Raw genomic sequence first — 144,179 nt, 5'->3', positions numbered from 1 at the left:
GTGTCAACGACCTTTAAATACACAAATAGTGTCGATCATGAATAAGTAACTAGTCCTAGAGTAGTGTAATGCGTACGTCAGATTATCATAAGTTAACTGAATTTACCAGTCTAATAAATTGTATTACATTTGGTTACCTAATCACTAATCAGCATCCCCTTGTAATAATTAATTTACCCAAGATTCCAGTAGATGTATATGATAATATATGTACTATTGCGTAGTTTCATTACAGTTAAGTCTATCTAACATCAAGTTGAATTCGCCGTATAAACCAATAGTCGATGAAAAAAAGATTGTTAGAAACTAACAATACTGAAATGTGTCTACCCTTAAACGTGCGAGAGGCGTAAATTAAGTTTCAAAGCTTATAACTATAATAATACACATATTATAAAAACGAAAAAACCTGACCTTGCCGCCCCCAAAACTGTGCCGCCCGGAGCGCACGGCAACCCACGACGCCTTATATTTTTTATTTATCCCCTGCATGAGGGCCATGGGGGCAATAGCCCCTGCAACCATGTGCACTACATATCGTTTGCTACTCCTGTATTTCAACAAATACTGTATATATAAAATAGTGTATGAATCCAGTGTATTCAATGTATAGGTAATATTTATATTCTGGACATTGCTACAAATCCCGGCAATAATCTCACACGGAATAACAAGCCGATGTCAATGGCGTCATCTGTAGTTCCAACGTAGCACTAATAAAAATGAGCTTCCCAATTCCTTTTCGATTTATATTCCGCGCGTGCTCCTGAAATCTTATTTAATGTGACAATAGATCATCTGACAATATTATGAAAATCAATATTTTGATCTTCGAAATATCTGTGTCGATTCTTCTTCTTGTACTCGATCTGTATTTTTAAGGTTCGAACTCTTCGGTTGCAGCATAATCCCATATGTTGCAACCAAAATTGTTAGTACAAACGAGCCTAGAGTTCAGATGGTGAACGGCCACTGCCGCCGATGTATAGCTGTATTTTTTATAATACAGTAGTAGCAGACGAGCATGCAGTCCACCTGATGGTAAGTGATGCCGCCCATGGACATCTGTAATCAACCCCTGATAGGATTAGATATTCCTACCTAAGGTCGGCCACAGATGCGCCGCCACCTCTGAGGACTAAGTTGGAACGCCTTGGAAAAGTCTGTCTCCCACACTGTCTGTTACCACACTCTTCAAACCGGAACACAGCAGCGCCTAACACTGCTGTTATTAGGTAGAAATAGGTGTGGTGGTGGTTCCGCCGGAGTCGAACCACAAAGGGTTCTACCACCTTTAAAACTATACTAACTCCATATATAAAACAATAGGTCCTAGTAGAAGCCGATCAATGTATCTGATGATGCAACTCCTCCAGAGTAAAGTGATTGTCTCATATGTACGTCAACCGGAACTATACCTTTTATTCCTTCGTCGTTAAAATAGTAAAGCCATGAACATTGAACATGATAATAAATATAAAAAACAGTACCTATGTCTAAAGTCAAAGTCTAAACCACAAACAAGACTTTTTAGTTAAGTAATATAAAAAAAGCCTAAACCAAACTAGCGCTTCGCTCATTTTTCATCATAGGTAAGTCAGCAGTCAGCTCCCTAATCAGCCTTAGATACAAATTTATACCTACAAACTGTCACTCCTTTCATATCATGCATCATCATCAACCCGTTACCGCCCCACACATAGGTACCGCTGTAATTCGCACATAGTACTATCCAATTTCGATACTAGGTTCACACGAACGATCCTATTATTCCTGTACAAGCTAGTTCCCCGTACTGAAAATACGTCGGAGTGTTCAAAGTTTTACGACGTGTAACACTATCCACGGCATTAAATACTGGATGAATTGAACTGAACTTCGGATATTGTGATACTGGTGTACCGTGTATTGTTCGATAATAGCTTGTGCATCCTCACACATGAAGACTGAAATGAAGACTTTATTCAAATTGTACGAATTATCGTGTTTCTGTTGCAAATATTGGCTTGTGAAGATGTAAAGTTTATTAAAATCCTTACTAATATTATAAATCCGAAAGTAACTCTGTCTGTCTGTCTATCTATCTGATTGTCTCTTCTTCACGCCCAAACCACTGAACCGATATTAATGAAATTTTGTACAAAGATAGTCTGAGACCCGAGAAAGGACATAGGATAGTTTTTATCCCGGAAATCCCACGGGCACTAGTGATGGCGATCTAAGATCGATTAATCGGAAAATCGATCTTTTGGACCCAAAACATCGATTATTTTAATCGATATTAGTAAGTATTGAATCGTAAACTATGCATTTGATCAAGTGATGATCTTTAGCAAAGTTGAAGGTACGAATTTTCAGTTTTATGTATGTTAGTATGTTATATTATTTTCTTTTAAACGCGGGCAAAATCTAGTATTTTTTATAATACACTATTTATTGTTACTAATTACTACTAGTTTCTACTAATATTTGTTATTTCTTTAAATGTTTGCCATATTTTAGTTAATATGTATTACATTAAAAACTGTAAGTTTTATTTCAAATTCAAATAAAAATCGTGTCAGTCAATTGAGACGAATTAAACAAAACAAAATAGGTTATTAAAAACCGAATATGTTATTTGAACAACAACTGTTTTATCAGCGGAATCACGTTTCTAAATTTAACGAGTATTCAAAAAAGGAACCATTATTTTTGTTCACAAGTGTAAATAATATGCCCTCCACAAGTTCATAATGACAGTGATAAAACGAACCGAAATGAAATCTGCTTTATACATCGTTTTTATACTCACAATTTTTTACGAGCTTTTATCATGTGAATATCGTACAAATACTTTAGGCTCTAATCTCTGTAAGCTCTAATTGATGTAGTATTTTGGACTGGCTGAAATACTAAAATGAAATTGAAAAAATAAATTCAAATTTTATATATTGACGTTTCTATTTCTATCATTACACATACTCGTAAGCATACGATCGCTAAAATAAAGTTGTATGTTGTAAATATGTCGTTAAATAATAGCTTTATGGACACTTATTTTCTCATGTCACTTGGTCTTCATCTTAGATTAACACTTATCCCACCGAAGATAGGTAATCGTACTTATTTCTCTAAAATGTATTTTCCATTCGAGAAGTTTTCATCTCAACGTAAATTTACTGGTACTGAATACCATTGGCTTTGTAGCTTGTCTATAAACAATTTGTTGCGACTAATATAAGCGAGGTTTTTTTTTACATTGGTAAAAAAACCTCGCTTGAGCATTGGCTCAATATCGATGAAACTCAATTCTATATAGGCTTTTATTTAATAAGTTACAGAATAAAATTCATAGACGTAATATAACTTTACCAACAGATGCAACTGGTGAGATGCAATTTTAACTGCTACATATCGTAATTTTGCAATTTCAGCTGATCTTTGGTAGGCAAAACTTAAGATTGGTTGATTATTATTAATGCGCGTTTGCCTATGGTCTAAGATACGATACAGTACCCATCCGTGTAATGGATGAAAAGTATTTTATCAAATTAAGTATAGTAAAAAATTAGAGATGCGCCGAATAGTGGTTTCACCGAATAACCGAATACCGAATAATATTCGGTTTAATCTTTACCGAATATTCGGCGCATCTCTATAAAAAATGTATATCAGGTGGATTTGCTAAAAAGTCCTGGCCAGACTATGAATGAATAAAAAAATACAATTGCTTTTTTATATTGTGAATACAATATAATAGTGTTAAATCTGATAAGGCCGTAAGTGCCGATGCCACACCAAACTACAGAAAATTGTACAACTTCAATCCCAACAATTATCGAATAGAGCAAAACATCGCTTAATATCTGATATTGTTTACGCATTAGACTTTAAACATATCCGTTTAAACATTGAACTATAACACTTGCTCGCTTGAACTTATTGAGCCGAAACACCCGCCCGTTAACATCGCATAACGGTGCGATGTAGTGCTTTCATTACGATGAAACTTTCCAATATTTATGTTCATTCCATCCGCTTCCGAGTGGCTCTCTTCCCTCGTTTAATATCGTAGTTATCGTACGAGCTTGATAGTAATACATATGTTAGGTTACTTTTAATGAAGCAAGAAGAATATATGTCTTATTATATTTAAGTAATAAGTAAATTTAAAACAGCGAAGATCAATAGGTTTTATATATTATAGGAGAAGCAGACGAGCATGCAGTCCACCTGTACCCTTACCAGGAGTTTTTACATTTCGACAAATATGACTGTTTTGGTACTTGTTTACGTATTTGCCCATACAAATTCCAATCAGCGTCCCTAGCGGATTGTGTCAGAACTAGGACATCGTATGGGCCAATACGTAAACATATATACCAAAACAGTCATATTTGTCGAAACGTTAAAACTCCTGGTAAGGGTACTGATGTTAAATGGCTACTACCGGCCATGGACATCTGTAATTAACCCCAAAAAGGATTAGATACCAGAGGTCGGCCACAAATGCGCCGCTACCCCTGAGGACTAAGCTGGAGCGCCTTGAAAAGTATGTCTCCCTTACCACACCCTTCAAGCCAGAACACAGGCACGTCCGGAGTCAAAGCAAAAAGAGTTCTACCACCTTCAAAAATATTTTACTTTATAATGATATACTTAAACTAACTTGCTACCAAACCTGTCTACTCCTAATCCCTTTTTCAGTCTTAAATTTCCTTCAAAACTAAACGTCCAAGTTTAAATATATTCTAACATAATTAACATATTTAATCACATGTCAATATATTCACTCGTTAGGTTACCTATATTGTCCTCCCATTTCTATAAAAATAACGATACCGTAAACACATGTTATTTCAGTTCACTAAAATAAAACCATTATGTTTAAAACGTTAACGTATTAACAAACTACAAAACTAAGAAGCTGCAAAACTGAATCAAAGCGAAGTGAAAACTAGAATCTACACCATTTAACATCAATACTTGTTGAAGTTAAACATGTTGAACTTAACTTAAACATATCGAACTGTAACTCCCTCGTTAACATCGTATAACGGTACGATGTAGTGCTTTCATTACGATGAAAGTTTCCGATATTTATGCGACTTCTTGAGAGCTTTAAGTAGCTCTTTTCCGTCGTTTCATTTCATAATACGCCATGTGCGCTGATATTCATATCTGAACAGCCTTTTAATGAAATTAAACTGTAAATGAGTGTAATTAAACGGTCTGGTGGAGGATTTCTAGAGCTGTTCCGTTAAGTAGTTTGGAGTGGAAAGAATCGAAAAGATTACTATATAATACTTTTATCTACTTTTTACAGGATTTCCACGTCTGGAAGACAAATGTGCTGACAAATCAGAAGGAAGCTGGTATAGAGAACAGGACGATGAATAGTTCTTAGGCCTAGATAATGAATTAAATACCAGTTTTTCTCCAGGGTAAGGTTTAATTAGTTTCGTTAAATCAAAATAAAATAAATTGAGAAATTCAGGGCGGACCTATTAAAATGCACCAATACATGTAAGGCGCTCTAGCGGAGCTCTGTAGGAACATAATTAAGGCTTGTTAGGCTCATTCGCCTACTAAACGAAGCTTGAACCAAGCGCGAACCCGTATTAGAAAGCCCGCAACGAACTAATTCATTAATTAACTTTTTATTACTTTTTCTCTACTCATATTGCGTACAATATTATAGTAGGCATGTTCTTAGATTATTTAAATTTTAAAATTGTTAAAGATACATACATAAATATTCTTATTCGTGTCTCTTTTTTATATAATATAGGAGTAGCAGGCGAGCATCCAGTCCACCTGATGGTAAGTGGCTACTGCCGCCCATGGACATCTGTAATCAACCCCAGATGGGATTAGATATTCCTACCTGAGGTCCGCCACAGATGCGCCGCTACCCCTGAGGACTAAGCTGAAACTCCTCGGAAAAGTATGTCTCCCTTACCACACCCTTCAAAACGGAACACAGCAGCACTTAAGACTACTGTTATTAGGCAGAAATAGGTGTGGCGGTGGTGCCGTCGGAGTCGAAGGGTTCTACCACCTTCATAATTTGATTTTAGTATACCAACATTATTTAAGTTAAAATATATTCAAACATGTTTATTAGTTCTGCTCTAATATCGTGATTCGCATAACAGTTTCAGTATTATTTTCAATGTGCTTCTATTTCATATTTCAAAGTTTAAAACATAAAATTTATTTTGTAAACCGAACTTTCAAGTGTTGTATTCAAGCTGATTCGATGCTGATACTCCATGCGATAACCAACGTTTTATCCACGCCATTTACCCTTTTTTACTGTCAAACTAAATCACGCAAAAGCAGGTAATGTTCAATAATTCAAAGAATCCAATTCCATATAATCTTTAATTTATTCATCTATTCAATTATGAACCCCTATAAACTCTGAATGTTTTATGATAAAAAACCATGGACACCTATAGTGGACGGGAGGCCTACGATGAGGTTGTTAGTGCACCACATTAGAAACTGTGTTAGTAGACCTCATACTACTAAAATAATACCGCTATTGCAAGTCAGGATTAGAAAATGGCAAGCTTATGCTGCTTATAGGTATATAGAAAACATAAAAAAATATCATTTAAAAATATATTTTATTTAAAAGATCGAAATATTTGTTGCATATTTTTTACGAATTCATGACATTTTTTGGTTGTTCTATTTTTGTGAATAAATATATTTTAATATCGAATACGAACTTTTTGACAAACATATTTCATTTTTTTTTAAATTCAATATTGAAACATAATATCTTCCTTAAAATAATATGACTTTCACGGCTCGAAAACAATATTAGATTATAAAATTATAAAAAACATAACTTAGCAAACAATAACAATTAACAAGGATTGCATCTCTCAATATTTCTCCGTGAAAATTTCGCCATTTTTTCCATGACACGGTCCTTGACACGGAAATCTCGGAGTATAAAGCGAAAACTCATCCTGTTAGAAAAGGATATTAGGTATTACAAGAACATTTCTATTGGTTATGTCCATATAAATATTTAAAGCAAAAAGTACCTACTGGTAGGTATAAGCATGTGTTAGAGTGGGAGCTCTAGCCGTCCAGTAAGCGATCCCGGGAAGGACGGCGGTATGTGTGGTCGCATAGCGTCGTGTACACCAAATGGTGCGGGAGGAGCGAAAACTGCTCCCCCAGGGCAGAGCCCGATCGGGGCATCGCGCTTGGAGGACTCCGGTTGCGTTCCGTCGGAGATCCCGGAGTTCTCCAACAAGCGTTGAGGACGGCCACCGGGGGGGTTTTCGTGCGGTAAGAATCCCACATAACCCGGCGTCGCTCCCACGTCGTCGGGTACCGGGGGACGGGTTTGAAGGTTTCCCCCTTGTTAAGAAAAAAAAAGAAAAAAAAAACGTACAAGAATGTGTTGTTAAATATAAATGTAGACTTTAAGTGTAGGTTACATATATTTTATCCTCATTAAGTATTACATTAATATTGTAAAATGTTTAATAGTCAAATATTCTACGCCTCTGTAAAGTATTATGTTTAAATTTCAATGTTTAATTTGTGTGTAAAATAATCACAATTTACTTATGTCAGTAGGTACTTACCATTTTGGTATATATTTATCTACGATACGGCCCTCCGGGTATAAAAGTTTCAAGTCTGCCCTCCATTCTGTTGGGATTTGTTCTGAAACAATATTTACGTTTTTATATTAAGGTTCCATACATTTTTAACTTAAGCTAATTTTGTCGTTATTGATTATTTCCCACTAGACCGAATAAAAGGTCATGTCATGAAAAAGTTACAAAGTTAAAATGTTATAAGGTTTAAATGAAACAACGAGCGAGATATTATTATATCAACACAATAATTGAAAATACTGAGATTTTAGATTATTTATTTCACATAAAAATATAATTTTAATTACCTGAATATTATTACGTAACTGAGTACACTGTGGGCAGAACCAATCACCATCTGGGGGCGAATCTACACCTACGCACTTGAAGTGATACCATTGATAAGTACACTGGGGTGAATCACAACCAATCATTTGGGTATCAGCAATATCTTCGCCACAGAAACAATACCCCGTATTCGGAATCTCGTCTACGGCAAATTCGATATACATGTCATCATCAATCGGCAAAATATTGCAAACATGTGCAGCATACCGCCACTTCTTCAAGTCACAGAGCTTACACCGAAGACTTTCAGTGCCGTGACGCCAATACAAATGTTCAACCAAATGTTTGTAGTTATAGTAACACATAGTGCATCGACCGCAAGTATAGACAGTGGTCGCGGTGTTTACTGGACTGTTTCCAGCATTCATGTTCCCCCTGAATTGAGTTCGTTGCATAACAAAAATATAGGCGAGATTTGTGCGCAGAAATAAAAATGCAACGTCAATATATCGGTGATACTCCGAACTGAGTAATATACAGCGGTTTATTGTCCGAACAGAATACCGCAGAAAACCTTTGCTGTTGTGTTGATATGAATACGTATGACAATTGTGGATACAAAAGCTATTTATAAATAGCTTACCTATCAGCGCGGAGGGGATGATTCTATTTTCCAATAAGAGCTAATTAGTATGCTAATTACGAAATTAGGAGCTTACGAATACACCATTTCCATACATTAATTAACTTAACAAACGACTCTTGCCGGATAATATAAATCTACAATAGGTTAATATTGGTTATTATGTAATTAATTAATGTTTATTACTGATTATCGATAAACATATTGAATACAATAAAACTACCTATTAATTTTACATTGTCAAGTAATTACTTAATCTGATTAATTAATACTGATAAATCAATTTAAAATGTTTTTAACATTATTATATTTTCGGCTTTAAATTTCTTCCCGTTGGACTGGTAATCGGATTAGTTCATACATGTACTGTTAAAAATAAATTTGTCCACATGTTTGGTAGCAATGATTAATTAATTAATCATTAACTAAGTTATTGGCTGGCTATTATTGAAATGATTGAGTAAAGTTCACCACTAGTTCAGATAATGAACTACAAAAATCAAGGCTCATATTCGATGAAAGAAATAAATTATATAATAACAGATATCATATGTGTATTGTGTAGGAGGTAAGAGCTGCTACTCTTTTTATGATAAACTGCTAATCATGGCTTCCACATGGTCTCCTCACTACTGGAGGTCTGGAACTACTCTACTGTACTGCTGCTCTCCAATACGCATGGTCGAAGGTGCGGATTAGTTATCAAGCCGTGTCAGTTGTTTATAAATAAACTTTGACAATGACCACAACCTGAAGAAATAGCTTCTTCAGGTTGTGGTCATTGTCAAAACCAAAAACAGCTGTAGTAAGAAGAAGGTACTGCACAAGCACCCCTGGTGGAATAAATGTACATAATATCTATAGATATACAGTCTTGTAGTTTTCGTTTTTTATTAATTGCAATTAAAGGACACTGAATTAATTAATCATTCGCATTCAGTGACCTACAATCGTCGATTAAAATTAAAAAAAAAAAAAATAACTCAAATGATGGATTTTTTCACAAGTTACAGTGTTTTCAGGTTTCACACATGACGGACAGGAAAATTTTTTGACCTATTTTGGTGTTTTTTTCCAATTCTATTGCAGTAAATCAGTTTTTAAAAAGTATGGAATTAATCTCCATTAAATTATCTCGACAATAGTATGCAAAATATCTTGATTCCGTGAACTATCAAGGCTATAATAATAAAAATAGCCGCCAAAATGAAGCGAAAAAAATTTTTCGATCGTAAAGCACTCTCTGATGCTTCGCATCATGAGTCGTGCAATATTAAATGACAGACAATGTGTCAGCCATTTAATGGCTGTCATGGTGTAATTTACGCGGAACAATGCCGACATGTGCAGTTAAGTGGTGCAAAAACACGAAATCGAAGAAAAAGTGTGGAGAAATGTCGTTTCATTCGTAAATGCTCTATAAACTACTTTTTTTTCAAACACGATAATAGATGACAGTGACAATTTCAATTGTCAAAACTAGTTACATTTTCTTGTTAGGAGTGAGTAATCTTTACTAATCTATGCCTATGATAATAATTATTGTCGTAGCCTATGAGTATTAGTGATGAATAAATATCCTTGATAACGATCTTTAGAAAGAAAACGAGTATGTCGGCGATATCCCACTACCGCACTTTATTAATAAACTGAACGAAACTACTTTAATATGAATCACTTTTATTCACTTTTATTTACAATTCGGGCAGAGTAATGGCTTACACGACTGACTAAATGCGAATGAATCACGCTCTACCAGCGCGTGGACTTAAATACTACTCGAGTGACGAACAGCGTAAGAACTACCCTCTCACATCACTTGTTTTGTTATAACAAGTGACGTTATTCACAATAAATTTAACTATTAATAAAATAACATTATATTTAAAATATTGTTTTAAAAATACGAGAATAAATATTTTAATATTATTATAATTCATATAATTTATTTGGTATGACTAACAAAGTGTTTTGAAGTACTACCGGAAGTTGTCCATATTTTATTCTAAATATTAATTCCACATTGACAATCAAAATTAACATGATAATAATTAATATTATATATTATAAAAGGTCTCGCCGCCCATACGGCCATACTGACTCAGCGCGCTCTCTGCGCAATTCTGGTGTTACAAAAATAAACCCACAATAAATATAACATAGTTATCAAATGCCTCGCCGCCCATACGGTCATACTGATTCAAGCGCGCTCTCGGCGCTTATTACAAATGAAATAAAAATAATAAATTTCTTTTGTGGACTTAAAAAAAGAGAATCAATAACAATAAAACATTTTACATGTAAAACAAAAATATAACATTTCCTTGAACATAAAAAAATAAAAAAACATTTTAAACTAAAAACAAAAATAAAACATTTCTTTGAATATATAGAGAGAAAACAAAATAATAAAAACATTTTAAACTAAAAATAACAATAAAACATTTGTTTGCACATAAATATTTGTAAACTTAAATTAGAGATAAGATAAACAGTATTGCAATATGGTACCAGTAAGCCCCAGGATCCAAATCAAACCAACCATAACAACCATCACCCATATTGGGATCAAGCTGACAATAACCGGCATCACCCATCCCGGGATCTAGCCCCCAAGACCGGGAAAAGGAAACGCATGGTGGCCAGCCAGCGTCAGGGAAAGGAAATGCGGACAAGGCAACAACAACACAACACAACACAATAACACACATCGGGCATCACCCATCCTGGGATCTAGCCAACACACAAATCAGGCATCACCCATCCTGGGATCTAGCCTCCAAGACCGGGAAAAGGAAACGCATGGTGATCAGCCAGCGTTATGGGAAAGGAAATGTGGAAACATAGGCATCACCCAACCTGGGATCTAGCCCCCAAGACCGGGAAAAGGAAACGCATGGTGATCGGCCAGCGTTATGGGAAAGGAAATGCGGAAAGGAAATAAATAAAGCGTAGTTACAAATTGTTTCAAAGTTCTCATTTACCCAGTGCCCATACGGCTCCACGTGTGCAAATTTCCATCTTTTTCTTTATTTTTTTTTTTTTAAAGATAATAATTTGTTACAAAAATTGAAATGAAGGTTCAGCGGTCCAAATTGTGGCGTTGTGGCACCCAAGGACCACGCGCACCCCGACCACTCACTTGTAGCAGGTATCGACAAATCGCCCCTATGTCTCTCCAGCTAGTGCCATCTCATACTTAGCGCACTCAAACAAACCCTTCACTGGCCATCCGCGGCATGGCCATCGTGATAAGTCAAACGTCCTCGTGTGCTGTTCCTGTAAGACAGAAAAACAAACGGCGAATATTAGAATTTCCGCTCGGCCAATCCTGACTAACTCGTGTTAAGGTTATTCGCCACGCTAAAACTAAAAGACTAATGATGAATAGTTTATTTCAAATCACATGAATCTCTCAACGCACAATACAACCGTACTCAATTTCGACCTCTTTTACATTACTATCACTTTTCTAATTAAACAAAATTTTACACAAAATCGATCGGTCGCATTGTCTGTATAAGATTCCACATTTTCTACAACACCATTTAAACAAAAGAATTAGTCCCTTAACATTAAACTCAAACGCGTAAAATAAATTCCAACGAACTATTATTAATATAATATTTTTTTTTTTGTTTTTTTTTTTATAAACTAAGAGCTTAGCTGACCAATTCCTTCTAATTACTAAAATTACTTAGACCAAATACATCAAATAATTAGAGACATTTAACCACTACATGTGATTGATGGATAACCCAGTAACCTCTTGTTACTTTTTATTAACGCAAATCCACTTACATGAATACACATAGTTTCTACTGAAACTAGACCTCCGCCATAGCTGCCTGCCCACCGCATAATACGGCTACACGACAACCTCTGGTACAGTCCGATCAAAGTGCTTACTCAAGTTCTCAAGTCATTATTGTAACTACTTTAAATAAATTTAGTCAGCTTAGCACCAATTACCCCGTAATATACCCCATTTGTATATAGAAAAACAAAATGACAGAAGTCTGGAAGTTCATCAATGACATTAAAACCCAAATTTTAAATGTTCTAACCTAAATCACCTTCACCTTGCTCAATACAACACACCGTTAAATTCAAACACGAGCGCCACTGAACGCTACGGTATCATATCTTCGCTGAACCCATATCACAAACACATCTATTGAGCCTTTACCGAAGACAACTCTATTCGCTTCATCAGAAAAAGAAATGAGAGACCTTATGAATCGGCTTGAGAGTACAAGCTTGAACTTTGGCCTTTTGATAAACAGGAGCAAAACTAAAATTATGATGATCTGAAAGTAGTAGACAGACAAAGAGTGGACGCATTTGAGATGTGGTGCTGGCGGCGAATGCTAAGAATCCCGTGGACAGCCTTCCGGACCCACGCATCCATCTTAAAAGAATTACACCTAGAGCATTCCCAACGTCTCTCCAGCATTTGCCTGCACCGCATACTTAAATACTTCGGTCATATAGCCCGAAGAAATAATGACAACCTAGAAAAGCTACTGGTGACAGGCAAGGTGGAGGGCAAAAGACCCAGAGGACGCAGCCCAAAACGATGTTCAGACCAGGCATCGGACCATCTACCGGTCAGCGAGGCGATACACCAGGCCACTAATCGGAATCTCTGGAAAGACGCTATAAAGCAAAGAAGTCACGATCCTCAGCATTGAGGGACCGACTATAGAGAGAGAGAGAGAGAAGAGAGTCTCCATTGAGCAACGTGTAGACTATTAAAATAGCATTAATACGACAAACTTCAGAAAATTTTCACAAGAAATAATGAGTGTACCCGCAAAAATCTTAAAAATTCGTAATTCGTAAGTAAATTCTTTCCCAACAGTGGTCATATTCTTGTAGCCAAATTCTTAACAAACCGTCAAGTATCTCAATTTTTAAAGCATAAAGTCACTTACCGAAAAGGCTCTTACTAACTCACCGCCTTGGTTTTACCAAAGTCAAAAGTATCCTGCCTTATAGCGACCCGTAATATTGACCACCTTCCGGTACGTTTGCGGTCAACACAAGTCCAGTATCGTTGCAATACCACCAATAAGCAGCTATAGTAGATTCTTATCCTGTGAACACTCAAATATTAGGTGAACATTATAAAATTACAAGATAGAAATAAATTGAAACAATAGACCACCCAAGTGATTATAAGTATCAAAATGGCAACGTGTCGCCCGTATGAAATAAACGGTCATACTAGACCAGGGTCCACTCCAAAATTGCACTGCTCCATACGCTCAGTCCCGCCATAATCAAAGCATCCAACGGCTGTCAAACGCTTTACCAACGGCGTGGCTTCCTAAGGCTTCGTTCAAAGCAATCCCAGGAAAATCACCAAACACGCGCGCCAAATGTGCGCGCGCCATTGCCCCGAACCAATAAACATCACCATTAATCTCCATCATGACCATGTGGACACGTAGGTCCATCCCACCGCTGCTGTCGGCGATATCCCACTACCGCACTTTATTAATAAACTGAACGAAACTACTTTAATATGAATCACTTTTATTCACTTTTATTTACAATTCGGGCAGAGTAATGGCTTACACGACTGACTAAATGCGAATGAATCACGCTCTACCAGCGCGTGGACTTAAATACTACTCGAGTGACGAACAGCGTAAGAACTACCCTCTCACATCACTTGTTTTGTTATAACAAGTGACGTTATTCACAATAAATTTAACTATTAATAAAATAACATTATATTTAAAATATTGTTTTAAAAATACGAGAATAAATATTTTAATATTATTATAATTCATATAATTTATTTGGTATGACTAACAAAGTGTTTTGAAGTACTACCGGAAGTTGTCCATATTTTATTCTAAATATTAATTCCACATTGACAATCAAAATTAACATGATAATAATTAATATTATATATTATAAAAGGTCTCGCCGCCCATAAGTACCTATATTTATTTCTCTGCCATCATCTTTTTCATAAGGAATCACAGTTGAAATTATTTCCTGTCTCGAGCAATAGTTCTCTAGTTACCGTTAAGCAGATGTAATACAAAGAATCAAGCACAAAGGCAACAGAGTCAACGATATCTATACCTAGTACATGATTCCGTACTTTAGATAACCATTATTCTTCCTTTAGTCACCCTGTCTATTAAATCATGATAGATACTAAACTACACATAAAATTGTTATAAGAAAAGTAAAGTTGCACCCTTCTTCGAAATAATTAACCCAAAAAAAATATCTGTATACAATTTTCAATTTGATGATATGTTATGCTACATTCATAATGTGTTTTTATAGATATGTAAACATGACAATATGAAGATATCCAGAATAGTCTCTTCTTAGAATATTTCTTCATTTTTTAAATGATTAGATTCACATGGAGCTCTACTTAGTAATTTGGCTCTATGCCAAATTATTCATCAACCAATGTCATTTATGTAAATGCAATACATTAAATAAGGCGTTTTCACTTATGATAATCCATAAAATGAAACAAACATTAAATAAATTCAACACAGCGTCACTGATAGGAGCTAACGCGTTTGCTCCGGACGTTAAAAGAGCAGTAAAAACGGCGGGGCATGTCAGATCTTGGAGCAATATCGGCTCAGTAGCTGTAACGACACATTGTCGTGTAAAAACAGTGCGCAAACGGCTGTCCCCAACGCCTCGACATTTGCCTTCAATACGAATATATCTGCGTCTGACCTCATTCAATATCCTTTTTCCAAACGAACAGTTTTATCGTCTTTGTTATTTCCACCCAATGAACGCTCACCCCTTGAGGGAAATGATTGTGACGTGAACGCAAAAACTTTCGCCTTAAGCTAAATCACAGCGTATTTTCTTTAATATTACTGAGTGATTGAATAATTATTCTAAAAAAACAAAGACGTTTGTTCCGAGAATAAACTGACTAAACCAATCAAACTGGTATCTTTTTAAGAACTTGGTGTTGTCCTCGATTTTTCTTGTCGCATGAAATATATTCAACCTCATCATAAAAAAATATTTTCCGAGATAATTTGTGTTGCAAATGTTGGCTTATCTTTCCGTGAATAATAGTAAGTATTTATTTATTCATGTAAAGATAAAAACGTATTTTTAGAGAAATTTTCAACACGTATTGTTTAGAGAACACACACTGCGAAATACGGAAAATTATTTGTTAGATATGTATGTATTACACTAACAAGTTAATAGAAATATACTAATTTTATTCTGTTATTGATTAAGCATAAAATCCTTAGGAATTTTGGCCTTTCCAACGCATTTCTATTCCGAGAAAATCTATTTTTATTAAAACTAATTGTTTTCCGAGAAACACTAAGCACAAACTAAATACATTGTCGCATTAGTGTTAATTATCATTGATTCCAGACTTTCTTTATTTTACAAAAGAGATTCAAGAGGAAAAGAAAATATTATTGTATTTTACAACACAAACTATTGAGTTCGCTTGTTTATTTTATCGTAGGATTCTTGCTTTCTTATATATTTCTTATATATATACAGGGTGAATTATTCAAATAGGCCTTCAGGGCCAAATCTGAAACTATAAGGATTAGTGAAAAATGCTATGAAGGAGTTACGAGGCCGATTTTGATAAAAACGAAAACTGCATTATTAGTTTTTTAAAATACCTTTTTCCCTAGTCGGGAATCGAACGAGTTAATTTTGATAAAAAAGATACACCGGAGTTCGATGGGACATCTTGAATTGAAAATTATAAAATCCATGTTTTATTGGTTTCGTATTCATATAATTAACACGGTTCTGTTAACTTTCAATCCATCTGAAGTGATAAATATAATAAGTATTAAAATAATATTTTTTGGACTGATAAATACTATAAAGCCTTCTGCGTCTATATTACCTTCCATGACATAATTTTATGTGATTGGTAAAATAAAAAGAACTTTAAATCTACAAATTTCACAAATTTTAAAATAGAAATTTTCAATTTTTCATGCAAGGGGAACATTGTTTTAAAATATTTCATAGAGCTAATCCGTCATAGTAACAGTTTTAAGCTGAAACGTTTACTATAATCCAAAAAAGGTTCAATCTAACTCATCGCAGACATTATATAATCGACTTTTTATTTAAAAATAACAATGTTATAGTCATGTTGTTCATTTTCACTATACCTACTTTTTATAACTTTTGTAAGGTGATAGAACCCTTTGTGGTTCGACTCCAACGGTACCACCGCCACACCTATTTCTGCCAAATAACAGCAGTGTTAGGCGCGTCTGTGTTCCGTTCTGAAGGGTGTGGTAAAGGAGACATACTTTTCCGAGACGTTCCAGCTTAGTCCTCAGGGGTAGCGGCGCATCTGTGGCCGACCTCAGGTAGGAATATCTAATCCTATCTGGAGTTGATTACAGATGTCCATGGGCGGCAGTAGCCACTTACCATCAGGTGGACTGCGTGGCCGTCTGCTACTCCTATATTATAAAAAAAGTCTACAATGTAAAAACAAATTCCATTTTCGAAGTTCACATTATTATTATTTAATTCAAATTAAACCCGTTGTTAATTTGACTAGAGAAATTAAAGTAAAAATGAAAAACATAATATCATGTCTTTGTGTAAAAATTTAAGAAGCACAAGGGCTCGAGGCAAGTGTCACATTTAGATCTGCTGGGACTTTCCAATATCATGTGCGAGATATATCTAATATTTTATGGGAAGTCCCTAAAGTGTTTGTTTCATAAATGTATCGGAGAGAATTCTAAAGGAAACCAAGAAAGGACGTATTTAAAAACGTACAAAAGGGCGTCATTTATTAGATGCTATTTATACATTTAATATTTACTGTAAGTCATGATGGTAGGTACATTTATTAATACTCGATTGTAAGTTCCATTAGGCAGTGATAGCCTAGTGGTTAAGAAACTCGGCCTCTCGATCGAGGGGTCCGAGGTTCAAATCCCAGGCACGAACGTCTGATTTTTCAAAATTTAGTGCGTATTAGAAATTAATTATCACTTGCTTAAACGGTGAAGGAAAACATCGTGAGGAACCCTGCTCACCTGAGAGATTTATAAAAAAAATCTCAAAGGTATTCACCACACACATCATCAGTTCACCAATACGCACTTTGCCAGCGCGGTGGACTATGGCCTAATCCTTCTCATTCTGAGAGAAGACCCGTCCCCAGCAGTGGGACAGTAATGGGTTGATGATGAAGTTCCATATTTATTGTATGATTAAAAACGGTTTAATTTTTTCCTTCTTATCAAAAAATCTAATAAAATGAAAGCTCGTCATTTTTGGAGCTACAGCTCAAGTCTTCTTTTCCAATTTCCTGCGACCTGAAATTTCGACGATTTCAGTATGATAATATAAAATTTATTGTAATGCTACGTAAGTCATTATTGATAACAGATCCGTAGCGCGGACTCGCTGGGATGATACTAATAAATATGCTAATGTCGGCGTCCCTGAAGGATTTTCCCGAATTTTCATCTGGAATGATGTAAGCAAAAATAAAACTAAGTTATCGTTAAGTATTTTCAGGTGATGCTTTTCAAAAGCATTGTTATTATTGAAATTATGTTAAAAAAAATGTTAAATGACATGTAGACGTGTTTATAAAAGTACTTTTCTACTCATATATCTTTCTATTTGTGAATCATTTTTAAATCTCCTAAATATATTTTCTTTAAGCCACCACACACAGGCGATAGTGGTGGTACTTTGAGACTAATAATATGGGTGTAGATTGAGTGTAGCGGTAATACCGTTGCGGTGCGGTGTTATCCAATATAAATTTCTTTTCAATGTTTGAGTTATCCAAATGTTTAAACTAAATATTGTACGTGCTCTATATTCATTTATATTTTGAAATATTACGAAATCTTTTTAACCGACTTCAAAAAGCCGAATTGATAACCACCTCATCAATTCGGCCGGTATCTTTTTTTTTTTGTACTTGTACTATAAGTACCTATTAAGTAAAACTTTTGTACTTAAATAATTATAAAAAATAAGTTAATTTACTTATATGTCAAGATTACAAAAAAACTGTGATTAGTATACAAATTGTAGCATATATTACATAGAGATATTGTGAATAATTTTCTCATGTGAAAGCAGACCTACTCGTATGCATTATTCATTAATAGCGTCATGTAGCCGGCTGGACCATTGGCGGAAATGTGATTTTGTAGCTAGGCAATATTGGAGGACCGTAAGGCTGTGTCACTGATAATAGTGATAATACAATTAAACTGAGATCAGTACCCTTACTATGAGTTTTTACGTTTTGACAACGTGACTGTTTTTGTATTTGTTTACGTATTTGCCCATACATTTCTAATCAGCGCCCCTGGCGGACTGTTTTAAAACGGTTTGGAAATGTATGGGAAATACGTAACCAAATACAAAAACTGTAAATTTTTAAAAACGTAAAAACTCATACTAAGTGTATAGATTACAACGAACAATATTTGATTACATTGTATCTGTACTATTTTTTATGCCTAGTCATTGTCCGTAAAACTGCTAGTCCGCTCTGAATATAGAAATGAATCGCGTCACCATACCAAATTGTATGATTACATCTGCTCGCAACAACTTCAGAGCGGACTAGCAGTTTGGCGCGGACTATACCAAAGTTAAAGAAACAAACAAACCACCAGCCCAGCCCACCGCCCTAGTCTAGTTCGAATAATATTGTAAAAGGAAGACAATCACACGAGGTAGGACAACATAGCTCTAGAACGATAGCAATGCATCTATATAAGCACCTACTTATACGCAACTATATAAGTAGGCCTCAGATCTTTATCCCTGTAGTTCTGGGACCAGAATAGGGCTACGGTATTCTCTGCCTGTCGTAAGAAGCGACTAAAAGGGGCTTTCGGGGTTGCGGGCGGCAAGAGTGGGAGCTCAAAACGCCCGGCAGTGACCCCAGGAAGGACGGCGGTATGGTAACATACCGTCGTGTACAACAGACGTTGTGGCGAGCGGCATGCTCACCTGGGCGGAGTCCGACGGGGCAACGCGCTAAGAGGACTCCGGTTGCGTTCCTCTGGAGATCCCGGAGTCCTTTACGCAGCGCCAAGGACGGCCACCGGGGGGGGGTTTAGTGCGGTAAGAATCCCACATAACTCTGTGTCGCTCCCACGGCACCGGGTACCTTTCAAAGGTTTCCCCCTCGAAAACAAAAAAAAGGTCTCAAATATTATGTGGGGTTGATTATTTATTTATTATAGACATCCATCTCCGGCAATGGACACCTACCATCAGAGTGACCAGATAGACTCGATGCTCGAGTTCTACTTTTGTAATATAAATAATAACCACCATAATTGTATAACACACCTATATCACATATGATGAAAATTTGGAGTAAAGTGTAGATGACAATAAAAGTGCTGAATCATAAAATTCTTCCACCGGAACAACGTAAAGGGTTTGATCCCGGACTGAAATGTTACGTAAGTGGTTCCCCTGCAAATGTGGAGTTCCCTTTTACGACGTACGAAAAAAGGATTTCAGAATCTCTCTTGAGTAAAATGCGCATTATAATATAATATAACCGTGCATATGCTAGACATGTTTTACGGTAATGACGGCTTAATAACGTTTCTGCCGTGTCTTGATTCAATATGGCGATTTTCATGTTTGCCAAGTGCTCGCAGACGTCCATATTTTAACATAAGTGCAGTTTCATTAGATATCGAATCGTGATGTTAAAATACCTTAAAATTTTATTGTTGTTTAATTAAATTATTTGCATATATAATACAAGGTTTGTACATCTAAGGATAAATAAACAATATTTATTAATTTCAATACTTACAATTACATAATACCTCGGCCCAAATAACTTTGACTTGTTTTGTAAAAAATAATATGTTTCAATAATAACCTTAAACTTTTGTCAATTGTGATATATGCCAGGAGTATTCATGATACACGTCCACGGCTCTGGGCATCGTAACTTAACGCTATGTATGTGTGATGGAGGCGTACGATTCCGGGGGCGACACTCATTCGGGGGCGGCAAATCTTACAAAAAAATATTATTTTTTCGCATTATAATCTTAACTAATGCTATCATATCGTGATGACTTTTTTCCCAAACCTATTCGTATAGGTGGCGGCAAACTTAACGTCTGCCCTGGAGCGGTTTCAACCTGCGCTACGCTACCGCTGTGTAAATCATGTTCTTGGGCTCTGACATGATCCGATATAAAAAACGACTATCTACACATATACGACTGATAATATCTGCACAACGACCACACGTGCACACAGCTTAGGTAACCATTTGTCCTCTCATTCGATTTCAAGATACAAACGGCTTACCTTTGTCCGACGCGTACCGAGTGAGGTGGCCGTATGCAAATATAATTGCGGCGGTGCACCGGACGGGCTCGCATTAGTGCCGCTTTGTGCCGAATGACTCGCTCCATTTCACACTGCCCAGAGAATTAGCTCTCAAATCCGCAGCGGTCCGTGCAGATTTCGGTTTCGGGTGTTAGCTCTTAAAATACGTTAAACGTCACATTGCCCTCGCTGCACGTGATGTATGTTTTCCTTTTAATTGAATGTGAAATGGATTTTAATTTCATTTCGCTGCTAACGGAACTGGCTTCAGCTAATGTGGTTGCCCATTACCGTGCTCGTGTAGAGTCAGTAGAGGCTAACTATAGAATATTCTCTGTTTGACTTTGTTCCAATTTGGATTGGCTTAAAAATGTTTTGATAAATTAGTTTACCCATATAAGCCTTAGACCGACTTTACAAGGTGACAGAAATGCATATATCTCTGGAAGGATCAACACCACATTTGCTGATAGTTGTAATATTATTTGTCATTTACAACAAGCCTCTGTGCTGAATATAGTTAAGGCAAAGTTATAAAAATTGTCATTTATAAAAAAAAACTTCCATGGTGAACTACAACGAAATACAGAATAATAAAACTCTTTTACACAAATCATAAAAAAACAAGTTTCCCTTGAAGGCATTGTTTCAGTTATTGCAGTTATTTACAGTTGGTAGCAGACATTCTCAGCTTACTGTTCTCTTTGGTAGCTTTAACTGGGAACTTCAACTTGAGGAACTTATAGGACTTCTACACTATTTATCAGAATCGTCTTCTTACCAGGAGTTTTCACGTTTCGACAAAAATGACTGTTTCTGTACTCCAATCAGCTGTATTCCAATCAGCGCCCTTAGCGGATTGTGTCAGAACTAGGAAATTGTATGGGCCAATCCGTAAACAAATACCAAAACAGTCATATTTGTCGAAACGTAAAAACTCCTGGTAAGGGTACTGTACTTAATTAATTACTTTAAAAAAAGAAAAGGATAATTAAAAGTTGTGAATTGACTTGAAAAGTGACTTGTTATTGGGAGATGATATTATGAGTTTGAGACATAGAGTAAATGGAGGCACTATAATGTCATAATAGTGCCTCCATTTACTCTATCCTGCAATACCGTTGTTCCCCAGCGCCAGATTGAATTTCTATATATTTATTCACTTTGTCTTAAACTCTTTGGAGTAGAGATAACTACAATAGTTACCTTTACCTTAATAAAAAATAAAAATACCTATTTAACGCAAGATCAGAATTATCAGGGACACCATCAGCAATAATTTATAGGAAACCAACATCAAAGCATACATTTTAACAACAATAGTCCGTCCCACAACAGAAATACAAAAACAGCAGAACTATTAAAGGAAACGAGTTTAAATACACTTGTGACGTGTAAAAGTTATTTTTCAGTTGGCTGCCTCCTTCGCTGCAGGCAAACTGACTCCTGGAGTTAATAAAGTTTTTATTTCATCGGCATCGCTTCTTTTACCCACCTTGGATTAAGTTTGCAGCATTTTGTTTTCGCTTCGACGATTCGATATTTATTATCGGCTGCACTCGCAAGGTGCTAATATTTATCCGACCGTTGTGCTTTTGACGCGATTCCGAGTCTATCGAAGCGAATAACATTATTTTTCTCATGATGTCAGCGGATCGAGAAGGGTTGTTGAAGCGTGCATATATTATAGCAGCTAAAATACTTTTCTAGTGAGATACTCTTCAGAGAAAAAATGGTTTCTTTTACCAAACAACAATTATTTGTACGTTTACAAAAGATTAAATTCCATTTGCATCTGCGTCGAACAAGTGTACCTAGTACTTTTTATTTTATGAAATTACTAGGTTTACGTTTACAGACTTTCATAAGTAGAGATGTTGACATGATTTTTAATGAAAGTAGCAAACAAGCATGCTTTCCACGAGATGGTTAGTGGCCACCGCTAATCAATCCCAGATAAGATTAGAGTCCTAACTGAGTTCGGCTATAGATGCGTTGCTATTATATTAAGTATTAAATTGAAATGCTTCGGATAAGTAAGTTCTCTCGGAATATAGCAGTACTTAACACTGCCGTTATGACGCAGGTGGTGATGCCTTTGGAATTGAACCACAATGCGTTTTATCACCTTCAAAAATGTTTATCACCTTCAAAAGTGTGATAGATAGATCACTTGATAAGCATCGCTAAATATGGCCGACACTAGTGTACCTAATTAATCTAGAAGAGGACTAGGACACATCCACTCAAATTCTTGGTATTAAAACAGCTACAGCTACAGCAAATTAATTCAAGATATTTACAAAATCCGATACGACGGTGATCATATTATAAGGCGGAAAGGCAGCGAGGAATACTTGTACGTCACAACTATAAGGGAGCCGATGAAATCTCTGGGCTCCCGACGAGCGCAAATGGCGTATAAATAACATTTTATGACATATTAAATTCCGTTAAACGTTAAATATGCCACTTTCATGTTTCAAGTATTATACCCAACGGAAGAAATAATAATTCTACTGCATGTGGCGTGTGCATGCTGAAATGTCAACGGATATTATAGTTATTTTGCAACTAATTCCTATTTATGTGTACCTATAGATCTATACACCTATACTCATATATAGGTCTAGATATACACTATAGCTTTTCATATTTAATTGTTTTAATAATCTTAAGATCATATTTTAGTTTATTAATAATTTATTATCGTTAATTATGATTCTTTGAAAAACAAATTTGCCTTTATAGCCAAAAATAAACCATCTTAATACGTCCGTCCAAAATAACAAACTTGTAATTAGCAACAATAAAATCCGTTTGAAGTATATATAATACCACGCTTAAAATCATTGATCCTGGATAATTAAGACCAATTTATTTTTAACTGAATATCTATTTACATTATAAGTTACAATGTTTTGATTTCACCATAGGTTATGTAAGCTACGTCTAATCTCATTTACCTATATTATAAGAATATTTAAAGAACAATCGATCATGACTAAAATTAAGTAACGTTGTTTACTGTCTGGAATTGGATGGGTGGCCTATTAATCATTACATCAACATTATCGATCTACTTTTACCCATCGGGTGGAGGTCTCTTTCTTTTGCAAGACATTTTATATAGTCTCATTTGTTACTATTTGCAAATAGTAACAAAGACGCTCAGACCCAAATTTTAAGTTGAAACCGACAACCAGTTTTTTTATAGATGCGACGAGTAAACAATATTTTGTGTGTATTTGTCTATGTTTAATACTTTAAAAACATTTTATTGTACCATTGTATACATTGTACACATCATATTTATTATTTCATCACCATCATCACGCATACGGATCTACTCTGAAAGACTTCTAATCATTGATTAATATGGTATTAAAAGATTGATCTTGAGATCTTATTCGATCTTTAATCGATTAAGACTTTACAATCCCGTTGCTAAGAACGTTTTCCTTTCAAACTGTTAAGAATTTACACAGTGCATGAGTGCACACTGGCTATGTGCGGATTGATAGAGTTCACACGTCTTTGAAAATATTACAAAAAAATCAACTTTATAATAATGGGAATCGGAAAAATATTAACAAGAATATATTTCTCACGTGTCCGTATTTATTCTGAAATAATATTCGAACAGATGCCGTTAAAGTACGATATTCCGCGATGTAATATTCGACACCGTAATTTTTAAATTGATCAGCTAATAAATAAAATGTTCGAACGTGTAAATTATTTCCCTGGTTCGTAATTAAATTTATTATAATGTTCACAGCTGTGTAATAAATTCGAAGGAAATTATTTTGTTTTATACATGAGCGACGATTTTACTTGTTATATGTAAGTAATTGTAACTTTATGTCTCACCGTAAAAAGCATTAAGAAATTGTTAAACATAGGTATATATTACCTTTAAGTCTATACAATATTCTTATTACTACATATATCAAGAACGAACGACATATCGATTTATCTATTAATACTAGCTATATAATTACACATTCCGTAGGTGTAAAATAACATAAAAGACAAATTTACCCAAAATTCTAAGCACGTGTTTCCTTGTTACAGCTTTACATGAGCCGCGGCTTGCTTACGTTTAAATTATAATCTTCATCATATTCCTTAAGTCCTTGTATTCTTGTATAAGCAAGTTAATTCTAAATTTTAACTAAATAACAAAGTTAAGAACACAATAAGAAGAACAAGTTTCGCTTAATACAAATATTTAACCATTACGTATATTTTTACCCTATTGCAGCGGCAATGTTTATCGAGCATATTATTTAATTTGCATGTATGTATGTCTTATTCTTTGGAGGTGGTATTGGATTCGTCTAAATTAGAGTAGTGACATTAGCCTGTGTTTAGATTACTTCCCTTTTCATGTATTGCTTTAAACAGTCAAGTTTTTCGTTTTTTTAATATTTTTTTAGAATTAATAAAGATAACGTTTGAGTAGAAAATGCAAAGCCAAATAATAACAGTTATTTATTTAAAGCAGGTAACATGTGTTTCTATTACTTACAGGGCCCAATGCAGTAGGTGACAAACCAGAAATTGCCCAGAGCGGCAAAAATCAGGGGCAGCAAAATTGAGGGCAGTTGGACGAGATCAAAATTAACATACATGTCTATACTACCATCTTTTATACTTCACACAAGCCACAAGCCTGGTTTTATCTAGTTCTGGTATAATTAGTGTTGTGACCAAAAGGTGTCAGTATGCAAATGTAATTGCGTCGGTGCAACAGACGGACATTAGTGTTGACTTTAAGCCTGATTCGCTCTGTTTTACGCAAATCACCGAATAATGGTCCCACCATGTTTATTAACACGGAATTAGCTTGTGCAGGTAAGGAAAATAATTTCATAATGTGCTAAATAGGAATATCTTAAATTTCAGTTCTTTTCGATAAAAAATGTTTTTTTGGATTTAAACTATTTTTTAGCGTTCAATATCTGATAGATGTACTTTTAGCATTTTAATGAGTCGTCATCGCGATCAATACTGCCGTCTCTGCTGGGCATGGGCCTCCTCTTAGAGAATATAAACTACTATATATGCAATACTAATATAAATATTATTACTTGAACAGAAAAACAGTTTTTCGTATTTAAGTTATTTTTCGACCGACTGCTAACTTTGCAAGGTTCAACTCGCAGCATTCTTTGATGGAGTTCTCAGGAAGTTAAAAGAGTTCTTCACAATTCATCGCCGTCATATCGCCTTACTTTGGATTTACTTTACGAAATTTTGACGCTTCGTCGATTTGAGATTTATTATCGACTGCATTTTCAGTGCCTTTAGTTTTATTAGCTTACCTCTTTAGGTACTCCCATTTGAAAGCAATAATATGAATTGATAAAGAATTACTTTTAGACATAAGACTATTTAGCTATTTTTGTTATGGATAAGAACGTTAGGCTCCATAACATTTCCAAGAAATTACGTCCTTGATAATTTTTGGGTCAACTTTATCTTCCGTCTAAAGGCTGATTTTTTTAGAAAATAAAAACTAGACAAAAAGTATAATAAGCAATTAAGATTTTTTGTGCATTACGAGTATGTACGTTCCTCACACATCTTACTTCTTTTAATTAATCATGTAAAACATTTACGCCAACATAAAGCCGACAAAAGCTTATATGATTTTAATTTAGGTACAACTAATAAAACAAATAGTTTTACTCTCACTTTAATGAAAAATAGTTTCGAGGCTACCTTATTATTGTTCATAGTGATGTTCTGTTGAGACGATTGCGGGTTTATCAAAGCGCACATAATATTGGTTGGTCCCGAATATGTTTACTGCCTCCTCCTCGGGTCCACCGGTATAGTTTTTGAACCGAGTAAATATTCTCTTTACGAAAGGAAATTTGAAAGTAAAAGGTTTGTCAGTTATTTAACAGGCAAATGCCTCTCTTAGTCGTATTTTATTTTTTCAGCACGTAGTTACATAATGTTGTGTGTTATGGATATAAAACATTGCAGAGATGGTGTTCGAGGTTCGATCACCAAGAATGCAAGTCTACTTATACAACAAAAATACATACAAGTATACCCAAATATTTTTAAAAACTTCAACAGAAAAAAAAATATTACGAAAAACTCCAAGCCTGAGAATTCTACATGGCTGTCTCAAAGATGAATTTCTGAACGGAGATTCGATAAAATACTGTATAAAACGAATATAAAACAATATATGGCAATCATATTGTAAACTGCTTAAAACCAAAATATTTTATTCAACACAAATTCTTTTCAACATTTTTTGAACAAAAAAACGAAACTCTAAAAAAACGAAAATGTAAAAATAAATATTAACATTAACATTACTTACTTTATAAAAATTGCTTACACGTAAAATAGCGTTAAAATGTTAGATAGATAAAGAAAAATGTTATTTATTCTGCTTCTTCAAATTCTGAGCTTCGAAGAATACCCAATAAAACTTGGAAAGGAATATCCATTTTTCTTTCTTATATGTTTAATAATATTTAAGAATTATTTAAGCGTGTGAATACAATACGACATAATTTCGTAGTTCAATAAACCGAAAACCATATATTGTTCTTGAAATAAAGTAGAATAAATATCCTACAAATATAGTAGAGTTGAAATAACTTTGACGCAAAATAAACCTTGCTAGGTAAATATAACAGATTTTTTTTTGTGCAGCCAGCTCCAAAAGTAGATGGACATATTAAGGTTTCAAAAATACAGCCAAGCGTCCATACGAAGCTGAACACAACTAGCATTATAATTAGATGAATGCCGTAACGTTTCAAAAGTAGATGAACACTACAGTGTCAAAAGTAGCTGATCAATGACATATCATACTAGTGACGTTACTCCGAACAATACTAGTGACCTTAGCTATTTTGTACATACTTTCTCCAGGTACTTTTGACGCATTAGTGTTGCATTAGTGACGCATGTTTAGCTACTTATGAACGTTTGAGTGTATATCTGCTCATATACTAGTGAACTTGACTGTACATTTACGGCCATAGATTTACAGAATAAACGTTGGCAAAATATCAATTAAGCAATAAAACTCGGTCAAGAAGTACCAATCGGATCAGGTCAACAGTTAGAGAAATAGCTGTAAATTAAGGTTTAAAAAATTCCCCGAAAATCCGTTATGCAAGCGGTTCTATAGTTGTATTACAATTATTATGTTTTGAGGTTCTACAAGGTTTACTGAGATTCGCTATCATATAAGTTAGCTCAGAAGAATGTTTATATTTGTTAAGTATAAAAATAATATATATGAGCTATGCAAGAGTTATATTAATTGATATGGCTACTTGAAAGTTTATGCCTATGAAGGGAATATTGTCAGTTAAACCGAGTCAAAGTTTAAAAACGTCACAAGTGCATTTGTCACACTAAACTGTACCTTCCGCCGCCAAACCGCATTGAAACAGCTTGGTGGAGTATGCTACAGGCCTCCCTCTGACAAAGGCCCAATGTCCACCACAAAAAAGGTTGGAATCAAGCAAGGACACATAACATTGATAAACTCGAAAGTTTATTCTGTAGTCGAAGCACGTAACGCCTGGCAGCATCTGTATATTATATCGCCCGCGACTTGTTTACAGTATAGAATGTGATATGAACTCCTACCCTTGCTTCAAGTATAAGATACGCCGATACGCCCATAGCTCAGATTTTTTATGTATTAAACATAGAAAGCGAACTGTTAGTACCAGCCTGTTTAATGATACCTAAGTGATTAGTAATGACTTTACACCAGTTCGCCAGTAGATCGGTAGACCCAATTAGACCAATTATCTTGTAACAATAATCGAAATAAAGATGACCATAAACTTTATTTAGTATTATTTATCACCTAATCTGTATTATTTCACGACATTGCTAACAAGATTTATAAAAGTGTTATATTTATAAAGATATACTTACGAGCATAGATTAGTAAAGATTACTCACTCCTAACAAAAAAATGTACCCAGTTTTGAGGTTTGAAAGAGTTGCGTAAACACGTTTTGCCACGTCTCTGTGCTAAAATGTCCCTAAAATATTTGAAATAATTAATTATTTATTATGTAAATTACGCAGTATTAGTTATTTATTCGTAAATTTTCTCTGAAAATGTTTTTATTTCTCAAGAATTCAAAAATAGAACTTACTAAAATAAGCCGTTTGTGGCTTCATTCAATTTCAAGGCGGCGAAGTATCTTTACTAATCTATGCTTACGAGTATTATAATTACTTTCTATTTATGTACAAAAACGTAGTTACCTGTAGCCGTATTTAATACAATTGTCTTTTTTTACGGCAAGAAAGACTTATTTATTGTGAACAAAAACAAAGCGTAAGGAGCACAAACATCGCGAGAAGATTTATATTCTTCACGCTCCTAATTACGAAGGTGGGTTATTTTATGGGTCCACATTATAATAGGAGAGACTACACCCTAAACCACTTACTATTTTTTCATTAGACAAAGGATAATTTGCGTTTATTTTATTTATAAAAAAATTGATAGTTATTTATACCATTTGGGTAACCATTGATTTTTTAAATTGACACTAGCGTCGTTTATTCTATAGTCTATGGTTTTCAATGGATTTGATTTTGTAGTTTTTGATTAGATTATAAATGTCAACTTTGATATTTATAGAGATACTCGAAAACCATTGAAATTGTCTACAGTCAAATCAAATTTTTAAGTAATATTTTTAACTAATTATAAAAACTATTCCTTTAAAACAATTTTTGCGCATGAATTAACGTTGAAGAAGTGCGTTACCTAGTTTATTACAGAGGAAAAGTGAAACATATTTTAATGTTAAACGCATTCTAGTTACCGTAGTTATAAATTGCGAGTTCTCTTTGTGGTTCGCAAAGGCGGGTTTAAGCGACACGCTTGTGTACAACTGGGTTAAAGATTTATTCTCAAGGGATGCTTAGCTTGCCTTGAATAGAAATACGAAATACTTTTCCTAGAGTTTTATTCAACCTCTTTATGTATGTAGCGCAGTAACGTGACGTCGTGAAAACTTTTATGTGTGTTATTAATACTCGTATTTTAAAGATATTTTCTATACGTCTAATCCAATCTCTAAATTGATGATTGATTGACGAGAAAAGATGCGCCTTGCCTATTAAAAAATTGTTATGTAATAACTAAATAAACAAATTTGTTTTCGTAAACGTAAGTCATTATCAACATTAGAAACATTTTTACCTATATAATACACGATATAGATTTTTGTTTTTCTATGTTATTTTAAAGTGTCTTCATTTGATATTTCATTAATGATCCATAGTGACTGACTGACATAGTGATCTATCAACGCACAGCCCAAACCACTGGACGGATAGGGCTGAAATTTGGCATGCAGGTAGATGTTATGACGTAGTCATGCGCTAAAAAGGATTTTGATCAATTCTACCCCCAAGGGAATAAAATAGGGGATGAAAATATTACTTCGTAACGCGAGCGAAGCCGCGAGCAAAAGCTCGTGATCCATATGAACACAATAGAGTTATATATGAAGCGGAATGAAAATGATAGGCATATGTAGGTACTCGTACATATTTAACATCTTTGTTACACATGCACCCATATATTATTTGTCCAACAGCAAATCAAGCATTTTTTGTAACACGTTTCTATCTCCAAAGTATGTACTTACTAAAGTGGCACACACTTTGTAGATTACTGCAGTGATTGGCCCCGTGTCGTGATCCGATTACAGACCTACAACATCTAATTTGAAGCTACACCAATGCCCGGTGCTTAGATCATTTCGTGCCTTAATAAGAGACAGAGGTGGCCAACGTAAATATAATTGTGCCGTGAACCGGACGGCGTAAATTAAGGTAGCTTTGTGTCGTAATGACACGGTTCATTTCACACCGCTGCTGTGCAAATTAGTCGCTTTCGAGTGCACTAAGTACAATGCAGGGCCTCGATTAAATTACTTTTTTTATATAGATTATTGGATTAGCAGACGAGCATGCCGTCCACCTGATGGTAAGTGGCTACTGCCGCCCATGGACATCTGTAATCAACCCCAGATAGAAGATAGAAGATCTACCTGAGGTCGGCCACAGATGCGCCACTACCCCTGAGGACTAAGCTGGAACGCCTCGGGAAAGTGTGTCTCCCTTACCACACCCTTCAAAACGGAACACAGCAGCGCCTAACATTGCTGTTATTAGGCAGAAATAGGTGTGGCGGTGGTGCCGCCCTAGTCGAACCACAAAGGGTTCTACCACCTTCAAAGTATTCATGTTAGTGTACCTAAGATGACTTAGTTTTCGTAAATCACATGATGATTACCTATCAACTGGCCCGTTCCATGCATTAGGAATGCAAAAAGGCATACGCCTTTGAAAAATTGCCACCAAGACATGGCTGACTGACACGCAGATTGACTTTCATATTTTAATATACGGTTACCCCCAGTTTCATGTAATGGATTCGTACGACATTCATCGAAGCTGTATTAATTGCCATCACTTTTTGTACAGTGCTGCATCATTCAAGGGAGGAAGCAAGTGGCCGTACGCAAATACGTATAATGGCGGTGGTGCACTCGATGGTTGCACTTAGTGGCGCTTTGTGTGGAATAACTCGCTCCATTTCACACGGCCCTATGAATCAGCCACTCTCCAATCCGCAGCGAGTTAGACCTTAGCCAATACGGACTTAATTTTCTGTTTGACTTGTGTTTGCTCATAATGTAATATTATTCAGAAAAGCAAGCATTCGTCTTGTAATCCTTTTAAGCTAATTAAAATATATGTTCAATGTTTTCCGTCCAGGTATATTACTTTATTCAGCTTTATTAAACTTAGAGAATTTGAAAGGACTTTGATCTAAAAGCATCCCTTAACAGGTTACTTTATATCAGGCAGCAGAAAAACTAAAGCTTAATAAAAAGAATACAATGAGTACCTACCTATTGTTAATCAAATACTTAAAGGACAAAAAATGCATTGTACATCGTTTTAAATGAAAAATACATTTAAAAGTTACAATTAGGCAAACTTCTTTCGTTTGTAATTTTAGAATCGTGCAAATTTTGAAGCCCTCTCAACATTTAAAAAGTTTTCTTTGCAGCTTAAACGCTCTACATACGGTATTGTTAGACTTGCACACTCAAACGCGGATTTCCTGTGCTAATGCCGAGGATTGAGTTGCAAACAGAATTTTAGAGCACACATTTAATACGGAGGCATTAAGAGAAGCATATCTCCTAGTAGATAGATATACATGACCATGTAAACCACATTAGTACTATTGTATTAAATATTATATATTTTTATGTCAATTGCAACTCAGATGAATATTTTAAATCAATTTGACTAAATCAAACATGGTACAAAAATATTTTTGTATTGTTGTTCAATCTGTTTCAAATCTGTTACGATGAAGCTCTAGGATAGGCAGACAGAGCATTCATTTTTTCACTTCGATACTAATATACACTTCAGAGTGAGAACTCACGCGGCAGTTTTCTTCCGCATTTTCGCGCGGATGCGGAATAGTTATAGTCTGATTCATAATTAGGTGTCCAAAATGTAAACAAACAAATGTCAGTGTCAAAATTAACAAGAAACAAAAACTTTAACAAACTCAACAAAAAACGAAAACTTTACAATTATTCACAATTTAACAAACGCGCTATGAAAACGATAATACATTCGAGTTCGATTACAATCACGAAAATGAATAACATCAGCTACGAAACTTAAAAAATAAATATAGTTTAAAAAACTAAAAAACACGCTTTTATGATAAAATCAACTAAAAAGTAGAAAATAATTTTCAATCTAGGAATCAATTAAGGAACAGTAAATAGTATAATTGTAAAAAAAGCGTGGAGTGCTCCACTTATCAATTTTCGAAAAGCACCCCACACTTTTTCCACAATTATACAATTTACTGTTCGTTAATTGATTCCTAGATTGAAAATTATTTTCTACTTTTTAGTTGATTTTATCATAAAAGCGTGTTTTTTAGTTTTTTAAACTATATTTATTTTATTAATTTTTAGTATTTGTTGTTATAGCGACCATCATTATGCATCGTCTGTAAAATAATCAAGTGTCTATCTATTACGGTTTAAGAGATAAAGCCCTGTGACTCACGAACAGACAGCGGGGGTTTCGTTTTATCCTTTGAGTACGGAATCCTAAAAATCATTCTACAAGATGGCATTATAGATATGTTTCAGTACATTTGAGTTATAGGGAAATAACATTATTATTTTCAAAAGCTAAAAATCAATCTAGTAACTTTGCCTGAACACTCCATAAGGCGCTTTCTCTCGCCTCGAAAATTGTTAATCCTGAGGATATTAATAAGGACAATGGTACAAAATTATTAAAATCGTGTATTGTCATCGGTTCTTGATAATTCTTCAAAATTTTGAATTAAACTGAACGTTCAAAGTGGATAGAAATCGGGCTCAAAGATTCCGTTACTGTTACGTACATACATACATACAAACGTACAACCCAAGCTAATAAAAGCGTGTTAAATGACGGCACAAGAAATGTTTTGGGTTCCGATTGTGTTACCATTATCACATTTTAATTTTCTACCATGTACCTTGTTTTTATTATTATTACTGTATGGAACGAAATTTAGGTAATATAAATATTAGAAAATGTGAATTGATCTTATTTTTTTTAGATTATTACTTTATTATTGTTGTATTAATTTAATAATGTCAAATATAAGAAACTACCATTTGAAACGAATTTTCTTGATAGGTCAACACCTTTGTTTACATTTTGGACACCTAATTATGAATCAGACTGTAGTAGAATAGTTGTTTTGTATCAAAATTTACGAATCGCAGTTTTGTACGGTTACGTAGCTGCTGCGTTTACTGTTGCGCCCGCATACTCGCAGTAACAAGATCGCTAATCGGACGACATACGTTGCTCAACGTTGTAACGGAAAATGCCAACAATCGCGTACGCCGCGGAAATAAATAACGCCGTGAAAAAGGCATGTGTCGGTCACATACTATCTAGAGGCACGGCAGTGCCTCCGCCAAGTCGAGCAAAAAAGCGGCACGGCCGTACCATTCTTTTCTCGAAGCAATTCGCCCCATTTTTGACCCCCTGTAACTTCTTTGTCTCATATTTATATATACGTTGCGGTTCCGCGTCCGCGGCGATGGCGAAAGTAAACGCATCGTATGTGTGCAATGCGAATCTTACCGCCTTGGAACGCTGACATTTATACCATCGGACCTGTTACTAATGAGAACCTCAATTTTAAAACAGTAGCTTTGTTACTAATAAATGCTGAATTGCTTAACAATTACAAGAGTTATTGTGTCCGTAACAATTACTCAACGGCCACAATAAACGGAATTAAAATTCAAAACAATGCAAATTCGTAAAGTAGGTGATTAATGTCTTCACACTCACAAAGCATTTCTTTCCCGACCCCTGGCCGAGTCCTTATCTCCAGCGGAAACAGCGCTGGCAAGTGCAAGGTAAATATTTAGCGGAACACGTAATCCTGAGTGTTTTGCTCGCCGCCCTGACATCCCTTTGTTCCACTCTTAAGCGGAAACAATCCCCTTATCATCACTTTGTAATGATAAATTATAACAGAATGGACCCATTTTACGCCTTCCGTGCGGAACAAATTACATAGGCAAAATACACCGGCCCTCAAAACTAAGTAATACACTTTTAAATTTGTGTAATGCAATAAGGTATTTGTAAGATATTTCCAAATGACCACACTCAACCACTTAACCACTATGGAAGTACAAAAAGCCATGAACAAAACCTGTGCCCCCAAATGAAGTAAATAAATGAGTAGATAGGAGACAAAGTTACAAAAGGTTTCATATTCCTATTAATCAAACTTTATTATATTTATTTCACATCTATTTCTACCACATCTCTACCAACTTTCTTTATTTCAACTCAATCTGAAGCCTGAAGATGGCGGCTCATGTATCAACGGCGGCGGCGGCGCAGGTAGGTCTAAATTATGAGTAGAATACATAGTCATACCTATATCATAAAAAGACATATAGGTGACAATTTCTAAAGGAAAATAAAATATTCCGAACGCCTAAATAACGAGTGATATGAACTTATTGAATATACGTAAATAATATAATTCGCTGACGTGACGACTATCACTTAGGTACTCAACGGTTTTTATATTTGTCGTGGATATAGTTGTTTGATAAGATTGCTAATTTTATTATCTGTACCTCAGGTAGACGCCGTGACGTCACTTTTATTTAAAAAAGGTGCGCCATGCGGACAGAGTCGTATTCGAGAATGAGGGTAGTTTACCGTGAGACACGGACCCGGTCACATCTCCAATGCGAAACTGTCGGTTTACCTAATTAACGCTTACTTGACCGACTGACTATGATAACTTATTGTTACTGAATTACTGACTGACGTGTCCCTTTGATGTCCTAATCGTGTTTTCTCCGACATATTTATTTAAAATAATTGCATTTTCTATAATCGTTGACAGTGCAACATTATGTTTATTTAGTGCCGCATTGTAATTATGAAATTTGATATTATGGGAAATAATATTCCACTGTTCCTATTTTATGGCATAAAAAATATTATACCTGCCTCTACCTCGAGGTTTTTCTTTGTCGCTCCGTGGACTGGCATCCCTTTGTTCCTCTTTAACATGAAACCCTCTTATAATTACATCGTGTTATGATAAATTATTACAGAACAGGCCCTCTGGCTTGGTCTTCCTGCGATGTGGAAATTTCAATAACCAAACTAGTAAAAATTAAACTTAAAGGAAATCTTAAACCGCATAGATACTGTGAAGCCATTCTTGGCCAACGGCGTGGAGACAACCTAATCTTTTACACTTTGGGATTAAACCATTGTTCCTATGCAGGACTGTAATGAGTAGTGAATTACAGGATTTATACCTATAACTGCAATAAATACCTACAAGAAATTTATAAAAGTTACTTACCATATTATGACTTTGTTATAAAAATGCGCCATTTTACATGTACCTTTTCACCTGGCCCTCTCACACAAAATAAAACTCACTAAAACTTAGTTTGAAAAATAACAACAACTCGTTACAAACTATGTCGAATTCACAATACGACTAACGCTTAACATTTTTATGACATTTTTCATCTACCCTTCATAAACATAGTGACATTTCACAAAGACATAATAAGTCTTGCTAGTCTAAATGATAAATTATGAATAATAAAGGGTTTTATAAGTAAAGTTTAAAAAATATGTAACATGAATTATTTATATTAAATTACTATTAAAATATGATCAAAGAATTTTCAAGTCAGCTATGTTAGATTATTTACCTTCATTAAAATAAAGAGCTTTAAATACCTTTACAAGTTTAGACGCTGCAGAATTTCATTATGGAAATATTTAATTGTAGGTACAGTGTTCTAAGCCCGCGGAGTCACAACATTCCGGTCTGGTTAGCAAACTCAGTTGCGCGACTTTAGCACTCCAGGCGTAGTATATAATATTAAAAAAGTTGCTTAGGCAACATACTTTTCCTTAAGAAACATTACATTATAATAGCATCCAAGTTCCCACGCAGGAGGCTTAAACCACAAGCTATTTCTTTACTCTCCTGTACAAAGTGAATTAAATCTCGCACAAGAGTCAATCTTTAATAAAAATATTATGTCTTATCACATACTTGTTTGAAACACACATAATATATGTATAGGTAACTCTTGGAGAACCGAAGGTGGTTAGTACTTGGAAATGATCTAGTTTTTTTTACAGAAAAATGACTTCAGAACATTTTGATAGAAGTGTTTTCAAGAAACATCATAGGACCTTATTTTGATACTGCAGGAACAGGTTAAGTACAGGCACAGTATAAGGATCTATTATTAGGTAACAGGCACTTATAAGGACATATACACACATATAGACATATAGGCACATATACATATAGGCATAGGGACATATAGGCACAGTATAAAGATCTATTATTATTATATATAGATATTGTACCGTGGTACAGGTAAAGGTCTGTGTTATTTCACTCTTGTTTTTGCATATCACGAAAATGTAAATACTGATATTCCTGCTCCACTATGGAAATCCTATGTTGAACATACGCCTGTTTAAAATCGAACACGACGTGGTTTGTCTACGCCTTCATATACAGAAATAAAAATGCGTAAACTGCTCGGTTTAACCTTCGAAATCGGGTATCGCTATTCGAAAGTGAAAATTTATCCGGCTATATCAAAAGTGCTTTTATCTCGCAAGATGATGTAACGTTATCGCAATATCCGTGCGTCGCCGAATGTCCCGCGCCCTGAGAATATCAAGAAGATATATTTTCACGGAACAATGCCTCGCCGGTATCTCAATTTTCATTTCCCCTCGGTGGGACATCCGGTGTGATTTGTAGCACGAGATAATATACAAAACGGAGGCTTCGCGGGACTCCCCGCCACTGTGTCAGCGCAAAAGCTAGGCTCGCCGTCTTTATCTCTAATACTTTAGCCAGTACATTTTTCTTTATCGAATATCACGTTGATCCTTTCGGCTTCGGCAACACAAACAGATTCATCGAGATTCGCTTCAAAGAGATCCTTCCTAATAGGACTCACTTGCTTTCAATAGATAGGGATCAACACTATATTATTCTCTATAGCTAGAAAGGGTTGGCGTGGATCACTTTTTCAAACCTTCCATAATAGCATGGCTCAACAGCAGTAATGTCATACATATGTTGATTAAAACGATTATTTTAAAAGCAGATCTACTAAAGGAATACTAAATTCCGAGCTCGAAATCCTCGCGAATAAAACCAGGTAAAACCGGTAACATCCCTAGCCGGAAATGTACACATACAAAAATAGTTGAGGAGGGTCGTAAACAGAACAATAAAGTTTAGTAGCCACTTATGAGCGCGGTACCCACCTTCATAATATATTGTCGACTTCTCCCCCACAAAGGTCCTTTTTCATCCAATTTGTCTAATGTTTGCTACACAAATAACATTACTGGATTTTTGAACAAATAACGACTTAACTTGTTTATAAGTCTTGCCTCAATTACGTATTCGTAGCTTTGTTATGATTAATTAAGCCACATCGTTAATTAAAATGCACGCATATTGTCGCGAATTTTGTTCTAAATAATGGCAAAAGTACCAGTAAAACTTCCTTAAGATAGCTACTAATATTTAACTTAATTTAATACTTACTTAACTTCATTACATCAGTTTATATGTAGGTTACTTACCAACATTTATTTCTACCTAAAAATATTCTAAATACTGTAGGACTATATTATCGCCTTATATTATATATTATTTAAAAAGTGGTTAAATATGGCTTATACTTAGACAACTAGACATTTCAAATTTGTACTAGTTATACCGAATAAACACAATTTGGCATGACACTTAGAATTCATATTGATAATTACAAAGGTGACTATTTCAACTTCTAATGTATATAAATCACGTAATGATTGCAAATAAAATAATACAATAGTACGTTCGTTAGTCTGTTTATTTTCATAAAAATACGATTCTAAAAGCATTTAAAGAGCGACCAGAAACAAGTTGCCAAAAAATTACACGCCCATGCCAAAAATAGGAAGTATTCCCAAATTGCATACAACCATTGTGGCTTCCAACTGAACAGTTATTTATCGACTGCCTATAATTACAAAATAGTATGTCGCTGAAAATACAGAAATTAAAAATAAAATGTGTACTTCCACATTTTGACTATTTTGACTGTATGATATAATTATGTAAAGCTTCAAGTACCCACCTGTAATAATGTTGTGTATCATCATTGTTGCATATTATTACCCATGTCGGCGACTGACTAATGTTATTTAATTCAGATATGTAATTAAGCTTGTTTTTTATGTCTATCTGAATATGTTTATATAAGTTAAATGAGAGAAATACATTACGTAAGTTTTAAGTTTTAGGATAAGACACGGTAGATGGCGCTATCGGTCGCATTTGTAGTATTTTATTCGAGTTTTTAGGTATTTTTATGAAAATTGTATTATAGGTTAAGATTTTGAGAATTAGACATGTTTTATGCTTTTAAAGTTTATGTTATCTCCTAGAATATGTTTCTAGCTTCATATTGGTGTAAGTTTAGTAAGAATCAATTGTGATAATTTCGAGATAATTAGGAATATTGACATGTGAAATGACGTAACTTGTAAATCTTTGGCATATTTTCACGAATAACTTCTTACCTATTTAAGATATGAATATGTAACTTATGTAGCTAGATAGGGCTAATTATAAGGATTCCAACGATATATGATACATGTATGTAGATTTTGGGAAATTAATAAAGAATGAGTGAAAACTAGGTCAGCCAAAGTGAAAATGACACGAAAATGGGCCTAAAAAAGCGCGGCTCTCTTTACGGTATTGCTCTGGGGTAGCTCAGAAAACCAGTTTTCCGGCTTAAGCATGGTCTCAGCAGAGAAGAATACGAAGAAGACTCCTGAAGAAGAAGAAGACTCCCGAAGAAGAAGAAGACTCCTGAAGAAGAAGAAGACTCCTGGAGAAGAAGAAGACTCCTGGGGAAAAGAAGGAAGACGGAAGCGTTCCTGTTCAAGAAGAGGAAGTAGGGGTTAGGTCGGGATAGGGAAGAGGCTTTGGCTGGCCTACACTCTTGTTTCTATTGCACGTCAATTATTGTTTCTATTGCACGTCACCCCTTCCCCGCACCTACCCTCTCTACGGCACGGGACAGGCGCAACTCCCCGACGCGACGACTATCACCACGAGCGGGCTTCCGGCGCCGGACGGAAGAAGGCCGTCCGTACAACATCACGCCCGCACCCCTATACGGTCGCAGGTTAGGTGGCGGCGTGGCATACCACCACACCGCCGAACACACAGCGCCCCGCGACAACAGCTGGTCCTTCGAGCCGGATCATCGTGCTAGTCGTCACATCGTCGGGTTACTGACGCCGCCATGCCAATCACACGGAACCAGAGGGGAACCTCGCCGCCGAACCAGTCGACTGCGCCCCGCGCCACGGAAAGCGCGCAGGGGACAACTGACTCTTCGGGGACATCGGGCACCGTAACTGAGGGTACGCTTACAACATATGAGTCTAGAGTCACTTCAGGCACCTTGGCGACTGTTCCAGCTGCTCCAGGTGTTCCAGCTGCTCCAACTGCTGCAACAGCTGGAACCCGGAAAACGCGGTCGGTGAAGTCGACGAAACGTTGGGAGATGGAAGCCAAGCTGGAATTGGCGCGCCGACAGCTGGAAGAAGCAAAGGCAGCTGCAGAACTCGCCAAGGCGCAGTGGGAGCTGGTCCAGGTGGAGAATGAAGAGTCCGAGGTCGAAGATGAAGACTGGTCGCATAACGCGAACATCCACACATGGGTGCAGTCGACGGTGGAGAGGATGTCCGGGGAGGGGCATCATGGGGAGGTGTCCGGGGAGGGGCACCGACTGGGGGCGTCCGGGGAGGGGCGAGCCAGTCAACCCCCAGTCACTATCGTCAAGCCTGAAGACCAAGCGGAACCTTCAAGCAACGGGACCAAGGAATTGGCTGAGGCCATCATGAAGGCCATTAGTGTTGCGCCGAGGAATACATCGCAACCTAACTACGTACATGAATTACCCGACTTCGATGGAAGAAGCGACGAGTGGATCGCCTTCAGGACGGTATATGAGGACACCGCACCGCTATTTACGGATGCACAGAATATGGCGCGGCTGCGGCGGTCAATTAAGGGCACGGCAAGGGAGGCTATCAAGAGCCTATTATATTCAGAGTGCCCTCCTGAAGAAGTAATAGAAGCTCTTCGTCGAAGGTTTGGAAGACCAGAAGCCCTGATCCTGATGGAACTGGAAAAGGTAAAGAATCTTCCTAGGATCAACGAAAATGCGCGCGACATCTGCGTGTTCGCCAGTCGAGTGAACAACACCGTCGCGACAATACGGGGGCTAAGAAGACCGCAGTATCTACACTCACCGGAAATGGTAAGGATTATCGTGAGCAAGATGCCGGCGGTATTGCAGTATCGGTGGTACGACTTCGCCGCCGACGCAGAAGATCAAGATCCAGACCTGGTGCATTTAATGAAGTTCCTCAACAGGGAAGCGGACCGGTGTGGACCATACGCGACGCAGGAGACTACGCAGCAGCCGCGCCAGCCTCCCAGACGTCAATTCACGAACACCACGTCCGAACAAATAGAAGAAAAGAAGACCTGTCCACATTGCCAGTACGAGCATCACCTCTTCGAATGTCGCAAATTTCTACAGCTGCCAATGAAGGAACGGTGGGACGTCGCTACCAAGTCGAAGATGTGTTTCAAGTGTCTCCAAGGACGACATCGGAAGGAAACATGTCGGCGTCCACCGTGCAAGACATGTAAGCGGTGGCATCACTTCGTGCTTCATGAAGAACGTTGGGATCACCCGAAGCCCGAAGAGAAGAAAGAAATTGCGAACAACGTCATGCTCCCGGTGAACACTGCAAGGACAGCGAAGGCATATTTGAAGATGGTTCCTGTTGAGCTATATGGACCGAAGGGAGCTGCCCGGATCCTGGCGTTACTGGATGAGGGGTCAACTGTCACGCTTCTCGACTCTGCGGTTGCAAGACAAATCGGCCTCAAAGGACCCGTGGAAGCACTCACCTTGGAGACCGTAGGTGGGAAGATCATCTCCAAGCATGACTCAATGAAGGTCAACGTCAGATTGAAGGGAATGCACCAGACCAAGAAGAGAACCATCTCTGGGGCCCGTACGATAGATGACATCAACCTGACGCCTCAGAGATTGCAAATAAGAAAGATTGAAGAATGCGCTCATCTCAAGCCAATGTCGAAGCAATTATATTATGAAGAAGAGTCACCCAAGTTGTTAATCGGACAAGACAATTGGGAGCTCATCGTGTCCAGAGCCACACGCAAGGGGAAAAGAGGTCAACCCGTAGCATCATTGACCTACCTAGGATGGGTGCTACACGGGTCCGATGGAGCAGCATCAAGACCTGTGAACTTCGTAACCTGCGCGAACGTGTCTTCTATAGAAGAGGAATTGGAAAAGGTCATCAAGGAACATTTCGCCGTGGAATCGTTGGGGATCCAGCCACGTCGACCGACCACAGACATAGAAGAAAGGGCTCTGGCAATTTTGGAAGAAACGACAAAGAGATTGGACAATGGGCGCTTCGAGACCGGCTTGCTATGGAGAAACAAGGAAGGGAAAATACCGGACAATTACAAACAAGCGGAAAACCGGTTAAGAAATATCGAGAAGAAACTGGATGGGGATCCGGCACTGAAGCAGGAGTATGAGAGTCAAGTGAAGAATCTCCTTGATAGTGGGTACGCAGAAGAAGTTCAACATGAATCCACGTCCACGAAGAAATGGTACCTGCCTCATTTCGCCGTTACGCACCCCACCAAGAAGAAAATAAGGCTGGTTTTTGATGCTGCTGCCAAGTGTCAAGGGAAGAGTCTCAATGACGAGCTGCTGCCGGGACCAGATCTGTTGCAGTCATTATTTGGAGTTTTACTGCGGTTCCGTCAGAAGCCAATAGCGGTGGTAGCAGACATCAAGGAAATGTTTTTACAAGTAAAGATAAGAGAAGAGGATCGAGACAGTCTTCGGTTTTTGTGGAGGGGAAGTGAACGGAGCGGAACACCGAAGGAGTATAGGATGACTTCGGTCATCTTCGGCGCCGCCTGTTCTCCGAGTGCTGCTATCTTCGTCAAGAATAAGAACGCGACCGAGCACCAAGACAAGTATCCCGAGGCAGCAAGGGCGATTGAGCGTAATCATTATATGGACGATTACCTTCACAGCTTCGGGACACAAGAGGAAGCGGTCAAGATAGCCAGCCAAGTAGACCTCATCCACAAGAAGGCCGGGTTCCAGTTAAGGGGTTGGGCATCAAACAATGAAGAAGTATTGAAGAAGCTCACTCCGGAGGGAAACAGTAACGAAGTTGAATTGGGAACCAAAGAAGAAAAAACATTGGGTTTAAGGTGGTTCACCGGGGGCGATGAAATAGGGTTTAGGACATGTCTTCGCAACGTGCATGAAGAAGTGGTCAAACAAGGAAGAACTCCAACCAAGCGGGAGGTCACCAGTGCCGTGATGTCAACATTCGACCCATTGGGGCTAGCATCGCCGGTGCTCATCCAAGGGAAGAAGCTTATCCAGAGCATTTGGAGGAGCGGCGTCGGATGGGATGACCACATCACGGAAGAAGATAACAAGATCTGGACAGACTACTTGGACAGCCTGCAGCTGCTAAAGGATCTTCGGGTGCCAAGGTGCGTCGCGCAGTCCAACACCGAGGGGGAGCTTCACATATTCGTCGATGCAAGTGAAGAAGCTTACGCCTGCGCGATCTACCTAAGGCAACGCGACGAAGAGGGTGGTCACCGAGTGTCTTTGTTGGCGGGTAAGGCAAGAGTCACCCCATTGAAACCGGTGTCCATCCCTAGATTGGAGCTGCAAGCGGCGCTGCTGGGATCCCGGATGGCGCGATCGATTGAAGAGGAGCTGGACATCAAGATCGCAAAGAAGACGTATTGGAGCGACTCCAGCACCGTACTATCCTGGATCAAGTCTGACCCAAGGACCTTCAAGCCTTTTGTAGCACATCGGTTGGCAGAGATCGAAGACACAACAAGACCTCAGGAATGGCGCTGGGTTCCTACAGCTCAAAACCCAGCTGACGACGCAACGAGGGGCGTGCCCAAAGACTTCGGGAGCGGACACAGATGGTTCAACGGACCTTCATTCCTGGCACAAGAGGAGGAAGATTGGCCGAAACCACGTACTTTCAAGGCGGAGCCCACGGGAGAAGAGAAGGAGAGGTCAACTGTGGGGGTAACGAAGCCCGTTGATCGACATCCGACTCCGAACCCAGTCAAGTTCTCAAGTTGGACTCGACTAGTAAGAGCGACCGCGAGGGTATTACAGTTCGTCGACCTGTGCCGGAAGAAGAAACACGCAGTGAACGTGTCCCGCAAGTCTGAGCGTCAAGATCCTACCTGGAAAAGAAATAAGAAGAAAGCCAAGGTAGCAATGAAGCCCGTGAACAAGAACACCCAAGAAAGAAGATTCATTCCCCTCGAACCCGACCAAATAAAAGAAGCCGAAAAGATCCTATTACGAAGAAGCCAAGAAGAGAGCTTCCAAGATGAAGTACGCTGCGTCAAGAAGATGAAGCCATTCGAGAAGAATAGCAGGCTTAAGAAATTGGATGTCGTCATGGAAGATGGACTACTACGACTCCGAGGAAGAATCGACGCGGCAAGACACACTCGGCAAGATAAGAAACCTGTGGTGTTAGACAGCAAGCACCACATCACCAGACTGCTCATCGCGTACTACCATGAAGAATTTAACCATGGTAACCACGCGACGGTGATCAACGAGTTGAGGCAGCGCTATTGGATACTGGGACTACGGTCTGCGGTGAGAGCGACGGTTCATCGGTGTCAGTGGTGCAAGGTGTACCGCGGCACGCCACGACTCCAGCCGATGGGGAATCTCCCGCTGGAACGGTTACGACATGGGGAACCGCCGTTCACATGCACCGCCGTGGACTACTTCGGGCCCATGAGCATCACGGTGGGTCGGCGTCATGAGAAGAGGTGGGGCGCTCTATTTACGTGCCTCACAACCAGAGCCGTCCATGTGGAACTGGCAGCATCTCTGTCAACGGACTCCATGATCCTGGCGCTACGAAGAATGGCAGCAATAAGGGGGATGCCGAAGACGATCTTCAGCGACAACGGCACCAACTTCGTGGGGGCCAACAAGGAACTTCAAGAAGCCCTCGCCAGCCTCAACAAAGAAGACCTCATCACCACAGCCGAGCGGATGAGCATCAGGTGGAAATTCATACCACCTGGGGCTCCGAACATGGACGGGGCATGGGAGCGCCTGGTCCGTTCCATCAAAACGGCCTTGGCGGTCACCCTCAAGGAAAGGCATCCCAAGGAAGAAGTCCTGCACACTCTGCTATTGGAGGCGGAGCACCTGGTGAACTCCAGACCTCTTATCGAAGCCGACGAAGACAACGAAGAAGGTGCCCTCACTCCCAATCACTTCCTAATTGGGAGATCCTGCGGCACAAGAATGGGAATATTCACCGACGAAGATCTCACCGGCCGGCGCATATGGAGGACGGCGCAGCGACTAGCCGACCACTTCTGGAGCAGATGGGTGAAAGAGTATCTTCCAACTCTGATCCCGAGAAAGGGCGACGCGAGAGCTGCCCCAAGGGACTTGCAGTGTGGAGACACGGTCCTAATGGTGGACTCCACGCTGTCACGAGGAGCCTGGCCGAGGGGTGAGGTGGTCCGAACCTTCCCTGAGCCCGACGGTCGCACCAGGGTATTGGAGGTGCGCACTACGGGGGGCGTGTTGAAACGTCCCTGCTCCAAGTTGGTCCTGCTGGTACCAGCACGGCGTGATGAAGAGCAAGCGGTCGACGACACAGGCGGTGGAGCATCGACCAGCGAGCCAGACTGCGGGGAGGCGGTCGTCACGTCGAGCCACGAGCATGGAGTCGCCGGGCCAGGAGTTGGTGCTACGCACGAGGGGGAGGATGTCGGCGACTGACTAATGTTATTTAATTCAGATATGTAATTAAGCTTGTTTTTTATGTCTATCTGAATATGTTTATATAAGTTAAATGAGAGAAATACATTACGTAAGTTTTAAGTTTTAGGATAAGACACGGTAGATGGCGCTATCGGTCGCATTTGTAGTATTTTATTCGAGTTTTTAGGTATTTTTATGAAAATTGTATTATAGGTTAAGATTTTGAGAATTAGACATGTTTTATGCTTTTAAAGTTTATGTTATCTCCTAGAATATGTTTCTAGCTTCATATTGGTGTAAGTTTAGTAAGAATCAATTGTGATAATTTCGAGATAATTAGGAATATTGACATGTGAAATGACGTAACTTGTAAATCTTTGGCATATTTTCACGAATAACTTCTTACCTATTTAAGATATGAATATGTAACTTATGTAGCTAGATAGGGCTAATTATAAGGATTCCAACGATATATGATACATGTATGTAGATTTTGGGAAATTAATAAAGAATGAGTGAAAACTAGGTCAGCCAAAGTGAAAATGACACGAAAATGGGCCTAAAAAAGCGCGGCTCTCTTTACGGTATTGCTCTGGGGTAGCTCAGAAAACCAGTTTTCCGGCTTAAGCATGGTCTCAGCAGAGAAGAATACGAAGAAGACTCCTGAAGAAGAAGAAGACTCCCGAAGAAGAAGAAGACTCCTGAAGAAGAAGAAGACTCCTGGAGAAGAAGAAGACTCCTGGGGAAAAGAAGGAAGACGGAAGCGTTCCTGTTCAAGAAGAGGAAGTAGGGGTTAGGTCGGGATAGGGAAGAGGCTTTGGCTGGCCTACACTCTTGTTTCTATTGCACGTCAATTATTGTTTCTATTGCACGTCACCCCTTCCCCGCACCTACCCTCTCTACGGCACGGGACAGGCGCAACTCCCCGACGCGACGACTATCACCACGAGCGGGCTTCCGGCGCCGGACGGAAGAAGGCCGTCCGTACAACATCACGCCCGCACCCCTATACGGTCGCAGGTTAGGTGGCGGCGTGGCATACCACCACACCGCCGAACACACAGCGCCCCGCGACAACAACCCACTTCAGGCATATATTTAGGAAAACAAAAATCAATATATTTTTTTCTATCCTTTTTACACACAGCAAAATTTTCATATAGGTAATGTAACTATTAATGTTGAATAACTATAAGTAATTACCTATAACAAAAATATGAAACCATTTTATTAGAATACATTATTTAAGATTAAAATAAATTAATACAGGTGTTTAACAGTGATTTTTTACCCGTGCCAACCTATCTTTCCAGCGCAACTAGATTCAAATACATTTCTTTTGAGGTGTCACCCTTCCGGTACAGCGGACAAATATAAGAACGTGTCACGTATTTACAGCGAACGAAGCCAAGCATGTGCCATAGCCGTTGGGAATCGGTACATAGGTGCTTAATATTTCACATGCGAGTCGGGCCGGAACGCGATCGGAACAATTTGCCAATAATCCTATCCCGGGGCAATAACTGAGGTGGCGCCCAACAGAAATGGGTGTTATTACCCATGAATGATTTCTACTCCGCTCATAACTACTTGTATTTTCTTTATATTAATACGATACACGTAGGATGTTTTTCTCGCTTTTCCTGATGGTTTATTTGTAATGAAATACAAAGGTGTATATAATACGTTATTCAGTCTTAATACATTGGCAATAAAACTTAGTGTTGTCAGCACCTTAGTGTTGGTCGATACTTGACTCAGGTATAATGTAGGGCACAAGTTAATTACATACTTGACATCGTTCCATACCAAAAATTATAAAGTGTTAACACTCGCAAAGTAATTGTTAGTTTGAAGTTTAAAATCAAAGGAAAAACTAATTTTGTATTTTATTTAATTACTTTAATTTATTATTTTAAATTAATAAAATATAATAAGGCTGTATAAGGAATTAGACCATTGTTTAAAATTAACCCAAGACGTCGAAGAGTTCAAATTCCCGCTCCGAGAATGGGCGCGAAAAGCAATAAACTCGGAAACTCGGAGATGCAAAACGTAACAAGATTCAAGTTTGTATCAAGATATAACACTTCGTACACAATTTAACACTGCAGTAAATAAAATATCCTGTTTAGTGAATTTGTCTTCAGTTTATCTATATTTATTTATTTACTGAATAAAGTCTTACATTTTATTGTATTTCACTTTAATTTGTAGATTTTAATGCCATATACGTTTAGAGCCACAGAAAATAAATCAATGGCTACAGCTCCGATCGGAGCGCGACGAAAACCATTTAAAAAATACCTTATTATCCTCAATACTATGAACTAATCTAATCTATGACTATAAAAGAAATATTTGAATATCAAAGATGACTTTAAAAAATATCTATAGTATGAAGAGACTAATGACAACAAATCTACAGAACACCTCAATATATTTTTTATTATTAGGTATTTATTAACCGACTTCAAAAAAGGAGGAGGTTTCTCAATTCGACCGTATATATTTTTTTTTTTTTTTTTTTTTTTTTATGTTTGTTCGGCGATTTTTTCACGATGCCGCGACCGATCGACATGATTCATACACCATTGTATGCGGCTAGTTTCACAGGGGGTCCCATTTCGAGGAAAGTTGAAAATTTCTGCGAGTTTTCCCGGAAAATTGGAAAAACCCGATTTTCATATAAACTTGAATAAGTCGAGTATTTCTTAACCAATTTTAATTTTCTTTTTTTCATATGAAAGGGAGTTTTGTTGCGGTACTTTCCTACCTTAACATTAGTATGCTCTGATGATTAGAATTTAAGTTATGGGGTGGAACTCATCATCACTACCCCTGCTTTTTACATATTTTATGACAACTTACCTTCTGCCCACTCAATTCGCATGAAACTTAAAATGAACATTGAGTATCTAGGTTAACATGATATGATGGAAAATTTGACCTTCAACTCTTCAATCCTGGTTATGCAGAAGTGCCTCCTGCCTCAACCATACAAGTTAGGCATTTGGAACTTATGGATATTTAATAAAGTCGATAAGTTGAGATATATGATGGAAAATTTGACCTTCAACTCTTCAATCCTGGTTATGCAGAAGTGCCTCCTGCCTCAACCATACAAGTTAGGCATTTGGACCTTATGGATATTTAATAAAGTCGATAAGTTGAGATATATGATGGAAAATTTGACCTTCTACTCTTCAACTCTGATAATGCAGAAGTGCCTCCTGCCTCAACTATACAAGTTAGGCATTTGGAGCTTACGAATATATGATGAGGTCATGAGTAGAGACATATGATGGAAGATATGACCTTCAATTCTTCAATCCTGATGATGCAGATGTGCCTCCCATGTAAAGTATATAGAATATACATTTGTTGTAATGAAGTTGCTAGACAGAGACATATGATGAAAAATTTGACCTTCAACTCCTTAGATCTGATGATGCAGAGGTATCTCCAGCCTAAACCACATGAATAAGCCATTTAGTGCTTTCACACATATTTTACAGGTCCTAAGCAGGTGCATGTAATGAAAAAAATGACCTTCAACTCTTTCACTCTGATAATGCTGGTGTGCTTCCAATCTAAACCATAGGAGTTAGCATTTTTGTGCTTTCATATATGTATTAATGTCACTAAGCAAAAACACATAGGATGAAAATTTTGACCTTCAAGGTCTTAACCCTGATAACTTTGACCTTCAAGTCTTCAATTCTAGTGACTCAGGGACACTGTTGGCCTAAACCACAGTAACTTGACAATTACATCTTACAAATATAAAATATGATTAATGAATACGTTGTAATTTTTCTTAACTATTGAATTAAGGTAAATTGGACCAACTCACTCGCAGAGTTTTACCACCTAGTTAGACTTATTTACTTTTCTGTTCCTACCTAACCTAACCAATAATTTAATTCGTATTGAATTGGTTAGGTTAGGTTGGAACATATAAGACAATGTAAAACTAAGCGAGGAGGGCGCGGTAGAGCCCTGCGAGCGGGTGGGTCCAATCCGTATGAATTCAGACCTTACCTTTATTCATGATCACCTCTATACAATATTACATAATATTAATACAAACGTTAGCATATCATCCCTAAAAAGGGTGAAAAAAAAAATTTTAACAAAAAAATAAAACCGACTTCTATGTCACTACAAAGTAAAAAATAATTGAAATAAATGTTGGTTTAGTAAATATTTCTGAAGTCGGCGCTCATGTTGGACACGCTGTTTACGCTGTTATCAAACGAAATATATTGAGCGCCAACTTCAGAAATATTTACTAAACCAACATTTATTTCAATTATTTTTTACTTTGTAGTGACATAGAAGTCGGTTTTATTTTTTTGTTAAAATTTTTTTTGTGTCCATGATTTGTTAATCGTGAGTCGAGCTCGTAAAAAAATTAGGACACTAATTAATTACTTAATTAAATTAAATTATTTTGCAATATCTACAAACAAAAGCTACACTAAAAACCAAAACAATGAACTGGAGCGTGAAGGTTTTGCGGCTTGCATAGCTGTTTGCTCGCCTGCCTTTGTATTTTGAGCTTATTACAACCAATTGTTTACATTAGACTAAGCTTTGGTTATGAGCTATTTAATTATTATTCAAAATAACGCTCTCAAACATGTTATATAAGTAGTTACGTACTTATAATTAACTGCAGGTAGGTATCTAACTTTTAGGTAGGTATCTATTGTTTGTCTAGTAGGTATTCTTAAAAGTATTATTCCTCAAACAACTTTTTTTACCTATGGAATAGTAATCTTGTCTTGTACTTTGTTTAAATGAAAACGCTTGAACCCAAAAAATATATATAAAGAAAAATCATAAAAAATACATTCCGAGAGAAAGGAAATGAATCTCATAAGTTGTGGCACGCGACTGACCAGTTCGTTACACTTGCTTCCATCACGCCTCGGATTACGAGCTATCGAATTTGCGTGCAAATACATAAAATCGCCGGCCGCATTTACCCGGGGCTCTGGAGTCCCGAGAGGACGTAAACTGAGGAAGACATAAAATGAGAACTCGCCCAAGTCATCTCGAACGGAAATTTTGTGTGCCACCATTCACATTTCGAGAAGTCCGTGATGGGTTTGCTGATGCCGCCGACAGTCTGTTTACGCCCTTCAACCAATTTACATCGAAAAATTAAATAAACGTAGCGACTTGGCGAGGTTGTTGAGGATTGAGTTTATCGGCCTCATTAATAGCTTTACTTATTAATACAGCTACCTACAGCTGAAAGACGTAAAGTAGAACACGCTTTCCGTACGCCACAGAAATAGGTAAACAATAATTATCGCAAAATTAGAATGCTCGTCAAAGAATCTACCTAACAAAACATTTTTATATACGTAATTTGACACTAATTATTATAATGTCCACAACTTGTTATTTGGCATTGATCCTTCCGTTATGGGCACGTGTTAAGAAATGTAAAAACACTAATTTGCAAATATCACATGTTCGTTAAAGGTATGACCTAATCCATTGATGATTCTTGCTATAATGCCATTGAAATATTTACATGATGGTAATGTAAAACAATTCCAAATTTGACTCGGAATGCACCACCGCCACATACATATAGTTCACTCTTATAACAGCAGTGTTTACCACTGCTTTTCTGGTTTGAAGGAAGGCAAAAGAAATAGTGAGATACCAAATCGTCCTTTATAACATCATGGTGTGTTCTAGATTGATGGAAGGTAAGGAAGATAGTGAGATACATTTCCTCTACATTTCATTCTAACTTACCTATTCTTGTAAGATAGTTGGTCTTAACGCATTTTTCGCCGGCCTCGAAACACAGATCACAATCCTATTTTAAATCGATTGTAGGTTTCTGCGACCACTTACCATTACATAGACTGCAGGCTCGTCTGCTACTAAAATAAAAAGGACTGAAAATATTCATGGAAAATTCCAACAAATTGTTATCACTTAGCGCTCCTCTTTTCGCATTCAAACGATATTACAATACATATCAATGCTATAACACTACATTCTACGCGCCGTATTTTTCAACCAGTAGCTGCTTCCACACGGGAAGATTTTATAAGGCATAAACCGCGAGATAGCGGTACTAAAAGATGGAGCTGTGGCAATATGCCGGCTCCCTATTGTCGGCTTTGTTCTAAACTCGCCGGGGAGGGACAATGTCGATACCCGTAGCCGATAGAGCCCTACACAATTACACTGAGGAAATCTTCCAAGTAGATTCTCTTTGTCTCGAATGTTTAAAGAAAACTATTATTGGTACTGCAACATTTTTATTTTAATATTCTGTGAAAACAAAAAAATAACAGTGATTATTTATAGGTATAACACACTTATTCTCTGATAATAATTAGGGAGAATTATATAATTGTCTCGTACTTAATTCTACTTGTTCCTTGCATACATAGTTATATTTCAATATAGGTAAATAAAATATTTAAAAATCGGATTTATTTATACTGTGCATCTTGTTTTCAGTTGACAGTAGTACCTACTAAAAGCAATAGTAACAAACCGACTACTCGGTCTACCTAAAAGTCTACACAAGTCTACAATTAACAAAATATTCTCATGGGCACAAAAGGCTCGTCTCAAAGTAAGAAGAACTATCACTTATTATGGGAAATAATAAAGTACAAAAAAATGTAAATAACTCACCGAAATTATGATTTTTTAATATAACAAAATAACATCAAATACCAATTTAGGTAAGCATTAAGAGCTCAACATTTTTATTCGCAAAAAGAAAATAATTTGCTTTTTCCTAATAAAAAAAAATATAAAAAATAGTAAAAACTTGTAAGAAAATTGTAAGAATTAAATTTCAAAAACATTCCGACATCGCGATTTTGTGACAATTACGTATTTTAAAATTACAAGCGGTAGTTTTTTGTGTTTTTTTTTTTTTTGGAAAAATAAGTCACAATGTTTTCTTTTTATGAGTACCAGTACCTATTAAATTAGTGCCAATATTACATGTAAAAAAAAATAACAGAAGAAATATTAGGAACCTAATTATAACATAAAAAAAACCTTTGGAAATTACGAGTATTATCGTGTAAAACACTTTATAGTCATATTATGTTATATATTGTTTAGTGGAATTCCTTAACTTTAAATATTTACCTAAAAATAATAACTCATAGGAAAATGTAATATTGAAATAAACAAGAAATAATCCGAAATCCAATAATAAAACAATTAAGTTAACGTTTAAGTTAAATTATCGATTCAAATGAAGAATCTCATGCTTGATTTACACATAACCATAACAAATTTACATGGTATTTACCTACTGAGGTACAATTTAACATAAAACACGTTTTCTCAACAATAATAGAAATGTTACAATGTTAGTTACCTTACTCCTCCGATACGGCTTTACCGATTTTCACTAAATTTTATATGCATATTCAGTAGGTCTGAGAATCGTCTACTATCTGTTTTTCATACCCCTAAGTGATAAGGGTTGTTCACCCTTAATTTTTTTTATTTATATGATAACACAACGTTTGCCGGGTCAGCTAGTAATTAGTATAATAGCATAAGAATTAATTTAAAAATGTAAGAATACTCTTAGAAGAATTATGTATAGAAATAACGCAAAAAATGCTTTAATGAATAGCATTTTTACGAAGCAAAAATGTTCCTGCTATAAAAAAGGGCGCGATAAAAGAAAACAAACCGTAGTAAGTAGCTACTTAATAACTGCGGAGGCAGATTATTTGTTGGTAATATTTTGATACCGCAAGCACGATGCTATAACTTTTTATGGTAAAACCAAATAGTGCCATCAGTTTCCCGAATGATCCTAAAGAAGTATCACTCTATTACAGCTGAATAATATCGTCCCTCCCAAATCCGTTTATCGCTACAGCGGTAAGACTCGCCGAGAAACATTTCGGCCTGTTTAGATACATTGCACTCGATATTATTTGCTTTAACCGTAAACTTGGGTCTTTCGCAGGCAAAATTGAGCGAATCTCGGCACTTCAGAATAAAATAATTTCGAGGAAACGAAGTTATAATACGACTTTATTACAATCTTACTCGAAACAAACAGCTAAGCTGTGAATTGTGGTAATCTTAAAATCTGAAGTCTGAGGCAAAAATACCTGTATAATTTTATACCGTGGATAAGGTGCCTAATTAATATAATTATTAAGATTAAAATCATTAGGTAGAACTATGCACATGAGCATTAACTATAGGTAGATACTATTTGGTTCATTTTTATGCTCTATTTCAGAAATAGTATAAATATTAAATGTGACCCACTCAGGTAAGTTGGTAGGTACATTATACAAAACCATAAACTAAAATTCAAATATCGAAGTAACACGATGAACAAGTGGAGATCATATTAATCGCGAAATGGGCAGTTATCTTCTTACTGTCTATCTAATACACTCATGAGTTAGAAATTTATAAGTTGTTTGTGTAAACAAATCCACACGATACGAGGCGTTGATACTAAATGCAATGATTTGCGTACAAATACTACCGCTTTATCAGGCGGAACATAAAATAGTAACCCATTTGAAGCGGTGGAGCGGCGAGTCCATAAAAATAGCGTTTATTGGTTACAATTTTGATATCAGCGAAAAATAACCAGTAATATGTGGATTTTATCATTGTTTACTGGTTTTTTTTTTGTATAATATAGGAGAAGCAGACTAGCATGCAGTCCACCTGATGGTAAGTAGCTACTGCCGCCCATGAACATTTGCAATCAACCCCAGATGTTGTTATTAGGCAGAAATGGGTGTAGCGATGGTGCCGCTGGAGTCGAACCATAGAGGGTTCTACCACCTTCAAAGATAAAACTCGTAATAATTAATAACTCTGTGCAAATCAACTGTAATACAATAAATTGACTCTATGTTCGTTACATTTCGTTACCAAATTTGTTCCTTGAAACTTTGCCAGTCTATCCTACAGGACCTCGGATCTAGATAATCTTCTTTTCAAAGTTCGCCTATCCTGAATCGTATTAGCATGATCAAGTATTAACCAATATCACTTTTGATACTGAAACAAAATTGATGAAAGCTAAATAAAAAGAAGACAGCTTGCTAAAAAAAATTAAGCGGATCATAACATTTTGGCAAACCGTTAGTAAAAGGAAAAACAGGCTGTTATTACTAAAGAATCCCAGCAATAGAGTAGGTATATCGGTGGAAATAAATCCGGAGTATACGAAGCGTGGCGACAGCGATGCTAACTGCGAGTTGCAGGCGGCCGTAAACTGAGGAAGTACCGTCCACTAGCGCGGCCGAGCCGCCGCCGGGCTCGGATTTGCGTACAAATAGAACAACCACTTTATCGGCCGGAACATAAAATACTAGCTCGATCGACTCTATAAAAACAGCTAAAATCGGACCTGCATTTTTGAACCACGTACTATTTTTATAGCTGTTGAAAATCAGGCTAGTTATAACTACACCCTTTTCTTGCTTTTCGGTGAAAATGGTGTTTATGTATTGATTTAAGTAGGTACATAAGTGGTTTTCATCTAGGTAAGCCACCTGAAAGCTCATTCGTTACTTCAATTAAAAAAATAATAGTCATCGTAAAGGTCATAAATAAGTCATATTTTATTAAATTGAATGAGTCAATTGTTATTAAAGGACCACTAAGCTAATTTTGAATTTTGGGGAACTGGTCCAAAAAAAATTTTAGATGAATATGCCAATTCAAGCAAATTGATGACATTCTCTGCTCTATTGATCCGCTACACTATTTATAACACTTATATTACTAAACTACTCCAATATTTGTAAGTACCTCAACGAAAACGAGTCTCGTTCAAGCATCCTGATTTCGGAGCAAAATATATTTATCCCAAAGTTGTTAGGCTTATCTAGCTATTTGTGTGAGTCACCACAGAGCCCACTAAGTTCTACGTAAAACTCATATCTCCGATTAAAGATTTCATCCTGTGATATTGGCCGATCGTAATATTTTAACGACGGCCCGACCCCGCTACGACTTCTTTGTTTTAGTACCCTTATTTTATTATTTATCGAAACATTTCGTATAAAAGTACCATTACCTAGGATTTTATGCCATAATTTATTGCCCGGTATGGATATACCATTGTAGATAATTAAGAGCTCTAAAACGATTATGTGCACGTAAAATTAAGTTACCTAGTTCGTTTAAATAATGCTCGTTAAACTATGCAGTTATATGTATACTCCAAATATTAATATAATACACCAAGTTCAATTCACGACTGGACATACAATTGAGTAATAAAGAATAGGAATGCACAAAACTTCGGAATGTCCGTGTACCTAACACAACTTGGGGAATGTATAGAATTCCCTTTGTTTATAGGAATAAAGGGCTATATGAATATGAATCATAATTATTATAATGATATATTGTGCGTGTTTATAATATATTACCTAACTGATGTATTAATTTTATATTGGAGTATGAAACACACGTTTTGCTCTTTGGCAATTAACATAAAGTTTACAAATTACTTTGCAAGAACGTGCAAATGATTCAATTAAATCTGCTGAGCTAGATTTGAGGAAGATTATAAATATAAGTTACTCAGCAACATTGCCTTACATATTGGGTACGTTATTATAATTTTATTGATCGTGTTAGTGACTTATGGAAGTAAAAATGTTCGAAAATGGAGATACGCAGATATTATTGCTATATTTTTGTTAATTGTGTTATATTTCCATGTAAGTAGGTATGATTTATATCGATTATTCATATTTGATAGATATTTTAAATTTTCATGTATTTAGTATTTAAAATTAAATTTATAATAGTGTTAAAAAATAATTAAATATTTTAGTAGTAAGTAATTATTACCATCCAGTCTTTCAAAAATATTGCTAGGAAATAAATTTCAACAAATAATGTAGTAAAATAAATAGTTAAGTGCCGTGTGAAGGTGGGTGAACCTTCTGTGGTTCTACTCCGGAGACACCATCGCCCCACCTATTTCTGCCTAATGCCTCATTTAGATGGAGAGAGTTTCTCGCACGTTTCGGGTCGAGAAATCGTAAGCAACTATCACAAGCAATAATCGCCATAACATAATCGTATCAAAATGTTTACACACAGGCAAGAACAAAAACTCGCCTACGACATATCATACAAGACTCATATATGACATATCTCTCTCCATCTTAATAACAGCAGTGTTAAGGGTTGCTGTGTTCTGGTTTAAAGGGGTTGATACAGAAAGGGGAGACATGTCTTTCCGAGGAATGCCGGCTTAGTCCTCAGATGTAGCGGCGCATCTGTGGCAGACCTCGGGTAGAAGTCTAGTCTTTTCTGGGGTTCATTACAGATGTCCATGGGCAGCAGTAGCCACTTACCATCAGGCGGATTGCATGCTAGTCTGCTAACTCCTATAAGAAAATCATGTAAAGTAAAAGTTGCTGACTGGCGGAAATTAGGACATTTTTAGGGTTCCGTACCCAAAGCTAATATAAAGATATGAATATGAATATATGAATTTTATAGAGGATGCATAACCGTGGCGGCTATAACAACAACTACTAAAAATAAAATTGAATATTAAAGGGGGTCTCCATACAACAAACCGGATTTTTTCGTTATTTTCCGATCTAAATGTTAAACCGTACTAGGAAAACGGTTGAAATTTTTACATTCCGTTTACTACTATAACTAGTATTATAATAAATACAAATAAGAACCATAAAACATATTGTAATATAGTTATTTTAATTTTAGTATACGTTGTTTACGCATCATTCATCATCACCCCAACGCCATCTATTGGTGTGTCATATAACTAAGTTCTGTTGAAAATAATAAAATGAATAAAAATAAGTAAAAAATAAAGAACATTTGGTGGTAGGGAAGCCTCTATGTGCGAGTTCGTCTCGTACTTGGCGAATTATTGACCTATTGTATTAATTCGTTTATCAGCAAAACACATGGTTTCTATAATATATTTGCACAATAACACATTTTTTTCAGTTGTCTCGCCTAAAACGATATCATTGAATGATATTATTGCCGCAGAAAGGCAAGCAGGATCTTTAAACACCGCGCAATCCAAAATATCAGGTAAATTAAAAAAATCTTAAATTATGTAAATAAATAAATTCTTAATGAAAATCGTTCATGTTGTTCAATTAGAAAGAGAATACATACAGACGCACAATTTTACATATAAAATTTAAACGGAATGCTTAAATGACACGTTCTAGTTTGTAAAACGTGATGAAAAATTGTTTTACAAAATTAAACACATTTGGTACGTGAATCACGTAAATATTATTTCGATTTAATTGCATTTTACGCTACCTTCAAGTTATGATAATAACTACTTTTTAATTGCAGAAACAAAAACGAAAGTAAGAGAGTTTTCAAACAATAATAGCTTACCTCCAGCGGTACTTACGAAACACACAACAGGTAAACAATTTTATTCGTAACCCCTAAAACAATTGCGAAATATATTATTATGCATTAAACAATTTTTATACGTAAATCATCTAATATACAGTTTTTATTTTACAGGAAGTATCATCCCAATAAACAAGAAAATATCTCCATTGAAGTACAAGAAAACGTTTCAAATAAGAACACCATTAAGGCCGAAAAAAATTAAATATTCGTATAAACCTCGAAGAAGGCGAATCAATACAACAAGTAAGAGAGAAATTAACGACGATGAGAAATTCAACCGCAATTACATTCCGCTTCTCAAAAGTCTTAGTGTGTTATTTAATAATATACTTGGTTCAGACTCAGGCGAAGTCGATGACGAAGAAGAATACTACCAGAGACATCGATCCATCGCAAGAAGTGAAGAATGCCCTTGTGCGAAGTCCAAATATAATACTAGAGAGTCTGATCCGACAAAAGAGGCAACTGCTTCGATCGCGACTATCACCACTGAGATCTCTCCAAAGACTAAGACTCCCGAGACTTCCTCCACGACCACCTATAATACTTTCAATGTTAACAACAGCCCTCTCAGACGGAATACGAACATATCCGTACTACCTACAAGAAATACCACTGGCGGTGGGAGAAACCATAATGGACTCAGTGAGGGAAGCCTCTCCACACATTACAGATACGCTGAAGGAGATATCCCCAGGAATAATGGAAATGATGAAAGTTATAATTCCGGAGGAAGAAAAGCGGACACCCATACAGAAGATCATGAAAACTATCCCAACAGTGGTTCAGGAGACGATGCAAGCTGCAATGGATCCTGTGGAACAATCGGAAGAAATAGAAATAATACCGAAAACACCGAAGATGAGACAACTACCACTGAAACAGACATTATCTGGTCCACTGAAACCATTGAAAGTAATGGAGGAGACAGCGATCAATTTACAGGATTCGATCAGTTCGAAGCTAGAAGAAACGAAACAGAAAGCAGAAAACTTTTACTACAATCTGATTCAAGATTACGAGGACCTAACGCCAAAAAAGAAACTACAAAAATATTACGGCAAATCCAGAGCCCTGAAGAAAACACCTTCAATATCACAAACAATATCGCCAGTAATCAGCGAATCCTTAATGGGAATGGCGCAATGGCCGCAGAAGATCAAGAATTTCGTGGAACAAATAAAACATTAATTTTAGATGATATTAATTTATCAGCAAGTTTAGTTAATAAGCTACAATCTGATTTAGCTCATGACAAACAAAAGATTGTTATAATTTATGATGGATACAGTATAGCTAGAGATGTAAATGGTAACAATAAACTAACTGAAAAAGCTTATAGAATTCGTTCATAATTTTAAAATAAAATACACTTTATATTATTTTATATTTATTTTTCATATTAATTGTTTGTAGATATTAAATAATATTATCTGCGTCCTTTCTTTCCTTTACTCTTTGTAGCAGCCTGGCTTGTAGTTTGTGGTTGTTGATCAGCAGGCCTATAAAATAATTATTCAAAATAAAAATTCATATATTAGGTACTAATTGGGTTCTAAGCATTTATGTTGTATTAATGTAGTTGACTAAATAGAATCCAGATTGTTTTAATTATTACTAGTAATATGTATTAGTTATTTGAAGGCAAGATTTATCAGTTCACTTATAGTTAAAAATATATTTAACCAACTTTAAAAAAACATTTTTGCTATAAGTAAATAATTCAGAAACAGACATATTTGGTTACATTTTAAACATGGATTGTAATAATTTATATTGTACAAACTCATATATTTTACCTGTTCTGACGATTTTTCATCTTAGGTATTGACTCCCCAATATATCTCATGACAGATTCCCTAGTCGGGAAATCTGCATTCACTAATGTACCATCATCATTTTTTATCTGTACCCGAATTCTTCCTCTGAATAGGATTTCCTGGAAATTAAAAGATACACATGTAAAACAATTAATTTCAGTAAGTTTAATAGATTATTGAAGAGAAATAAAGAGTTAATATATTTGTACACAATAGTACAATATGGTTTACTTGAATTTGGTTTTTACTTTGTTGATGTCTAAGGACTTAAGTATTGACATAAATAATACAGTTATGAAATTCCAATTCTTCAAAAATATACATCAGATTTGTATTTGTATTGATATAAGTTGTTTATATGGTGTAAGTCCCCATGGTATAAGTAGCTCTGCTGGTTTAAATTGAGAAACTGCAACGCTGGTTCAAATAAGACAAGTATGATGATAACATTGTTTTCAATGTAGTTAAGTATAGAGTTGTATGTAGTTTTGTTTCAATAAGTCTCAGTGTTATTAGCTTATAAACTGTAATTGTTGCCACATACCACTACTTGTACCCATTATCATCCAATGAGAATTGAGATAATAAAATATAATTATGTTTATTTTTAAAATTAATTACTTAGCTTGTTATAGAAGATAGTTATAGAAGTCTGAATTAATAACCGTATCATGAACATATCTATTTCATTTGTTACCTTGCTCCGTTCCCTAGGATACAACTTGTTCTCGACACCAACACGCATGCCAGCTGTAAGCAACACATCTCTGATCTCCTGATGAGTGGGATTCTCTACACACTGAGCTCTTGGCAACCTCCTTCCTTGTGCCAGAGTCTTCTTACTATTCAAATATGCTGGATAGATACAAATCCACCTGAAATTATACAGGAGTAAAATGAAAATCATTGTTAAGTGAAATTGTAGCAAAAAAAAATTAATTTACTTTTCTATAATGATGTGTACCATAAAGTACACTGTATTATTTTAATGTGATGTGATATGAGTGTGAGAATTCATCTTACTTAACACCAAAAAGAAATGTTTTTTCCATTACTGCACTTCCTTTATTTTAATTAATGTAATTGCAAATGACTATGAATAAGTCGACACTTAAAAATAAATTGTCTTATTCCAACCTTTCCACGTCACTGTGTTTTTTATCTGGGCTCCACGAAGTAACCATGATCAAATTCTATATGACGTTATAAAGTTATTGATAATATTTAAACCACAAGTAATTTTAAAATTACAAAAATCAAAACTCTCCATCCATGAACGTGGCTCTGTTTTGGTATCTTTCAAATTGACATTGACTGTTTTGACAGCTGACAATCCCAAATAATCCCAGGCCAATAGGATCTCATTCTTATGCCAGATGAGTCGAAGATAATCCAATGTATTTTTATTAATTTTAAGATAGCTACCATATCGCTACCTAACACAATCACTCGCTTGAGGACAGACGGGTTACCGTACAAACTTTCAGTGCGATTGATCCTCCACTAAAGATAAAGACGACTAGTAGTAGTAATGGAATAATAATTTCTACAATGTGCTTGATATGTTTTTTAATTGTCATGTAATGTCGACTGATTGCATTATTAATATTACTTAATGTTTTTAAATACAATAATAAAATTATTATTATGATTTTAAAAGAACCATAGAGACTATTAATAAAGGTCTATCAAACGACACAATAATAATATGTCTGCCGTCTGCGTCTATCACTACCTTTATATTTTTCTGTCAATGTCACATCACATGAAAAACAGAGGTTATTTTAAATTCAATAGGTTATAAAGTACAGATTACCATGCCCTATAAGTTATAACTATTTATTTTGTCTAAATATTATAAGTGACAGTTTTATATATATCTACAATAAACCATGTATTCATCATGAGTTACATAGCGGTAAATGAAAATTTTGTAGCAGTGGCTAACGGTCTCCATATCGACTGTTATGATCACGAAAATCATAAAGTTATTAGCATAAGCAGTGCTAATACACAAAATGATGATAGAATTTCTGATATGGTGATTTCGTCTGACAATAAATATTTGGCTGTAATAACTTCTACCTCCAAACAGCTAAAGATATATAACCTGTCTATATTGAAGGAAGAAAGAGTTATTGTTCTACCAAGAAGTGCCAGTAAAATCCGATTTACTATTGATAATACGCAAATACTTGTAGCAGATAAAACTGGAGATGGTTTGATTTATAACATCTTAACTGAAGACAGCGGAACCCAATTGCTTGGGCATTTAAGTCTACTATTAAATATCTTACAAACATCTGATGGAAAATATATTATCACTGCGGACAGAGATGAGAAGATAAGAGTGACTTGCTACCCTAAGACTTATATAATTCATTCATACTGTTTGGGTCATAAAGAATTTGTAAATCATTTAGAACTTTTACCCCATGATGAAAGATACTTGATAAGTACATCAGGAGATGGAACTATAAAATTTTGGAATTATGAAAAAGGAGCTCTTTGTTACACAATAGACACATATATAGATGTAAATGATGAAAGCCTTAAAGAGGAATTTAAAAAATATATGGATGGAGAAGGAATCGAAGTTGATCACTTGCCTATTGTTCATTTTACAGTTATGAAGATAAGTGAGTCTTGCAGCCTAATAGCAGCTTCTGTGCATTTGGTGAACAAAGTATTTATCTACACAGTAGATACCAAAAATGAACAATTTACTCATAAATTAAAACACACATTAAATTTTAATGACTATCCAAGTGCAATTAAATTGCACACATCATTTTTATATGTATACATTGATGCCAAGTGTGAAATTTTAAAGTATAAGATTACAAGTAACGTCGACAAAATGGATGTTGTTTTAATTAAAAATATAACTATGTTTAATAACATAGATGTCATATCTGATGTAGTAGATAACCGGAATTCCATTAAAGTGCTCTATAAGAGGAAGTTTGATAATGTACAAGAATATCAGGAAAGGAAAAAGCAAAGACTGGCCATTGCCACAGACAAACAGACAGACAGTGACACGCATTCCAATTAATATACAGAACAGATGTACTTAATACACAATATTTATATTAACTTAGCTACCAATGTAATATGAAATATATATGCGACAAACAGATAACCTCTTTCATTTGGGAAGTAAGTTAAAAATATGTTGTCTTAAAAATTAGGCTCTTACCGTACTTTGAATTCCATCATTACTTCCCAGAATTTGAACCTTATAAACAACACTATGCGATGGTGGAATAATACAATGTACTTTTTATTTAATGAACTATTGATTCTATTCCCAGCTAGGGAAAAATATTTCAAAAAAAATTAATGATGCCCACTTGAAAAAATTACCTGTATAGTAAGCTAGAATTTGTATCATAAACTTCTGTTATGTATGTATTATATTACTTTTATTTTAACTAAAATTTGGAGAAGCTATAGCAACATTCAACAATTTTCCAGGATTGTCTATTAAAATACCAAATATTTCTATCTGAATTTTTCTAGTGTTTTTACTACTACTGTGGATAAATGTATAAGAAAATAGTGTGTAAAAATAAATAAATATTTTGGTTTCTATTTCTCCCTTTTTTATTTTAAATATCAACCCAAAAATATAGTTTATCTACAAATTACGAAAATTAAACTAACATTGCTTACACTTGGTAGGTAATCATTATATGCTTGATAGATACAATTTTTTCCATAGGATTATTTTTCTTAACATTGTATTCTTAACAGTTTAATGAATGTAATAGAGTTTCTACCACCTGATTTATGAAAGAATCATTAATGGAAGTAATATAAAATTTAATGGTGGATGAACCACTCGAGCTTGGACTATCGAACACATCCTCACAGACTTATATGTGCTCGTCCTATTTCTATCATCTCACAAATTTAAAAGCAATGTTCTGGTTTGAAGTTTATGCTGTGGCATATACAAGACTTATAAAACTTAGGCCAGAGATAACAACAATCTGTGAACACCAAAATCTCCCAGTTCTTTTTGGGGTAACAACTAGTAATAATTGGCCTTTTTATGAAGCACAAGCATAGTATAGCACAAAATATTTTAATTGAAGGTTAGATATTTTATATTTCATGAAATTTTAATAACACATTTAGGTATCCTGGAAAAGGAATATTATATAAGCAGGTAATGGTAACTTGTCATTAAAAAAAACTTTAACCATGTATTTGTTTAATTTTATTTTTTCATTACAATTCAAACAAAAATATGAAGTGTGCAAGTCTTATATGTTGTACAAAAATAAATGAAACCTAAAGTGTTCAACATTAAGCTAACAAGATAATCTAAGCCACAATTTCATATTTACTAACAAAAATCTAAACAATATTATATCACAATTTTAATTAAACACAACAAGGTAGAATTTTTAACATTTAAGTTCTGTTTTTTATATTTATTATGTATTGTTTTTATTAGAAGAGCGTGTAAGATCTCAAAGGGTCCAGAAAATTCACAAACTTAAAATATTTATCCCTATAATTATTAATACAGATGTAAGTATCTAATTTTTACAGTCGCCATAACTCCTAAATGCAATAAATACAGTTTGGGCCCACTTATTTACCTAGACTTAAGCACATTAGCAAAATTACGGAGTTGAGAACCGAGGCTGTCAATTTCGCGCAATACACTGTCCACCTCGTTCTTGAGATCCATTAAGTCTGGTAGGCTGCTGCAATCGGGAACGTTTAGTAGTGTCGTGAATATCTTGTCCCATAAACTGACCTTCATATACCTGTAGAAAAAATAAGATTATTTAATTAGCAATACAAAATGTATAGTTTCTAAAATAATGCACTAAAATAATAGTATAATTTAACTATCAAGCTGATCAAACATTTAACAGATTTCTGTGTAAATATCATGCGTATGGTATGGGTAAACACCCACACATTGGCTAACCAAGTTCATATGTATGACCATTTTCTAAAAATAATAGTTTAAATTAAATGAATTACCTTGGTAATTTCTTATCTATATTCCACTGGCCTAAGCGACTGACAACCTTCATATAACTTCCCATCAATATAACATGAATAGTTCCAGCTAAGCAATACAGGTCTGTTTGATAGGTCCACGGCTTCCCTTCCCTCATTTCAGTACAAGTAAATCCTTCTGTAGAAATTAACTGCAAACACACAAATTACAAATGTTAACACATGTTTTCTTTTTGTTCCTAAATGATCTGTAAATAAACATTTCAGGTCCATCTAGTTTTATATTCTGTAGATAATATTGCAGTCACTTAAATTAAAAAAGCAGCTTCTTTTATTCTTTCTAACAGTTTCTAACACATAAAATATAAGATACAATATAGGTAAATTTGAAGCTGTGTTATTATTTGAATTCGTATGATGTTACCCTAAATAACATAATTGTATTCACTTCTTGTTATCGAAATTATAGTTAGGAAACATTAAAACTAAGGAAAATTAAAATGTTTCGTTTTAATAATCTACAATAAAAAATATTAGTACCTCTCTAAAAGTCGTTCCTTCAGGGAACAAGGACATATCTATTGCACATCCTAAGTCAATTAGTTGTAATGATGGTGTCCTCCATTCTTGAGTAGGTCTGTAAAATACAAGGTCATTAAAATTAAGAAAGCATAATAATATATTAAATCAGTTAATATTTTCAATAACATTTTGAAAGAAATCCTAGCATGATGCGAACTTTAGATATATTTGATTAATAGTGTGCTGTTTTTATATTAAATTACTTGCACCTTTTCATTATTCTTCAGAATATTATAATACGTACAAAAAGATTAGGAACCAATCCTTGTATTAGTAAAATTTGATACATTGTAATCTCTTTCATATTAGTTTCATAGCTGGATCAGATCTAAATAATTTTATTAAAATACCAATAACCATTTTTATAACTATTGCCAAAAACATTAATTTCCATACACAGATGAAACAGATACTTACATCTTCATCAATAAGAAGTTGTCAGGTTTAATATCAGCATGGATAATCTGAGCTTTGTGAAGGTAGTGAACTATAGACAGCATTTCTGAAGTCAACAGAATTACTATGAACTCGTTTATACATTTTGAGGTAGCTATTCTAACTTTATTGGCAACATCCAATAGAGATCCATATTTCGAGTATTCTGACACAAATAAACTTGCATTGTCAGCAATAAATGCTGTTGTAATATCCATATAACCTGGAAGCTAAACAAAAAAATAATTAGTATATTGTTAAAAACTATATCAAAAATAAAAATGAACACAAAATTGCTTACCATAAAAGGATCTTTTATTCTAGCCTTTATTTCCTGACAAATGTAAAACTCCCAAGGACGACCGGGTTTTTGATATTTAATTGCAACTGATTTATTCGTATGAATATCCATACATAAGAATACAGCGCCATAATTTCCTTTTCCTAGCTGCTTCTCAATGGAGAACTTATTGCTACCAAAAGTCATAACAGAAGCAGTTTGCAACTTTGGAATAGATCTTAGTTCTATATACCCCTCAGCATGAGTTTTATTGGGGAACTTTACATACTCTAATAGTGAAGTTAACATTTTCTTGTTGAAAGGATCAATCACTGAGGGGAAATCAATATCTGCAGGTCTCGGTATATCACTGGTTTCAACTAAGGAGATGGAGTGAGTCGATTTAAAAGCTGCACATTCCATAGAATTCTCACTGTCAACATCCATTCCATAGCCGTCAGATTGGAAGTCGGACTGTCGTGAGTAAACTGAGGAAATTCTACTCTCCTTACTGACAGAGTCTCTGCTGTCTTCAGATTGAATATCAACTCTATGTTCAAAGTCTAGTTGTCTCTTGGAGATATCCTTAGATTTATCAGTAGCGTGAGAAATTTTAGCCGATTGGATCGGTGTCGCAGTTTGAGCTGTCATTCCATCTTTACTGTCAGAGTCTGAGAGACCAGAAGAAGGAGGAATCTGAGCCTGCTCTGGGCTTGAAACATAAAGGTTTTTATGCATCTTTTGCGATATACTTGGACTGTTCGTGAACTTAGGAGTATTAGCATTATCCTTGGGTTCATTTCTACTTGAAATAAAGTTCAAGTATTGATTGGAGAAACCAATATCATTTGGATTTTGTCCAGTTTTAGGGTTAGGTTGGTCATGCCTTATATTCCTCAATGCCGAAGCAGGACTCTTATGTTGGGCTTTAGATTGTGGACTTGTATTATTAGTGGCATTCTTATCAACTTCATTGACTTCTTGACTTTTAACTGATACATTGGCGGCAGCTTCTTGCCTCATTTGTTGATCGTGATACTGGCCTTGTGCCATAGGTACATTATGAATTGGAGGACTGCGATAATTATTCTGAGATGCTTGGGGACTCTGATACACCTGAAATGGCTGATTACTGGCCATTGCATATGCTTGACTATCTTGCTTAGGGGGTTGTCTGTATGGACTTTGCATGGCATTATAATTTGAACCGTTTGAGTGTTGAGTATTTTGATACATATTAGCATTATTATATTGGTTTTGAATGGTGTGATAATTTTGCTGATTATAAACCTGATTTGGTGTGGGAACTTGTGGAGATCTTTGATAGTACTGGGGACTCTGATACTGGGTTTGATGCGGAGGGCTTTGGAAGACAGCCATACCTTGCTGTTGCTGTTGATTAGCATAAATATGTTGCCTTTCATTTTGACTAGAATAATGATATTCTTGACGGCCGGCGTAGTTATGTTGAGGGCTGACCATGGCATGACCGGGACTGTGATATCCCATTTGATTAGAGTAAGTTGGACTTTGGAAACCTGGAGGCACAGCCTGATTGACACCATGGGGACTTTGCATCTCAGCATGTTGTGGACTATGGTAAGCGTTAGGATTTGGACTTCCATAACCCTGTTGTTGGGCCACTTGATTGTTTGGATATCCCTGCTGATAGTTATAATTTTGTGCATACTGAGCATGCATAGACCGTTGAGGGTTGTACCCATTATAATTTTGAGGTAGTGGTTTCTGATATTGATGGTCATGAGAATGATAAGGCACAGATGTGGATGGTGGTATGGCTGGCTTGTTTTCTAGTGTCTCCCGTTTTTGTGGAAAAACTCTAGCAAACTGTCCATTGGGCATTCTAGCTTGGTTCGATAGGGAATTTCTCTTAGATATCTGATGTGCAGGGTCATTTGGGTTATTATACATTGAGTCATAATTTGTTGTATAACCAGTAAAGTTTGTTCTAATGGATTGACCTGAAGAGCTAGATCCAGATTTGCTGAAAAGAAATCATTATATTGATTATTAACTGGAAGTTCCTAGAATAAATATAAAAAACTTTCACATGAAAGGTAAATGCATGCGCTAAAAAACCAAAAAGTAGTCACTGCTTGATATCCTGTAACCAATTTCAAATAGACCACAAAGTAACTACTATTACTAAGTGAGAACATCTCATATTAGCCTTTTTATCTTACCAGCTTCTTTAAACCCTGAGGAAGTAACGAAGATAGTAACTACTAAGGAATATAACAATATAACACTGTTGATAAACTACATACAGTTCTAATATATTAAAATATTAAATCATAACCTTTAAAAGTTCTATTTTTTGGTATATGCAATTTTAAACTATGAAGAGTCAAATATAAAGCTACATTTTGCTATTTCTAAATGGTACCTGTTATATTCCCTTGTTGCCTCCATGATAACTGATAGTCCAGCCCCTTGGTTATCAACTGTAGCGTGTTGATCTACTGTCTGCTGCCTGGCACTCTCTTCCCTTTTAACAGCCCCATGATCTACATGTTCCATGACACTCTCGTCTATACTAAATTTTGGCACTGAAGCAAATTTACTCGACTGGTCTATACAAGCTGCTGGTTTCTTGAAATGAGACATGTTTGGAGTGCTGGCGTCTTTTATATTGAAGTTGAACACTTGGGTACAAGATGGTTCTTCGTAATACACTGTTTTATTTGTCTGTGAAATATTTACAATCGATGAAAAAATCATTCATGGATAAAATCTAAAAACAGTATAAACATAAATGTATTAAAAAATTTCATACTTGTTGAGGAACTACTGCAGGGGGCATGCCAAACTTGTTCGCATTTTCCTTGTCCTCCGGTACATTTCTTATATCAGGTACTTCAAAATTTTTCTTGGTGTTTACAGCCATTGTAATTGATCGGTCCTCGTGAATATCAAATTTTGGTACCTCGAATTGTTGCATAACTGGTTGAACCATTGACGGCTCTTAAAAATAAAATAATAAATTTAAATGTTTCTTATAAATGAAGTAACTAAATTTCATTGTTTTTTTGTTAATTATATTATATTTTTTAATGAGACTATCTAATTTAAAAACTATGTACTTATGTGTATGTATATGTATAAAAATATAAAATAAACTATTTACCATTGTCATGCCCATCATTGAACATGTTTCTCAGCTCCCATCGCGCCTCCTTTGTGTTGACGGTAACAGAGTCTCCCAGCAGATTACCCATCAAACTCCTATTAAATTCCTCCATAAGATTGTTTTTAGCAAAATTAGTGCCACCATTTTCGTTGTTATAATTGGTAGGTACATTTTCACTCCTGACTTGATTTTCTTTGTCAGTCATAGTTTGGTGTGATATTTGATTGCTGTCATTCCTCTTAGCTGCTAATTCGCTCAATTCTTTAGAGTCTAAGTTGACTAATACTTTTGGTTCCCCGGGTGAGTGCATGTTTGTCACTTTAGTAATATTTTGTAGAGTTGGCATAGTGAGAGGCATTAGTTGCCCTAAATGGTCTTGTTCGGTATCCAATGCACAATTGGCTAATGTCTCTAGAGCACTACACTGGGCAAGCGTTTGATTAATATTATTATAATTTTGTTGTACCTCACTTTCTTTAAATTCAGGCTTTGCCCGTCTTTCTAAATTGTACATTCTTGACCTTATTTCTTCTAAACTGTATTCTTTATCATTTACATAAACCTGTAATAAAAAACTATATATATAACAGCTGCAGACATAACATGGAAAAACAAAGAAGGATACCTTCCTTCTTGTTCGTTATATTAAACTATAGTAAACAAACTTACATTATTTTATGAAAACACTCTTATATACTATTATCATTATTACATATTGACAAAATGAATTTTACAGATTTTCAATCCACATCTTTTAATGTTGATTGTAAATTGTTTAACACTAATGGTATTGAAACATAGATCTTACCTGTGATTTATTATAACAAGGAATCTTCGTTGGATCTGCAGGATCAGGTACACAAAGAGGCACATTAAAAGACAAGTCGTCCACACAGTAGGGCAGATGGTTCGGTGGCAGTTTCAATACATCGTCTTCATCTTCATATGCTATTGAATAAAATAAATTTATATAATATACAAGACTGCTTACAATACATGTTATTTAAAAAAATAATGTGTACATCTGCCAAGTTAAACATCACTAAACAAAAAATGTTTCAGTGCTTAATGAGAATGCCGAATTAAGTTAACTTCAGTTAAAACGTTAAATAGTTAGTTCTTCATTTCTTATAAGATACCATCAAACAGTACATAATCATTTCATAAGTAATTTTTATCATCTTTGTAATCATCCCTATAGTCAATTAAATTGTAAGGAAATATATAGGATGATTGATTGACATGTGACATTAATTTTGGAACAACTAACCTATGGGTAATAACACCTAATAATAATAATTTTCCCCATTTTCGATCTGTTACTACTAAATAGTTGAATGTCTTGAATTAAATTACATGCAAATCAACATATTGTCACTGGAAAGGCTAAAAATCGAACATGTTAAGGGACCCCTTTGCTTGTTAAGAGTTTTTTTCCTTTCCAGTGACAATGTATACTTATGTAATGAAACATACTTACGCGTAAAGGGTAGTGGCTGATGGGGAACCACATTGGTGTGCACCATCTTTGTCTTCGGGTTTGTCCAAATGCCAACTTCCTTCTCATTTTCCACGTTACCACAAGCCTGCACCAATGAGGCTGGACCAGGGTCTTCCGCGACGGGAATATCACGAGATGTTGATGGCGCATCCTGATTTACAAATAGAATAATACATATCATAAGTGACAATTTACACAAGTTATAGTCCGCGTAAAACTGCTAGTCCGCTCTGAATATAGAAATGAATCACGTGGCCATAGCAAATTGTATGACGACACCTGCTCACAACAACTTCAGAGCAGACTAACAGTTTGGCGTGGACTATACTACAGATGAACTATAGAGCAGGGCACTTATTAAATGTATGGGCAACACAGGTAGCTTACTTATTTCATAGATTTTGCTGCAGAATCAGGCTGCACAGGCTTTCAATAGTCAAAGATCACTACTTGTCATTGACAGCACTTTTGAGCATGGACAAGTCGACATGATGTGAGCAACCAAACTCAATCACATGAACATGCTCAAATAGATGCAAGGCCTTATCTATAGTTTTTTTGGTAATTATGCAGTTTGGTTACTTTTGCGAAAAACGATGGTAAAATTTTTTTTTCTCCGTGAAGCCGTTAATTGCATCATAGTAAGTGATATTCCATGGGGGGAGGGTGATATTTCCCATAAACTCCATGAGTTATGGGGTTTTGAAGTTCTCATAAACATTCGCTATTTTGGCGTTCAGAAATTGCAAAGCCAGTTCATCATTGACTATTTAAGGGTCTGATAATGTGGCTCGGAGACAAAATATGTAACTCCTCAACCGATGGGAATAATTGAGTTGTGTTTGAAGATATTTGGTGTAGGTTCGAATGGAATTGCAAAGTCAGTTCATCATTGACTATTTAGTTAGGTTAGGTTGGAACATATAAGATAATATAAAACTAAGCGAGCAGGGCGCGGCAGCGCCCTGCGAGCGGGCGGTTCCAATCAATGTAAATTCAGACCTTACCTTCATTCATGATCACGTTTTTGCCCCTCCCCCCATGGAATATCACTTACTATGATGCAATTAACGGCTTCACGGAGAAAAAAAAAATTTACCATCGTTTTTCGCAAAAGTAACCAAACTGCATAATTACCTTTTTTTTTTAAGCTAATACCAAAATGCAAAGCATATGTAAATTGAAAACCAAATTAAAATTGATTTATCAGTTCCTTACTATATCTAGAAGTTAATACTTAGGTGTAAGACAAAATTGGCACATAGTATTATATATCTATAGTCAACTAACCTCATAAACTTGAACCATGATGTTGGACGCAGGTAATCTATTATCATTCCCAGTTTGCTGTCTCATAACTCCAGGCATTGCGCTTTTGATGCTCTCCCCAACTCGCTGGACAGGTACATTGGCAATGTTACGCCTTTTGAATGACTTGAGCGATGTTAAAGCCATTCTTGTTTCAGCTAACGCTGATGCTGCCTTCCTCTTAGTAGGAGAATCGTCATGTAACATTCTCTGGGCGAAAAATAGTTGAAAGTTCCTGAAGAGGCAAAAATATTAGAAAAGTGACTATTTTATTTTGATACACTTTGATAAGCATATCACAATCTTTTTTTTTTTATATTGCACACAATCAACATTGTATTTGCTCCAAGATTAAATCAATATAAAAGACAACATTCAATAATTAAATAATAAGGAGTAGTTCAAAATTCTATGAATAACTGATATTTATCATTTCTATTTTTAATGGAACAAGGTAAAGTGTTGAAAAGCTTTCTAATACAGTTAAGTTAAAAAGTATAATATCACATAACTCACATATGGGCTTGTTCCAGTTCATCCAAGGGTTGCGCCTTCGCTTGTAAACCTAGCATGTAGACCTGATTGGCCTTCTTGTAGTCCCCGGACTCTTCACAGTAACAAGCCCATGCCCGATAGAACTCAGAACATTCAACTCCAATACCGGTGTTATAGAGTCTTTGGTAAATCTCCAAAGGATTTGACAGACAGTCAACCTAATGAACAAATATTCAATGTATATGACATAAAATATGAACAACTGTATCTATTATCTCTTTGTCTCATTGTTATTCCAGTTTTATTTGTAATATTATGTAATTTATTCCCCTAAATTGGTATCAAACAGAAATACATTGCCAGATTATATGTGAAACAACATTCAATTGATTTGGTTTTTACAGGCTGTGTTTTAATTTTTTTATTTCTATATAATCTTTTCTATTTTACTTAGGTTATCTTTTCAGTTTGTTTTTAATAGTCCACAACACAGATTAAAGCATAACATTATAACAACATTATAAGATTTACTAAAATGATATTGATGTAATAATTTTATGTTTCTTTACAAGATTTTCTAATATAAATATTGCAAGACAAGAATATGGCCTGTACTAAGCAAATATAGAAAGAACTTTAATGTTCCACAACATTAAGCTCTGTCACCAAGACATATATCCCAAACTCATAATACACATTATACATAGTGTAGACACACTTACATATTTAATCCAAAGCTTTACAAGCCTTCTGTCCTGGAAATAGCGTTCATCTTTTTCAAATAACTGCAAGCAGTCCTTTATAAGCTTATCTATATGACCTTCATGGCCATGCTTGGGGTATGACTGTTCTACCCACTGGATATAGTTGAACCATGGGTCCAGGGGATCACTGCCTTGATAATGTCTAATAGCTGCTTCATGTTCCCTAAAAACAATCACTTTTTCACTTACAGATGAACATACAATAATTTTTATATTATTAGTATTATAATTGGTTATTTCTTCCAACTACCATGTACGTTAAACACTCAATGACTATAATAAGCTTCAATAAGGACGTTGCTACGAAGCTTACTGTATTTTTTTGTTGTAGTTGTAATGTCATAAATGTATGAACTGTATTATTTTGAAACGACATGATTTTGCACTTAAACGAAACGTAGTGATATAACAATGTAGAAAACTCAAAGAAATACTTACTCTTTTTGTAATTGCAGCTGTCTTTGGGCATCAACATCTGATTGAGCTTGCAATGCTGTACCCAGTTGTAAGAGGTTCCTACCACCCCTTAGGGGCTGAATATTCTCCTTGCTAACATCGATGTCCATTTTAGAACCTAAATAGACCACAAGTATCAAAGCATTAGGGATAAACACTGGAAATCTAAACACAAATACGTGATTTCCCAGACCCAGGTTTACGCGACAAATAATACGTTTTCACTGTTTTCTCACACTGTCCAGGAGCTTCAGATAACACAATCACTATAACTTAGGCAATTCAGATAGAAATCGGTTTAAAATAACAGGATTAAACTAAAAATCCTGTGAAATTTCGTGTCTGTTACCAACTGAAGCACCATATCTATCAGAAATTCAGATTCAACCCCATCAAAGTGACAAAATTTGATAGAATATTAGTGTCTATGCTCAGATTTGAATTTGTATAAAATGTGGCCGTTATGAACTCTGCTCAGGAGTTATCATATTCTGTATACTTTTAAACTATTGCCTTTAAAAATTCCAGGAATAAAATTTATATTTTCAAATTACTGTGTCTTACATTATAACAAATTACTGAATCTAACAAGAATTATTTCATGAAATATTTTGTAATCAGTAAAGACAACTACACACGATCAAATGCGCTTTGTTTCTTGAAAGCAAAGTAATCTGCTTGTTTATTTATTTTTCTTGTCATTTATCTTAAATTTGAAATGTATTGTTTTGGTTTATTAAAATAATTTATCACTCTTTGAACTCTATAAAAAGACTTCGCTTATTATACATTCAGAAAAGATAATAATGATCAAGTATAGCTATGAAACCATATGAAAGTATGAAACACATGAATAGTTTAATAACATTATTTTAATATTTTTTCTATTAATATAAAGATAATACCTAATTTCAGTAAATAAATGCTATTTTATTATATGTCTACTGTGTTCTTTTACGTACACAAAATAAATACGCGAATATAAATATTAAAAATAAATTACTATAAACCATTAGCGACATTACTACAACGGAGCACACTAAAAATACACAGCTGTTTTAAAGGCGCCAAAAACATTATTGTCAAAAAGTTTACACTTGACAGAAATTAAGACATTTCTAATGATTTATACGTCAGATCAGTTATGTCATTTGTCAATTTTGTCACATCCTTTTGTATTTTTTTAGGGTGCTTGGTGCTTATTTTAGCCTTTTAAAACACGTATGTTTTGATAAAACAGAAGTTTTGAAGTGGGAATTTTATAAAAGAACCTTGTTGTTGGTAATTAACGAAAATGTCCTTTCATATGCATATTGAGAAAAAGAAGGCGCAAGACCAAATGCGTCGATTAATGGCAGAGCGAAAGAATAAGGATAAGAAACCTGTGCAAATAAACAATCCGCTTGCAAAATACAACAGCTCGGGACAGCTCACGTGTGTGCTCTGCTCTTCAGTAGTTCGATCCGAAAATGTATGGCAGGTTCATATAAACAGCAAACAGCATCGAACTAATGTTGAACAAGCGAAGAAGTTAAAAGAATTAACAAATAATTTTACAGACGGCAAAGTGAAGATCAAAAGACCGTCTGACTCTGCTGGTGATGTTCCTCCAGAGAAAAAATTGAAAGGCATATTGAAGAACTCTCAAGAGCCATCAAAGTCTGAACAATCTGTCAAAATTGTTTCTCCAGTCAATAACACAAGTGAAGATGAGTCAATGAAAGTATTACAGGATCCTGAAGATGACAGTGTACAAGGTTTAATATTACCATGAATTGTTTTACTTTTCATGAAACTCATAATAGCTTATTTAAAATATTTTATATTTTGGCATCATCACCATATACCTTTAAAGATTTCTATTTTAAGTTTTTCTTTTATTAGTGAAAAGGTACCTTCATATGACTAGAAGGTGAAAAGGTGAAAGGTGTTGAAGGTGGTAAAACCTTTTGTGGTACGACTATGGCGGCACCACTGCCACACCTATTTCTACCTAATAACAGCAGTGTTAGGCGCTGCTGTGTTCTGGTTTGAAGGGTGTGGTAAGGGAGACAGACTTTTCCAAGGCGTACCAGCTTAGTCCTCAGGGGTAGTGGCGCATCTGTGGCCGACCTCTGGTAGGAATATCTAATCCTATCTGGGGTTGATTACAGATGTCCATGGGCAGCAGTAGCCACTTACCATCAGGTGGACTGCATGCTCATCTGCTACTCTTATATTATAAAAAAAAGGCACTTCATATGACTAGAAGCAAATAGATAGTGGTTCTTGCACTGCTTGTCTATAGTGAAACACTGTTCTCTTGCATAATAATTAAAAGAAAGGACTAACATTTTAAATTTGATCTATAGTTGAAATGCTCTGTCATATGGATGTATTGATGAGACAAATAAGTAATGAAATAAACGCAAAACTAATGCAAAACAAAATACATAACATGATTTCATTTATTTATAAATTTGTGTACACAGTAACATAACAAAAAAATGCATTAAAAAGAAATATAGTACAAAGGACTTCTTATTCTAACCTGAAATGTTTTTATTTTACAGAAAATTCACAAAATTCAAAAGAAGAAGATAAAGCCCAAGTAGTTGCCGAACCACCTATACCAGAAGGATTTTTTGATGACCCCATTTTAGATGCAAAGGTAAGACTTTCAAATATAAAAAGCTATTGTCTGGTTTTTTAGAACCACATAAAACAAAGAAATTGTAAAACAAGTGTACCATAATAAATTATTTATTTTGTATTTCCAATGCTTTTCACCCCCCCTTTCCCATTCCTTTTATTACATATTACCCATCCTATATGCTATACATTATATCTCTTAATTACTACTATAGTTCTTTGATACTTCCATGTATCAGCCACAAGAACATTAATAAGCAAATTATAAAAGTATTCTTAATATAAAAAACATATCATGTATACATAGTATTGTTAAGGAATAAATTGTATAGTAATTTTCTTCAAACCATATTTCTAAAACCATGTGATTTTCAGTTCAGAATCAGTTTTTATTCTCAAATAGTTCTTCAAAAGCTTCATGAATGTATTCTATCATATCAGAAGCCAACATACTTCTGCCTTTATTTTTAAATGCTTTTTCATTGCACTGCCTTACTAATAAAGAAGCTGCATAACAGGATAATGAAGGTGCTAGAAAAATGTTGTCAGCTTTTGAACCAGTCTCCATTTTATCTATATTAGATAGTGTCCAATGTAAGAATGTTGCAATAGATCCTGACAAAAGATCTCCCTGCCCCCCACACCTGCGTCCGGACCCACCAATATTTGATTGCCATTGAGCATCAGGATTATTACTATATAACTCATCTGTTGTTCCTTTTCTTAAAACAGTTACATGCAAGCCCAACTCATTAAGTTTTTCTGGACCCTTCAACTTCACACAAAGTCTCTCAAATTCTATCTTGTTAGGTGTCAATATAACTGGAGAGGAGAAGTCTTTTATCAACTCTGGTTGTTCAGTTATAAGAAATAGACCGTCTGCATCAATGACAAGTGGTATGCGCCGTTGACGAATTGTTTCTATTAACTCTGAAACAACTTTGAAAGTCCCAGCTTCTCTTCCAAGCCCTGGACCAATGACTATGGCGTGTAATCTTTCTAGCCACGGTGATATATCTGCCACAGCATTTTTTGTGTCCAGAAGAGGATGTACTATTAACTCCGGGCTGTATGATTTAATTACATTTGCAGCCGCTGTCGTGCAAAATATATGAGACAAATCTGCTCCAACCTAATTACAAAATAACTCTTATATTTTAATTGAAACTAGAATATTGGTTCCGAAGATAATTATAATGAATAATAAATTTAACAAAATACTTTTGTGACTTGTGTGATTTTACTTATGGGTAGGTCCCAGGTTTCATGTTAAATTTCATTATAGGCACTATTATATACTTACTCTCAAAGCACTTATGCCTGCAAAATACGGTGCTCCTGTGTATTCTAAAGATCCCCCAACAATACCTATCCTGCCAGCTTGACCCTTATGACTGTTCCCATCCAAAGGAGGTATACACATTTTAACTAATTTTATCATATTCGTTTTGTCTGCCATATCTGCTTGTGAAAGATTTATTTTATGAAAATAATTATAAACAATATTATTTATTGGTCTTATCAATAATTTGGCTTTTGATAACAACATCTGAATTTGTAACTTGATAATGAGAAGTTATCAAAACAAGGCTGTTCGTAGCTGTTATCAATGTCACTGTCACTTTTATTGAATGAACTAAATGATTCGTGATGACATTGTTTTCATGTGTTGTTACCAGCAATAAGATACTTGATAATAGTGTATAAAAAGCTTGCAAGTTGTTGTTGCTTGTTGTTTCCTTACATATATTCGCCATTACAGGTGCGCAATATCGAATATAAGGATCCTGTTGAAGAAGAATGGGAAAGATTTCAAAAAGAAATAAAAGAAGAAGCCACTACTTCAGCTGAAATAATTGCAGGAGAACAAGAAGAGGCAACAGCTGAAAGGCAAATCGATGAAATTGATGAACAAATACGAAATTGGTCAAGGTCTGAATTAATTTTATTTTTTAATGTTGGTACCTTTTTTGCATTTTTCACACAATTTACTTAAGATATTTATTGCTTCTTTTTTACAGAGTTCTTGATTTAGAATTAAAAAAGGAAGAAACAAAGAAGAAAACGCAGGAAGTCTATCGAATGAGGCAAGAGCAAAACAGGGATTCAGAAGACGAAGATGATATTGATGAATACTTGGATTGGCGATCCAAAAAATCGTTTAGTTAAAATTTATGAGTTCTTGTATTTTTAGTGGATAATATTAAATGTAAATACAAACTAAAATCTTATTTGTAATTTAAATTTACATTTTTCAAACATAAAATCCTTTAAAGTTTCGATAATCATTACATAAGAGCACAATGATTTCTTCATTGATTTGATTATAGTTACTAATGTACATTTAATATTTTAATGTACTTATTGTATATTGAACAATTTTATTGTTCCCACATTACTAATTAGTAAATGTATTCAGGGAATTATATACTTCCTTATTATGCGATCGGGCTTGCCGAGTGCGGATTTATAGACTTTAAGAATACTCAAGAACTTATTGTGTTCGATTGTAATCGAATAACTATCGAACAATCGAAATTGGTCAATTTTTTTGTACAGACGAAACTCATAACAGCGCAGTCAAGCGATATGCGATTGTTACCGTTGCCTTCGAATAAAAATCTAACTATCGAAACTAGTCGAATGTTGGTCGATTATTTAGTATACACAAACCTAGTACCAGCGCGTGATTGATTGGTTGATTTCGGTGTTATATAGGTAGCACACGTACGTCGTGCACCCTCCCGCCGCGACCCGTTGCATTTCGTTATTTAATGGTGCGTCGACACCTTGTTCCTCGCACTGCTCAGATCGTGGCCACTCACTGCCCTACCCGCGTCGGTAGGGCTACCATGTTTTTTAAAGAAATAGTATTTCACCGATTAATTTTAATGTAACTATGACATAATGTAACTACATATTTTTTGATAACTATTATCTATAATATACACTAAGAAGACATATTTTATATTTTCTGATAATCTTTTTCTATAATATACGCCAAGAAGACGTATATTATATCGATTTTTATTCGAACGTCGATTTTTATTCGAACGTCGATTGTTATTCGAATGTCAATTGTTACTCGAACGTCGATTGTTATTAGATTGTTTTTGTTACTGCGAATAAATCGACAATCGATTGTTATTCCTTCGATTGTCTATTTATTCGATTGTTTCATTTTTTAGAACAATTGCCCGTCTCATCGCTAGTTCTTCCTATCTCCAGGCTCACACCTCGAACCTATTATGAGAGTGAAGAAACAAAGTATTAAAATCTTTCTTTCATGGCAACTATTCAATGAATATGAATGATTTTATCATTCAACTGTTTGACATTTTCTGTCACATGTCACTGTCGGTGAATCTGAATTCTGAATACATAGTGACTTTCGTATTTTGAACTGGATTTAAATATACAAGGCTGTAAATGTCCATTTTCTATTGAAAAATGACTAATTTGGATACTATTACTTACAAAAGTATAATAGAAAGGCTTCAGTCCGAGGAGAATAAGGAAAATGCCTTGAATGATATGAAAAACTTATTGGAATTTAAACCAAAACCAGCGGCTGCAAGTACTATAAAAAGCGGCGGAATTTCGAAAATAATGGGCTGTCTCAACGAGCCGGACCGGTAAGTATATAAAACTATAGAAGTAAATAGTGCGAATAAGTTGTTAAGATCCAATATAATTATTATGTTGTATATACAAGGGATGAGATAAAACATCTTCAGTTCCGTAGGTAGGCTTTGTGCTGTCCCTGTAGTCCCGGGACAAGAATAGGGCTACGGTATCCCCTGTCGTAAGAGGCGACTAAAAGGGGGCTTCCGGGGTTGTGGGCGGCAAGATTGGGAGGTCGAGCCGTCCGGTAAGCAACTCCGGGAAGGACGGCGGTGTGTGAGGTCGCATACCGTAATAAACACCAGACCGGATGGCGAGTCCTGGAGCTCACCTGGGTGGAGCCCGATCCCGGAGTCCTCTTGGCAATGTAGAGGACGGCCACCAGGGGGGTTCTAGTGCAGTTAAAATCCCACATAACCCTGTGTCGCTCCCACGGCACCGGGTACCTTTTGAAGGTTTCCCCCTCCTTAACAAAAAAAAAAGGTAGGCTTTGTGCAATATACATTCTGCATTGGTATATAATACACATGTTTCAAAACCATGGCCAGAATCCTATAAACACACATATTTGGCATAATTTAAATATTTCCATAAGATGCATGTGCCCTTTCATGATGCTGGCGTCTGCTTAGTTCCCGCGAATTTATGTATAAGGCACATGTAATAATACATAATATACTTTCTAGATAGCTCACCTGTAGATCCAGGTATAACTACTGTTTTCCTAATGTATAGAAGAAAGTTAAAACTTTATCCATAGGTCTTTACTTAACTGGTAGATGTATGATGTAGGTCTTTCTTCAAAAGTAAAATAAGGTCGAGCTTACAATAATGACGATGATGGAAATAATCCTTAATATGTGCAGTCAAATATCTTTAATAAATAATATTGCCTCATGTAATACTTTTGCATAGGTGTGATGTTATGTTTTTTGGCCAACACCATTTCAAAAAGATGTGCATATAAATGTATATACAAATATTTATTTACAGAGGACAAACAAACCTTGCTTGTGAGGTATTAAAGATATGCTTCGAGAAGTTCAACACAGGTGAAGTTATCAAGAACTACACAAGTCATATTATGTTTTTATTACGGCATAATAATTCTTGTGTCAGAAAACTTGGAATTCATGAGGTACGTAAACAGTAGTAATATTTTTTAATCAAGTATTGAACAGAATTAGCATTTTTTGAGCTACAATATTATGTACCTATATAACTTTTTATCTACAAGTTACATATATAACCATTTAAATTGAATATTAATATATTTTCTAATGTTAATTGGTAAATCTATAGAGAAATATATTAAACAAAATTTAGTATGAATTTGTAATATTGTTTGAGATAGTACTTATCTTGTGTTTCAGGTGTATAAAACTGTAAAAGATGATATATCATTACTGCCAGTTTCTGAATATATTGATGTGTTCGTAGCTGTAGCACAGCTTGTTTGTGATGATGATATTGGTATTGCAAACAAAGCTGTACTAATCACATCCAAGCTGCCACAGGAAGCATATCCTAAAGTCTTAGAAGAAATGAAATTTGCATTGCAGTGTAATAAGAGCACCAGATGTAATGTTTATGAGGTATTTGCAACTTATTCATATCTATACTGTCTAGTGTGAAAACCTTGTAATTTCTGTTGTTTGTAACAAATGTCTGGTGGAAATTTATGTATCATCAAAGATATCATTGAAGAAATTACATTAGTGGAAAAACCATTGATAGGGTTCTATATAAAACAGTTGCATAAATTTTGATCAGAGAAAGCCAAATGTTTGACTACTTAACTTTCAAGGAAAATGCCTATAAGATTCAATTATTTGGCTAATTATTAAAATACATACCTAAGATACATACTTGTAAATCTGTAAATATGTAGGTATATTATGTTTTAGGTCATAATCAATATATCAGCGATATCATTTGATTTGTTTCAACTATGTGTTAATGAAGGTTACATTGATCACATGGTATCAGAACTGGAATCAGATGATGTTCTATTTCAAATGAACATTCTAGAACTACTAGCCCAACTGGCAGTTACACCTCATGGTATAAATTATTTTGTCCGGAGTGGAGTTCTGCAGAAAATTACTGATTTGTTAGCCAGTCTACAAGATAGTCCTCTACGAGGACTGTTAACACCAGGTAATACGCCAGTCTCATAGAGTATTATTGAACATCTATTTTAGATAATATATTAAAAGCAACAGATAATATGAGTAACCATTCAACAAAAAGTTTATTGTGTTGCCTTTTATGTTTATGCCTTATTCATTTCTTACTTATTTCATTTTTTGTGCAAATAAAAAGTAATGTGCTGAAATAATCTCCCATATTTACTTTTCAGGTTACATGAAGTTCTTTGGAAGGATAGCTCATAATTACCCCAAAGAAATACTTGATAAATATCCTGTCCTAACAGATTCATTGTTTGTGGCAATTGAGACAACAGATGCAGCTTTGCTACCAGTTGCTTTAGAAACTCTTGGTTTTATTGGCTCTACAGCTGAAGGAAAACTGTGCTTGGCTGCTTTGGGTAAGGTTAACTGGAGTTAGTTTCTAGCATAACAAACCTATTATACTATTATATTAGTCCTAATAATCACCTCACACACAGACTGTTAGTGTGTTTTACTTTAATGGTTGTACAGTAATGCAATAAAATTTGAAATTAGGAACTTAGCATCATAACATATTATAATATTCCTGAGTGTTTTCTGATATTAGTACTACTACTCTAGTTTTCCCAATTTGAATTAGGTAATTAATTTTTTGTGGTACCTATGTAACATGTCTTATACATATATTTTTTTCTTTTTTTTTTATAATATAAGAGTAGCAGACGAGCATGTAGTCCACCTGATGGTAAGTGGCTACGGCCCATCGAGATCTGTAATCAACCCCAGATTGATTGGATTAGGTATTCTTACCTGAGGTCGGCCACAGATGCGCCGCTACCCCTGAGGACTAAGCTGGAACGCCTCGGAAAAGTCTGTCTCCCTTACCACACCCTTCAAACCGGAACACAGCAGCGCCTAACACTGCTGTTATTAGGTAGAAATAGGTGTGGCGGTGGTGCCACCGGAGTCGAACCACAAAGGGTTCTACCACCTTCGAATACCACATATCCTTTCTTACCTAAAAAGTTCAAACTAATCACTAATTTATATAATTATTTCAGGTGGGAAATACATACAAACACTAGAGAAGTTAGGACAAATAGAAAAGAACTGCTCAACTGAAATAAAAGTTCGGGTTTTACAAGCATTCACCAATTTAGTTGGTGTTGATAAAGATTCAAAATTCTCCAATAAAAATCCTGATTTCCAAAGAATCAATTTAATGACTAGAGAATGGTTCAGGTGTTTCAGCAAAGCACCGGGACCAATGGAGAAATTGTTCTCATTATGTAAGAGTCCTTTTCCAGAAATTAAAACAGCTGCTACAGATCTTTTAGACGCTGTATGCCAGCACACATGGGGCCAAGAATTAGTTGCACATGTTGCAGGTAAGGGAAAATATACAGTATTATGACAAAAATAAAATTTTATATGTACTCAGTTTAGTGATTCAAATGAGCATTATTTTTATAGTAATCTATCCAGTCACTAGAAATTATTATATTAAGATAATAATTTACCGTTCTCAACTCATTCTTGTCCTTCTGCTAGTGGGCAGAGTCCCCTTGCAAAGCGAGAGGCACTGTTCTGGGCAAATGCAAAATGGTAGGCTTGACACACTCAAAAAGGTTAAGGAAGTAATCACTTCAATGCAATTAATATTATTTTGAAAATTTCTACCTGTGCATACTCCCAATTGTGTAGCAGTTATTTTATTGCTGGGCTATCACTAATTTATATTATTGCCTTTATTTTAAGGTAATTAATATGTGTTTGTAAATTTTTTCTCAGGGTTTGTTGAATATCTTATGGACCGCACTGCAGAGGACAGTAAAGAGGTAAAAGAAGCCAAATACAACATCATCAAACGTTTATCTACATCTCCAGCGTTTGATGCAAACATTATAGAGAGGCTTCAAACATATGTGGAACAGGGACCATTCTTTTCTGAAACACAGTTACAAGTGGCTTTGGAAGAAGACAATTAAGTCACTATTGATAAATAAACAAACCTACTACTATTTATTATTAATGATAATTAGTAATGTCTTGTATCTATGGCAGAACTTACCCATAGTTGAACTACTGAGGACTTGCAGGCATATGAACCAAACAGAAGCTACGAGTCAAAATGTTTGGGCATTTAATTATAACCTTAAATTAGAACAAGTAAGAAAATATTAATAAAGATTTTTTAAACAATACATGCATTTATTTTTTTCTCTTATTCCTAGTTTCTTTTTCTGATGTAGTAGCAGCAGCTTTTCGTTTGCTGGTTCTTGTTTTGCCTCCATATTTATTAGCCAGATCGTCAATAAATGAATCTAGTTTTTGAGCTCTGTTCTGCTTGTTCTGTTGGATCATAAGTTCTAAACTTTTGTCTGCAAAACACAAAATTTAAATGTGATAATGTATTTATTATACTTTGCAGTATGCATTTGCATAAGTATAAGCTTATATATTGAAACAGAGCCTGAAAATTTCTAGGTTCTAAATTGGTGTAGATTTCAATATGTTATTATTAGGACACATTAATAATGCGAATAATTAAAATGTATGTCATAAGTTTAAGCATTTTGAGTTAAAGGCCAAGTTTCTATATATTTGTAGACTATATCATTTAAAGGTGTTTACCTGAATTGAGACCCATATTCTGCTTCATTTCCTCTGCTTCTTTAGCTTCCCGAAGTTGTTTTGCATGACGGCGATTTCGTTTCCTAGTTGGTTCATGTGTAAATATTTTGTATGCGGGTATTTCCTTGTTTTCAATCATTTCCTGCAAATTTTATTTACAATATAATTTATCTTTCAGTTATTAATTACAACATTCTTATAATATAGTCTCTATAATAGCTTATATATCCATATGTATATAAAAATTACATAATTGTGTTAATTACTCCATTTATAACTCAAGAATGGCTGGCAATTTTTCTGATTTTTGGATTGACAAATTAAGGATTGAACAAATTATAAGCATGTTTATTGGGTACCTACGAGTATGTATAGCAATTTTGTTCATCATAAAAAGGTCTACATAAAAATGAATCAAAATCAGCTTATCAATCTTGTTTAAGAAATACATCATATTGTAAAAAAAAAAAATACAGGGGTGAAATCATGAAGTACAGATATTGTGTTAAAGAATTAGAATCTTATCATTTTAGGTGATACAGAGTTTACCAGGTCATCTAGTTGACGATAAAAGTCCGTTAAACTGCCACTTGTTTGATACTTACAGTTAAGATTCCTTTAATTCTAGGCTCATCTTCATTTGTGATGAACTGCACTTGATCTACAATGTAATTCATGTCACCTTTCCCAGCCAAATAAGCTGTTTTTAAATCCTTTTTTTCTTCTTCAGATCCTGTTGAAAATTCATAATGAAGTTTCAAAATTACTTATCATAGCAATATTGAATATTTCCTGTACGAAAATTATTAAAAGGGTTAACGGTAAATATTTTAAATTTTGACCCATGACCCAAATTGAGCAAAAGGCATATTTATAAGGGGGACAAGACATGCAGACATGCGGGGCCTGTCTTGAAAAGTTTTCCTACTCCAGTTGGGAAATAATTCTATCAATTTTGCATTTTTATTACTTTAAAATGTAAGAGTTATAAAAGTACAAGTCTGATTTATTTATTTATATACCTGTATATTCCTTTTCATATGCCTTAATATCTTCAATAGTGATTTGTTTGAATAGCATCCTCCAATATTGTAACCAATCATTGCATAAGAGACTCTCATCATCATCATCAACACAATTAGTCTCATCATAGCGTGCTCTCTTCTCTTTGTCGCTGAGAATTTGGTGAATACGGCTTAAAACTTTGAACTTTTCTGTTGCTTCTAACCTATCATCTTCTTTGGCTCTGTCTGGATGTACTTTTAATGACAGCTTACGGTATGCTGTTTTCACTGGAAATAGAAATTAATGTACAGATGTGGTTAGCAGTTGTGCTATATAATAATGATTATCATTGTTGTAGTTTACATAATTTAATTTTATAAGTTTATATTAGGTAATAACACAGGAAATAAGCATAATGTATTACTAACAAATTAGAGTCATCAGTTCCTCAAGATAAAAAGTTATTATTTATTATAATAGGTAGAATTAACGTCAAATGAAAATCTATATAAATATTTATTTTACATAAATTTATCTTATAGTAATATTTCTTTAACACTAATTTTAGTAAGTGATAGGAGTGTTTAATGTTGCTGATTTTTCATATGACCCAATATTATATGTGATCAAAATAAGCAAACTCGGTAAATAACCAAACAATGGTAGGATATGCTAAATGTGTTGAATTGGTTCAATTTATATTGAATGAACTTTCCAACATGGGTAGCTATTGTTATTTTTTATTGTTAAGTGGGTCTTGCATCCATATCCACACTAGATACTATTTTTTTTTAATTATATTATATTTTTATCAAAACAAATGTTTACGATTTGTAAAATTTTGGCACTGATCCATGTCAAAATGCACAATTTATTGTTAATAAACAATATCAGTATACAAATAATGAATCTTGTTTCATGATACCTTTAATATTATGAAACAAGATTAATTCAGTAGTTTTTTTTTTATAGAGAAAAAGGATCTTTCAAGGGTTAACGAAGAATTCTCATACATTTTGGCACTGATCCATTTCAAAATGTTGTACAATTTATTGGTAATAAACAATATCAGTATACACATAATGAATCTTGCTACACAATTCCTTTAATATTATGAAACAAGATTTCTTTCAGTAGTTTTATTTTTATATAGGGAAAGGATCTTTCAAAGGTTAATGAAGAATTCCTATACTCATAATATATAGGAATTCTTTAAAAGGCTCTTTCACATTCTCCTAAATATGACAATTTATGGATTACCATTAACCCTTAATCCATTGCGTAAACATTAGAACTTTGGTTGTTAAATATAAATCAAAGTTGTGGATAAATACAATTATAATGAGTTAAATAGTAGTCAGTATTTTAAAACAAACAAATAAGACCAGTGACATATACATTGGCATAGAAAGGCTTAGAAAGCCTGTATTAAAATTTTTAGGAGTAATTATATTAATAATTCCTTTTTTTCATCTGGTTATTTTAAGTCGCATTTATTCCCGGCAAGTACAGCCTAAGTGTTTTAAGTGAAATAGTTGATAACATTTTATGATTTTTTCTTAGACATGGGCCTCTGTAGCCCCCTATCATTGATACGGCGGTAGCTACGCCGCTATGTATTATCTTACCTTGTTTTTCTGTCGCATTTTTTGGGATTTCCAGAATTTCGTATAAATCAGTTGAATTATAGTATTGTTGACATAGATTAAGAAAAGACATTATTATTTTTTCAATAACAGCAAGTTAAAACTCCAAAAAATCTGTAAAAACTGCGCAAATAAAGATATTTTACGTTAATCTACGAACGGCGCCGGCGGCAACTCATGAAATTAAATTGACAATGACATTTGGGTTGATATGACAGTAATGACACAACTGACAGTTACTGTAGTAATATTGCCACCATTTGATTTTTTTTTATGAAAATTATTTCTAAATCCACATACCATTCCTGATGATGGTGAACTTAGCACAGCATTTACCAGCAGTGCACTAAAATGAGAGTTCTATTCGCATGCACATGAGTTCTATAGTTCCTGATAGTTTTCAGGAATAGTTCCGGCGATTTCACGAAGATAAAGCAGAATAAAATAATGCTCTGCTAGCTTCACACAGCAGAGCATTTTCTAGAAAATTAAAAAAAAAAAAGCTATTGATTAGGGTAATTAGCTAATATCTGGAGTTCCTATGTTACTAGTCTATATAAAACGGATGAGTTCCCGCCACCTGGTTACGTGGACATGATTGAAAAAAATATATTTGTCGAAAATCCATCCGATTTTTGCTATTCTACTATGCTCTGCTGGCACTATAGTGAGAGTTCTGGGATTGGTTATATTTTTGAATTGTAGCTATGTTACTAGTCTATATAAAACCGATGAGTTCCCGCCACCTGGTTACGTGGACATGATTGAAAAAAAAATATTTGTCGAAAATCCATCCGATTTTTGCTATTCTAGTATGCCCTGCTGGCACTTTAGGGCGAGTTCTGGGATTTGGTTAGATTTTTGAATTGTAGCTAAGTTACTAGTGTATATAAAACCGATGAGTTCCATCTGGTTACGCGGAAATAATTAAAAAAAATGCCGAAAATACATCCGATTTTAATTATTCTATTTTTGCTATTCTAGTATGCCCAACTGACACTTTAGTGCGAGTTCTGGGATTGGTTATATTTTTGAACTGTAGCTAAGTTACTAGTGTATATAAAACCGATGAGTTCCATCTGGTTACGCGGAAATAATAAAAAAAAAATGTCGAAAATCCATCCGATTTTTATTATTCTATTTTTGCTATTCTAGTATGCCCTGCTGGCACTTTAGTGCGAGTTCTGGGATTGTTATATTTTTGAATTGTAGCTAAGTTACTAGTGTATATAAAACCGATGAGTTCCTGCCACCTGGGTACGTGGACATGATTGAAAAAAATATGTGTCGAAAATCCGTCCGATTTTTGCTATTATAGTATGCTCTGCTGGCACTTTAGTGTGAGTTCTGGGATTGGTTATATTTTTAAATTGTAGCCATTTTACTAGCCTATGTAAAACCGATGAGTTCCTGCCCCCTAAGTTACGTGAAAATAATATTAAAAATAGTTTCGTCGAAAATCTTTCCAATTTGTACTATACTAGAATGGCACTTTAGTTCCTGGGACAGTTATTGTACAAATGTATCATTTTATTACTAGACTTTGCAAAATCGACGGGTTTCCTCTTTTAAATAACCTTTTTTTTGGTTCAATTGTTGTCAGTTTATTTTAACAATAAACTTTTTTTCAGGTTATATCGTGAGAACTATCACTGAAAACTATTAGGAACTCAAGATATTAGCTAATTACACTAATCAATAGCTTTTTTTTCAATTTTCTAGAAAATGCTCTGCTGTGTGAAGCTAGCAGAGCATTATTTCATTCTGCTTTATCTCCGCGAAATCGCCAGAACTATTCCTGAAAACTATCAGGAACTACAGAACTCATGTGCATGCGAATAGAACTCTCATTATTTAGTGCTCTGCTGGCAAATGCTGTGCTAGTTTCACGGACACCCATTCCTGTAGTCTTACAAAATATTAACAAAGGTATACTGGGTGATCTTGTTGTCAAAATAAAACTCACCTTATCTTGCTTGAGCACACCGAGGATTGAATAGGTAAATCAAGTAGGTACTTAAAATGTATCTCCCACTCTATAGGTAGGTGTCTTTAGTAGTGAACGTGGAACAAGAAAAAATATAAATATTATCATTAAAATATTAAAATATCGGAATTTTATTCCTACGGGAAATATTCTGATAGAAGAACATTAATCCCTTTACTGGATTTTACGGTTGATGTAACAGGTATAGGTTACTTATACTCTTTGGCGGGCGGTAAGAGTTGGAGCTTGACTTCGGGCCCTCCCGACCCGACCTGACACACATGCAGTTGTCCCTACAACAGCATGTGTGTCAGGTACCGTCGTAAAAATCCGAAGGAAGATGTGATGAGCGTAAAGCTCTCGTGGCTAACCTCATTAGTTAGGGTTCATTACTCATACCTCGGTTCATTATTGATACCCATGGGCGGTAGTAGTCACTTAGGGTTAGATGGACTGCATACTCGTTTACATTATGAAGTCCCTAACTTAAATAATTTATAGTCTGCGCGGATCTCAATGTCCGTGCCCTGGATGACGATAGGGGCGAGCGGAAGTAAAAAAAAAAAAATACCCACGAGTTTATTTCAATAATGACAATCTCGATTATTATAGTAATCTTGATATCGGTTATTTATTTAAAATGTATGATGAAGACAAAACCACTTCTAACGGAGATTAACGGATATTTAACTTAACGGAGGAACGCCTTACACGAGGCGATCCAACTGAATCCTCAAAGATGTAACAACGTCTCCATGGTCTACGACGCACGTATCTGCTAATTTATATCAATTACTCTAATATCTACATTTACTTAATACTTTAAGGTTTCATTCTCCATTTTAATTAACATAATAATTTGGCTTATTGATCTCTAACTACAAATGGTTTTTCTCTGATTCCACCCGCGGTACGGAATCCCAACAGGCGTATAAATATGATAATTTTAGGATAGTTGCAGTTTTCATGGCGCGTTTTATTGCTGTATTGTGCGCACTTGAACGTGGCATTCGCTACACCGACGGACAACTTGTAGATCCAACGGACAACGCCCAACACGGCATTCTGCGGCTGCTGTGGACGTCTGCAAGGGCGCGCGGAAAATTTGAGCAGACGCGGGTTGTGTGCAGCAAGCTTCGAAGCAAGGCATTAATGTCAATCTATACTTCCGTATGAATTCCGTCGAGTTTGCAGACTTTTCCGGAACTACAGCAGCTACGTACTCGTGCAAAACTGGGGACTGGTAAATTTTGAATATTTAGCATTTCCGCTTGCGGAAGTGGAAGAAAACCCCTCCGTTAGTTCTCAATCTTATACTTTACGCGGCCAATGAGTTCCGTGCTATGATTTCGTAGAAACTATAGTTTCTGATTGCTGATTGCGTATCTGGCACATTGTTTCTACGTATCTATGACAATATAATTAAAGAAAATAACATTTTTGTGACTCATGTAATTTGACATTTTTAATTTTCAGTTATAATATTTTTAAAGATTTTTATCACGATTTCGTAGATGGATGCAACACTCGCTTGTGGTGATAACAATAATGCTGAGGTCGATAATAATAAACCGTTAGATCAGACAATTAATGTAGTGGAGGAAGCAAGTAAATCCCGAGAGGAAGAAAAAGTTACTGACGGAAAGATGTCGCTTGAAACAGTTTGTGAAAAAGAATTAAAATTAAAAGAACGGATTGCAAATTGCAGAAGAACAATAGAATCATTAAAGCTAGAACTTACAGAAGAAAAGGCTAAATTACAAGAAGAATCAAAGTCTCCCGAAATTCGTACATCAGATGCCTCACCAATAACGAAATCTAGATTTTATGCCGATAATATGGCATCATCAAACTTGTATACTAGGGATACCCTTATACACTCAGATACTGCTTATATGTGTAGCGCTAGTGTAGATAATAAATTACGTTGTGATGAAAGTCTTATGGAATATGAGAAACAATTACAAAGATACCAAAACACGCTTAGTATGGCTCAAGCTGAAAAGAAGAACGCAATAAGAAAACAGATGTTGGCAAAAGCATACAAACTAAAGCTTTTGGAGGTAGAAAATCAATGTAATATCGAGCTTCTCCGAGTGAAGCAAAGCTTACAATGCCTGGAGCCGTTGCAGATGATAGTTAACAAATGGAAAACCAGCGACAATAAATCATCATATAATTTAAATAGCTACGAATTGATTCCTAGATATTCCGAACTAAATCCGATTTCCACAAACGACGTGAACATTTTTACCGATGATGAAAAATGTGAATTTGTAGCTGCTGATGATGACGTTAAAATTTAATAAATCACGTCTTATATTACTAATACCGTCGAAAATAATATTTAAAACATTTATTTTACTACTTACTTTTCTACACTTAGATTATTTGTTGTAGGTACAACGTAGGTACGTTTACATTGTTTTTGCGAATTGATATTTGCTTTGTTATAATTAATTAGTTAAATTCATTGTAACCAAATACACCAATTTCAAAAAAGAAAACGTGTGCCAAACTCTCTTAATATCTCCAAAATACCTTCACCCAATCAGTATAATTCAGTAGGATCGTTTATAAATCACGAAATTGCCGAAAAAGGGTGCGAAAATCAGATTTCAATAAATCAAAAGTGGAAGAGGACCTCCATAGTGGACCACACACATCGAGGCACGCGCTTCGAATGCTGCCCACTTTTTATTCGTGCCGCCTGCGCTGTTTCGTGCTTGATCGGCGCTCGTCGGCAACCGATCGGAAGGCTGTCCCATCACATACGCCTCTTTGCATTTGAGCTGTTGCATCTCGTTCAGTTAGGAACTTGAATTTTAGTTTAATAAGATTCCAATTTGTCAATTAGAGGGCAACGCATGAGCCAAACAGGTTTGACTTCTTTACACCTTGTATCTTTATACGTTAAGGTCCATTTAAAAACGAATGTTTAGTCCCAATTTTGGTAATTTATTTTGAAAAAAACAACTCTTGTGTGATTTCGACTGGTAGTTAAGGTAACTAATTTGTTTTAATATGTTTTAACTATAATACATTAATAATTAGGTATATACATATATAATAACTACCTATATGTACCTATTTGAAATACTGTAGGTAATAGGTACACGTATAATTATTCACTTATTTGACTGATAAACGTTCATGAAAAAATAAAAATGTCCTTAGAATAAGGAAAACTAAAAAAATAGCATGGTTTATGTTCGTGGGATTTCCTGCGTTTACATATCGATATGTTAGTTTTGATGACAAACATGATAATATACCTACCCGCTTGACATTAATTGCTATTTAACTGCATGCTAAGGTAGGTAAGTAGAAATCTATTAAATTATTATGTAATATTTGATGTGTGCTTTAAAAATAATAAAACACGTTATCTCATGTATGTGTAAATTAATATGATGGCACTAATTTGTGAATCAATAAAACTTAAATCGTGATTATGGGCCCATAGGATCTAAGCGGGCTATTTATTTATTGTTTGATTTCCTTATAAAAAGTTACGTTACTATGTAGTATATAAGAAAAAGTATGTGTTTAGAGTTTTTACTCTAGAAATAGATATATCCCTAACAGTTAGCAACACTGTAGAGATATTGGCAGGCTTCTTCCATAATTACTACATTATATTATTACCTGTGTGATTATTCTTATTACCTATTTTTCTGAAAATAATACTCTATGCCTGATATTAGTTATTATTCTTATCAGACAAAAATATCTCGCAAACAATATTTAACCAATAAATCATTAATATATTTTTTTTATTTAATTTACAAATGAAATAAATCTACAGATGTATGTAAAATCAAAATCTTCGTGAAATAATATAATTACTGGTAGAGTCTACTAGGACACTACTCTATAATATTAATCTGTGGCTGCTAAGTACCTTTATATCAATTATTTTAATAACTATATTGAAATGTTAAAACTAATGAAAATTAAAGAAAAACAAACAAATAATTACTTGTTTACACACACACCTAGGAGCCTAAGGTCCTATGGCATGTGTAACTTGTGTAAGTAGGCTCCTCACGTTACGTGGCGTTGGACAAGAACCCAGACGTGTATGTACGTAGTTGAGAGCTTTATGGAAGAGCAAACAGTTTAAAACACTACACCGGCCGTATTGGTCCAGCACTCTCCTCCATTAGTCTCCGCCGACACCTCAGCTTTGTCGAAAATATTATTTGTTCTGTGTACTGACGAAGGTGCCGACGCGACACTCGCCCACCACTTGGTATAGTTTGCTTTGGCTGCCTTTAAGCGGCTTCAGCCAACAACACTTATGTGGATGATCGATGGACTTTTTTTTACTAAAATGAAACGTGAAAATCGTACAACAACAACCATTTTATTGAGATTTTTTTAATTGAAGGGTTTCATTTAGCGGCTTCAGCAAATTTCAAGTCCCACTGAGCTGGGCACGGAGTTTTCTACAACTGTCAAAAAGAAGCAGTAGGTACCTAATGGTTGTTAAAATCAACAAAATGTTATAGGTACATAGTTAAAGCAATAGATGCAGTCCCATTAGAATTCACAGATTACCATCTTTGCGGCGCCAGAAAATCTGAAGAGAGGAAGCAATAAAGATCACCCTTGGAAATGATATCGCATAGCTTTATTACTCTACTTCCTCCTTTAGAACTGCCTTCACAAAATCATGGATATCCCCTACAAACGTACTTATGTATTTATTTATTTTTGTCTTAACCATCCTTCACCTTATTGCGCAAAATGAGTCATTTGAAGTTATTTAAAACGCACAATAAAATAAGGTGGTACATTTTGTATATGAATGGGTTAAAATTACGTTTGAAAAGACGGAATTATCTTATCAGCGGTTTGGCAGGCTAAGCATTGTGCGGCGGATGCAAGCACGTTGCGTTCACACACCTTTGTTAAGTTCCCGTACTATTTTACCTCTGATTCCGTTGAGCTTCGGGACTTTTCTCAGTATTATTGATAAGGAAGTGTTATTTTTTACTCTGCTAAAGCCACTAACAGGTCCTATTGCTATTTATAGTTAAATAATGATTGGTAGGAAAATAATGGATACGTAATAGAATTATTTGCGAAGCACGATTTTATGAGATTGACGATTACCGTGCATAATAAATATTGATGCCTGTCGTTTTCACATGAGTGTATGCGGTACGATCTGCCAATATAATAAAGTACGTAGGTGTATACATCAATAACAAAACAGGGTAGATATTATATAGATACCTATAAGCATTACGTAATTCAAGTGACGTATACAAAGTCATTGACAAAACCGCAAAATGATGGTCTTAGCGGTCTCTACATAGGTACCTAGTTTTATTACATCATTTATAATAAAGTAAATTTCTTTGTAATGGGTGGTGTTACGCTAGATTTGGTATTCTGGCAAATTCATATTTTATACCTCATCTTACTTTTTTACAGTAGGTTTTGAAGGTGGTAGAACCTTTTGTGTTTCGACTCCGGCGCCACCACCGCCACACTTATTTCTGCCTCATAACAGCAGCGTTAAGCGCTGTTGTGTTCTGGTTTGAAAGGTGTGGTAAGGGAGAAATACTTTTCCAAGGCGTTCCAGCTTAGTCCACACTGCTTAATCCCATTTGGGGTTGATTACAGATGTTCATGGGCAGCAGTAGCCACTTACTACCATGTGGACTGCATGCTCGTCTGCTACTCCTACATAATAAAAAAAGTAGGTACTCTCTCTTAATCAAAGAGCCACGCATTGATATTGTGATCTCTTCATGAAAGGTTCATGGTAAAACTATATGTGGTCGACAGGTCAATAACTCATTAACTGCCATTTCGGTTGCACCACAAAGCCGTTAGAGTATAATTGCTACCAGGTGGTAGAGCGTCACTTTAAATATTTTGCAGGTTGGTCATCTCTTGGACTACCTCCATGTATGTAGGGATAAATGATTATAATTCAGTCACCAATAGGTCCCATGTCTATGATCCAAAACAAAGTACTCTGCTATAGATAGGATACAGAGCAATCTTAAACCAGTCGATGTTATGGCAACTGGGTAGAGGTATAGAAATCGCTAGGGCCACCAAGACCCAAAATCTAATTTTACTCGATCTAACTAAATCTGGCATACCCAAGTTGAACTGGCACTGAACATAGTTTTCTAGAAAAAATGCAATAAACAAAAACCTTTTACAGAACTTACCTCTTAGAACGCTCTTCCGTTCTTAGACTAATTTCCAAATATTGAAGAGGTACGTACAAGGAATAACAAGAGATGTTGTGTAAGGCAGACGATATATTCGGACTTCATTAAATACGTAACGGCTTACGAGTGAGCTTCAGCACCAAGCCGGAAGAAAAACAAAGCATCTATTCCTATGACTTATGAGCTCATTACGCGTCCCATGCAGTTATTGTGTATGTAACGTCTTCGCAATGCGTACAAATTGTCCTAAACTCGACAACTCTGTTATGTAAATGTGCATATAAATTTCCCTGTAAAGCATTTTCTTTTCTAGGTCAGAATTGAAAGGGAAGACGTTTTGTCGTCACGAGTAAATTAAGTAATGAGTATTTTGACCCGTCACTGAGCTTACAGATTGTTACATGAATATTAATATTTTCCACTTCGCTTCATCGCACATTTATAATATGTTGTCAAGTAAATCTTTGATGAACATTTGCTTTCATAGGAGTGGTAGGTACTTACTAAATAATCTTGAAGCAATTTAATTTGGAGTCTAACCTAACATATTATTTTTATAGTTCAGTTCATTTACTAAAGAAAAACGTATTTTACAAATTGTAGTATTATAGTAGTGATATAAGTCTGTGAAATGTATTTTAGAGAATATTCTTACGTTATGAGACAAACAAGAAACTACACCACATATTAGTATAATTAAAACATACCTCTTATTTATCTATCTATGTATCAAGTTGTATTGAATGGTATAAAATTCATGCAGTAGTAATAAGCATCATATCTGTAAGAGTAACATGGGATGGAAAAGTGCAGGTATAAATTGAGGTTTTGATGTTGTGTCAACATTACATGTGCGAGTCCGGACAAAGCGTCGTTAGCAGTCCAATAAGTCATTTATTATAGTGTGTCATGCCGGCGAATATCGGAGTCGAATTTCAGAGTACCTATCAGCGAATAGATAACTGGTTTAAAAATGTTAGAGTATCTATTTATTATTAACTTGAGATTTACTCTCTTGTAGATTGGGCCTCTCAATCTGCGAGTCTGGGGTTCGATTCCCGGGCAAGCACGATTCCTTGGAGTAAGTTATGTGCATATTAGAAATGAATTATTTCACTTTAAATTAAAAGGGAAGCAACTTAAGGAAACTTGAGAGTTAATTTAAAAAAGTTTTTAGTAAAAGGGATGTGAAGAAAAATCTTCATAATGCAACAGGTACTCGTAGGTCGCTTTTACGAAAGGCCTTCGAAATAGCGAAATAGCGAATAAAGATTAAAAATCTTATCTAATCAATTTTACTTTCCTATTTATAGTAGCTTTTTGTATAGGCAACTGGATCGTGGATTGTGAATTTTTCGGCACTTTTCTTCCATAATATTAGTACAAGCATCTACGTAGGTATAGGCGTAGGTAATTAATAATACTCATCGTTTTAAATCAAGGTAGGTACTGTAAAAACCTATGACATAATTTAGGTACCTACTTGTAGATATTACTTTTTTGTAAGTTAAGTAATGATATACCTACAATACGCTTTGTACAGTTTTAAACAAAACTACACATATCCCATGATCATCCAAATTTTACGCATACTCACGATCATAAACTGCCTATACTTAAATATTCCTGCATATACCTACTTAAGGTACAATAAGTAAATATAATTATTAGTTTTTAAAGTATAATTTACTATTAATAATTTAAGAATGTTTATCATAAAATTATTAGAAGTACAATATTATATGTATGACAAATCGCACTAGTTGCATTTTATAACTGTAAACTGTGGGAAAATTAAAAAAATCATTGTCCGAAAATTGTGAAATAAATTTTCATGTTTCTGCTGAAAAATTTAAGTATACCTATTGAACTTTTCTTATATAATATTTTAAATGTTAGCTTTTAAAAATCTAAAACCTTTAGGGATATTGTTTTATCCCTATAGTTTGTATATTTTCATGTCCTTAAGATTATTAGATACAATAATGTTGGTGGTTATTTGATGATGAAAGGGCGACGGCATTGCAAAAAGTGTTAGCGAGGAACGTAAAGTGGTGTGTTAGCGGGTTGGCGGCCGGCGGGTACGTAAGGGATGCAGGCTCCGGCCGGTGGTGGACGGTCGGGCAAGGCGGCTGGTAGCTCTCAGTGTCGCTCAAAACGCGGCGCGCGGTGGTCGTGCGTCGAGCGCGCGTGGAGTGATGTCTGCGAGATGAGGCTGCCTCTGGTGTTATTGTGGCTAGGAGCGGCGGCGGCTTGCGGCCCGGGCCGCGGCTTCACCCGCCGCCACGGACCGCGCCGCATCACGCCCCTCGTCTTCAACCAGCACGACCCCAACATTGGGGAAAACTCGAAAGCCGCCAGCGGTCCTCCCGAGGGTCGCATCACGAGAGATGATGAGAAGTTCAAAGACTTAGTGCCCAATTATAATCCGGACATCGATTTTAAGGATGACGAAGGTACCGGTGCTGATCGGCTGATGACTCAGGTTAGTGTTACCCTATTTTATTTCAAGCCAATTTCCTGTTCTAAATACCTGTCTATGTTTATCGGTTGATCAAAATTAATTTTAATTTGATGTAAACAATTGTGACTTAATAGAACGGAACTCCCTTCTGCGTAATATACATTTCGTTTATTTCGTAGCAATTGAAACTAGAGAAATTTAAAGATTTGAAGAAGCACCAAAACAATGCATTTTATAAAGAACCGTCTGTTTTGAAAACAGCTCAGTGTGCGGGTAGGGACAATCGCCGGTGTAAATATTACCGTCTTTGGAACAATGGGAACAAATTGCGGGCGTTACGGTAGCTTCGTAGCGAGTGTTACGATTGTAGCACTGCAATTACACAGGCTTTGACAACAAATATTTTGTCTCTGTGACTAATTGATGAATGATGATTTCTTTACAAATTTGATGCTGGTCCTGCTGAATATATGGCCCTCATAAAATCTGTAGACATTAAAAGTCATGCGTTGTCATTCACGATGTTTTGTAATTGTGTGAAGAGAACTTACAGGAACCTTATTGTTGTTTGTATTCATTGTACTATATATTTGAACCTGTTGCGTCTATACTGTTATGGAATAATTATCAATGTTAATTAATGAGATATCTATCTATAAAATAAAGTAAGCATTATTAAATTAAGTTTCTATTGAATTGTCAAACAACATAAAGTAAAAATCTGGTTCTTGTCGGTCTTTAGCAAGCAATTATTAAATATTTACTTATTAAATTTCGTAATAATATTAACGTACGTGGTTTACATGTATAATTAGAAATCATGGTCAGTAAACGCACCATCTCGTTTGATCGTGGACCAAATTACACCCGCTAACTGAGGACGGCCAATGGCTTGGCTAAACAAGTAAACATTCTTTACAAAAATATACGCAGGGCTTAACACTATCTAAATTTAGACAACAATAAGTATATCGCAATTAATATACAATGTATCAAATACTTAAATAAGTGAGTCAGTAATAATAGGTTTCTGAAAAGATCTTGCGTCATAAAAAGATATATAAGTACTGAAATTGAATGCTGAATTACATGAAATGCTATATTTTCCGTAATGATAATTTTCCTTATGAAGAATATACTACTTATCTACCTAAACGCGGGTATAACCGTGGCCGGAGGATATGTGATACATTTTATATTCAATCACATATACTCGTACGTGGGATACTTGGTAGTGAGTAAGTAATAGTAATACATGCATAACTATTTAAGAATTTAGATAAAAGAAGTAGGTATTGTAGGAATTTTCAACCACTATTTTAACAAAATGTTACATGAAAACTGTTAAAAACTAGTAAATCTCAGTGGCAGTATTGATTATAGCCATTTCCATAGCTCTAATCTGTTTAGCTTAAAGCATACCTATCGACTCTAAATTTCTACATACAATATTGCTGAAAATTATTGTATCAAACTTTAGAATAACGACCACTCATTTTTACGTAGACGTAGGAGAATAACTTGAGAAATAGTTATCTTTCAGATGTATTTTTCTTTATTTGATATAGGACAGCGTTGTTCAAAGTACCAACTGCATTTCATGCTCGATTCGATTTCTGCTATGTTATATACACTTTATAAATTAGCATTACAATACGATTGTTTAACGTTAAAGATTCATTAACATCATATCATTTTACACATATATATTGTTGGGTAAATATCGTAATTCAAACATAAATATTTAGTGAGATAATAAGGATGTTTATAAGAATATTTTAGTAGAGGTTTATGGTTTTGTGTGCACTTTAGACTCGACTTACATTGTTGACTAACTTAGTAATTAAAATACCTGATACGTTATTCATTAATCCTTATGGTGTTCAGATTATATTGCTCTAAAATGTACCTGTAAGCTTCTCTGCACTTGTAGTTAGTAATTTTTATTTCTATATTGATTTACTCCTGTTTAAAGTTTGTCATTATTATTATAAGTACTAGATAAGTAGGTCAGTACTATTCTTAAATAATTATGCGCCTGTCATATAATATTATATTCACACACATATAAAGAGATAAATAGACCATGCGAGACATTAATACTTGAGTTTAATATACTTGAGCTCTGGCAAGTTTTAGCATCACTGTCGGCCTCGCTCTAATGGCTTGGCAAACATGAGCGCATGTTGACAAACAAACAAACTAACATTCGCTATGGACGATAGGTATATTTCCTGTAGGAAGTAGGTCATTTTAAGACACCATACACAATACTTCTAATTTACACAAATCAAGCGTGTTTTGTCTTTTAATTAATTTACACACATGTATCAAGTGGGTCACATTAGTATGTATCATGTTTAGTGATATAGTGTCATAGTATTTAAAACTAAAAATTGCGTTAAGGTTATTTTAAGTGAAAACTATTGATAAAATTTATTTCAACCGGGCGTTACTGTAAAATACGCAAAAATGTTTCCAAATATTATTATTTGTTATGTTGTTAATGATTAAGTAAGATATAACAGTTTAGCTTTTTTAGGTATAATTATTACACTTTAATCTATGTTATTTCCCTATGGATCGTACTCTGCCTTGTTGTCTCAGTGGGGATATATGTGAATAAACCAATTCACAGGCATATTATGTATTTAATTACACTTTCTTATAAAATTTGTGATATAAAAAAATCATAACTACTTAGTAATCGAAGTAAACATAAGTAGATTATGAAATTTAAAGAATGAAAATCAATGCAAATGTAATAATGTTGAGTAAGTCGACTTGTAGCATATTTTTTATAACTTAATGGATTAGTGTTATTCACTCATGATAGAAAATTCATACTTAAGCAAATTGAGGTATTTCATTGTTGATACCTATAGGTAGCTTCAGGATTCAACACATGCTTATGCTTCTCAAACTCTGTATTACGTCCATGTAATGTCACGTTATATGATGTTTTCATGCATGCTACGCTAAATTCCGGAATAGTTGACGTTACGTTCAAGGATGCATTTACTTTGCAAATAATGACTTAAGTGCACGAAACGTTTGTACAGCAAATATTTTAATGGCCTAATGTGGTCATGCGTAGAATCCAGTTATATGCCGACAATAATAATCGGTATGGGCTACAGACAATCGACCGGGCCTGTGTGCGTATGAAGAAAGGCCGGCGCGAATCCGCCGGCGGTGATGTTATGTGCTCACCGCGGGCAGCACATAGCCCGAGCCATGCCGAGCAGCCTTGCATTCGTAAAAATCTCCAAACCGGTTCGATGCGCCTCCATTACTTTCTTTCTGCCTCCACCGTGCCTCCCATTTAACTCGGGCCCACTTTTTATCAGGAATCGGTATCTCCTACTAATAGTATTATTTATTTCTCATGAATAAGAGGGAGTATAAGTAAAGTTAATGCTTACGGGAAGCGGTGCGTTACATGCCACATGCTTCTGAGATAAACGCCTCGGGTCTACCCAATATGTCGTCGAGTAGCCTACGTGGATGTTGCCTCGTGGAATTCGTGTTAGTATATTTTTTGATTTTATTTTTCGTTTCTCATGCATTGTTTGAGCTCCCAAAAATATTTAAAGTTGAGAGGGAATTGTAATGATCCTTGATGCTTAAATATATCGATCACACATCAACTTCGGTGGCAGTTAAGTATCTTTTCTCTTCTTTTACTGCCTACTCATTATTTATGTTTCAATAAAATGTCCTGTCCTTGTATATTTGAGAATATGCAATCTGTCTAAGAGACAAAAATGTAAAACAATTTTGCTATTGATTTGTTATCTAGTCGTGCAAACCACAGAATAGGCGCGTGACCACATCGTTTGTGTTCCTTCGATTTCAATCGGAATTACTTACCATTTTATGTAAGTTTTTATTTAATATTTTATATCCCTGGACGCGAATAAGCCTGGGAGAGAAAGGGAGGCCGGGAGAGGGGGGTGAGGGACATAAATATCTTGGTGATTTACGGCTAAGGCGGTCGCGGGATAGGTCAGCATTATTCAATTTCGTATTTGAGGCTCGAGTTACAATGAGCTTTTATTGTGGTGCGCGCGCGCAGATAGTGCAGCTTAAACGACAGCCACACTTTTGTTATCTATTTTTATAATTTAATTCTAGAGATTAGCTAGAGTTTACTCGTAGAGCACATTTTTATTCTACTCTTAAACATTGTTTGTTTATTAAAACCTACTTTATAAATTTTCATCGTTTAATCTTAATGTAATACAAACAAATGTTTTATACGATAAAATCGTTTTAAAGTCACTTAATTATCGATTGTTTATATTGATTTTATTTTATCGGGCGATACGCTAAAGTGGTTTAATTTGTTAGCAGCAAAAGACACCGCCGTCTAAATTAGATACTTTTCGGCTTATTAGCGTGGGGGAAAAAACCGAACGGGCCCAGCGCTTTGTGAATAATTGACCATAATCAAATTAATCCTAAAATCCTACGGTGGGTTTACAGCGTTGTAAAGCGTAATAAAGACCTCTTAACAGCCATATTATAACATTGCGTGTTTACCATTCCAGCCTACCTACTATCTCGTACGTAAATACAAACTTTATAGACTAATCCACCGAAAGATGGTTTAAAAGACGTTGCCTCGCATGAAATTAGTTCAGATTGTGAAAGAGATAAGAGTTAGATACGTTTCTACTGTCATTTGTATGCTACTCGTATGTTTTACATGCCAGCCTCCCGAGATTTTATTTTAAGTGATATATTTTTTAAAGTGGATTAATAATATTTTATTATATATAACTACAACACATTAATCATTTGCTTTAAAGACACTTAAGGGACACTAAAGTGAAAATAAAAATAAATTTAAACATATGTACCTACTACGTACTAAATTTCAATTTACGATAACTTATTACAAATCATCTTAAAACTCATATAAGTATAGGGAAAATATTTTTATAATGATGCTATTAATAAATTCATATTTATCTAATTGTAGATTATAACAATGTATGTAGCCAAGTATTCCATGTTAATTAACTGTAGTAGTTATTTGAGAACAATACTGATATAAATTTGCAAACTGAAATGTATTAACTAAACATCACATTAAAGATAATCGCGGTAGTATGTATTTATTTTCCATTGTCTGTAGAAGAATGTATAGCGTAATAATTATTGTTGGTCAATAAGCGTGCTCTCTTAGCATAGCTCAAGCTAAGGGGGTTCACACACATGTGGTAACATTTTCGTCTATACTAATATTATAAAGAGGAAAACTTTGTTTCTTTGTTTGATTGTAATGAATAGGTTCAAAAACTACTGGACCGATTTTAAAAATTCTTTCACCATTCGAAAGCTACATTATCCACGAGTAACATAGGCTATATTTTATATGAAATATATTTGATACATAGATTTTGAGGCGGTACAAAGTTTGCCGGGTTAGCTAGTATTATATAAAGAGAAAGTATTTTTCTATTTAAGCAGAAGTCCATTGATATGGATACTTCGTATAGTTGATATCGTTAAGTACGGAGTGCGTTACCAAATATCTCGGCATTACACGATTTGCAGTTCTTACCTACTTCTCTTAAAGAATATGCGCTATCGGTCTCTTGTGGGCTTACCAATAGTAGATACTTTATATGTAATGATTAGTGATCGATAATCAGATTTTGTATTAATTAGCACTGGAAATGAGGTAAAACAGTGTTCTTACGAAAGACATTTCATTGATAAAGTCTAGTCATTTCATTGATAAAGATGAGTCTCAGAATCAGTAGGGCTATAGTCTATCACGTATGCATTATTATTATCACTCATTACGTCAAATATAACAACTTACATACAAATCAATTTGTAATTTGGTAGACTGAAGATTTGAAATACCAAGTCATTTTGCTCTTAGCGACTTCTGAACTGATATGTGCTTAGTTCGTATGCAAGCCTTATACAGCGTTTGCAAGTGAATACAACACACTTGTTCAAACATGAGCCAAACTGTACGAGTGATAGGTCTTTGAACCTCACCGGTGTTTGCGGTTTGTTAAAGTCTTCAGCTTCTTTAAGGTGGTGATAAATAAACTATTGCATCTTTCTTGAACGTAATGTACGGACGTCTGTTCTAACGTAATCCTAAGTGTTATATTTAGTCTTCGTGCCAGACGGTTGATTTTGAAGAATACTTTTCGCAGACCGAATTAAAGCATCCCGTTGGGATAAACATTTATCAATTCATTTTACCGCTTTCTGTTTAAATGTCGATTATTTTGTTTTGACGAACATTCAACATTCGAGTGTTGAATGGACAGTGAAGCGATATAAATAGATTTTCTAGGTGTTTTCATAGCTATTTACGGAGTGCAGTGTTTATATTGCAATTGTTGTATTGAAGCGTTGATTAGCGCAATTGTCACTAATATGCTAATTAACGTCCATAGGTTCGTCTTGTTTTGAAACAGCTTATAGTTTTAGTTATGTAATAATGTTTATTTTAAGATTGTGCTGGACGGAGAACCGGGTATTAATTCTGTTACAGAGCCTCTGCATACTGTAGACATCTATTACTAAATATACGTAGAACCTTTGTCGTAATGTTGATGATAGGTGGCAAGTTTTCCTGAGGTCTACGTTGGTCTCGTCTAAATACACTTACCTTAGTTAATACTTATACCTACCTGTACCTTATCAAGCCCTTTAAATAAGAACACTGCGGCTCTACATAGTTATACCACAGAAATTATAGAAATCTCAGTTAAAGTTTATCTTTAGATGATAAAATAAAACCGGGTAAAATTTATTTGCAGAGGCGAAATATTTTACATTTTGTAAGCAACTTCATCGCAAAAAGAGGTCCTATTGTTTGCGAGAGCCAAGTTCCTGAGACGCAAGTTTGTTTTAATTATTCTCGCTAATATTTGCCTTGGTACAGCTGTTGGCGCTTATCTCATTCTTATCTGTCAAACCTCAGTCAATGCTATGAGGCACGGGCCATGAAAGGGCTCATAATAAGTAAAGCAGGTATTTTTTGTAAAACTTATTGTTTTACCTGTGAAAATATTTTTATTTCCGTCCCATAATTTTGGTCTATAAATATTTGCACCTATCACAGTTGTTTTAGGACTATCATTTTTGTGAAATTGAATTTCATCTAAGCTTTATGATACAACATTTAATACCTCAGAAAATAGGCATGGATTACATAAAGATGCGTGTAACTAGAATTACTTACATCGGACACGTTTGAATCGCTCGTAAATCGTAGGGATTTTATAGAGATGCACCAGCTAAAGAGGGTATAATAACAAATTATACGTAGGTAGATAACGACCGAGTTTTCAGTGCCTAATAGTTACGGTTTAATTTTATATTTAGCATCGGTTAACTGCAATGAGATATTGATGGGTACTTTAGTTCATTTTAAATGCAGTCAAGATTGAATTTATTTTTTTGTTATTTATACCCTTTATTGTTATACCTCTGGACCGTTCGGTTCTCAGAATAAAAAGGTTACTATAGACTACCTCAATGAATTAATACCTTAATAATACCGCAATACCTTAATAAAACTACACGTGCCTTTGAGAAAATATATAGAGAACTCAAGAACAAAATTTTCTTCGCGATGTTCTCAATAGTTGACCAAATGATAATTTCTAATACGTCCTCACTTTGTGCGTCGTTATTACATCTATGATATTATTTATTTATCATGCTCGTTATGTTTATAAAGCTTCCATCACGCAGGTAAGATAATAGTGTCGAAACTGGAATGTTTGTTTGATTCAAAGTGCTCTCAATTTGTGTGTAAGCGTTGATAGCTATTAGTAATTTATGACTGTTAGTGTAGGTACAAACGTTTACTTCCTCGGTTTCGCAAGGCGATATGGGCCACTTGCCTTTGAAACATAAATGTATCATAAATTTGTATGTTTGATGTATGCTTTGCTGTTTGGAACGCTCCGTTTGCTACCTACTAACTACAAGTACTACTACAGATTTGTCGTTGATGGTGTCTTGATAAAATCGGAAATAATGATGTGTTGAACGCGAAACACGATTACAGTCGGTTGTGTGATAAAAAATCTATTTGGAACGAGTGTTCTTTTTTATTTTCTTTGAAGGTAAGGTTTAAATATATTGCAAGATACTTTGCGGGTAAAAGGTATTAGGTACCTATTGCATGTATTTAAATACCCCTTAAATGTCCTAAGATAATTTGTAATTACAGGTGAACACTTTACTCTATTAGAGATGGACTATATATGAATAGCTAGCTGAAATCTAGTCAGCCTCAACCTTCAAAGGTAAGGGGGCAAGAGACATAAGTGGCTATAAAAATCAAGCAGGTACGATGCTCGGCGTGTCGATCGGCACTTAAATCTTACACCCAATAAATGTGCACCTCGGAACGGCACACACCCGTAATTGGTCGTGGTGCACTCGATTCAACTCGCAAACGAGAGCGATCTCAGTGGACATGCTTTTTACGATTCTCATTGGTCCTGTTTAATGATGTGTGACCGCTCGATATCGAGAACAATGAGCTTGTAATTGGATTTGTACAGCGTCGAAAATTACAACGAGGTGAACGAGTGTTTCTACATTAGGTACTTGTGGGCAGTTGGTAAATAACATTCGGTTTTACGTTTATTGTTAAAACCAAACTTAGATTTGTTCTAGGAACAATGACGCTCATCGACCAGGTGGGCTAACATTATTCGGTACCTACCTAATACTAATGCTATACGCATTAGTCAATCAGTTATAATTATCGTTTCCATAGTTTGAAGCTACTAGTTACATAGTTTATTAAGAGTGTTAATGTTAATGTAAATTGACAAATCAATTTATTAAATGTAATTTGCGCATTTGCTGAAAATATGATAAACGCACCAAGCGCAGATCGGGCTGCGCGGGCGCAGGCGCCGCGGGAAGCCTCTGCCCCGCGCGCCGCTCGCCCGCACCCCTGTCGCCCTCACCTTTATTTATATTTATTTACCTTCCCTTCATTCACCGAAGGGCCGCCCTTTCGGCCCTTTTTGTCATACCCGATACAAATATTGTGAAAGGGCTTGCGGTTGGAGTGAATTTATTGTGCTACAATTTGATGTTCCGAGTCCGACGATGAAAAAAAGGTTTTGTGAAAATATGAGCAGCTGAGTTTACGTACATTAACTCTGTGGTCATAAATCACAAATGTTTCATTACACCACAATGTCGTTAGAATTCAAATGACCATAGCATTTAATAAGTTATGTTGTTTCGATTTAAATATACATCTAATCTGTACATTAATAATAGTAATATCTATAAAGCTTCTCAATAATGTATGCAACAGAAGTAAATAATCATCCATAACATATTTTTAAAGCCTAAATCGTTTTAACTGGTAAATGACTATCAGTAAATAATTTCCAGATAAGATTTTATTTATTTAGTACGTAGCTCCACCTTATTATTTATTATCCTTGCCCCATAAGGAAACAATGCAAAGATAAATTGCTACAAATCGTGGAGGCTAAAGATCAAATCTTCACCCCATTTGAACGTAGAGACACGGCGACGTCCATGTGCATCAGTTATCATGATAAATGACGTATTTATTTATCCGACGAGCCTAAATAGCTATGGTAATATTGGTCGTACAAGAGCACAAAAGGTAACAAAACACAAAAGTTGAAAAAGGTAAACCGCGCTATTTACAAAGTGGCTAGCGAGGACCACACAGCCACAATCGAGCCGCGCGTGCGACTCCGCCGCTTCACAATAAAAAAATCATTCCCAACATAGATCTTTTTTTGTTTATAGATCTCGCATTTTGGTGGTGTGATTTGTGACGTTCGGAAATGTTAATAGCACGTCCGATTGATATCCTTTCTATTCCGTTTAGCCATTGTTCGAGCTGGTTAGCCATTCTGATAAGATTTAATCAGTTTGATAGATGCTTTATCTGTGAGTTGAAATGATAGGGTATCGTGCGTTGTTTGAAGATCGCTTCAGAGGAAAACGCGTTGTTTTGTTCATCGATAAGCAGAACCGATTCGCTGTGAAGTGACACAGTTTACGAGTATGTGAAACGTTATTGTAAGCCGGTGAGCGGGTGCGGATTCCCGTAAAAACGCAAATTGTTTAGTACGTACGCGGCGTAGTGCGCGGGTGGTGTTTATGCGATCGGCGCAGGCGTTGACGGACGATGAACACGCGCGCAGTCTTTGACACCGCGCTTATCCGCTACCACTGACCTGAGTTATTTCGGAGCACCAACCGTCGCGTATCATTATTGCTTCCTATTTGCTGTATACCTGTCTAAAATATTAAGATGGATACATTTAAAAATGGAGAACTTGTTGATACTCTAGGATTTAATTTAAAAACCCAATTTGTCTACTACAACACATACCAATTATAGATCTTGTTCAAAACCATTCCAGGTTTTTAAGTTGCCCTAATAAACCCTAATAAATCATGTCTAATTGCTGAAAATTCGCATCAGTTTGCAATATTCCTGAATTCATATTCTCTTAAAACAGTTTTGTTAAACCATTACATTTTTATTAAGTATGCGGTTGCATCAACACTTCCTCCGATCATTACCCGTGGAAGTTCATATGTACATGTTATTAGTTGCCTTTACATAAGTACACACGCGCTACTTTAGGGCACGTCTAATTGAACGTAGGCGCGGCGGCGGGCAGCCTAACCTAATTTACATTAATGCAAACGAGAAGCATTGTTCAGGTGTGAAACACCAGTGTCAACACGAGGCCTCTACTCAAATAGTTTATTAGCTCCACCCAACGCTGGCGGACGGACCTTTGTTACATTGACAACCCTTTACAAGACATGCATACTTAACGCTTAAATATGACTATTCAAGATACCGCACCAAACATAAATAGAATTAGGTATGTGTGCCCGGCAAACATCATATTTTAATGTAACATGTAGGAAGTTATTATAGATCGGTCTTTTCAATGATAAAAGTTTGAATATCTATCTTTTTATGTCAGGTGGTTTTCAACAGTTACAGTTCTAAGACATTGGCATATACCTAATATCAATACGTTATATGACATATCTATTATACAAGATTAATTATATAAAATATATAAATATAATAAAACTTTGGTACATAACAGAATAATAAAAACACATATAGTTGAACACTTGACTGTGTACTGCCTTATTATCTAGGATAATAACTAACTTCATTTCTTTATAGGGATTTTATTAGGGAAGAAGGATGGCATATAACCATAAAAGTTCTTGTTAAGCAAACGGGTTGGGCATGAATTCCTATTTTTGCCAATCTGCATTAGCGTAGCGCTATAGAGTAAGCTTCAGTTAAGCCTGAAAATAAATGGACCTCTTTTATGACTATTGATACGTATGACAACATACATAGATATAGTGAAGGAACGTAATACACGCTACTAGCATTTCAATATGTACATTGTACATTTGTGTATGAGAAGAATTGGTGATATCCCGAACATCGAGGTCGTTGACTGTGGGGCCGCAGGTTGCGGTCGCCTGAAACTCAAGACGCCCGTAGCGGTCGCCGCTTGATCTCGCCACCTTATACTAACATTAGCAATCATCGATTAAAAAATCATTAAATTCAAAGAACAAATTTCTACACGATATACTATTAATATAAACAACTTCGAAGACTACTGAACTATTACCATGAGTTTTTACGTTTCGACAAATATGACTGTTTTGATATTTGTTTACGTATTGGCCCATACTATTTCCAAGTTCTGACTCAATCCACTAGGGGCGCTGATTGGAAATTGTATGGGCAAATACGTAAACAAATACCAAAACAGTCATATTTGTCAAAACGTAAAACTCCTGGTAAGGGTACTGAATCCAATAAATCGTGCAGTATTAGAAAGCTTTATTGTTCCAGATTAACAATTATTATATTTACGTTACAAAAGTTTACAATAAGATATAAAATGATATAATAAGCAACTTGTTCTACTTTAATAATGAAACAATTGAACGAGATTTACGCAAAAACTTGGCGCTTCACATTACATTACTTGCGGATAAAATTCCTACGAGCAGTTTTTTGCTGCATTAGTTATACAACGATGTCGATGACATACTGTTTGAGATGCTTAAAAACCAGCATATAAAATTCCATATGCGACAATTTTAATTGAATCAGATGCCACCGCGTATGACGTCACTTGGAAGACAATGGTCGATCATAAATTATAATGACAATCTGCCACCTCGGAAATTAATCTCCGCATGTCCAGTACCATGTATATCTCGGGGCCTTTCGTAAACATATAAAAAATTACCGATTGAGACTTCGTCGTGCGGCAAAGTGCATTCTTGTGTAAGTTGGTCGAAGGCAATTCGCGGGAACGTGCGAATGTTGGGCTCGTCCGCTGTTATTAACCATCGACTCAGTGACTATTATGACTCCTTATGAATCATATTTTGTTTTGGGATGCGATTTGTAATCAGATTCACGAACATCATTTGTTAACTGGAGGGTTTCCGATAGCGAGCAGATGTTTGCTTGTCTCTTGTCTTTGGTTGACACTCGAGTGAATGAATATTCTTAGCCTCTTTTGTATTTTGCAAGTCTCTTTGCAATTTATTAAATCATTGTTTAACCGTTCATTCATTTAGCTTGTTCTACTCATACGCTTTAATTTGCTGCTTTATAAAATCGATTTTATTTCAACTTTTTATGAATTGGCATTTAAGCAGTCCATCTGATAGGAAGTGATCACTACTATCCAAAGACATCTATAAAAATTCCTATATGATTTAAGCTCTACCTAAGTACGACCATAGATTCAGTAATACCCCTGAGAACTAAGATGAAATGCCGCGTGATTCTCTCTTTAAATCCTAAACCTAATTAGTTTTGTTTATCTTCAGACACCTGTGGTTTTCGGATACATTTTATGTTTTACGTGTATTTTTAGGCTTCTATGGACGAAGTCTGGTCTTGCAAACCGTTGACACGACTGGCCTGTTCCTATTGAAAAGCCCGGTGTGGGCGCCGTTCGTGATTCAATTGTTTACTTTATTACGACCATCAATTTGTATTCACCCATATGGTTCGTTTACACCGGTATCTCAGATTTTATATTCGTAAGGTGAATAATGTGTTTTGTTAGCAGGCATGGAATATAATTTTCGTGTGGATTTCGTAACATTCTTGGAATTCTGCTCTATTTAGCGTGTGTACTATGATCATGATATTTATTTATAGATTTTGAATAATAAGATGTTGTAAAAAATGATGTATATTCATAGTTACATACTCAAATTTTAAGCATTATTTACGTTTATAGATGTAACCCCTGCCGTATGAGCTTATGTTACGTTCTTGAGTTTAGTATTTAAATTCATATGTGTAATATGGCATGACTTTTATCAATATATACTTATGTATAACGAATGTCATATTTACAACTTCTGATGAGCATCATCTAACATGCGCAATATTTTTTCAAAACATCTTTGGCTGTAATGTTCCTTCCCGTTGAGTCACTCGAAACAATCTACTCGTACTCGTTTTCTCATGACGTGTACAAACTAACAGCCATTTAAACACCAACATCGATCCGCCAGATTCCAGCAGTCTACAAACACCGCGAATACTGACCACTTATAAACATTACCACCGACACAAGCTTACACTCGTGAACTGGAGTCGAAGTTATGGCTATAAATATTTATTTTTCTAATAAAATTGCGAGGCTGAGATGAAACGGAAATCTCGGGAAAACTCATGGCCCATTTTGGTTTATAATGTTTTAGTTTCACATACCAAACTAAAAAATATGTATGCGATGAAATTTTGATAAGCTTAAATTTGATTGTTTATTTATGCATTCTTAAAATAAAGTCGATATTTTTAACGTCTGGCAAATGAGGCCACTTCCGTTTAAAAAACCAGAAGCACATGTTAGGCAACTATCTACGTAGCTCACTTACTTCTTACCACCACTAGGCTGATACTAGATTGATGGCACTGCCGTAACATCACGTTTCTCAACTAATATGAGCAATCAGGTCCTTATAATTCGATTATCACATTAGGTAACTGCGACAAGATTATCACCTTAATATTTGTGTTAAGGTAATAAGCTTGCACGTAATATTGTATCTCATCATAAAGTTTTACTAGCTACGGAGGCCCGACGATAAGTTTTATACACAGTGTAAAAGGAATAATAATGCAATAATTCTATTGATGATTAGCTTAACTCTTTATGACTGTATCTGATAATGGTAAGGGCTTTAGTCTAACCTACAGAGTTATTCTTTAATTAGTGATATTTTTGAAGTGTTGAAGGTGAAGTTTTGAGGATTCTAGTCCCTTTCCGGAGGGGTTCAGCCATTAAAATTGATGGTTGACCAGCAAGGCACACTGTAGGCAGTTCGATACTAATATTTTTTTATTCATTATTAAGTTTAAAGTGCGATAGGCGACAAATACAAGTGTTTCGTGAAAGTCAAAGCCACAGAAAAACGTTCATGAAAATCATAGAAGAAAGTATATGAAAAATATAAATTATCAATAATTATCTACGGAATAAACAGACACAAGATCTATTTCATACGACATACGATTGCAGCTTACCTAAATTACCTACATTGAGTGATAAATAAACAATGGTTTCTATCTATTGATAACGATTTATAATCTACGAATAGGTACAATCTCCAAGCGTATTAAAAGATTAATAAGCGAATGCTTAGTAAGCGAAGATTTTCCCTGAAATCTAGTTTGCTTAAATATATGATTCATACAGTTATAACTTACCTACAGTTAAAACATGTAAGTACCTACTTGTATTCAATATGTACTTGTATTTACCTACTTAACGTTTAAAATTATTGACGCCAACTAGGTTGAGGTTTTATAGTTACATTTTTGCTCTTTGACGTGGTTTCAGTTGTTTAAAAATTAAATATAAGTATTTGTTTAGAAAAGATTTCATGAGCATGTAATTGGTTAGTTTACGACACTGTTGTTTATATGAGGTGTACAGCGGACCGAGTTATCGAGCAACATGCTCCGTTGATGTAGAATTAATGCTTGATGCAATTTCGTAGCACTCAACAAACGTCAACAACATGACGATCTACGATTGTTTGCGAATCCATTTTTGTTTTCAAACGCGTCAGTTTCAGACGTTTTGAGCGCTAAACCTATTACAAACGGAATCCACTGGAAAATTTCGGTATTACAGAAGTGGATAACAATTGTAGTGTAGCTGAAATGTATCGGTCTGCGGTTGTAGCCTAACCGCGTATGAAATTTCTCACGAGGCTTACTTTTTCATGTCACCTATTTATACCGTATTAATTTCCTTGCACTTAAGCATATATTAATAGATGTATCTTTTATGAATATTAGGTCAGTAAATCAAGCGGTCACACAATATTTTACATTTAAAGAAGCCACATATATTTAGTTTTATTGCATAATCTGATCCTAATCGTAGCATAATTTTGTCGTTATGCGGTGTCGTAGGTATAATACGAATTTGAGTGTCATAGGTTGCAAGCGGATGTAATAATCAGAAATGCAGATAGGGGCCGTTCAAGTATTACGTAAGCAGATTTATTACAATTATTTACCCCCCATCCCCCTTGTCAGCAAAAGTAAGCAAAGCTCTTACCCCCTCCCCAATGCTTACGTAAACATTTTTCAATATTTAGTTTTTTTTTTAAATTATAATTATAATTAAAAAAAATGCCTAAATGCATTATTTGCGGCAATCCCCGAAAATGCGTTTCGCTTTCAAGTAAAGACAATGTGAGGGTTGCCATTCGTGTAAACAAGTAACAATCTACCGATGACGTAATCATCATCTAGACTCCCCTACCCCCAGGCATCCAAAATAAGCAAAGCAAAGACCCCCCGCCCCCCTAAAAGTGCTTACGTAATACTTGAACGACACCATACCTACGAATTCGTAACTATGACGCTATCAGTAGCACTACCATGAGTTTACAAAAGTATTACTCGCTAGCGACTGCGTAAAATAAATGTATGAAAAATTGTACAGCGCCTCTGGTGGTTACTCGTAGAACTAAATTCCGTAGTGTGAGCCACTCGTAACGTAAAAAACCTATCGAAATCAAATCGCTAGCGAATGTCATTATGATCTATTGCCATACAAATTCAGTCCCATGAGTCATTAATTTGACAGACGTTGTCAAGAAATACCGTAACGATAGTAGTTATGTTATTCACTAGCAAAATGACAATAGTTTTCTATTTACAATTTCTATAGTGGCGTTTCTATGCCAACTCATGGTAGTGCTACAGACATTAAACTCTTTAGTGAATTTACAGTAAGAAGTCGTTTGTATTAGACCGGCTTAAAAAGCAATTTTAATATGACTAGATTTTTCTTGTTATTATGTAGTTTATTTAAGTAAGCGGAGCCGACGCGACGGCAACGTTATTTGGTCTAGCTGCGATTGTTCAGAGAAGAACAATGCTCCACACGGCCAGCGATTAATAAACTAATGGGTTTAATTGTTCTTCAGGGGCACCCAGTATGTTCCCGACGTTATTTTGACTAAGAGTGATCGACTTCGTGCTCTCGATAAGGCACAATTCCTTTTCTTGGTCACATTGTTATTTAAACTATCCCGGAGACTTCCGTCTTTACAAAGATATTATCAGATTGTTCAGTAGCCATGGACACAATTTAGTTAGTTTTGCTCATTTTATATCTTTTAGTCACGTTTCAGACTAAGTTATTTATACAGTTTTAGATAAATTGGTTTTATTGTGTCGGTGTCGTAGGTTTGGTAGGTTGTCGTAGGCCTCCCTTTTCTAAGGACTGTTGAACTTTATTTACAAGGGGTTTTGGCTGGACACACATTTGATTGTAGAGTACCACCTATCACCTTCTACCGCGGTACGCAGGTTATCTTTTCTATGGACTTTAGATATAAAGGCTGTTGGATGCTCTGATTTGGATTGTAGTGTTCTTAAAGTAACACTTTATATCTACATATGTAGGTCAAGAGAAAAATATTATAATCATTGTGAAGACTAAACACAAAGTTCAGATTGTAGACATTTTACAATTTATGATAAATGTTTTTGGGCGTGATTTAAGGTTATTTTATTTCGTTAGTACTTATTATTTGTTGCTATTCTGTTTTCATTTATGCACTGAGACGGAGACTTGTAATTATCGTATAGGATTATTTTGCTGTCCAATGAGACATAATACAAAGTTATTGGTCATTGTTTAACTTCAACGGACGCACCGGTCAGAACATTAAAATACGCGATGCGTTGACCTGAATGCTCTCCAATGTCTGCAAGTGTCCAGCATTGTCCAATATCAATTAACTTTGAAGGTGGTAGAATCCTTTGTGGTTCGACTCCGGCGGCACCACCGCCACACCTATTTCTGCCTAATAACAGCAGTGTTAGGTGCTGCTGTGTTCTGGGTTGAAGGGTGTGGTAAGGGAGACATACTTTTCCGAGGCGTTCCAGCTTAGTCCTCAGGGGTAGCGGCGCATCTGTGGCTAATCTCAGGTAGGAATGTCTAATCCTATCTGGGGTTGATTACAGATATCCATGGGCGGCAGTAGCCACTTACCATCAGGTGGACTGCATGCCCGTCTGCTACTCCTTTATTATAAAAAAAAAACTTGATTTAACTTAAATTCATTGGGGTATTTTTATGCAATGAAAGTAGTTAACAAGCAGATGATGTCGCGGTTTTGATGTGATTGAAGTAGTATACGGAAATGTCGCACATGAGCAAATCCATGCAGCACGGGGTGTTCTACCTCTAACCGATGACATATCACGTTGCTGCTGAGGCCTAAGATGGTCGTACCATATGTAAGTCAACCAGCAATCAAACCCTTCTACTTCAACGCAAGAATTACCTACTTTACGCTAAAAATAGACGTGGTGATACCTTGGAAAGACTAATATTCGAGTTACTTGTTCTACCACCGAGTCAATAATTAATATGTCATCTTTACGGCCCTTAGACACTTATCATATATGAGAGCAGGAGGTATTATCGAAAAATTACCACACTGATACCATAGATTAGTAAAGATACTTCGCCGCCTTGAAATTGAATGAAGCCACAAATGGCTTATTAGTAAGTTTTTTTTTAATTCTTGACAAATAAAAACATTTTTAGAGAAAATTTACGAATAAATAACTAATACTGCGTAATTTAATAAATAATATTTTAGGGACATTTTAGCACGGAGACGTGGCAAAACTTTTTTACGCAACTATTTCAATTCTCAAAACTGGGTACATTTTCTTGTTAGAAGTGAGTAATCTTTACTAATCTATGACTGATACCTACAAAGTCTTATAGGGTGAGTAGGAACCCTTAGGTAATTAGCATTATCCCTTCGTAAAGGTACATTAATAATAACGTAAATCAATTGTATTTACCTACTTGTGCAAATAATATTTACGATTGATCAATTAGAAGAATATAAACCTTACGTGACCCGTAGTAGTTCAATGTCATTTGATGTTAATTTTCGCACACCTTAGTTAAGTAAACAGCACAAAGAGTATGCATAAGAGGCCTAAATCTAACTTGCTAGTGTTTTATAAATTACAGCTTAACACTTTACACAAAATTCTTGAACAAATATGTAAAACATCAACGAAAACATTTTCATGTATATTACTTTAAATATGTGTGTGGTATTTGCAAAGACCTTAATAAATGAAATACTTATATATAAATCACAATAATCATACACATCATAAGTAAGGTTTCAAAGGTCTTGGATTATTACTGATGAATGACGCAAGACGTAGCGGTTTCAGAACCTTCATTGTTACGTTACGCCGCGGTGTCACTCGCGACCGACTCAACGCGTGCAAGGATAAAGTCGTTAAACTAGGTTCTCAAATGTTAGATGGGCGACTAACCTACAGATGAACCCAAGTCGAGTTGCCCCGGTTAATGACATTGCGAAGGTCAGACGACAATCACTTCGCGGAAAACCAGATTCCTGAAGGGCAATTAGTAGGACAATTATTACATACTGCGGAGAAGCTTTTGTAATGCCGCCCTCGTTTACTCTTTCACTGAACTACCTGAAACGATATTTACATAATTACATCGAAAATGTCAAATTGTATCATTTCGTGTTTTTCCGTAAGCTAAAATATCGAAAAAGGGCGTGATCGCATTAAACGTTTCAAGATCGCATATTATTCTTAATCGCAGCGTTTGGAGGCAATAAATTATAGTGTCGGAACACAAAAGATGGCATTGTGAAGTCGACACGGCGACGTTCGATAACGATCACGCGGCGGGACCGGCGCGGTCGCCGCTCCTCCTGCACAACTACGCTAATCCTTCAAATTATACACTCGACATGCCATTATACTATCTACAGTATCCAGGTTCCATCCCTGATAAATGCTCATGAATAACAATGTCACATCTACCAACGATGGTTTTTATTTATGAGCGACATCGCTTAACTTTTCATTCTGGGATGATCCTTATTTTTTTGCGCGTACAAAAATTACGCGTAGGAAGATGAGAGTATGTTTTATTGACGTCTCGCTAACCATGAAAGAAATTAAAAGTGCAACAGTTTAGACAACAAGCTGTCGTATTTGCCTGGCGCTGTTTTACGTCCAATTAATTTAAATAATAGCTGCCTCGCAGTCTACCTGCGTGCCATGGCCCTTTTCTCGAATCGATATACCTATATAATATGAGCTGTTTTGACTCATTCCAAATGACAAGCGTGCGCTCACAAATTAGCGTTTTTTCGGACTCTTGTGAACAAATAAAAATATGTGGTACCTAGTATAGTTATGATAATTATGTACGAATATTAATAATATGTACACTGAGTAAGCGTAAGTAAGCTTTATTTATGCCAATGGGCCTAGAATCGTAAATTATGTTGAAAATTATTAGTGGATCTCTATAGATCTTAAAATAAATAATGACATAAACGACACCGGTCGTAGTTATAAGTACTTAAAACTTTGAAATTGCGCTTCAAATTATTTTCCAATACCTGTTATATTTGATTTAACCTCCATTTGTTTATCATAAAATCGAGATGTCTTTTATTTGTATATGGGATTTCTGTAGTTATTTTCATCATTACCTCGTGTAATGTGTAGGTATGTGCGCCAGGTAAGTATTTGATATTGACACAGCATAAACATAGATGTACCAACAAAAACTTTTTTGCACTCATCTTTCTTAAATATCTATATGATTTAAACGCTAAACGATGCAAATGATATGTATTATCGGTATCGTACATTAAATAGTCATTTAATCATAGCATGTGCCTTTCGACAGGATTGAAATTCCCTGAACTTTAAAAAAGCATATCTTAAAAGTGAGTTGATCGTTTAGAGGTCGCTCATTGTGTTCGCCAAGGGGGACATTTGTCTACTACTTATTATTTTGGGCCGGTTTTTTTATGTAGATACCTGCCTACATGGCGCCTAGCTATTCATATTCAAATTGGAAGTTTGTGTTGAGTAATATTCAACATTTATAGATGCAATTGTGTAATCCGATCGCTCGGGTGTTATGTTTGAATGGCTCCACATGTTGAGTCAAAAGTGACATGAATTTGAACTTGACTTTATTAATTCTCGTTCAATTACAATCTAATATTTCATAGGTATCTATTAAACGTGCGCCGTTTACGTGTAGGTATATGATTTTCAAGAATATTCGTTGATCTTTTTTTCTTAGCTACATTGTTGAAGAGTGAGTGTACGGTACCTGTTTCCGACCAATAGAATCTACATAAAATGTTTGACGCGGTATCATGGCGAAGGCCGAGTGTGCCTACCCCGCTGGGGCAGAGCTGGGTCATCCAGCTTATTCATTAGCGCAATGTTCCTCCCACCGCACCGCTTATTTTATTTTATTTATGGCCGACGAGCCGAGGTGAGACCCCAATTTCGCATGCGCCTGTGGCTTGATAATTATAGCCTAGCCGCAGCTAAAAAAAGACGCCATTTAAAAACGCAACCTTCTGCCCGACCACTCTGCATCGGACATGTGGGAAATGATTATTAACAATAGTTTATATTATGTACCTTATGTTTTATTTTATACCCGAGATGAGCTTTATGTATAGTGGATGATAAATTGCAGGTATCGAATATTTAAAAGATTTTGTTAAATTCTTATATATATATATATATATATATATATATATATATGTATAGATTTATTTTTATTCTATGTTCCTATTACTATATTTAAGTTATTAATTTTAATGTAAAATATATAACAATATTATTTATACATTGAGTAGGTACAAGAATGATAAAACTATATAGTTTGCCTTTACGTAATAATTTGCAATAAATAAAGTTTTGTAGACAATTTAAACAGGTGTAAAAATATATAAATTATTCATTCTGTAATAATCGAGATGATACAGTAGATATGTACACCCACATGTATCTACACTAAACACAAAGTAAAGTGACGCAAGAAGGTCAACCGAAGGGACGCGGTGGCAAAAAGCTCTCCCATGTCCGTGATGTTCAGATAACCTTAAACTGAGCATTTGTTATCCTTATCTCGTGTTTGAGCGTGGCTAATGTGGCTGGAGGCAGATACTCGATCGATTTATGTCGCCTGCCTGGCACCCACGACAAATTGATAATTAATTTTCGACGGGCGCTTTTGATCACACCGAGGCATTTGCGGGAATGCGATGTGCTGAATTCGACTACCGTTAAGGGTTTAGCGGGAAAGTTTTTGCATGTTTGTCTCGTTGACCAATTAATGCGGAATTCTCATTAAAATATGCATTTTGTTTTTCCTTTTAAGTATGTATGTGCACTTCTAATTAAAATAAATGAATTAAGGGCACATTAAAAAGATGCGCGTAATTGAAATAAACCTTAACGTTAGATAATTATGCATAAAAGATTTTCAATTTTAAAGAAATGGCTGTAGCAAAGACGCAATCGTTTATGGGTTACAGATACTCAATAGGTCTATTGAATATAAGCATGAGACTGGAGAGATAAATTCCATAAATGATAGGCTCTTTCAACGCATAAAATTTAAATGCTTACGTTTAGAAAATCATCTTCTATTTTATTTCAAGACAGACGCGCTGCAGTAATGGATAGTGTTGTTAAACGTTTAGCAATAGAATGAATGAGTATAGAAAATCTATTACTTACTTATTATTATAATAATTTATTTATTTTTATAATTTATTTACGTATATTTTTTATTTGTTGTTATAAAGTATTCTTATTCTTGACTGTGTTATGAAATTTGAAATGTACTTAAATTTCACACTAATGTTTATGTATGTATTTCGCATATATTTATTTGATATACAAATGTGTTTGTAATCTTTTAAAATAATAATGTTCAATGAGAGAGGAAAATTCCAATTAATACTTTATAAAAAGTATTATCATGCAGTTGGAATACTGTTTGATAATTTGTAAAGAATAATAATTTATTTAATTAAAAATTATATTACTTATGATTTAATATTAAAAAGATAAATATATCTACGTTATAACAAACACAGTGAAGTAAAAATTGTACGTAGGTACCAGTTTCGAATTAGTTCAGTTGGAGACCGATACCGCAGAATTCCGTAAAAGTAGTCACGTGGAAACGACCACAATATTATTACTACAGTCCCATGTCACTTTGTCTCTTTAATATATCATTAATCTGTTGGAAGCGCGTTACTATATGTAAGCTAATATTCTGAAGGACTTTTCAAACCTTTGCTGTTCTAAAATTTGCTTTCTCGGTATTGTTATTTATATATGGTCCAAAATTCCCTGATTGTCATCCCATTGACAGCATTTCTAGATGGGCGACTACCTTCACAAAAACGATTCACTCCTCATCGGGTAATTTCATCAAATTACTGGAGATATCAGTTTTGATTTGGGTACAGAAAACAATACAAGACCTTTTGTGTAATATGATAGGGGGCGCTGGCGCAGTATTGACAATGGGAACTTGGTCGAATTGTTCAATTAAAAGATTGACTGTCACCTTACATTCCGTTCTCTGCATGTTCTATATTTTGACAAGATACGAATTGGCCATGTCTACGCTTCCTACTCCTTTATAAGTTTACATAAAATTTTATTTGAACTATTATTTGAGATAAGAATTTAAAATTAACATCGGATGTCGAATAATTGCAGGTTTGTAATTGTATTTAAGGCTGTATATTTTTCTCAATTTAAAATGTTTATTGCTAGTCACTTAATTTCCTTCACTTCACAATGAAATGATATTCAAGATCTGAAGAAGCTGAAATTTGGTATGTAGAGCTTTTTGAGGGCAATAAGTGTAACTAGTAGACAAAAAATAAATATTATTACTCGGCCTAGTCGCTAATTGCATTCCTAAATACCGTAACCGAAGACGAGCCAGCTCTGTCCAAAATTTATAAAATGAATAAAAACAATGTCTTATCAAACACTTAAGCCTCAGTAGTCATTTCACACTGACTATTTAAAAAACAACAAGGTGTGTGTCATAAAAATATGTGTCGAGCGACACGTCGCCACACAGCGCATCTCGTAAACGGCTCTTTAATCCTTTAAAACAATGCTAATGGATCTACGTTAAAGTCGGCCGCCTTAAGTCCTGTCAGCGTATTATAAATTCGACCGATCGTCTTAACGCTTCGCTCGCCACCAATAAAGTTGACACTAAATTGAACTCTTTTATTTCTCATCTACCCAAAATCACAAAATTGTAAATAAATATTTTATTATACGCGTTCACTGGACGCATTTTAGTGTGAGCGATGAACACGGGTTCACGTCAAAACATCTTTATCGGGTTATTTGTCTTATAAAATATTATCGAGAGGCACTTCGGGACCGTCAGCAAAAGAGGACGTATAGTGTGATCCGTGTGCGATTGTTGACTTTACGCCCACGATGATGTGGTCACTTCTCTTTGGGGCGAGGGATAAACAATAAAAGCGGCGATTACGAGTCAGTGTTGTAACCAATATAGTTTATTATTCTTAGGAGAAGATGTTTTGACGAGAGGCGCCCAGCGTCGTTTGGTCTCGAAGCATACCGGCAGACCGTACCGGCGGCGGAGATTAGTGCGCAAGTCGCGCAACAGGCCGTACCAAACGCGGCGCGACAGCTGGAATTATGAAGCTCTGATATGCTGATAAATCAATAACTCATTTTATACGATAGTAGTTAAGAGTTACACACTTCGGTGATCTTTATTTTATCTTACGTCGTAATAAAGTGTGTTTACTATATAAATTAAATAATTTACTTAATTTAAAATGAAGTATTAGTGAAGCGTCATTCCATGCGTGTCTACATGTTTACAATGTACGCATGCTACCGCATGATAGTTAAAACAAGGCACATAAAGTAAAAGCTCGCAACCGGTTGCGTCGGAAAAGGCGGGCGTCGTCGCCTCCCGCAATCACGTACTTGTCGCGTTTTCATCACCTGCTCCGCTAAAAGTGACGTAATTACGGATGCAAATCGATCAACAGCAGTTATCGGCTCGACGAGGGTTGACGCAGTAAATTAGCACGATACGCCAGTTAATGTTTATAGCCTTCCGCGCGTGATTTAGCGGAGAGGATAATTACGAGCGGCGGTTGGAGCTTACCTTATGTTTAAAAAAAATAATTATAGAGCTTTATAAACACTCCGTGGTTAACACGGAAAAGCGAAGCTGTTGAATTTCGTTTAAGTTCGAGCGATGGGACTATCCAGTTAACTAAAAAATGAAGGATAGGAGAGGATCCATGTCGGAAACGTGGATTCCATCGCTCATACGCATGACTTGCAAGTTGCAACTAGTGGGCATGCTCTCATTGACTCCGCCATTGACCCCCGCGTTAGCGATCATGATAATATAAATAATACATTCTCATGCTTCCCGTGGGTATTGACAATTGAAAACATTCAGTATCATAATGAAAAACATTACCTTAACAGATCGGCCCCGGAGGAGCGGCTAACAATTGCAGTAAGCAATATTTCAATGGAATATCGAGTCTTCGATTTGTTGGCGCAAAAAATTGACTTACAATAACTGTGTACACCTGTATTAAAATCTGTTATTCATCCCTTTTTTCTTATTAGTAAAATGTATTTGCATCCTAAGTATATTATAGGTACTATTCCTTCTTTATCCACACAAGTAAGCCTCTCAAACACAGGTAGAGACAAAATTACAAAGATAGTTTGGGTGAATGAAGTGTAACTTTTTATTAACAGATGCCCATAACTCCAGCAAACAACGTATCGGTGTCTTATTTCAAAAGTTTTTTACCAAGTGAAAGGCGCCCGAGTCTCCTTAAAAACCTTGTAGACTATTTCCGTTAGCATATCATGTGTACGTTACCTTAATGAGAAATACAAACTAAAATTGCAATTACATTATATTCTGTATAAGAAATTCGTACTAAAACTTTGCAGACTGACATACTGTCACTATTTGTTTATTTCATGATTTTTGAAAAGTTACTTTATTTTAAGTAAAGTGAGCGTATGAGGTAAGACTGATTTGTTGTTTCATGGCACCACCTTTATACCTATCAGCCAAATAACAACAAAGTTTCGCCCTGTGGGTCTCTAATTTGTAGGACGTAAAGAAGAGACAGTAATACGAGGTGTTTCAAGAGTTATCAGAGGTAGCAACGAATCCGTTATCGACTTCAGATAGGACTCTAATCCTGAATGTTCACTAAAAACAGTTGACTTACCATCAGATGGACTGCTTGTTAAGTACCTCCGTAATAAAAACGGCACCGAGTTGTATCGAAGTGGTTATTTTCCGTTAACAAACAGTATGTATTACAAACACAAATGATGCATGTATCGGTGCATATTTGTGACGTGTTCGACAGCTTGTGACACTAGCGATCACTGTATGCGGCAAATGTTTGTGCTGTGTAGACAAAATATAAATTGACAGTAAACATCAACGTCTTTGTACGCCTGCATAATTTACTTGCGACATTCAATGTTTGAATACTGAATACATGTAATTATATACAATATCTGTTAAAATGTGTGTAAGGAAGTGCTTTGAAACTAATAGGTACTTATGTTCATTAACGTTTTTTAAAGTTATGAAAATTAATTCGTAATGGAAAACTATTAAGTAGGTATATAGATAGGGATATATATTTTTCATTAGATATCAACTAAATAATTTTCAAATAAAATGTATTTATGAAATGAAAATTAATTAATGTGTAATACAGTATACGTGTTTTAATTAGCGTCTAATGCTAGTAACAAAGTGTAATGGATCGTTGTTATAGCAAAAGAGTCTTAGGTATTGAATATTGATGTTAGCATCAAATCTCCCAAAACACGTCTTTTTGGGTCTTTATTACCGCCGGTCTAAAAAACGATAATTCACAAGTAATTTTCTCAGCTAAACATTTAAAAATAAAAACAATATTCATATAGAAAACGCGTCTTATAAAAATCAAAAAGCTATTATAATATCGTGTTTGCAAGCATCAGATAAATGGAAAGGGATATGTATACGTTAACTACATATTATTATTAGATGACTTCGCCTAATGTAAAATGTGAGCGGCTGAATACAAAAAACTGCACTTCAACTATTTGTTGTGGTTTCGACAAAAACAAAAAATGGAACATCAAAAACCAGTCAGCATTGGTCGGTGCTTTTCGACTTCTGGCCTTATACAAAAAACGATGTGTTAAGGAATGTAAAGAGCCATTTAATTATCCTAATATATTGTTATGGTCACAGAGGGAGGTGGTTATAAATTAGCGGTGGAGTTCCGCTGAGTCAACGTGGCAAATGTCGCCTCCTAGTAAATATGTAGAACTATGGAATGCCCTTTAATATTCCTATAAAGAACATAACGTAAAACTATCTGAAACCGGACTTTTGATTACTATATACTTTGTTAAGACTGTATTACTAGACGGAATTAAGTTATAAATGAAAACTGGAGTTACAAATCTCAATAAAAATGCAGGTGGCTAATTTTAAGAATAACTAAAAAAATTACAACATTTAAGATGTTTTATGCCAATTGACGATAATGTATAACAGATGATAAATGTTAACCATGGTTTAAAATATAGATTTAGAGCGACTAAACTGTTCAGTAATGTATGCGAGAGCTGCATGGCATGCGAGATAGCGCTGCGTACTACAGCGCTCATGCGTTCTCACGTTACTGCACCCGCTGCTTCAGTGCGATGATCCTCCGCGTTTTTATTCCATTTTTGCCTCAATTCCTTGGAGCGGCCTTCATTATGCGTCCGCAACTGCCTTAGTCGCCACCGGTTCAGGTAGCTTTGCGTTTTACTTTAAAACTTGACCTTAGGTATCCGACACGCTGTTTAAAATATCAATAACGTTTGATATGAGGTTTTGATGTGCTTTAATTTGATAATTTGCAGAAACAAGCTTAATTGGTATGAATAGCTGGTTTAATGTTGAAGTTTATCGAATGTAGGAGCGTATTTCTTCGATGATAATCGTGATATTAGGACGTGTAGGTATGGTGGCGGGACAGGCCGAGGTGTCAGAGGGAGGCGTCCCGCCGCGCTGGTACATTGTGATCGACAGCTTGTTTACTAAAAATATGCATAATGAATTTATAATGGCCCGCCCGGCTGTCGCGTCTCCTCTTCTTGTCGGCTCGAACCTCACTTGAGTATATTATATTCACTTGCTGGCACCTCAATAAATACCAGGTGAGCATGCTCTACAATCGATATCGTGGTTACGTATGCAAATTATATTGAATCAAGATTTCTGGCTTAGCTTTAGGTACAACACAGGTTTATACAAACGATACATAGGTATAAAAATAACTTAGACGCAGGTCAAGAAATAAAACATAAGACATGATTTACGTGATCGAAAAAATGTAAAAAATACTTGTAACTTGATGAAGTAGAAGTAAAGTCCATACCACTTGTGAGTATATTTAAAAAAAAGCTTAATTTACAGGCAGTATGGGTGTGAGAGCCTAATTGCGCCACCGCCGTGTTCCCACGTTAAAGTGCACGTCGTGTTTGAATATACATTTAGCATTCGATTGTTTTAGTGCGCGCTGAGACGTCTGCAGGGAGCAAACATTGAACATCCCGCTGCCTTCACTCAGCGTCTGTTTCTCTGTTTAATCGATCAGTAATCTTGACCAGAGATTACATTCGATTTACAGTTACATTGCTTGGTTTATCAGTATTGCTCAGTCATTTTAGGTATCGTCTCAACAATATGTTTCTAAACATTTGCTAAGTAAGCAGCTTAATGTTATGAAGCGTTTAAATTCTTTCAAGTCGAACCAAACTTTAAACATCTGCAAGTCGAAGCCATGAAGAATCAGGAATTAGTTTGCAAAATAGAGAATGTTTAAATCGTCACAACTCTTTATTAAGTGGTCGAAGATTCGTAGAAATAATTATGTACGGTACTTCAAATATCTGGTACATTGAATACAAACAGCCCGTCGTCCAAGCGGGGCGCCCGTCTTCGCGATTCGTTACGTCAATCTCTAATTTTTTCTCTATAAAATCTGCATAGAGTGAGTTGACATTGCGACACAAAGCGTCATGCGGAGCGTGCAGTATTGTCCGTATTCTTTATAAATATTTTGACATTTCCTTTATTTGTCCCACAAGTTATTTCACAAATAGAATCGTGTCGAGCCCTTTGTGCGGTGTGTTTTAATTTGATTTATTCTTTCACGGCAAAATGTCTGACATCCTGCGCCGTCCGTTCGTGAGGCGGCGGCGTTTGTCAATTTGTTAGCACGTCTATTGGTATTTTCCTTAGTAGGTGCAAACAAAATCTTGCATGTCTTTAAAAGATAGACATTCTTAAATGTATGTTTTTGGATGGGAAAACGACGGACACTTATCTACACAGCTATTAGTTGGTCACTGCGAATTTCATTGCAAATATTTGCTACGAATCATAAAGATTATCTACGTTAAATGGAAGTTAATATGCCAAGTTATAATTTGCATTCAATACCTATCTCACTTCATGAATAAGTAAAGTAAACATAATAATTTAGTAAGTAGGTATGTAAATACACAACCAAGTAACCGATACAGAAACTGCAGGTAAACCTATATAAACTTATTCAACTTGTCAGATGTCCAGACGAGAAGTCGATATCCTTTATAAATTATTCATATATTCGAATAGATAAACGAAATTAAGAATGATTTTACAGTTATGAATATGTAAATTGTGAAAAAATCAAAAGTTTTACGTTATAAAATACTATAAATAAAAAGTAGGTAAATGATTACACATTGTTATGGGATGACGAAAGGCAGTTATTTATAGCGACACAAGCAATTATTAACAGTCAATTTTAATCAATTTCAGCGATGTAAAGAGAAATTGAACACGCTGGCGATCAGCGTGATGAACCAGTGGCCAGGAGTGCGGCTGCGGGTCATCGAGGGCTGGGACGAGGAGAACTCGCACCTGGACAAGTCGCTGCACTACGAAGGGCGGGCGGTGGACCTCACCACCAGCGACCGGGACCGCAGCAAGTACGGCATGCTGGCGCGCCTCGCGGTCGAAGCGGGCTTCGACTGGGTCTTCTACGAGAGCCGCTCCTACATTCACTGCTCAGTTAAAACAGGTGTGCTTTTGTTTTCACTTTCCATATAGTATTAATGATTTTTATTTCCGAAGTATCTATGGTTTTATTGCGGAAGCTTTACTGTCCCACTATTTAAATATAACAGAATTTACTAAATAACTAATATATACTAATTACAATCCTGCAAAACATTAAATGAGAGAGCTGTGAAGTCATATTTTAAATAGCCTTTATTACGTTTCACCCACTAAGGGTGAGTATTTCGAACTTCGAACCTATGCTTTTCTTACCACCGGATAATGTACAATATATTCGCAAGAAAAAAGTAGTAAAACACGTGATATTACGTGATTAAAAGCGATATTCATAAAATTACATGATGGGTACATAACTGTACGAAGCGGCCTACGGGACGGCCAAATATATAGTTGAGCTTTACAAGAAGAATGCACCTCAGACAGCTTCCCGCGCCCGCTCTCCGGCGGTGTCGATCAAACGGACGAACAAGCCTCTTGTTAACTCACCTCCCTTTTACACCTGGGGTATAAACAGCGTATATCTCTTTTCAACACGGCCGCATCGCAGCCAATCCCCCACTTCTATAATTACGCCGGTGATTCAATGGCTACTTATAGCTATAGGTATGTGTATATGCAACATAACGATGAGAGAAACGAGTATTTATATGAATGTACATATATTAGATGTTTTGAAGGTAGTCAAGCGCGTATTCCCCGCACACTAAATGATTTAGCAGATGATCTCTGAAAAATTGGGTTTTTACAAAAATATGATTAGATTATGCAGCCCAAATTTTAGAATAAACATTTTGTGTACGTATGTTAGTTTACATAACACGGAAAAATATATTATACACGTAAATGACATGTAGTGACGTTAAAGTCGTGGTACAAATACGAATTCTTTAGTCACGTAAAGAACTGCACACAATTCATGCAAAGATTTAAGTAGGTAAATAATAAAATATTGTATTTAAAATGTTATGCGAAATTAAACATAGTTCCGTGTCTAAGCATACGACTACAATAGGTAAATCAGAAAGTCGTAGAAGATGTCAGAACTGTCAGGGTAGCGTAGTCGGAGAGAATTTTAATGCTTTCTAAGTAGCAGCTAGTAACATGTATGATATAAGTTATCTATGGGTAGCTTATCACATCAAAAAAAGAATATTGAGTGCATTGTTTAAAGCTGAGTTAGTTGGCGGAGTCAGATCAGTGGGGGCCAATTTGTTTCAATGTTTATTCATTTATTCCGGCGGTTTGTTCGATCGGGAACTTTTTAGTATTAATTTGGAGTTTATAAATAATTAATGTGCTTTGTGTGGGTATGTGTGTTGCGGTCGCGGCTCTCGGTAGTCGGGGTCAAGGCCAGGGCATGCACGAGTTTTCTTCGTTCATTGTGCACTCTCACCAATATTTCGAAACAATTTTTGCAATTACTTACATTGTCTTACCTTGAGAGACTGGACGCAATTTCGTTATTCCATTCTGATACTCACTTTAAATAAAAAGGCTTTAAATACCCCAGTGATTACCGAAGCTACAATAATAGAAGCAAACAGTTAATAAGCGAGCCGGTAAAATAAGTAGTTTGTAAATTAAAATGTCAGAGTATCTCCTTAAGGAATGTAATGTATCTAGACTTATCGTTTATTAAATGAGTAAAGAACACAAAAAAGTCTATAAACCAGTTGTGAGTGTGACACTACTCTTAAATTTAAATGTCGCACTGGATCATCGTGGAACCAATAAAATAGCTAGCGGTTTTTTACTGGAACCAATTAATTGATTTCCATTGGTCGCCGCTGATTGTTTCTTTTGTTAGGCTTTATATTTTCTGGCTTCGCGCTCGTTATACTCCTATTAATAGGTAACTGATTAACTAAATCTTCTAATTTACTAACTATAATCGATTGAAGTCCTCTGTATAAATTTAAATCGACAGTAGAGAGAGCGAAACTCTCTCTACTGTCCTAGGTTCGAATATTAAATTATTATTTTTGAAGTTATATGTATAATGATTACTTCCTACAACGGCAATAAAAGTAGTTTAGGAAACCGATACATAAGATTACTCCGTAAAATTCTACAAAATGTATGAATTCTACCGATCTGTACTTAGCTAACTTACTTACCTAAGTTTCCAACACCTTCATTCTGAAATAACCCGAGTTCAGCTGTGGGCTAGAACAGGATGATTGTTATTGATATTCTAATATAATTTATTTAATACTAATATATATGGAGACAATAAAATGTGAATGAAATGTTTTAATTTGAAGTTCGCAACTCACGAGAGGGGCTGCCGCGTGCATTTCGTAGTTCCTTAAAAAGACATCAACGCGCGTATGACCTTTTACGTAGCGCTACACGCAATAAAACAAGAAGTAAATTAATGGTATTAATGCATAGTTATCGGAGATAAGTGTTGTTTTTTTATTTATTATTGATTTAAGATATGGGTCCATACCTTTAACCTAATATTTACAGATTAACAAAGTTAATATAGGCGTACAAATCAAAATGTTCAGAACTGCTATTTCTTTTATTTACCAAAAAAATTTGTGGTACGAATTTAGTAGCCTCAAGCTATTTTTTTTAAACGGTATGTACTGTTTTGAATAACCTACTTCTTAATGCGGTATTCGATACTATATAAGGTCTCCGAAAGTATTAGGGCTCAATTTCAGGTAGAACTCTTCCCTCCGGGGCGCTTGCAGACGCTTATAGTTAGATGCGTTGATTGTGATAGGCAATTTTTTTTAGATATAAAATGTTCCAACGGCAATAAAAACAATAATTTAAATTTACATAAGATAAAAAATATATAAACGCTCTTAAATGAAGCGTTACTGAATAAGGTGATTTACGAGGTACCCAAACATTCCGGCGGTCGAAAGAACGGTCGATTTGATAGGTATAATAATAATATTCTTGAATCATTACATTTTATTAAATTTGACTAATACTCGTATACATATTATTGCTTTAATAATTAGTACCTACTTTTCAATTGATCATGTACCCGTCTACAAAGTATTATTTATTGATGAAGGTATAGTCCGCGTCAAACTGCTAGTCCGCTCTGAAGTTGTTGCGATCAGGTGTAGTCATACAATTTAGAGCGGACTAGCAGTTTTACGCGGACTATACCTAAAAATTGTGTTATTTTATTTTACGAATTATATAAAGAAATAAATGCATATTAAATGGCAATTATTTAAATGTTAGTATATTAGGTATCTAAGTATGATTCCAAATATATTTAAAAAACATATTAAGCCAACACTTATCTATTCCCCTCAGAATATAAATATTACAATGTGACTCCTTATAAGGTCATGTACCTTTCCGTTACACCTTCGTCATAATTCGTTTAACTGTCTCCGAAAAATGATGGGCTTTAAAACATACGTTTTGATTTCGGACAAGATATAGGCATTTTGAAATGGAACATTCCAATTACATTGCATACACATATAGATTAATCAGATATTGGAATAACAGAATAAATTGCCCTGCAATAATTGCCGATGCCGATCCGTGGGGGTCATCGTTCGGTTACAAGGATGTTGTTTTTTTGTAAATCCGAATTAGTGGAGGATAGAAGCGCGAGTGAACGATGTGGTGCGGTCCGGCGAGCGCGGGGCATGCGTGCGAATGTGCGACACCCGACACGCCACATCCCGGAAAGCTGCGGCGGGACTCCCGACCGTTCCCACACCCTAACCAACATACCTTTTAGTGGTTGCTAGGACGTAGCTTTATGGTTACGAAAATTGTTATTTCTGTTTCTGTAATTAGGGCGTTAGTGTAAAATAAAGTAGAATTTGAACGTTCTGTCGCGTACACCATCATGTCAAAATAACAGGTTCTTGATGAATCTAAATAGGCAACCAACATATCTTTTAGTGGGATTGCTAGGAAATAGATTTATGGATGTACACAAATTAATATTTGTGTTTCTGTAGTTTGAGGGCGTTAGGGAAAAATAAAGTGGAAACTGAGCTTTGCTGTCGTATGCGTCGTCACGCAAAAACAATAGGTTCTTGTTGACTCTAAATAGGACAGAGATTGTTACTATAATTAAAGAGTTGCTATCTTCGAAAGTGATGGAACGTAAAGATACTTACTATCTACCCTAACCTATCCTTACCTAAATACATATTTTAATCTAGAATACAGTACCGCTACTAACGCGGTAAGGTAGAACAACTGTAGCAACAATTTTTACTTCAAAGCGATTTTCCGGCCTTATACCTATGTCATAGGCTATATGTAATATACAACAGAATTACATTCCCAATCCCGAGGCCCCTATGGCAAAAACTATAAGCAAACCCATACCATATTTCCATTACTAAATTTCATTAAAATCTTCAGCCAATTTGTTGCCTCCAGCGCATGATAAATTAACGAACATATTATTCAGCGCCATAACTCTTATACACCAGTAAACTAAACGTTATGAAAATTTACGTCAATAAATCTACCCATTGCATTAGAAAGTCTGTGTTCATTCATTATTATCTACGTCACTTAATTACTAAAATTATTACTAACTTATCTTAAGTGTGTTTAGATTTAAATATTGTTATAAGTTTTTATATTCACCGTTAAGTGTGAACGGGGATGTAGGTTGTAGTCAGCAAAACATAGCTAATTATATTAATAAAAAAAAAAAGAGTTTGCTTGCGTACAGTGCCAACTACTATCCTGAAAATAAGACCAATATCGTATCGTCTGCTGCAGAAAATTGTAAATCTTAGATGTTATAATGTTCCATTGAGGAGACCAATGTTAGATAGGTATTATTTTCATAACAAACAACTCATTAGCGGTAGGTACTTAACTAGGTATGGGCTTATTTATTTTGTAGACGTGCAAAGAAACCATTTTAATACCTACATTGCATTAATAGCATAGCATCGGCTAAAATTTATATATGAATCTTTTCGTAAACTTATTTTTGAAACTACTTATTACCTACTTCACGATACTTCAAACCTACACCATGGACAGGCTTAGAATAAAAATTTGCAAACGAATAAATTGGTAATATATATACTAAGTCAATTTTGTTTAAAACAAATACCTTTTACTAGAATCTGTTTAAATATTGCGCGCATCAGCCGCATGAATCATGACCGATGTGGTTTGGCATTCACATGGCCGCGGTTGTCGGTTTACTGCTCCCATACAGCATAAATCAGATATTGCCAATGATGTAAGATCAACGATTAAACGTATGACCATTGTTATTCGTATACCTAGTCTAAATAAGCGGATTTATTGAGGCACTATTCGAAAACAAGAAGCGAACTTGAATGATTTGAATAAAATGTTTTGAACATTAAAATCAGATCAAAGGAATGAGGTGGCATTAAAGTGACTAAAAGGCAGAAATATGTCGTAAATTAAGATAAGGGGCAAATAATAAATATAAATGTGGTGATCAAGGCATACCTTTTACGTAAGGCAAAGTTTGGCTCAAGTTTAAAATGTTTTTATAATTTTTAATAAATTTTGGTATGCATACTGAAATTATGACTTTACATGTTTCGTCAAAACAATGTGTTTATGACACTATAAACACTCAACGAACGACGAAACACTATTAGAGCTTATGAGCATAGTTATGATGTGATCAACATCCGATCAAGATCCGATCAATTGGCCTAGACGAAGCCTTCGCTCATGTCACAAAGCAATTGACCACGCGCGTTCAAGGTCTCAGGTTTGGAGGTTACAAATTGCCGGGCGGGAAAAGTCGTGAATTTCGCTGAGTTGATGTATGATCCATTGAGGAGATTAAATGAATAGTGTCACGTGCGTGTATTTATCTGGCTGGCAGTATGGTCAGGCGCCGCCTAGCTCTCCCGGTGGTCCCCGCGGGGCGGGGTCAGCGCGGCCACTCGGAGCGCGCGCGCCCGCCGCCCCCGCCCCGCGCCGCCTCGCTCCCGCACCCGCGCCGCTTATCGCCGCATCTTCAGCCTAACTTTACGTCACGCCACTGTGAAATCGTACTTTGACTGGCTTTAGACATCGAATTAGTTGGCGAGCGCTCAGGCTAAGCATGCTAAAACAAGTATCGACAGATTTTGAGAAAAAACCCGCGACAGTCTTTGGGCTGCGCGTGCGCAGATTATGAAAAATATCTGCAAATCGAACCTTTTTGCAAATTAAACATTATAAGTAATATAGAACAAGACTATTATGCTGCCAAGTCGCTATTATTTTGTTATGTTAATAGGAAAAAGCGTTGCGTAGAACCCGGTAAATGTAAAGCCCATTTTAGATCCTAAGTTTTCTATTATTGACTAATGTAGCTTGAAAATAACTTTCTGTGAACACATATACCTAAATGTTTAAATGTTTTGTAATATGTATCACAAACTATATGAACAATTAATTACAGAATACTATGTAAGATTAGGTAAATAGTAGAGTTAAATTTTATTTTAGGATTAGAACTCTATTTCGTGTATTGTATATTAGAGTCTAAGTTTATATAGTTTATTGTGTCTAGAAGATACAGAACGAAAAATAATAAGTTTAAATTAATTGAATGCAAGAATTAGAAGTCGATATCCTTCACAGATAGTCCATACGCTTGTGTACTGACTACTGACCAATCTTTCATTTTTTTTTCAATGGTTCTTGCAAAACGGTAAAGTGCCGCCAAAAAAAAAATATGTGATATATTCACTCAACAACAAACATTCTATGGACAATAAGAGATTAACTTTGAACGAAATCTAATTTGTGTGGTTATTGTGTAATGCGATCTGTCGAGGGCGCTTTCCGTCGCTTTGTGTTCGGATCGGCCGAATTTATCGCTCGGTTACACAACAAATCAAATTTTAACGAGCTCGCGCAAAGATGCCATCGGCTTTGCAATAATCTACCGCCACTGGGCCCGTTTAACCGTGTAATTGCACCGCCCTCTACAATTGTAAGTAACTTTTCGGCGGCAGCCCACGGTGTGAATCTTCTCCGAACCCACACAACCCATTTCTAAACATCCACACACCTCCGTCCCAACCGTTTCGACTTAACGTTCCATGCCATTTAGTTGCACGCAAATACACTTTTTGTAAAACGAAGATTATGCACAGGTACAGTTTAAGCAGGATCCGGATTTAAATAAATACTATTAGATAATAAACAAATAAAGTTTAGCGAATTAGGCTTAGGTCGATCTTTCCTGTAGCTTTTTTACAAACAATAGTTTAAAAGATTTAGTAAAAAGGATTGAATTTTTTTAACGGACACAATTTGTTTAGGTTCACGATTAGAACTTTCTAAGAATTTGCTTGTGTGGAAGAATGTATCGCTAACGTGGGATTCTGTTAGTGACGTACAAAAATACCTGTACAAAACAAAGAGTGTAGTTTAGCGGTAGGCGCGGGCGCAGCGATAACCCCGGGGACTGGCAACAAGAAAGCGTCTGCGATTCTCTTTTGTTTATGTATCTTATCGGATTTTAATTACGAGCGTAGAGAAATCTCGTTATTCCTTAAAGGGATATGATTGCACGGAGCTAATTTACTATCGTTCCTTGCACGATTTTATGTTCTTCTCTTCCCTTTATTTTATTGCTGCTGATCTGATGTACGCACTTACATACACGTACCTATACCCAATAGTATCTGTATATATTTTTTAAAATATATACAGCCTCTGACAGCATATATACAGCCTCTGAAAACCTCACGAGATGTGCAGAAAAAATAATTAGAACATTTGTTTAATTTATAGAATCGTCTGTGGGGACAGGAGCTGGGTGTTTCCCGTCAGGTTCCACGGTGTACACGGAGGAGGGCCCCCGTGCCATCGACACCATTCAGATCGGAGACCGCGTACTGGCTGCAGATGATACGGGGAAAATGGTTTTCTCGGAGGTATGTTTAATTTATATAAATGTATTTTTATACCCCATAGAAACCGAAGCGTCTGGTTAGCGATATGTATTTATCCTAGTATGAAATGAAATATTTGTCTATCTATCAAATAATGACTAGATAGTTAGATACTGCAGTGAATAATTTCAAATGATTTAATAGTAATTTAATAAAAAGTTTGGAAAATCCAAAAGTGCACGACTCATAATGCTCATTTAATTATGAAATATAAAAAAAAAAAAAAAAAACTTAAGTCGTTCAAAATTAATTGCCGAAAAAACAGCTGTAGTAGGAAGAAGGTACTGCACAAGCGCCCCTGGTGGAATAAATGTACATAATATCTATAGATATACAGTCTTGTAGTTTTCGTTTTTTATTAATTGCAATTAAACGACACTGAATTAATTAATCATTCGCATTCAGTGACCTACAATCGTCGATTAGAATTAAAAAAAAAAAAAACTCAAATGATGGATTTTTTCACAAGTTACAGTGTTTTCAGGTTTCACACATGACGGACAGGAAATTTTTTTGACCTATTTTGGTGTTTTTTTTCCAATTCTATTGCAGTAAATCAATTTTTAAAAAGTATGGAATTAATCTCCATTAAATTATCTCGACAATAGTATGCAAAATATCTTGATTCCGTGAACTATCAAGGCTATAATAATAAAAATAGCCGCCAAAATGAAGCGAAAAAAATTTTTCGATCGTAAAGCACTCTCTGATGCTTCGCATCATGAGTCGTGCAATATCTATTTATTTCTAATAATTAAATTCTGAATACAAGTATACTCGAGCTCTAAATTAGGCATTATTTATTATCAGAGTGTAATTTAATAAACTCATTTTTATTTATTTTAGGTTCTGACGTTTATCGACCGAAATCCGAACGCTACACGAAGATTCATAGAAGTTATTGCCGAGAACGGCGTGTCCATAACGACGACGCCGTCACACCTGCTTCTCCTCGCAGCCGCAGACGGCTGGCGGGAGTCGTTCGCCGCGAATGTTCAGGTCGGCGACGTACTACTCACAAGGGGTCAGAACAGCGTAATGAGACCATCGAGAGTAGTGGAAACTCGCATGGTGTCGAAGCGCGGAGTGTACGCGCCTTTGACCAAAGCGGGGACTATTTTAGTGGACGATGCCTTAGCGTCCTGTTACGCGTTAGTTAATAGCCACTCCCTGGCGCACGCCGCGATGGCGCCCCTCCGATGGATGGCCAGATGGAGCGGCTCCAAAGAAACTCCTCGAGGTGTGCATTGGTACGCGAACGCCCTCTACAACGTCGGAGATTTCGTACTACCGTCATCGTACCTGTACCGTTAGACAGTGCATGTGTTATATCGAATGGACTTACGACTTCACCGGGCAGGTATCGGATTGGCGATTGCTTGGAAAGTGAACAAGGACATTAAACACGCAGGACGTGCCTCTCGGACACTGTATATAGAAAATTGTTCCTGTAAATAGTATTATATGAATGTGGCTAGTATAATATTTGTAAATAGGCTTCTGGTAATCGTCCTCTATGTATATTAAACCAACCTATCGACTACAATTCGCTTGTGTGTATCAGATCATATTTATTAAGTAGTTTTAGTGTCTCTTGCAAATTATGCATATTTAGTTAACGTATGATTATTTGTAAATTGTGTCGGTATTGTTATTCTGCACAATGCAGAAATACTTAAATGTATGCGCTTATTTTTTTAAGTAGTTGTATAAATAGACGTAATAACACTTCCTTAGTGAATCTAAATTATCTTTCCTCGTTAAAAGTTAGTCTTTCTTGACACAAAACAGTATTCGGTTTTCGTAGTCCGCGTGGGGAACTAGACATTCCAAGGCTCTAATCTTTTACATACTTACAAACTATGAATGTTAAATATAATGAAATTGTGATCTTGGTACCTAAAACAGTGCCTTAAGATTTTATTTATTGTTATTATAGGCTAGTTATCTATTTAAAATTTGACAAAGGAAATACTTACCTTACTTTACTATACATTGTACTAACTTATTTTCTTATGCATTTATCTGTGTCTCGATGTAATCTTTAATATCTTATTTATATTTTCTTTCCTATATTTTATAATAAGACCTTCTTTATTTATTTTCGGCTCTAACCTAGTTGTAAACATAAGTAGTATTACATATTCTGATTTTATGACTTGATATGATGTACTAGAATAATATTTTCTGAAAATACAATATGTATCAAATATCGTGAGTAGGGAAAACATAATTATGATAAAGTGTTTTTTTTAATATGTCGTTCTAAAATTGCTGAAAGCATCTGAAAATTATTATGTTCTTATTATATATTGAAATGAAATAACATTTTGCCAAGAAACTCAGTTATTATAAAACCTGAGAACATGTAAAATAATTTACACACCTTCCGATTCTGCCTATGTGAAATTTCTTTTTAAAAAAAACTGTACAGGATATAGAGTTTGTGCTAGTTACACTGATTATATTCAGGGCCATTTTACGCATTTTAAAGCCTCTCTAACAACAAAAAAAAATGATACCACGATTTAAAAATTGTCATATGCATAGTAACATAGACTTATACCCGTTATACACCGGGAGCAAGACATAAGGCATCTGGCTTAAATTTCATGTTACGGAACTTAACGTAATGTCAAAAGTTAAGTAACTTTAGGCAAAGTTAACTAAGTATAAGCTTCACGTAGAGCTTATTTAAATTAATGAGCACCTCGCGCTCCCAAGTCAATAACTTGCTTAACGGACTTCGAAACTCTTCTATGGATCGAATAAAAGATCTTGAACTGAAGTTTAGGTTCCTATATTGAATTTAGTAATGTTCTCTATCGACTTACCACTGTATTTTGAAATGCCTGTACCCTTAGTATGAGTTTTACGTTTTTACAAAAATGACTGTTTTTGTATTTGTTTACGTATTTGCCCATATAATTTCCAATCAGCGCCCCTAGCGGATTGTGTCAGAACTTGGAAATCTGTGGGAAATACGTAAACAAATACAAAAACAGTAATTTTTGTAAAAACGTTAAAACTCATACTAAGTGTACCGTTCCTCTAATCTTTCATGTACTTAATTTATTCTTCTTAAAAGATAACAATAAAACCTATGACGCAGATCCTATTTAAATGTGTAATCATTTTGTATTTTACACTTTCTTATAAACTAGTATTATTTAGAGCTTTTTAAAAATGAAATATGTATCCTTTAATTGTTAATTGGAAAGCTTTAACTAATGCTTCGGAGTAACAAATATGCCATTACTATTGCCATGTTAAGAGGCACTATAAAAGGTGCCTTTGTTTTAATAAATACTTAATTAATAATAATTCAAGGTGCGTTTATATGTTTTTGTGTAAATAAAATATTTTGTTCTCCAAAAGGTTAACTAAACACAGAGTTGTGAGATGTGAATTTTAAGAGTTTATCTCACACGCCATATTCATGAATGTTTAAAAATTTTAACTGTTATTTTTTATCCCCATCTTTTGTAATATTCCGAAAATTAAGGCAAAACATGTAATATTTTAAATGATGCTAATAAGCTATTGTTGGTAAAGAGATTATCGTGTATAAATAAAAAATGCAAAAGTCCAGATTTGCTGTCAGCTGTTTTAGTAGAAAAATAGGTATATTAGTAATATTATGACAAGTACCTTACATACATATAAACGCACCTGTAATATTTATGTTGAATTTGTATGTACTACTTAATATAACATTTATCTAACATAAATATACATATTTACATTTGGACACTACAACGACATTATAACTTATATTTGTATTGTACCAGCGTAATTGTGCTTTTATATTATTTATTTATTGATGTTATACTTGTACTGATATAAAAGTCTTAAATATCCACGAATGAAGTTTGTTATTTCTTTCCCTTTTATTTTCGTGTTATTGGTTATATTACATATAATATTTTTACGTTATCAATTAAACGGCAATCTGGAGATCTTAGTTCAGAACGGTTATACAAAACTAAGTGTGAGATACAGTGACCGCTAGACAAGATGAGGACTTATTATAGATGACTTTTCTTTTATTATATGGGGAGTAGCAGACGAGCATGCAGTTTACCGGATGGTACGTGGCTACTGCCGCCCATGGACATCTGTAATCAACCCCAGATAGGAATAGATATTTCTACCTGAGGTCGGCCACAGATCCGCCGCTACCCCTGACGACTAAGCTGGAACGCCTCGGAAAAGTATGTCTTCCTTACCACACCCTTCAAACACTTCAGAACACAGCATATATGTCGATATGTAGATATCAACATATATGTTAAACATATTAATTCAAATCATTGAATCTAAGTAATACTCTAAGATATATTAGGTAGATAAATTTTATGATCACAGCCATTTCATAAATATAGATTGTGTTAGTACTTGTTGAGTGATACTTTTTTGTTTCGTATTGTGTACGCTATACATTACTTAGTCTGAATTTAGTTTTTATTCTAGTCAATTATATAACTGTCTTAAATTGTCTTAACAGCTACAAATAATATTGTTAATGCGGTATAACATATTATTTTACCGCCATGATTCCTAAAGAAATTTCTGAGGGTAAGCCAGTTTTTATATCTATCTAATATCTCCTGATTCAAATTCGACTGATACCTGAATACTTTAATATAAGGCGGTGAAGATTCTCGTTCACAAAAGCGGTCTCACTGGATCTTATAAGATTTCATTATAATACTTACAGAGCTTTGTGGACGTTACAAAGGAAATATTTTGTCTTATTAGCAAATAACTCACTTTATGCGAAATTTATATTGTCCCTGCAGAAAAATATTAAGATATTTTAATCTTAAATACTGTTTTATGTAAATTCGTAGTCATATTAAGCTTTTTTATACTGATTTAATGGTAAAATTATAATATATATAGGAGGATGTAATTGTAGAGCCAAAGTCTATCTCGTTACATTTGTACTAAAAATAATGAGTCGAAGTACACTATAAAGAGCGATTTCATGTCGCAAGGCCAAGTATGAGTTGTCCCTGTAGTCTCGGGAATAGAATAGGGCTACGGTATCCCCTGCCTGTCGTAAGAGGCGACTAAAAGGGGGCTTCCGGGGTTGCGGGCGGCAAGAGTGGGAGCTCGAACCGTCCAGCAAGCAACCACGGGAAAGACGACGGTATGTGTGGTCGCATACCGTCGTAAACGTCGTCGTCGTGCGGTAAAAATCCCACATAACCCGGCGTGGCTCCCACGTCGTTGGGTACCTTTGGTAGGTATCCCTCTCGTAAACAAAAAAAAGGCCTAAGTATGAATACCAAAAAATAAATTACTTACTTGTTTATCAAAGTTTATTAAATCATTTGGCTGTAAAAATGGTAGAGCCTCTAAGGTTCTATCGAAAAGGTGAAGAGGAGGTGTGGGTATCGCCTGACTTACATATGAGGCGACCAACTTAGGCTTCAGTGCATCTGTGATCGACTTCAAGTAGAACCTGTCCTGCATATTCTATGTCAGTCTGGTCAGATGTTCATGGGCGAAAGTGGTCGCCTACCATCAGACAACATACTCTTTTGTTACTTCAATTTTTTATCTCACGTAATGTCTATAATCCATTCATCCATCCATCAGCCTTTTAAATCCACTGCTGGACATAGCCCTCCCCTAATTGGCGCCACTCCACCCGGTTCCGTGCACTTCGAATTCAGCGGTTTCCCGCCGTCTTCTTCAGGTCATCGGTCCACCTGGTCGATTTCTATAATATATACCAAAAAAATCTAACGACTAACTGTATAGTTAGGTCATTTTAGTCGTTTGAAACTAAAATATTTAAGAATTTAGTTGTATTTGATCAACAAAAGTCCCGTGCTCTCTACACAATATTCTTAATATATATGAAAGATTTACCCGTGGGCAAAGCAGACCTCCTTCAAATATTCATCGTATATTACAGTATTAAAACAATTTATAAATTTAGACATAACATGACAGTTATATTTATTTCTTTCATTTTAGGGTTTTTCCTTTGATGACCATCAGTCTAGGTAAAAACAGAATGCTAAAATAGGTAACATTAACCTCATACTTTCCAGGTAATGTGGGCGGTAATAAACAAGCGGAAATGATTAGGGCTTCTGGTCTGTTTCTACAGAGCTTGTAACATCTATCGGTGTCAAAAGTAATTGAACTCCCGACATAAATTGAGTTATGATTTTGCTATTATTATTATAGAATGTTATACTACAGAATAATAAAGCAAGTGTGTAGTATGTAAAGTTTTTGTAAGAAATTATTAGGAAACATTGATTCCTATTTCCGCCGAATCACAGCAGTGTTGAACACTGCTCTGTTCCGGTTTGAAAAGTGTGGTAAGAGAGACATACCTACTTATCCAAGCCGTTCTAACTTGGTTCTCAGAAGTATAAACATATCTATGGCTGACCTGAAGTAGGAATCTTATCTGCTCTGTGGTTGATTACAGATGTTCATTGGCGGCAGTGGCCATTTAGCTGCACATGAATTGCATGCTGGTTTTCTATTTCAATTTAATAAAAAAATCGTGATTACTCACGATTTTCATTGAATGATTGATTGTTGAAGGTGGTAGAACCCTTTGTGGTTTGACTCCGGCGGCAGCCCCGCACAACAGCAGCACCTAATAATAGTAGTGTTAGGCGCTGCTGTGTTTCGGTTTGAAGGGTGTGGTAAGGGAGACAGACTTTTCCGAGGCGTTCCAGCTTAGTCCTCAGGGGTAGCGGCGCATCTGTGGCCGACTTCAGGTAGGAATATCTAATCCTATCTGGGGCAGTAGTCACTTACCATCAGGTGGACAGCATGCTCGTCTCCTACTCTTATATTATAAAAAAAACATAATACACACAATACCTACAACAGATAAACGTAACGAAGTTAACATGACGAACAGAGTTCGGATAAATATGATAAGAATACTAAATTATAAATAAGAAAAAGAATTATAAGCTCGTCCCATCATAACAATATTATATTAAAAAAGTTGGGTGGCATGAATTACGCGGAATTACGCCCTGAAGCCTATAAATAAATATTTCATGATGAAAATGTAACTTTGAGAATAATAGCAGTTAGCACAATGTAGGCTTACCCACTCATCCGTTGCTCTTGTTGACAACATCGCCAAATAATTTTTCCTGTTATTTGGACACTATTTTACCCATGTTTTTTGCTTGAACTGTAGATAGATTTTATTATCATACAAAAAGTGTTTGTACAATGTTATCCGTTTGGTTTGTTCAAGTTTTGATTTTCAAGTGAAATTACAAAAAACTATTATTGTATGCCTTTCCACCGTTTTCTTAGTAAAAATGTATACGCTGATCCGACTTCCATGCGATTTTCATGTGATGCTAAAAGGTTAAACCTATGTATTCTACTGATAGCAGTGATAGCCTAGTGGTTAAGAAACTCAGCCTTCTCAATCGAGGGGTCCGAGGTTCAAATCCCAGGCACGCACCTCTGATTTTCTGAATTTATGTGCGTATTAGAAACGTGCCCAGCAGTGGGCCTTTAATGGGTTGATGATGATGATTCTACTGGTTGTTTACGAGAAATCCCTCTACTCCATTCATCTCCGCTTTTGTGAATACCGCCCTTAAGGCGTTAAGGACTGACTCAAGGATAAAGGTTTTCATAAGTAATGTGCGTCTCTGGTGGAAAGGCGCTCTAAAACTTTTTACTAAGCGCCATAGCTTTAAACAGAGAGGCAATGGAAAAATAAAACATAAAATATGCAATGTGCATACTTTTACTTTTAATAAATGTATTATGACGTACAAACACATGTACTTAATATATAAAAGTTACTTTTTATAAATTTCTTAAACGGAACAATTATTTACTCTAAATACCATATTTTTCATCTCACAGCACAAAGCCAGATGTTAAGCTCTATACTTACATGTAATTTCATCTGTCAGAGATGTATGACAACACAAAGGATAAAAAATAAGGGCTGAAATTGTTTCTTTGTATTCGTCGAGATAAAAGTAAAGGAAGATATAAGTAGGCTATGTTTATAAATTCCTGTGTTTAGGGATCCCGTGGTTCAGTCGTATCCAAGATTAGATCAAAAGGATAGGCACATAGTCAGTGACAAAAAATTAAACGGATTTGAATAAAAATAATGAAAATTATTTAGAGGTTATTTAATTTACATTTATATCTTAATTCCTACATAGTAATTTGGCAAAGGGAGACCTCCCGCCGGACTAGGTGATCATGCCCGGGGAGCGGCCGTGCTCCAACGCCTCCAACAGTCTCAGTTCGGAACTTGTATATATACGCAGGATACTTATAAAACTTCGATAGCATAATTCAGAATACTCGTGGCGCCATCTCTAGTCGAGTAGCGGGAGGTCGCCACAGTAAATAAAAATTTAACAAGTAATTTAATTAAAAAATCAAAAACCCGACTGCACTAAACAGGCTGAAGTAGAATTTCCAAAAACGGTGAAATAGGCGTTTCATTATTTTTAAATACAAAGTTTCATAGTAGGTATCTGCTTCAAAATCAAAAGACGTTCAAACAATATTATCCTATTTTATCCCCGTAGTGC

At 35.5% G+C, this 144,179-nt stretch overlaps 8 protein-coding genes across 8 annotated transcripts; 4 read left to right on the top strand and 4 right to left on the bottom strand.

Moving 5' to 3' along the window:
- Positions 1–59,320: 59,320 nt before the first annotated feature.
- On the bottom strand, positions 59,321–61,083 carry Srp19 (signal recognition particle 19). Its single transcript, XM_073083700.1, has 4 exons — positions 60,905–61,083; positions 60,465–60,642; positions 59,747–59,886; positions 59,321–59,449 (listed from the first exon to the last, which is right to left on the bottom strand). The coding sequence occupies exons 1-4, from the start codon at positions 60,949–60,951 to the stop codon at positions 59,377–59,379; spliced, it is 438 nt and encodes a 145-aa protein (XP_072939801.1). The 5' UTR covers positions 60,952–61,083; the 3' UTR covers positions 59,321–59,376.
- Positions 61,084–61,496: 413 nt separating this feature from the next.
- On the top strand, positions 61,497–63,364 carry wuho (tRNA (guanine-N(7)-)-methyltransferase non-catalytic subunit wuho). Its single transcript, XM_073083971.1, has one exon. The coding sequence runs from the start codon at positions 61,671–61,673 to the stop codon at positions 62,823–62,825; it is 1,155 nt and encodes a 384-aa protein (XP_072940072.1). The 5' UTR covers positions 61,497–61,670; the 3' UTR covers positions 62,826–63,364.
- A 608-nt stretch (positions 63,365–63,972) lies between these two features.
- Bub1 (Bub1 kinase) lies at positions 63,973–74,140 on the bottom strand. The gene is made up of 14 exons (XM_073083973.1): positions 73,711–74,140; positions 73,231–73,435; positions 72,530–72,726; positions 71,996–72,248; positions 70,685–70,856; positions 70,013–70,152; positions 69,202–69,766; positions 68,851–69,038; positions 68,461–68,762; positions 66,075–68,058; positions 65,756–66,003; positions 65,297–65,393; positions 64,778–64,947; positions 63,973–64,554 (listed from the first exon to the last, which is right to left on the bottom strand). Exons 1-14 carry the CDS (start codon positions 73,836–73,838, stop codon positions 64,380–64,382), a joined length of 4,824 nt encoding a protein of 1,607 aa, XP_072940074.1. The 5' UTR covers positions 73,839–74,140; the 3' UTR covers positions 63,973–64,379.
- A 752-nt stretch (positions 74,141–74,892) lies between these two features.
- Positions 74,893–84,322, top strand: LOC140750486 (26S proteasome non-ATPase regulatory subunit 5). The gene is made up of 10 exons (XM_073084033.1): positions 74,893–75,485; positions 76,281–76,378; positions 78,122–78,291; positions 78,381–78,518; positions 80,977–81,121; positions 81,357–81,578; positions 81,891–82,143; positions 82,346–82,534; positions 83,180–83,506; positions 83,910–84,322. Exons 1-10 carry the CDS (start codon positions 75,023–75,025, stop codon positions 84,104–84,106), a joined length of 2,202 nt encoding a protein of 733 aa, XP_072940134.1. The 5' UTR covers positions 74,893–75,022; the 3' UTR covers positions 84,107–84,322.
- Positions 76,143–78,007, bottom strand: Naxd (NAD(P)HX dehydratase). Its single transcript, XM_073084031.1, has 2 exons — positions 77,663–78,007; positions 76,143–77,491 (listed from the first exon to the last, which is right to left on the bottom strand). Exons 1-2 carry the CDS (start codon positions 77,906–77,908, stop codon positions 76,742–76,744), a joined length of 996 nt encoding a protein of 331 aa, XP_072940132.1. The 5' UTR covers positions 77,909–78,007; the 3' UTR covers positions 76,143–76,741.
- On the bottom strand, positions 84,245–87,599 carry DnaJ-10 (DnaJ (Hsp40) homolog 10). The gene is made up of 5 exons (XM_073084032.1): positions 87,386–87,599; positions 85,775–86,044; positions 85,358–85,485; positions 84,753–84,894; positions 84,245–84,499 (listed from the first exon to the last, which is right to left on the bottom strand). The coding sequence occupies exons 1-5, from the start codon at positions 87,474–87,476 to the stop codon at positions 84,330–84,332; spliced, it is 801 nt and encodes a 266-aa protein (XP_072940133.1). The 5' UTR covers positions 87,477–87,599; the 3' UTR covers positions 84,245–84,329.
- A 3,208-nt stretch (positions 87,600–90,807) lies between these two features.
- LOC140750326 (uncharacterized) lies at positions 90,808–91,719 on the top strand. Its single transcript, XM_073083784.1, has one exon. The coding sequence runs from the start codon at positions 90,905–90,907 to the stop codon at positions 91,694–91,696; it is 792 nt and encodes a 263-aa protein (XP_072939885.1). The 5' UTR covers positions 90,808–90,904; the 3' UTR covers positions 91,697–91,719.
- Positions 91,720–97,667: 5,948 nt separating this feature from the next.
- On the top strand, positions 97,668–139,475 carry hh (hedgehog signaling protein). The gene is made up of 4 exons (XM_073083318.1): positions 97,668–98,075; positions 127,445–127,706; positions 135,449–135,591; positions 136,456–139,475. The coding sequence occupies exons 1-4, from the start codon at positions 97,683–97,685 to the stop codon at positions 136,921–136,923; spliced, it is 1,266 nt and encodes a 421-aa protein (XP_072939419.1). The 5' UTR covers positions 97,668–97,682; the 3' UTR covers positions 136,924–139,475.
- Positions 139,476–144,179: the final 4,704 nt, after the last annotated feature.

This window comes from Epargyreus clarus, unplaced genomic scaffold (assembly GCF_041222505.1).
Source record: "Epargyreus clarus isolate Ecla_fem2 unplaced genomic scaffold, WU_Ecla_fem_2.2 ptg000019l, whole genome shotgun sequence".
NCBI classification, from domain to species: Eukaryota; Metazoa; Arthropoda; class Insecta; order Lepidoptera; family Hesperiidae; genus Epargyreus; species Epargyreus clarus.
This window is presented reverse-complemented; position numbering and strand designations above follow the sequence as displayed.

Coding starts and splice junctions, on each gene's coding strand:
- Srp19 (XM_073083700.1), bottom strand. CDS start 60,951: ATGGTTACTTCGTGGAGCCCAGATAAAAAACACAGTGACGTGGAAAG. Junction 60,643..60,904: donor AAACACAGTGACGTGGAAAG/GTTGGAATAAGA, acceptor GTATAATTTCAG/GTGGATTTGTATCTATCCAG. Junction 59,887..60,464: donor ATCCTAGGGAACGGAGCAAG/GTAACAAATGAA, acceptor TTTAATTTCCAG/GAAATCCTATTCAGAGGAAG.
- wuho (XM_073083971.1), top strand. CDS start 61,671: ATGAGTTACATAGCGGTAAATGAAAATTTTGTAGCAGTGGCTAACGGT.
- Bub1 (XM_073083973.1), bottom strand. CDS start 73,838: ATGGACATCGATGTTAGCAAGGAGAATATTCAGCCCCTAAGGGGTGGT. Junction 66,004..66,074: donor GAATAAAAGATCCTTTTATG/GTAAGCAATTTT, acceptor TTTTTTGTTTAG/CTTCCAGGTTATATGGATAT. Junction 64,948..65,296: donor AAGGAACGACTTTTAGAGAG/GTACTAATATTT, acceptor GTGTGTTTGCAG/TTAATTTCTACAGAAGGATT.
- LOC140750486 (XM_073084033.1), top strand. CDS start 75,023: ATGTCCTTTCATATGCATATTGAGAAAAAGAAGGCGCAAGACCAAATG. Junction 75,486..76,280: donor TGAAGATGACAGTGTACAAG/GTTTAATATTAC, acceptor TTTATTTTACAG/AAAATTCACAAAATTCAAAA. Junction 76,379..78,121: donor ACCCCATTTTAGATGCAAAG/GTAAGACTTTCA, acceptor TCGCCATTACAG/GTGCGCAATATCGAATATAA.
- Naxd (XM_073084031.1), bottom strand. CDS start 77,908: ATGTTGTTATCAAAAGCCAAATTATTGATAAGACCAATAAATAATATT. Junction 77,492..77,662: donor CAGGCATAAGTGCTTTGAGA/GTAAGTATATAA, acceptor TTTTGTAATTAG/GTTGGAGCAGATTTGTCTCA.
- DnaJ-10 (XM_073084032.1), bottom strand. CDS start 87,476: ATGTCTTTTCTTAATCTATGTCAACAATACTATAATTCAACTGATTTA. Junction 86,045..87,385: donor AAATGCGACAGAAAAACAAG/GTAAGATAATAC, acceptor TTCTATTTCCAG/TGAAAACAGCATACCGTAAG. Junction 84,895..85,357: donor GAATTAAAGGAATCTTAACT/GTAAGTATCAAA, acceptor TAAAATTTGCAG/GAAATGATTGAAAACAAGGA.
- LOC140750326 (XM_073083784.1), top strand. CDS start 90,905: ATGGATGCAACACTCGCTTGTGGTGATAACAATAATGCTGAGGTCGAT.
- hh (XM_073083318.1), top strand. CDS start 97,683: ATGCAGGCTCCGGCCGGTGGTGGACGGTCGGGCAAGGCGGCTGGTAGC. Junction 127,707..135,448: donor TCACTGCTCAGTTAAAACAG/GTGTGCTTTTGT, acceptor TTTAATTTATAG/AATCGTCTGTGGGGACAGGA. Junction 135,592..136,455: donor GGAAAATGGTTTTCTCGGAG/GTATGTTTAATT, acceptor TATTTATTTTAG/GTTCTGACGTTTATCGACCG.